This window comes from Heloderma suspectum, chromosome 2 (assembly GCF_057233095.1).
Source record: "Heloderma suspectum isolate Gila_16-S chromosome 2, 16-S_ref, whole genome shotgun sequence".
Taxonomy (NCBI): Eukaryota; Metazoa; Chordata; class Lepidosauria; order Squamata; family Helodermatidae; genus Heloderma; species Heloderma suspectum.
Window position 1 is genome coordinate 278,527,601 of NC_139459.1, and position 137,873 is coordinate 278,665,473.

Here is a 137,873-nt window from a genome sequence, read left to right on the forward strand (position 1 = left end):
GCCTGCTCCTACTCTTCAGCATGGATCTGGTCAGTGGGGGCTGGTGGCTCCGACATCAGCGGGGTGGTGAATCCAGTCCGGGTTTCAGTCAGAACCAGTCAGAATTCGAAAGAAGCTACCCAAAGTGCGTCACAGCTGGGTGGGAGCAGGCTAGATCTAACAGCTTTGCACAGGCAGGACCACACTAACTGGGGGGGGGGGGAAGCCATAATAATTTTACATGGCCCCATGGATATATTGTAACCTCTCCCTGCACCCCCCCACCCCTTTTGTATCACAGAGACACAAGCCAGGGCTGCTTTTATTTTGACGGGGCTTTGGGCAGCATTTCACAGAATGCTACAAAATGGGAACCGATGAGAAGGGAAATAGTGGTATGGGTGTGATGGAAGTACAAAGGACGGATGCTCGAGCAGGGGCAGGAGGACAGTGGGTGGTAGACCCAGGAGACAGAGAAGGGTGCTGCTGTTAAGGCCAGGCTTGCCAATGAAGCAATATGGGTTGGGTTGACCATACAGACCCCTGTACCTGCCCCTGTGCTTAAGCTGTCCTCTTCCAAATGTGTTTTTTTTAGCCATTGGGGCTTTGTTACATACACAGAGCGTCAACAAGTATGTGGAGAGTGTGAGCAAGCATGGAAGAAGTGGGGTCCCCCAAGGAAATGTTTTGGGAACAGTGCTTTTTCACTTCTTCATACAGGTTCTGGAGTGAGGGGTGAGCAGTGAGGTGGCCAGTCTGCAGATTACACCAAATGATTCAGTGTGGTAAAAGTCAAACCAGCTTGCAAAGAGCTCACAAAGGATCTTCCCAAACTGGGGGAAAGGTGAACAAAATGGTAGACGTTGCCCAATGTGGGCAAGTGTAAAGTGATACACATTGGTGCAAATGTTCCTGACTTCCTGGTGGGGTCTGAGCTGGTGATGACTGACCAGGAAAGAGATCTTGGGACAGAGGTAGATAGATCAACAAATACAACATCAACCCAGTATGTGTGGCAGTTGTATGTGTGTGTGTGTGGGGGGGAGCAAATTCCGCACTAGGGATTATTAGGAAAAAGAGACTGAAAATAGAACTGCCAATATTGCAATGCCTTTGTACAAATCTATGGTGTGGCCACACTTGGAATAATGCATACAGTTCTTGTTGCCACATCTCAAAGAAGCTATTGTAGAATTGGAAAGAGTGCAGGAAAAATGACAGACATGATCATGGGACTGACAGCAACTCCTTTAGGAGGAAAGGGTACATTGTCTGAGGCTATTTAGTTTAGAAAGAAGGAGGGCAAGGGGGGCACGATAGAGGTTTATAAAACTATGCATGGTGTAGAGCAGGGGTGGGCAACCTCAGGTGCACGGGCCCAATCCAGCCCCTCCCAGGGTCCCAATCCAGGGCTCCCCAGATAGCCACTTCTCTTTCCCTTGACTGGCTGTCATTTGGTGGTTCTCCAACTTTTGCGCAGGTTCCCCCCACATTCTAAAACGCTGACAGGCCTCTCCTGAGGCTTTGTTACTGGCAGTGGGTAAGAGCTTTAACCTAAAAGTTGATGGTATTTTGGCTATTTGGTCCCCGCCCCTTTTGTCTTTGGCCCTGCCCACCATAAGAACACACCCCGCCCGCCCAGGAGCATCGCCAAAATGGACGTCAGACCTTTGGTGGAAAGAGGCTCCTTAACCCTGCTGAAGAAAAAGTGGACAGAGAGAAGTCTGTCTCCCTCTCTCATACTACTAGTACCTGGGATCACCTAAGGGAGCCAAGTGGTGGGAAATTCAAGACAGACAAAAGGAAGTACTTTTTCTCATAGCTCATAGCTGAACTATGGAATGACCTGTCAGCTGAAATGCGCCTGCTGTCCTCTTCGAAGGTTTTGAAGCAGGCATTAAAGACGCTGTTATTCCGGCAGGCCTTCCCTTTTTAGAACTCTTGTTCCTTTTGCTGACTCTTGTATACTGTTTTTAAGATGTGTTGTTTTAAGCTGTGTTGTTTTATTGTTGGATTTGTTGTTGTTAAATTGTTTTTAGTTCAAAGTTGTTTTTAGTTATATGTTGTTTGTATATATTGTCCGTATACCTTTATGTAAATGGCTTTTAAACTTTGTATATTGTATTTGGGTGTTTTAACTTTTGTAAACCACCCAGAGAGCTTCGGCTATGGGGCAGTATAGAAATGTAATACATAAATAAATTTGTTTTTAAAAACTATGGAATTTGCTATGACAAGATGTGGTGACAGCCACCAGCTTGGACAGCTTTAAAAGGGGGTTAGACAAATTCATGGAGGGTAAGGCTACTAGTCATGAAGGCCATATGCTACCTATAGGCTCAGAGGCAATACGCCTCTGAATACCAGTTTGCCCTCATGATCTGCTTGGGGGCTTCCCAGAGGCACCTGGTTAGCCACTGTGGAAACTGGACTAGATAGTCCTTTTCCCTAATCCGGCAGGGCTCTTCTTATAATCTTAGATGTTGCCTGACTCAGTATAAATCAGGTTCACATGGGTTGCATTACCTGAAGAATAATCAATTTTCCATCATCCAAAAATTATGATTTGATTCCTGGGAAAGTGTCCCTTCAGCAGTTGTGCATTCTTAGGGATCTTGCTTGCAAAACAAATGAGTAACACAACTGCACATTTACCATGGAAAAGCAAAACAAAACTCTCTGAAAATATCTTCAGAGCATGCAGCACAAGACAGCCTTAATCTGATGGGGCAAGCTGAGGCTGAGCCAGCAGCTCAGAAGGATAGCAGAGATCATCAGATGCCACAGGGTCACGTTGCATTTTAAACCTCACTCTGCAGACATATCATCCCTGCCTTACCCTGATCCCCAGAGACCGGACTGGAGATAAGAGTGCATCAGGCGCCCCCTTAAAGAACTGTTTGGGCCTTTTGCATTTAGAAGATCTCCCACTGTAATTTCTTTAGGGGAGTAAGGCTTCGTGTCATAGGGTTGCGAAATCTGGCCTTTGGTCATTGTTCCAGTTTCAACAGGTAAGAGAGCGGAACCCGGATCATCTGCAGCTAACAGACAGTTGGCTGGAGTCAGTACTTGCACTATCTATTTTGCCTGAGGCTAAAAAAAAGATAAGGATGGTGGAGAGAGGCTATAGTTCTAATTCAGAAGCACAGATACTCCAGCTTGATGGTCTATATAATCCTTGCAGAGTCACTTCAGGCACCCTTGGGAGGACAACACAGCTGTCCGAAGGTGCAAGGCAGTGGGTGTCCATGTATGAGCTGCAATACCCAACAGAGGCGCCTAGGTACACTGCTCTCCCAGCACATTGTTTTCGGCCTGCCAAGAGCAGCGGTGCACCTACTACATCTACAACCATGTAGACTCTACGTTGTGCACAAAATACCTTGGCAGATTGCCCTGGTGTGTATATTTCTATGCCTACCCTTGCCATCTTCCAGGAGAACAAAAGACCTTTTAGCAAAAGTCACAGAGCAGTCAGAGATGCACCTACTGAACTGGTGTCAGGGGAAAGTGATGGAATGGATGAGGACCAACAAAGTAAAGCTCAGTCTTGATAAGATGGAGGGACTGTTGGTGGGGGAATCATCCTGTTCTGTAGGAAGTTTCACTCCCAGTGCCCCCCAGATGTTTTGGACTACAGCTCCCGTAATCCTTGACCTGGCTGGGGCTGTTGGGAGTTGTAGTCCAAAACATCTGGAAGGCCCCAGGTTGCCTACCCCTATCTTAAATGATCAAGTTCACAGTTTGGGGTGTTCTTGAATCCAGCTTCGTCATAAGAGACCCAGGTGGACTCAGTGGCATCAAGCACCTTTCACCAGCTAAGGCTGCTATGTGGTCCTGGACAGAACTAGTTTGGCCAGCGCAATCTTCTATGATAACCCACAGGCTATACTTACAGATGGAAGAATCAGCCTATTTCCAGTCTGTGTCACTTTTACGTTCACATGCATTCACTCCTAAATCCACTCCATCCTGTTTCCACATCAATCTTCTCGCTCTCTCTCTCTCTCTCCCCCCATACATATATAATCCGCATGGAAGTTTGCATTTAAATAATATTTTAAAATGTATTTTCTCTAAAAATATGCATTTCTGGGGGGGGGGGTTGCTACATTTTTGAGTTGAGAACTGTGTCAGAACATTGAAAGCCAGTGGATAACCAAGTTCCAATGTGCACATAAAGCAGGAGGTACGGATCAGATTGTTTCCTATCAGAATTCACAAATGTCAAATTCATCAAGCGCCCCCCCCCCAGTTAAACTACTGTGGGGGGGGAGTTAAAATAGGAAAGGGGGATATAGGTTAAAGTGTTTTGACTGAACTGATATTTGTGGTTTTTACTGATGTTTTTTCTTAATTTCTGTTGAAGTATATGTTAGTGTATTCAGTAAATAGGTTGAGAGAGCATACATTTTCAAATGATGTGTGTGTGTGTGTGCATGCATTCACTCTCTCTCATGTACACTTCTGCAGCTGAATGGGTGTGCATTTGTCTTACGGAAGAACTGCTGCGTCTTCATGTTCCCTTACATTGTGCATGTATACTTGAAACTGCTAGAGAGTAGACTGGAAGTATGAAGCCATATCTGGAGCCTGGAAGTCTGCAAAACGCAGTGCTTTCATTTAAATGTGTATAAGAGGTTTGACACTTATGAATATTTAGTGTGCATACTCTCATGCATTCTCCCTCTCAGGCCTCAACACTGCTGCTTACTCTCTTTCCATAACTTGATTCAAGTGAACAAGCCGTAGTGGGTTTAAATTCCGTTGCATTGGTTAATGAGGATACATTATTTGCCACTTACCTGAATGAATGCCTACAAATTAAACAATTTCACATTCCTGTGAGCAAATTATCCCTGCTTGGCTCACAGTATCTCTGCAGCTGTCCACTCAGGGCAGGCGTGGACAACTTGTGGCCCTCCAGATCTTTTGGCCTACAAATCCCATGATCCCTCGCCACTGGTTATGCAGGTTAGGGTCACTGGGAGTTGCAGTCCAACACATCTGGAGGGCACCAGGTTGGGAAAGGCCTTACATATTGCAGAAGTCCCCACAGTGTGGTGTTAGCCATTTCACCATCATGTGACAGGAAGTGGTGAAGTACAGGTGGTCAGCCTGACAGTCTCCATAGCCAGGTTCCCAAGGAGAGTCCAAACAATGCAAGCAGCTGTGCTGAACCATAGCAACAAACCAGTTCTATCAGCAGTCGTCTTCACCAGGGTCAGGTCTTTTGTAAAATGAGTGGGTCTTAATAGCCCTTTCAAGACCAAGCCACAGCAAAATACTTTGCTTTACAAGAGGGATAGCTCACAATTACATATGCTTGCTGGGAAAATTCATCCCCCCACCCCACCCGACACTACTGTGAGGATTGCAGCTAAGCTCGGAGAGAACAGGGAAGCCTGAACATAAGAACATAAGAAGAGCCCTGCTGGATCAGACCAAAGGTCCATCTAGTCCAGCATTCTGTTCACGCAGTGGCCAACCAGCTGCCCGCAGGAAACTCCCAAGCAGGACAGGAGGGCAACAGCGCCCTGAGCAGGGTGGCAGATGCTGTCAGCATCCCTGCTAATCAAAATGTGCCAGCACTGTATCCCTGCAAGCCCGGGCTCCACTGTATCACCAGTGACAGGAGAACCAGGGCCCTGTACCAAATGTTGTGAGAGGGGGTGGGATTAGAAACATTAAAAGCCATTTTCAGAACCTGTCGCCTGCCACAGAGCAATGCTGCATAGGCTTTAGCACAGATCCATACCTACCGACACCACGCTTTCCGAGGCAGTGGGTGGCAGCTGGGCTGAGGCTGAGGCTGCTGCTCCTTCGCGGTGCACGCATCTCTTCCCATGTGCGCAAAATGAAACTTGCCCCTTGCCTATAAGCAGGGCTGAGCTAGGAATAAAATGGATGAGGAGGCAGGAAAACTGGTCAGGTGGCAACATGGCCCCGCACATTTCAGGAAGCAGGAAGGAAAGGCAGCAAATTCCTGCGTCCTCGTGGGCATGCTCAGCTCAAGCGCTGGCAGCAGATGTGGAGCAGCTTATAGGTCAGAGAACCATATATGATGCCCCAGAATGCAGGTCAGCACCAAGACTCCTGTGAACTTGGGGCAGTGGGGGACCGATGGCTTCTCAGCAACAGGTTGCTGAGAGAGTCGGATTTCTTTGTTTGAACGTGAGTGACCTGTTTTCTATCAGTGTGCTACTTAGAACTCTTTTAGAATAAAAGTGTGTGCTATGTCCTGCAGTCTAAGCCTTAAAAAAAAAACCCAAGATAGTAGTGTACCAGTGCTATGCATGCAGCCACTGAGCAAGATACACATCGGGCCAATTCAGATCTGAATTCCTGAACTTGCCTGTAAAGCATGTTTGGAGATGCGATTGACCTTGTATTTCTTTCCCCTGTGGGGCCAACAGCAGCCTGCAGTGGGGGGTGGGATTTAAATCAGGAAAGTGGTCTGAGGAAAAGAGCTGAACATTCCTTCCACCAATGTCGCTGGTGTTATCAAATTGGCAGCCCCCACCCACCCCCGCCAGCTACAACTGGGTTAAAAAGGATCAGGAGAGCCAATCACAGATCTGCCATGTAACTTGGCCCTCCACCCCACAACAACCATGTGAGGTTGGTTAGGCTGAGATCAATGGTGTAGCGGAGGCAGGGCTTGCAGGGTCCAGCACTTTTTCATCAGCAGGGACTCTGATGTCATCTGCCACCCCCCTCAGAATTCCCTGTTCCCTCTGAGCTTAGCTGCGATCCTCACTGTAGCTGTTCAGGGAATGAATTCTCCAAGCAACAATATATTATTCCATGTCGGAATGTAAAGTATTCGGGATGACTTGGTCTGGAATGGGCAATTAAGACCTATTTGCTTTACCAAAGACGTGCTCCTGGTGGAGATGAAAACTCCTAAAACTGGTTCATTGATATGGACCGACACAGCTGCCTGAAATTTTTGGACTGCCCTTGGAGACTGTCACAATGAGCGCCTGCATTTCCAAATTTACCACCACACCACTGGCTGAGACACAGTGACATAGCCAAGGCCACTTTTTGCTTCACAGTGTGAGCAGATTTGAACCACATCCAAGCTTTAACACTCCACTGGATTATGTGTCAAATGCCCCTGGAAATCACTAATGCATTTTCAAGTGCTCTGATTAAGATGAAATCACTAATGCATTTTCAAGTGCTCTGATTGCTTGAGAATCTTCCCCTGCTTCAATTAATGTGCACTACCACCACTCACAAGTTGTGCTTTCCCTTTTTAAGTGTCACCAAACCTGCTCCAGCTAGTCCAAGAGCTGACACTCCCCACTTGTCAGCCCTGGATAGCAGCTCAGTCTATCACAACGTGGTTGTTGGCAGCGTGAATCCACCTCTCCTTCTTTCTGCATCCTTCCATCTCATTGCCATTTCCTTCATCGCCCTGCCTCTCATCTTGGAGAAAATGCCAGTCTTGACAGTTTCACCATCAGAGCAATTTATAAGGCTTTTCCCATGATCTTGACAGTTTCACTGGAAATCAGAGAGGGCCGCTGGTGAAGGACAAAGCAGTGCTGCCAATGCTCGCAGTCATGGAAGAGGAAGTGGAGCCATGACACACCTATTCCTAGTGAACAAAGTGACACTTCCACACAGGAGGGAAAAGAAGTCAAACATGACCAACCCATTCCCAAATTTGTACAACTCTACTAAAAAAAATTGTAGTTGGAGGACTAAAAATACTCTGGAGATAGGACAGCTATTTGGCACATTTTAAAAATGCAGCAGCATTAAAATGCTATTGGAAATCCACCTTCTTGCATCACTATCAGTTGATTTAAAAACCTGATAAAGGCACATTCAAAACCGCATTTTTTATTATTTCATACAGTTGGAGCAAGCTTCAAAAGTGCTTTCAGTAGCATATATGGCCTTGGTCTCAGAAGTGGAGGATGGACTTGACTAGATATTTGTCTTCAGCAAGTGCATGGCTGCCTGACACTGAAGTGAGGAAAGTGAGCCTGTGCATCTCAACTTGGGAGTAGCAGGGATTCGGTGTGGGATGCAAAGGCAAAATGCTTACACCAGAAGAAAAAGGTGTAGCAGAAGCCTCTGTTGCAATAGCTCCTAAGCTAGCATAACACATTCCTTCATTGCTCCAACTCAAAGGTGGAGCTATTCGAACTGGAAGCATGATTGAGTTGCTGGCGGGTGAGAGAGGATTTGGCCACTAGTTCTCGGCAGGTCTGGGCAAAGTTGGAGAATGTGGTTGCTTATCTCCCCTCACCCATAAACATTCCTTCCGAGCCATTCATCTGTTCCCCCCATAAAGCCATTTGAATCACAAGAAGAGCAGGAATGGAGAGGAATGACAGACACAGGCAAGCAGCCCTCCCATCCTAGGCATCACACCTGCTGACAAAACCCTTGGTGGGGAGTGGAGCATCTTTGCCTAGTTGCTGTGCTGTGCTGACCCCAGGGAATGAGAGAACCCAAAATTGGAGAGAGAACCCTAGGGAGTGTTATTGGAAACGGTGCGAGCATTTCAGCTGTCCAAAATCCTTTAGATAGGCTACTCCAGTCTTGCCCAACCTAGTGCCCTCCAGATGTGATGGACTACAGCTTTCAGCATCCCTGACCACTGGCCATGCTGGCTGGGGCTGATGGGAGTTGAACTCCAGAACATCTGGATGACACCAGGCTGGGGAAAGCTGGGTTACTCCAATGAAAGATACAGTCTCCCCTACATTGCCTTTCTCTCAGTCTCTTCCCCCTCCCCCAGAGGGCTCCTTTACCTATTATGATTTTCATAAATACTCATTTTAGACTTTTGTTGCATACCTACTAAAACTGGTACAATTTAAGAAGTTACTAAATTGCCAAGGCAATTTCCTTGGCAAATTGCCCTGGTGTATTTCCATGGGACTGGGGGGCAGGGAAGAGATTCATATATGCATCAGATGTTGCCAGTTTAGTCTACCACTGCAGCCAACAGTGGCTTATTTAAGCCATAGTGGGTTGCAGTGTGTGCCGGTGGCTATTTTGAATATTCAGCCCCTGGTGGGGGGTTGCCATGGTTTGTCATATCATCCAAACCCAGGCGGCAGGGGTTGTTTGAGGGTTAGACAACCTTAAAATAACCCATGGTCTGTGGTAGGGTTATCTGAGGGTTGTTTAACCATGGCAACCTGTTGCTGGGGTTGAATAATCAAAATAGTTGCTGGCATGCACCACAACCCACAGTGGCTTAAATAAACCATGGTGGGCTGCAGTGATCATGCAAACCAGGACATAGTGTTGTTCCACCATGCTTACTGGTAATGATGGGAGTTGTAGCCCAACCCATCTGGATGTGCCAGGTTGGGGAAGGCTTCGGTAGAAGTACCTTTCTTAGGACCAACTAAAATGTCACAAAATAGTAAGCAAGCTTTCAAGTTCTCCTTAACTCTGCTTCATGCTGGATGTTAAGCCAAACAGGGAGTGGGGGTGGGGTGGGAGCAGGGAGGCAGGGAGGGAAGAAAAGTCTGGACAGAATATAAAAGTGTACATCCTAAATTGTTGAAACATATGAAACAGGCCTCCCATGCATTCTCTGTTGGCCTGAATGTAATCCTATTTCCAGCACTGTGATAAACTAGTACACAGCAGCCATTCCATGAAACACATTAATATGTATAAACATGCCATACTTTGCCTTGCATTCCTAGCCTTGTAAGGTGGGCTTCCTGGTTTAGAAAAAATTGTCCAGTTCAAACCTCTATGATAATTTAGGCTGCAATCCTAAACACACTTGCCTGAGAGTAAACATGTATAAGACTGTACTGTTAATTAAATAGCCATGCCATCATTTTAGAAGGCCTCCAGTACACCTGCCATATACTGTAGCTGAACAAACAGCTTCCATTCGAGAATACTAATGACAAAGGGAAATATTGAAAGGTACCAGTTGATTGTTCATACATTTTCAAACTCTAGGAAGCAGCAGACAAACAGAATACAACTCATGGTTTGGAACCCACAAAATTGCTACTGTTTACCTCAGGTGAATCCCATTTTACTATTAAAATCGTGAAGATACAACAAGCGGCATAATACTGAGCACAAACATACAACATGATTATGGGCAGTGGTTAAGCAATATGTTTTTCTGTCAAGTGCTGTATTCCCTTGTGGATAATCTGTCAGGATCCACAGCCAAAAGTGGTGGGTCACCCCTTTTCTCTTTCTGCCACCCTCTATTCTCTCCCCCCCTCTTCCTTCCCATGCAGCAGGCTGCCAGGGAAGGGACAGATCTCTCTTGCCAGAAGTCTGAACTGATTGCATGCAGAAGCCTTCCGAAATTAATCTGAAACTAGCTGCAGGTTGCCCGCCCCTGGGCTAAAGTATTTGGTCTAATGATGGGATAGAATCCAACTAAAGCCCTACTTGGAGTAGAGCCATTGAAATGAATGGGATTAAGTAGTCATGACTAACAAGTCCCATTCATTTCGATGGGTCTTCTCCAAGTAGGGCTTTGGTTGGATTCTACCCATGGTAACCTAAGAAAGGAACAACATTTCCAATCTGGCTACAGTTAGCCATTACTAAGGGTGAAACCAGATGTGTGTGTCTTGGCTAAACATGCACTTGCCTCCTATAAAGCAGGAGTAGGGTTGGGGGTAAGAATATTAGACAAATCCTCAATGGATTCAAACTAGCTCAGATTTCTATGAATCTGACCTGTGGATTCTGCAGCAGGCCAGCTTTTTCTGAGTCATGCGGATTCTGTGGACTTGCAGATCTTTTTTTACTTTTGGGTGAGATTTGCATAAATTCACACTTGTACTAATGCGCATTAGCACAGGTGGAACAAAATTCTCATTCATCCCTGAAAACTGCAATTCCATGAATGAGTGGACAACTGAAAGATGCCTGAGAATTTACGAAACACAAATAGAACAGATTGAACCAAATCTGTACCTCTCCACAGATAATTCCCTACATACATCCCTGCAGATAATCAGTACATCCGTATGAGTGTGTGCAGGGTTTTTTTTACACTAAATGTAAAACCCATCCCCTTCCTTGCCTTACCTCCCTACACTCTGCTGCTTGAAGCCTTTTCTCCCCTCCAATCCAGCTCTGATAGCAGAAATAAACTGGCTGGGGAAGGAAGTCTTCAGCGTGATAAGCTCCAGGGTGGCTGCTGGATGGCCACGACGTCATGTGTCCCTAATAACCTCCAAATGCAGCCAGCTCGGAGTAAATTGTTCATGGAGACACTCCCAGGGAAGTTATATTTCCACGAGGTTGCTCTCTTTCAGGCATGGGGAACTTCTTTCAGCCTGAAGGCTGAATTCCATTTTGGAGATGCTCTTGGGAATGGCATTCCAGTGGTGGGAGGGGCCAAAGGGGAAGGGCCCCAAACCCCAAAATACCAGCATATTTTAACTTAAGGCTTTTACTGCTGATAACTAAGCCTTAGAAGAGGCATTTAGATATTTTAGAATGGGGGGGGGACTGCACAAAAGCCAGGAAAGCACCAGTGATCAGGAAAGGGGGTGGGGCCAGCGGGAGGGGAGCGGGCATCTGGGCAAACCCAGAGGGCCAGATTAGGACCCCAGGAGGGCTGAATTTGGCCCCTGAGCCTGAGGTTCCACACCCCTGCTTTATTTCATGATAAGACCAGACTTCCCCCACCACTTTATAGCCAGAACAGCAAGCACCTGGTTTGACTCATGTCTGGTTTGTCCCTGAGTCCCACTGAAGGCATCCTTTGGTCATGACTGTCTTGTTCCATTGGATGTAACTGGACTCAGTCACGACTAATTTTAAGTGGATCGGAGCCTTTCATCTTCACCAGGACTTTTTGCATAGGCGGAAACAATTTTAAGGGAACTCTGCAGAACAAATCCAGACTAGTCATAAGGATTTCACTTCATTAGCAGTACCTTTGTTCTTAGTCTCCAGTCTCTTGAATGGACAATTTTAGTACCTTCAAATGTGAATCCCGATGCATAATTTTATGGCCCGTTTGTTAATCTCCTCTGAAACATTCCTTATTAGAAAGACTCAGGTTGCAGAGGTCATAGAGTCGTGTCTGATCTGCCTTTGACTTAATTTTTTAAATTTTATATTGCTTTCATTGAATTGTGCCAGCCGACAGCTGCTGCCTCCTAGTCCTGATGTACACATATGTAGATCGTGATCTAGAACCCAGCCTGGGCAACACATACAGTGACCCCAGTGGAGGCCGGTCACTCTGATGGGGGGAGGGCTGTGAATCCATTCTGGGTTTTTGTCCAACCCAGCCAGAACTCTAAAGGAGCTATCCAACAAGTTGGACCCTGTCCTCAAAATGGGTTCAGCACATTGGGTAGCTCCTTTAGAGTTCTGGCTGGATCTGACTGAAACCCAGAATGGATACACAGCTTCACCAAAATCAAAGCCACCAGTCCCCGCTGAGTGACCCTCCTTGTAAACCGCTCTTGTGCACTCCCTTCCTCTGAGCGCAGGGGGGTGGGATTTTGCAGAGTCTGTTGCAGGATTATTGAGGATCCTGCTTGGGGTGATGGTAATTGCAGGGATGGGCAGAACAGAGAAGATGATGAAGATGATAACGATAATGATCATGATGATGCGAATGAGGTCAGCATAGGCTGAAAAAAGTGTCCCAGGTAGACATTTCAAGAGAATGCATTGGTTGTGCATCATGTTGCATGCTATGGAAAAAAGTTCTATAGGCACCTGCTTTACCCCCTCCTCTCCTCAATGCGGAAGGAACCACGGCACAATGGTAGAGCACACACTTTGCTTGCCAAAGGTCTCAGCCTCAGTCCCTGACATCTCCTATTAAAAGAATTACATATAGCAAGGCTGGCACAGACCTCTGCCTGGAGACCTTGGACTACTGCTGCCCATCACCTCTGGCCCTCCTGGGATGCCAGTCCGGCCCTTGGGGATTCCCCAGATGGCCATGCTTCCCCTGGCCCCAGCCACCATTCTTTGGTGATTTCCTGGCTTCTATGAATTTTCCCCATTCTAAAAGGGTTGAAAGCCTCTCTTGAGTGTGCGCTACTGGCAGTAAGAGCTTTAAACTAAAATATGTTGTCATTTTGGCCCAGCCCCTTTTGCCTTTAGCTCTGCCCACCACTGGAATGCAGCCCCAAGAGCTTCTCTGAAATGGAATTCCGGCCTCAGGCTGGAAGAGGCTCAACACCTCTGTGATAGACCAAGGGTCTGACTTGTTAAAAGGCAATGTCCTATGTCCATATACAGCTGCCTGCCTGATAAGGAAAGCCTATGAAGGAGAGATCACACACACAAATAATGAGATGAAGTATTGGTTTGTTTTTCCATCCTTTCAAGCTTGCCTGGTCACTCATTTCTCTGGTAGAGGTTGCATAGCAGAGCTTGTCAGCTACACACTGTACAAGCAGGAATTGCATGTCGATTCTAATACCCCAGTTCTGCTCCACATTTCAGAAGCTGAACTCATCCTATAAATATGCACGCTGCAAAAGCTGTATGTGGCCAGACTCCTGCATTTCACTTTTGTGACTGGAGGCAGCAGGTATATTGCTTGAAACGTTAGACTCTTTAATGTCACACAATTGTTCCATTACCAGGGAGTCTTTGTTAACATTCTGTCCTTCTTTTGTGTGGCAGGATGTGGGTGGGTAGGGAGCCAGGCCCGGAGATGTCTCTTAATGACTCAGAACAATGACCCTCTGAGTATAAACTGGTTGGGCCAGTCCATGGCTGGGCTGTTGTGTGAGAGTTCAAAGGCCCAATTACATGTTAAAAGGAAATACAACCTGGCTACAAAACACATCTCAGTGCCTTCCAGCGATAACAGCGGATTTTAAAACACAAGTCAGTTTAACTCCTGGCTTCCTTGGAATTCAGGCTAGTTAGTCAGGGGTTTGGAGAGAAAAAGCAAACTGCAAAATCCATCTAGTGCAATACCTTTATTAGGCCAGCTCAAGGATCACCCCCAAATGTGCAAGCTTTCAACATCTCAGGATCTCTTTGTCAGGCAAGATGTTACAAAAGAGATCTCAAAAGCTTGCACATCTTTTGTGATCTTTGAGTTGGCTTAACAAAGGCATTGCACTATATGGATTTTGGAATTTTTATTATGGCCAACACACCTGCCTTTGGGTTTTTGTATGCTTTCAAATGTGCTCATTCTCTGCATTCCAGCAAAAGTGTGGGTCGCTCTTATACTTGAGAAATCCCAGACTTGAAGGCCTTGGGATTGGGGGGTTGGGAGAGATCTCCTGTTTATCCACAATAGGGTATCACTTACTGGGACAGTCACACACAGTGGCAAGCTTATGGCTCTAGAGATGTGGGGGTGGGGCACACAGCTTGGATCATTGGTATAGAACTGCAAGGCACCCATGCCCAGAATATTCTGTGGACAAAGAGGAGGGTGTCACTCTACCCTTCTAGATACGGATTTAAAGTAATGTCTGTTTTGGCCCATAGACTTCCAAGCCTGCAGTGTATACTGGTGTAGCAGAGTGCGGCTCATGGGGACGTAGCACCAGCACTTTTTGATTACAGAGACACTGACACCATCTCCTGAAGACGTTCTTTCAAGAGGCCTTCCTTGCATGACCAGCCGTGGTTTGTTGAACTCCACTTCGTTGGGATTTGTCTTTTTTTAAAAAATGTTGTAACTCTTTTAACCATTGTTTTATTCTTTTATCATGTTGTTCACCGCTCTGAAATCTTCTGATGAGGAGCGGTATATAAATATTGTAAATAAATAAATAAATCTACACACACACACACACACACACACACACTCCCCAGAATTCCCCGTTCCCTCTGAATTAAGCTGCAATCCTTAAAGTAGTTTGGAGGGAGAGGAATCAATTCTTCCAGCAACAATATATTGTTCCCTGTTGTAAGGCAAAGTATTTTGGGGTAGCTTGGTCTTGAATGGGTCATTGAGACCCATTAGCATCACAAAAGACCTGCCCTTGGAGGATATGAAAATTGCTAGAACTGGTTTTTTTATATATATGGCTCAACACAGCTGCCTGCATTATTAGCCTCTCTTTGGAAGCATGGTTATAGTGACTGGCATGATGAGCGCCTGCACTTAGAATAATAGAATCATAGAACCATAGGGTTGGGAAGGGGCCTACAAGACCATCAAGTCCAACCCTCTGCTCAGTGCAGGAAGCCTGATTCCCAGGTGGTCTCCCATCCAAGTACTAACCAGGACTGACCCTGCTTAGCTTCTGAGATCAGACAAGTTCAGGCACATCCAGCCCTTTGTTCAGAATTTACCACAACACCAATGAGTGTAAAGCCATTTGCTCAACCACTGAAATCTCGACCCTGAAGATTTGAGTCACAAATCACAAACCCACCTGAATTCGAGATATGATTGATGGAGGCAGCTTGAGACAATACGAGACAAAAGTGAATATGGAGAGCTTCCCTCCTACACTTGGGGATTTCTCCTATTATAAGAATGTAATGTTAACCCCATAATTACAGTAATGACATACTCAACAAAAAGAGGAGAAAGAATTGTTGCTGTAATTGTTGTTTTTAAGACAAAGTACTTTAAAGTTTGTCTGGCAACTGGAGAGACTGAAAACATCCCCCATTGGCTGATAAGATCCACTAGTCTGTCTCTCCGACATCTGCTCAACGGTCTAACAATACTGTGAGGCAGGCCAATATTATTCCCCCCCATATTACATGATGTGTGGTTGTGTGTTGTAAACATCAGTATCTCTACAGTCACAGGCACACAGGCAGGGCCCTCTGAACACCCCTCAAAACGTGTAGTTTTGGAATTGCCCCATCTGGCCATATGGATGTCTGCAGTTATTCTTCTCCTCTAATCAATCTTGGAGAACTTTTTCAAACTCCCCAATACTTGCTGTGTGGGGTTGAAGATGCTTTCACTTTGTGGTACATTTCTTTATTTTTAAACATGTCTAAACTGCAACAATAGTGACTGAAATAGTAAGGTATGGAACAACAAGAGTGAAAACCAGGGTATATACCCCTTGGGTTTATTTTATTATACCTTCCTTACAGCTGAACTACGGCCACATGCAAGACCTTGATATGCATAAAATTCATTGCACACATGACATCAAAAATATAGGCAATTGACAGCACATGCTTTGCACATCATCTGGGCCCCCCAAAATCACTGGTACACCACCTAAACATGATGAGACCTACGGTGATGCACCAATAAATGCATACTCTTGCAGAAAGTGCACATCTACATATCAAAGTGGCTCCCATAAGCACCATAATGCAACCAATTCCATTGCTTGCTCCCAACCACATATCATACACATATGCAATTACAAGCCACACACTCACGCACCTCACTAGAAAGTCATCTGTTCAATATATATACAACTGCAACCAACTATTCACTAAGAAATGTAGGCCCATTTCAACTGTGCATATCAAGCAAATACACATTGAATTAACATGCACAGTGCCACTGAAAACGCACAAACCCATTTCATGCACTTAAAACCAAAACAAACGATAAGCCATAAATACATTACAAGTATTTCTCAGGATAGCAGATGCTATTCAAGTTCCTGGTGCTGGTGGTGCAGTCCTAGGAAGATACGCTGTGGCCAGCTTATCCATCTCTTTTCTGTGTTCATGTAGGATGTGCTCACTTATCTCCATGATGCATGACTTGGCGGGGCTGCCAATGCACGCAATGATCATGTAATCATATATCAGGGCAATGTTTATTTGGTACTGTCCGTCATTGTCAGCTGAAACCACTATTACAGGCTTTCCTGTCCCATCATTACACTAAGCTCAGGAGCACCCCAAAAGATCTGCTGAGTCGGTCTTACGCAATCGCTGTGTTGTCACTTGACCATCTGATCTGAACATATAGATAGAAAGTCTCCACTTCCAATCTCTCCTCAGCCACAAACTCAACCATTTATGTAAAGCAGGGGTGGGCAACTTGTGGCCCTCCAGATGTTTGCACCTGCAACGCCCATCAGCCCTAGACAGCACAGCCAATGGTGAAGTCGCTCTCTCCTGATATAAAAACGATCACGGCAATAGTTCTTTTTTCTGCTGCTATTGACTGAGTAACCATTGGAACACGTGGAAATCTGAAATTTAGACACAGTGTCCCTTCCTGTCACTCCACGAATCCTGTCACTTCCTGTCACTCCACGAGTTTGCTCTTCGATGCGGGGTTCAGTGTGCACAGAGTTAATATCCCTGGGCAGCTGCATGTATAATTAGTCAGTCCAACCATAACATTGACTTAAAAATAGAATTCATTTAATAGTGATTTTTGATTTATAGCATTCTTTTGTTTTTCAGCTCCCCCTGCCCTGTTGTTTGGTTAAAAAAAAAAAGACATTTGATACAGGGAAATGACTGTTCTCACCTACTATGTCTCCAGCATTGAAGAACCCTCCAGAGCTGCATGACAGTCTAGTTTGCCACCTTCTGAGGGCTGCTAACAGTCTGGTTTCCCCAAGTTGTTTTTGTTGTTTTGTACAAATGAGAGCAAGACTCTGCAACTGAGGCTGAGGGGGCTTATTAGGCAAATACGTAGCATCCATATGGCTTCTCTATTTAGGGAGACATGGCACATACATAACCAACTGCTCCCTTAGTGATTCAGGTCAAAAGCACCCAAGCCTTTTCCTTTCAGAGTGCAGCTGCAGTGGATAGAGCACAGTTGGAGCTGGACACTGGAGATCCCATCATATGAAGCCCCCACTTCCTGATCCACAGTGCCCCCACCCCAGCACAGTTCTATGTCTGCTCTCCCACCACTGCTGGCCGTCCTGCACGCTGCTGCCCTAGAGTTTGGCACGTCTCACACACAATGAAACAGAGCTGTAAGATGAGCTCAGTCCAATTCCAGGGACTGGGATTTTGGTGCCACTGAGTCAGACAAGAGGCGTGCAGGAGACCTATGGAAGGGGTGGGGGGAAGAGAGCAGCTAAAAATACCCCAGAGGAGCAACACACAAGGAGATGTGCAGAGAACACGGCAAGACAAGGGCAGAGAAAGACACTCACAAGATCTGCTGCCATTCTGCCCAATCACTTCTGAGCCTCTGCATTCGGTTCAACTTCAGCTATTTCCCCCAGATACAGACCCTGATTTGCTGGGACTAATAAATATGCATGTTGTTCTGCCCATCCACCAAAGTCCAGTGCAAAGCCCAATACACTGCCTGACAACCATGATTACAAACCAGCTTTCCTAATATGCAGAGGCCACCCTGTTCAATACACATAGCTCACCACCACCAGATACACACATATGCCTTGCACTGTGCCCTTTCTAATCATGGCTGCCTGGTACACAAAGCAGCTCAATATATGACGTCTTTCAAAGTCTCCTGTTGCAATATTATTATGTCTCACAGTACGCAGCGTTTTGTGTGTGTGCTAAAGTACCATCTTTAGCGGGAGCTCCGTGGCCATCTTTTCCAGAACAGAGGCTATGTTGGAAAGAAAATGTTTGCCAGATGAAGATGGTCAGGTATTGTGGGTCTCAAATGCTGGTTTCTGGAGACCAGGGGCCAGGTCACCATGATAGTTGGTGAGAGCAGGGAGCTTCAGGGCCTACTGCCAGAACCTAGCAGACAGTTCTGGCATGTCAGGAAATATCAGGCAATTCCCAAGCTCCACTATTACACCCTTCTTCCCTATCGAACCCCTAGACCCCCTAAGCTCTTCAGCCTGAGCTCTTTGGTGTGAGAAATTGATCTGGAACATTGCGCTGAGTATCAGGCCTCTCTGCCATACTTCCCTTAGAGCCTAGTCCAGAGTCCCATGCCTTCTTTTTGGTTGTGTACTTGGTTGTGACCACCTTCTTTGACTCCTGTTCTCAATTTCCACTTAGGGTGGCCAGACTGCAAAAGAGGACCAGGCTCCTACACTTTTAATGGCTGTGGAGAAAAGGTGATTTCAGCAGGTGTAGTTTGTCATGCATGATACACCTTCTGAAATTCCCTCTTCTACACAACTATGAAAGCTGCATGGGCCCAGTCCTCTTTTGCATTGGACCACCATAGTCCTGGATGCCCTAGCTCAGCCTGGTGCCCTCCAGATGTTTTGGACTACAACCCCCAGTATTCCTGACCATTGGCCATGCTGGCTGGGGCTGATGGGAGTTGACATCCAAAACATCGAGAGGGCAGCAGGTTGGGACAGACTGCCCTAGCTTCACACACATATGCTCCTACCTAAGATTGAGAGTACTAGTCCCAAGATGTGACTATCAATTAAAATATCATTGCTGCTTCAGCCTTGTGGGGCCTGACGGAAACCTACTGCTGATATTTCCCCCTCTGCTCAGCTTGAAACAGCCTGGGAAAGCAGTGAGTGTTTGCTCAGCTGCTAGCAAAGGAAAAGAAATTGTTTCTGTGGGGAAAGAATGTAGCAGTGTAGGAACAGGTGGGGGCGAGACACAGTCCCTACTCGGTGTGTGACTGTGCTGCAGGCCAGTAGCAGCCCTTCTTAACACATGATGAGAGATGCCAAGTCTTTTCCTGGCAAGGCTCTTGTGCCTCTAACATCAGCATGCCTGGCTGAATCTGGAAATCCTACAAGCAAAGCTTCTAATTGCTTCTCTACTTTGGGAAAAATAAATTTCTGAATTCTTACTCTTAAAGGCAGAGAAGCCCTGTCCGGGGGCGAGTGGGGGAGATTCTTGGAGGCACTCGCTCTTATTGTTACGCCTCCAGCAATTACTGCCATGACAGCACTGTGTCTTTTAGTGTTGGTGTGAGAAAATGCTGCCAAGGACAGCTTCATCAGCCAGCTCCCCTAGCTATAGATTTCCAGGCAGTCCACCCTTACTCCCCCGTAAAAAAGCAAGTGGTGGGGTTCCCTTATTCCCAGCAATTAGGCTCTCTCATTCCTGCTCCAATGGGATTAGCCTGACAAGCAACAGTGAGTGTTAATGCCCTGGAGAATCCCAGAGTCAGCACAGAGAAAGGGCAGAATGAAGCACTCTGCATTCCTTAGGCTGGGGGCAGCAGGAGCCCGGCCTGCGCCTGCAGGAACAGTAGGACAATGGCAGCATTGACTAGGGGACATTTCAAGAATGTGCCCAAGATCCTCAAGTGGCACCCACAGAGATAAACATACTCCATAGTGCACATTGAGCCTATCCCCCCTCCAGCTTCCTTGGGGTCATGACCTTCTACCCTCTCCCCTTGCTCCAGGGGCTCCTGCAGCACCCAGTCCCATTCAGCTCTGCTCCTTGTCCTTTCTTCTTGAAGGTCTTCTCAGCTTCCGTGCTCCATGTTCCCTTGGCTCCTTTCCTCGTGCATTTGCTGATTATATCACTCTAGTGGCCACTGAGACAGGATAGAAACATTGTGCCCCCCCCCCCATTCATCCAGTGGTCCCTGCCTTCACCATTCCCACTTGCAGTGGTTGGCAGGACCACTTTTGCCCCAGAGCAGGCAACTGGTGGAAGAAATGGGCTGGAGCCACAGCAGCCCCATCGTCCCTGTCTCGGTGTCTCAGAGCTTTTTAATGTGTAGGCACCATTCAGAGGCAAGGCTCTGGCAGCTCTTCAGGAAAGTGAGCGCCTGTGTTTTGGATCAGGAATGTGATCTATGTGCACAGAAACAATTGCTCAACCCCCATGGGACTAGGAACAGACTTCTGGATGTGCTAACTGGCCACTTATATGCTGTTTTCACCCAGAGAGAGTGGCCATGTCTTAAAGGCCTGAGACAGGATGAAGTTGCCGTGCCTCCCACACTGTTTCTCCGCTGACTGCCTCATTCACCTATTCTCCGTTTCCCATCTTCCTCCAAATGCCACTCTGTTTGTGTCTTCCCATTGTTCCTCTTAACCTACCACTCCTTTGCCCACTTTCATTCCCTTTCATTCTGCTTCTGCTTCTACTTCCCCAATCTCCATCTGCTATTTGAGTTCCCTTCTCTCAGTGGCCACATCCCTTGGACCCCACTTTTTCCTTTTCCCAAGTCCCCTACTTCCTCTGCCCCTGACTTCTTGGCCCACTGCTGCTTCCGGCCTCTCTCCTCTACCATAAGATGCCTCTTTCTGCCCAGGGCTGGCTCAAAGTTTGAGGAGACCCTCAGGAAAGTGTCTTTTGGACCTCCTATATCAGTCCCCGCCCCTCCCCAGGTGGGGGAGCTTATCTAGCTGCAACAGGTGGCAGCACTCCAAATCAGCACTGGGTGGCATTGTGGGAAATTAAAATGGTGGCTCCCAGAACCAACCACTCAGAGCTGATCAGATAATTGGAGGGGAGGGATTCAAATGGCGGGGGCGCATAAAGCAGGTGTCAACAATGGGTCTTGCTGGGGCAATGGGAAACTGTAGCAGCCCAAGGTTACCACATACTGCTGCCAGGCCTGTTATCTTCCTTAACCTACCTAGGACATCAGAATACTTTAGCCAATGGCAACTAAGGCAGAAGTTCCTACCAGCACATTGATGGATATATCAATTAGCCAAAATAACAACCACCCCACACCAACTTTGCATGATGTCCTCAAATGTTCTCCTTCCAACTACTAAGTAAAACTACCCAAGTTGTCTTCTATGCACTTTGTTTTTAACTTAGTACACAACTAAAATTATCTCCAATTTTTAAAAAATATTAAAACTTTTTAGTTTCTCTCTTTTTTCCAAGGAACCTGTATATTTCACCTAAAGATAGAGACCATTCTGAGTAACAGCTGGAATATATATATAGAATCATAGAATAGTAGGGCTGGAAGGGGCCTATAAGGCCATCGAGTCCAACCCCCTGCTCAATGCAGGAATCCAAGTCAGAGCATCCCTAAAAGATGGCTGTCCAGCCTCGTCTTGAACGCCTCCAGTGTGGGAGAGCCCACCACCTCCCTAGGTAGTTGGTTCCATTGTCGTATTGCTCTAACAGTCAGGAAGTTTTTCCTGATGTTCAGCCAGAATCTGGCTTCCTGTAACTTGAGCCCATTATTCCGTGTCCTGCACTCTGGGATGACCGAGAAGAGATCCTGGCCTTCTTCTCTGTGACAGCCTTTCAAGTACTTGAAGAGCGCTATCGTATCTCCCCTCAGTCTTCCCTTCTCAAGGCTAAACATGCCCAGTTCTTTCAGTCTCTCTTCATAGGGCTTTGTTTCCAGTCCCCTGATCATTTTTGTTGCCCTCCTCTGAACCCTCTCCAGTTTGTCTGCATCCTTCTTCAAGTGTGGTGCCCAGAACTGTACTCCAGATGAGGCCTAACCAGTGCTGAGTAGAGGGGAACTAGTACTTCCCGGGATTTGGAAGCTATGTTTCTATTAATGCAGCCCAAAAGAGCATTTGCCTTTTTTGCAGCCACATCACATTGTTGGCTCATATTCAGCTTGTGATCGACAACAATTCCAAGATCCTTCTCGCTTGTAGTGTTGTTGAGCCACGTATCCTCCATCTTGTAACTGTGCATTAGGTTTCTTTTTCCTAGGTGCAGAACTTGGCATTCATCCCTATTAAATGTCATTCTGTTGTTTTCTGCCCAGCGCTCCAGTCTATCAAGTTCACTTTGAATCTTGTTTCTGTCTTCCAAAGTATTAGCTATCCCACCCAATTTTGTGTCATCTGCAAATTTGATCAGCATTCCCTGCACCTCCTCCTCCAAGTCATTAATACAAATGTTGAAGAGCACTGGGCCCAGGACTGAGCCCTGCGGTACCCCACTTGTTACCTCTTCCCAGTTTGAGAAGGTCCCATTGATAAGCACTCTTTGAGTCCGATTCTGTAGCCAACTGTGGATCCACTGGATCGTTGTTTCATGTAGCCCACTTTGAGCTAGTTTGCTCATCAGGATATCATGGGGCACTTTGTCGAAAGCTTTGCTGATGTCGAGATATATTATGTCTACAGCATTCCCACGGTCCACAAGGGAGGTGACTTGATCAAAAAATGAGATCAGATTCGTCTGGCAGGACTTGTTCTTGACAAATCCATGTTGGCTTCGAGTAATCACTGCATTGTTTTCAAGGTGCTTCCAGATGGATTGCTTTATCAGCTGCTCCAGAATTTTCCCAGGGATTGAGGTCAGACTGACTGGTCTGTAGTTCCCAGGTTCCTCCTTTTTACCCTTTTTGAAGATAGGGACCACATTAGCCCTCCTCCAGTCATCTAGCACTTCCCCCATCCTCCATGATTTCTCAAAGAGAATAGACAGCAGTTCTGAGAGTTCTTCTGCCAGTTCCTTTATTACTCTAGAATGCAGTTCATCTGGCCCTGGAGATTTGAACTCATTCAAAGTAATTAGGTGTTCCTTGTCCACATGCCTATCGATCTCAAGCTGCAATCCTGCCCCTTCAGCCTGTACTTCACCTTTGCCAGGGGGGTCATAGACCCTCTTTTGGGAGAAGACTGAGCCAAAGTAGGAATTGAGCACCTCTGCCTTTTCTTTGTCATCTGTTATCATTTTACCATTCTTATTTAATAGCCGAACAACCATTTCTTTCCTCTGCCTTTTACTATGCACGTAGCTGAAGAAAGCCTTTTTGTTGTTTTTAGCATCCCTCGCTAACCTCAGCTCGTTCTCAGCTTTAGCCTTCCTGACGCCATCCCTGCAAGTCTGTGCTACCTGCCTGTACTCTTCCTTTGTTGCTTGGCCTTCTTTCCACTTCCTATATGTGTCATTTTTTGTTTTCAGGTCATCCCTAAGCTTTTTGTGAAGCCACAGTGGCTTCTTCTGTTGTCTTCCACCTTTTCTTCTTGTTGGAATGGTTTGTAATTGTGCCTTGAGAATTTCCTTTCTTAAAAGCTCCCACCCATCTTGGACTCCTTTTCTTGTTAGAATTTCTGGCCATGGGACTTTACTTATCATTGTTCTGAGTTTATTAAAATCAGCTTTCCTAAAATCCAGGGTACGCATTTGACTGCACTCGGCTTTTGCTTCCCTTAGAACCAAGAACTCAAGTATAACATGGTCGCTTTCCCGCAGAATTCCTGTAACTGCTACTTTATCCACTAAGTCACCTCTGTTGGTTAGGATCAAGTCAAGGATAGCCGATCCTCTAGTTCCTTCCTCTACTTTCTGTAGGAGGAAGTTATCTGCCACACAAGTCAGGAATTTCCTGGAGGGGCCATGTTTTGCAGAATTTGTCTCCCAACAAATATCGGGGAAATTGAAGTCCTCCATTACTACTACATCATGCTTCCTTGAAACATTGGCTATTTGCTTTTCAAAAGTTTTGTCCTTGTCTTCTCCTTGACTGGGTGGCCGGTAGTAGACTCCGACCACCAGGTTCCTTTTATTCTTTGCTCCATTTATTTTGATCCAGATGTTCTCGATGGGGCTACCAAGCTCATCCTCCTGTATTTCTGTGCAGAGATATGTATTTTTCACGTACTGTGCAACCCCACCTCCCTTTCTGTTCCTCCTGTTCTTTTTGAACAAGTTATATCCTTCAATTGCTGTATTCCAGTCATGAGAGTCATCCCACCAAGTCTCAGTTATACCTATCAAGTCATAATTTCCCTTTTGTATTAAGAGTTCAAGTTCATTCTGTTTGTTTCCCACACTCTGGGCATTAGTATATAGACATCGAAGACCATGTGCTTCATAGCCTGGCTTTCTTCCTACATGTTTCTGAAGACTATTATTGGGCGCTATCAGAGCTGTTCTCTCTGTTGCGGTGCATGAGTCTTCATCCATTGTTACCCCCAACTTTACATCTCCCTTCCCTGTAGGACTCAGTTTAAAGCCCTCCTGATAAAGTTCTTCATGCTGTGGCCAAAAACATTCTTCCCAGCCTTTGTGTGGTGCAACCCGTCCCTTGCCAACAGCCCGTCTTCCAGGAAGTATAGCCCATGGTCCCAGAATCCAAATCTCTGCGCTGGCACCACCTTCATAGCCAGTCATTCACTCAGAGTATTTTTCTTTACCTTTCTATCCCTCTTCTAACTACTGGAAGGATGGATGAGAAAACTACCTGGGCCCCAAAGTTCTTGAGTCTCCTTCCCAAAGCTTCAAACTGACATGATTTCTTCATAGGTCTGCTTGGCGGTATCATTTGTTCCCACATGGATGAGAAGAAAGGGATACCTGTCAGTGGGCTTTATGAGTGCAGGCAACCTTTCAGTCATGTCTCTAATCCATCCTCCTGGGAGACAACATACCTGGTGAGTCCACAGGTCTTCGCAACATACTTGGGTTTCGATCCCACGCAGCAAGGAGTCTCCCACGACGACTACTCTTCTCTTCTTCTTGTTGTAGGCCTGGGTTTCTCTTCTTGTTGTTGTAGGCCTGGGTTTCTCTTCTTCTTGTTGTAGGCCTGGGTTTCATCGCTTCTGCTTGACTGACCTTCAGCCTCTTGCTCACTCTCATGCAGGTTCCCCTGTAATTCTTCCTCTGCAGGCTGTCCTCCAGTCTCATCCTCAAGTACCTGGAATCGGTTCCACAGCTCCACTGCTTCCACTGGTGCAGAGTGGTGTCTAGTTCTTCTTCTCCTGTCACCCTTTTGACAGCGTTGACCTAATGTAGATTTCAAAATCATGGTTGCCTAACTTGACTTCTGGATTTGTTAAGGTCAAGACTATTTGATTAAAATCGTATTACTAATGGTTATATTTTGGAAGCTGTTTGAGAAAGGCTAACATGAAAGCAACATACCCAAAGGGTATGAGCAGCCAGAATCTCAGCAATATGTTTGAAGATAAACAGACTTCAAAGGAAAGTCTGGAGAACACCCTTGCCCTTGGCCTTATTACCTTCCTCCCAGAAGCTGCACCAAAGGGCCCTCTATTACACAGCTTCAGCATTCCCAAAATTACTTATAGTCAAGTCAGTATCAATTTGCACTGCCCTTATCATCAGGATGCTAATTTATATCTGGACACAGCTGCAAGACAGCTGTTTCTCAGATAATGGCTAACCTAACCTTCAGTCAGCTTAGCTGGTGTACCCAAGGACATGTAGCAATGGCAAGTCTATGGCAAGCTGTACTCCAAACAAAGAAGGCAGGCTTCCCCAACTTGCTGCCCTCTAGCTGTGTTGACCTACAACTCCCATCATCATCCCATGGGAGTTGTAGTTCAACCCATAGGGAGGGCAGCAGGTTGGGTAACCTTTGAGCTAAGGTGATTTTTGGCCTGGCTGCATTGTTCCTCTTCTACCATACTTAGAAAAACTTCACTTGCTGAATTTCTGCTTGTCACAGAGCTGTAAAAGGCCAAGGAACTCTGCCAGAAAAACAGTTGGTAATCCTAGGATTCATGCTTGTTAAGGAAGGACAGAAGATATGCTGGGCATACATGAGATGCATGAGGCCCAAGGATACAGCATTATTAATAGGAGCAAAATATCTACATGTGTTCAAGACGTGGAAATGTAAAGGGATGTAGGACAGGGGGAATGAACTTACCTGACTAGTGGATTGATCCTAAAGCATTCAAACAGGATACAACCTGTTGTAATGATTCATAGATCATCACAAAATCCTTTCTAAATTTTTGTTAAAGAAAGTTATATATAAATAAACCAGCCCCTGTTCCTATACCTTTAACCACAACTTGTCCTTCCGATATTTGCAGGTGACAATGTTTCATCACCGTGGCATGCCAGCATCACCTACTAATTCTTGCATATTAAGTTGCTGTTAAAGGAACATGAGCCTGTTTTTTTTCTGGTCACGTGGAACTCCTAGAGAAAGTATTTGAACAGTCTTGCTGTAGACTTCGGAGGTTTCCATTCATTTATTGTTGAAATGTGTTATCAACTTTTCTAGCTATGTAGGCAGCTTTCAACAACTTTTCTGAAATAGAGCTGCTTGAAATGAACTTCATATGCCAGTAATATATTATCACTGCTCATACATATCAGCTCTGTACATCAGTACAGTGTCCTCTGCTCATCTGTTCAAAATGGCATAAAGTTTCAGTAACAAAAACCCATGTACCACCCGTTTCTTGGGGGATTTTTAAAATGTAACTTGACAGAACGATCTCTATGGCAAAACCTGAAAAGCCAAAGTTACAGTAAGAGGTTCAAAACAACAGAAAATAAATACTGAGTAGGTGGAATGGGGAAAGGGAGGAAGGTTGGGGGAAATTGAGCGGTGGGGAGAGGTACCTAGGAGGATTTATTATAGCAAATATAACTATGCAATAATATTGATAAAGGAAATGGGAAACAATCTTGACTGAACATTTTTTTCCCCTGAGAATAGCTAATATGCATATTATAAGGAGACATTAGGTTGGATCCATTCCAGACTTGGTCATACTTAGAGTAGAACCATGGAAATGAATAGGATTTCATAGAATCATAGAATAGTAGGGTTGGAAGGGGCCTATAAGGCCAACGAGTCCAACCCCCTGCTCAATGCAGGAATCCAAGTCAGAGCATCCCTGAGAGATGGCTGCCCAGCCTCATCTTGAATGCCTCCAGTGTGGGAGACCCCACCACCTCCCTAGGTAATTGGTTCCGATGTCGTATTGCTCTAACAGTCAGGAAGTTTTTCCTGATGTTCAGCCAGAATCTGGCTTCCTGTAACTTGAGCCCATTATTCCGTGTCCTGCACTCTGGGATGATCGAGAAGAGATCCTGGCCTCCCTCTCTGTGACAACCTTTCAAGTACTTGAAGAGCGCTATCATATCTCCCCTCAGTCTTCTCTTCTCAAGGCTAAATATGCCCATTGCCCAAAGTCATGACTAACTTAAGTCCCATACATTTCAATGGGTCTACTAGTATGGCTTAGTCTGGATCCAATCCAATGAGTTTAAAATGAACTGTTATAGAGACCTCTTGAACAAAAACAATAAAACAATACGCAGGCAGGGAGATCCCTGGATATACAGACAGACGTCATTGACTATCAGATACTAACTGATGACAGTGTCAGCCTTCTTAGCTGTAGTACTAACAGCTTATGGTCAAGTGTTGCTCTTATGGCCTAGCCTACGTATGTATACATAAATGCAAATACCACTGAGTTCAATGGCCTCTCCCCCAAGTAAGTGTGCATAGGATTCCAGACCTCCTTATCTAAGTTGATTCTCAAATTCTATCTGAACTGCATCTTCCCAGGGCACACTGTATTCTGCATCTGCTGTTCTTTGATATATAATTTTATATCTGACTTCAAGGTTATATATTTATATTTATAACCTTGAAGAACTCTGCACATGCACCACAAGTCACTTCTGTCTGTCTTCTTTGTGATCCCCTCAGACAGTTATTAGGTTTGTTCAGTAATAAGGTCTATTATCCATAAAACCATCTTGGGCTGGCATTCTGTTACCTGCAGGAGTAACAGAGCTGTAAATGAAATAATGTTGTAATGTTATGTGGGAGGAAAGACAGGCAGAACATCTGAGGAGGTTAAAGACTCTCCTCTGCCAGCAGTCCCAATCAGAATTGCAGTTTCCCCCTGTTAATAGCAGTGGGGGAGCAGCAATCTATCTTCTGCCTGCCCCCCTCCCAGCTGATGGCTGATTAGCTGGGCAGCAGGAAACGTGGGCATAGCACCCCTGGGCTGGAGGGCCGCACAGAGAGTGGCCAAGGGCCACACGTGGGATTGCCCATATGTCGCCTAATCCAACTAAAAACTGAAAATCAGGCAATACCTTTATTAGGATCATCCAAAATCTCTTCCTATGTGCCATCTTAAGACTGTGACTAATGCTTCTCCCACACCCCACTTTTGATTGACATGCAGCCTGATGAAGAGCTGTCAACAACTAGAAAGCTTTCTCACTATTTTGAGGCATTTGGGCTGGTCCTCATAAAGTAGGGGTGCAGAATCCCTTTCAGCCCAAGGGCTGAATTCCGTTTGGAGCAGCTCTCAGGGGCCACATTCCAGTGGTGAGTGGGGCTGAAGGCAAAAGGGGTGGGGCCAAAAATACCAGCATCTTTTCGTTTAATGCTCTTATTCTCAGTAATGAAGCCTTAGGAGAGGTGTTTCAACCTTGGAGCATGGGGGAAAATTGCACAAAAGCCGGGAAACCACCAAATGATCCACAGTTGGTGGAAAGGGGTATAGGCTTCTGGTGACCTGAGGCTGGGGGTGCTGCACTCCTGCAAGAAAGGAATTGCTTTACTTTGGTTTTTTTCTTTGGTGCCAACACTGCTGCTTTTGCTTTGCAACTGGGAGAGAACACCCCAAATGTATATTCCCTTTAGGAATTATATTGGGAAATACCAAAGTTTCCTCCTGCTTTAGGGAACAAGCAGCGCTTTCCTGATATCTTCAGCTACTACTCCAATCCCCAATCTCCTCTCTGATTGATTTGCATGTCTAGCAATCAACAGACAAAGATGTCCATATTGTGTGGGCTTGGAAGCAAAGAATCAAGAATCAGTGTGATCATACAGAAGTGAGGAATAACCACCGTCCATCACTCAAGTATGCAACCTTAGGGTGGTTATGGGTTAATGGCTAGTGGCCAGGGATGCCTTTCAGAAACTCCACCTGGTGAGAAGACTGTTGATTCTTTGTATTAAATGAGAGCCTGGCAGAGTCATTCATGCCTCTGTTTTCTCAAAACAAGACTAATATGACATAGTCCATACTGAGCTGCTCCTAAAATATTATCAGGATGGTTCAACTGGTGCAAAATGCAGAGGCTTTCCTTGTAAGAGAGATGGGTCTTGTAAGAGAGATGCCAGTGCGTCAACATCTGCATTAAATCCCTTTTCTCTCCCAGGCACAATTCAAGGTGATGGTTTGAAACTACAAAGGTCTAAATTAGTTAGGTCCAACAGACCTGAGAGACCGGCTCTCCCATATATTGGATTATTCTCCAAGACCTCCCTTAACAATACATGTTGGTTTTGGACAGCAAGGGTTCAAAAAAGTGCCCCCTCCTGGGCTGCTTCCCACTAAAGATTTGCCTGCATCCAAGCCTGTACATTTTTGGGGTTTGTTGCAGATCCAACCTGTTTGGGCTGGTGGAACAAAAGAGATGTTTGGTGAAATTGTATTGTTGTGCTATTCATTACCCTCTTCATCCTAAGCCTTCAGGGGAGGTTGCATTATACATTTAATACATGCTTTTGTCTTTAATTCAAAGATTAAATGGGCACAAATCAGACATCAAGCATAAGAACATCAATAGAAATACTTTAACCTCCCTGAATCATCATGGACCTCAGGGTAGCAGTTTTAAAGAAACTGAAATCTGGGACTCCCTTGGAATGTGAGAGTGCAGAAGAGATAAAGACATTTGATTGTGTTAATCAGGGACTCAGTAGGAGCGACAGTTTCTATGTACATTATAAAGACTTCTAGTGCATTTTGTGGTAACTTTCGAACAACAGTAAATAAGTTTATATGGGCCAGAGTGATCGCCAACGCCCGATGAGGATACAGCACAGACAGAGCGCTTTAAGAGAATAGAATGTTTGCTGCAGATCCGCCTGTTTAACTGTCTTTTTTTCAGACTCAAAGCCTCCACTTATAGCATCTGATGAATTGGGCTGTAACCTACCACAGCTCATCTAAATTTATTAAAACATCTGAACAACTGAAACAGTAAGGGTGCAATCCTATAAAAGGTTTAGGTAGAAAAAAGTCCTACAACTCCCAGCATGTTGGCTGGGGCATGGTGGGAATCGTATGATTTTTTTTCTGCCTAAACACGCATAGGATTGCACAAGTCTGTATACAATTTGCTATACAATTTAACTCAAGTAAATTTAGGTGTAATCAAGATTCCAAATACTTCATGTATAGCGTTTACCTTTTATGCCTTTGTTCTGAGCTTCTCCTTTTCTATAGCGGTGTTGTGGCTATAGCTCAAGGAATATCTGGGAGTGTGCGGAGGACATTCCTCTCCGCTGAGCAATCAGAGCCGCTAATTCTAGAGTGAAGGCGTAATGCTTTTAAAGGGATTTGAGCACACGCCACCAGCCCCACTAATTTGATAAACAAGCGTTAGGTGGGTCATGAGCTTGGGGAAAAAGAGCCACTCTCTGCCCTCTCTCTTGGTCTTTGTCCCTGAAAAGCGCAGGGCAGAGGTGGGCAAGTGGGGCAAGGCATGCTGCCTGAGCTTTTTCCCGCCCACAAGAATTTTCACGACGGACCAATCGGGAAACGAGGAGCTAGAATTCTCTTCCTTTTGCCCAATAAGAAGTGTGATGATGGGCGGGCTCTCGATGCTTTGATTTGAGGGGCTGTCATAGCCAGCTCCCCGAGGGCGTGGCTAGGGGAGCGTGCGCCGGACGGGGCGTGGTCTCGTTCCAAGAGAGGGCGTGTCCTGCGGTTGGGCAGGGGGAGCTGGTGCGCGTGAGGCGGAGTCCGGCGGGTTGGGTCGGGCTGCCGGGAGCCAAACGGGCAGACGCTGCCGAGCTGCGCTGTGCTACGGCTCGCGCCGGGGAAGGCTCTGTGATTGGTTGCGGCACGCTCGTGCCGGCGGTTGCTAGGCTCCTGTGCGCCGCCCCTCCCCCAGGTACGTGTCGCGCGCCGTCGCGCTTGCTCGGTCGCCTGGTCGGTCACTGTGCCGGCGGCGAGTCCCGGGAGGGAGCGGCCTCCTCGCGGGCGGGCCGGGCCGGGCTTCGCAGGGGCTGGCGGGTGGAGGAGAGCGCGCGCGCCGCAGTAGGTAAGCCATGACGCTTCGTGGGGGGTGGCGCGGCGGTTGCGGGACCAGCGCGGGGCCCTCGCAGGCCGGTGATTTGGGCGCCCCCAGGCCTCCCCAGCGGTCGGGGCTGAGCGGCTTTGGGACTCTACCTCCCCCACACCGATACCTCCCTCTTTTGTCCCCCGCGTCGCGAATCTTCTTCCTCCTCGGTTTCCCCCTCCACCGACCCCTCCCCACTGCTGTCGTGTGGGGGGCATCTCACCTTGGGCCTGGGCCACTGCCCTCCCTTCCCGAAGGGGCGTGTGACGGTAAGGTAGGCGGGGTGGCGGCGGTGGCTGGTTTCCTACTAGAATGCAGGTGGACGTGTGATACAGGCTCAGCAGGTGCAATTGGCTGTTGTGGCGCTTGGAGCACTGGGGTGTGTGTGTGTAGCACTGAAGTCCACGGCAGACAGGGTCGGTGGTACTAGGGTGCAGTTGAAGGGCCCGTGTGTTGCTGGATGGTAGGAACTGGCCGCCTCGGGGCACCCGTTATGTGTTTGAGACTGGGAGACCGGCCATCTGTAGCTGTAGAGAAATCACTGAGGTCCTGTAGAAGGCTGCTGTTGTGCCTTTGCCATTTTGGGAGAGTTGCAGGCCCGTTCTCATAAAACTCTCTGCGGTTGCCTGCCATGTTGAGGAATGAATGTTTTGAATTTGCTGGTGTTGGAAGAGCAAGATGCTTTAGGCCTAGGCCAGGAATTCTGGGATATTTTATGTTTTCATATTATGTGTTTAAGTCCCCAGAAAGGTCTTTGGAAGTCTGTGAATGATTCTGCTATATTTGTAAAATGGAGTAATGTCAGTTTACAAAGCCCTGAATCCACATAAGAAGTAAGTGACAGTTGATAGAATTACTTGAGGCTGATTATGGTAATAATAGTTATGCCAGTAACTGGAGCTTTAGATCAAAAGGTTCTGTATATATTTTGGGTGATCCTTGCAACAGCCTTGTTAGATAGGGCACTAATTATAATCCTTTGCTGTTAAATGTCTATATTTTTTGGCTTGCATCTCCAGCTAATAACTACAGCTAGAAGTACTAAAAACTTTATAACTGCTAGGTTGAAGACATTGCTCCCCTGTAGACACATGTTTACATGTTAGCATTGCTTTGCTGTCTGTGCCCTGGAGAGCTAGGCCTGCAGGAATCATTGACACTGAACACGTTAAATGCAAGTTTGTTAAAAATCAATTTATTCACCAGAGGTTCTATTGATTTGTAAAGCAATGCCCTGGAACCATTATTCTTGTAGGTAATGCCGTCATGATACTAGTAATTGCTGGCTGTTCCACCACATGCAAAATGAACACTGCATTCCAAAAGCCTAATCCAGTACAGGCATTCAGCGCAATCTATAAAAAAAAAGTGCTGTATATTTAGAAGTAATGTGTTAGGACGTGTTCAAACAGCAGCTTTCCTGATTTGGTGTTGTAGTGCACAATTGGAAATGTAGTAGTGGCACTGAAAAAGGTAGGTACCCTTTCCTTATACCACACTGGTTCTGCAATTTGTTCTAGCTGTGCTGATGGTCATTGGACTGATGTGCACTGAATACCCTGTGTTTACTCACTGCATGAATTGGATGTACTGAATTAATATAACTGATACTTTAAATAGGGCATATCCACTTGGGGCTTAAGTGCACCTTATGGATTTGATTTCTGGGGGAGTAACTTCCACCATATTGAACTGTTTTGTGACAAGTTGCATACAATAATTAAATGTATGTGCTTGGGAAATAATACTGAGAACACTGTATTGCCATAACTACTATACAAGTAGTTTAGCAGGATGGAGGACACTCCTTTAAAAATGCTTGTTTGGGTAGATTGATCAGCTGTTCTAAGGCAGTTCCAGTTAAGGCCAGGCTGGAGTTCCCTAGAAGAAATTTCATAATGCTGCTGTAGTTCTGCTATTCTCCTAACCTTAAAAACGTTGGAAAGTTGTGTGCCTGTCTTGCAGGAAGAAATATACTCTGCCTTGAATGTTCAGTGGTGTAAGAAAGTAGTATGAACAAAAAATATAGTTGAAACTTTCTTTTTTCTAACAAAGCTTCTGCTTTTTGAGAACCTGGAATAGCCTTGTCAGAACACAAAGTATGTTGGAGATATGTTGTGGTGCACTGGAGCTTTAAAACTAGGTCTTGGCCTTCAGAGAGAAGCATGGCTATCTCCCGTTGTGGTCTCTCTCTCCATTAATAGTTCACAGTGGGAAGTTACACTGTAAACAACTTCCACATCAATTCATATGTCACTTACTGATTTTCAGATAGGAATATGAGACAGTGGATGAACTCTTGAGATGTGTGGATCCTTCCTTGAATGCGTTTATGACTATATGCCTGATACTAGACACTAACCTGTAAGAGAACAGATACAGGTGCTTATCACTTCCTGGGACAACTTTTGGGGAATTGTTTAGATGGCAAACAAGGTGCTAGAGCATTTGATATCTCCTGAGTAGAGCCTTTTACAATGAAATTTGCATTCAGCTCTATTAAAATAATAATGGTAAGTCCTATAAAAGCTTAATTCTAAATGACCACATCCAGGGGCGGGGGCTATGCTAGTCTTTTGCAGCAAAATCAGTAGTCTTGTGCTACTGTTAAGGGTAGCAGATTTATTATTCTATAAGCTGTTGTGGACTTTGGTCCCTTCGCATTCAGAGTGGGTGAAGAATACCTTTTAGTTCCCCACTGTTGGTTGAAAAGTGAGAACTTCCCTAGCTCCTTATCCTACAGATCTGAGACTCCTAACCATTTAGGAGGAATTTGATCTGTGGAAGGATGTTCCCCCTCTTCTGGAACAAAGGGGAGCTTCCTCAATAGTACTAATGTAAGATATAGCCCTATTGGGAATCCCTATCTTCTCTAAGAAGGAGCCACCTCCCATCTGTTGCAAGCTACATGTGCTCTCCTTTTCATTTTATTTATTTAAAAGATTATAAGCCAGCTTTTAGGGTAAACCCTCCCAGGGTGGCATATAACAGAACTTTTAAAACTATATAGCGTAATAAAACAATGATAAAACAGAATATAGAAATTAACAATTAAAATCAAATAGCACCATATACACAATGGCACCAGTAGAGTCCTAACTCACTTACAGTGCAAGGTAAAGAGGTGAGTCTTTAAGGCTCGCTTGAAGGCCTGTAATGATGGGGCTTGACAGACATCAATTGGAACAGAGTTTCACAAGTTGGGAGCCACTACTGAGAAGGCCTTATCCTTCGTGCCACCAGCCTAATTGTTCTTACAGTTGGAAACACAAGTAGGGTCTCTGATGCCGATCTCAGAGTGTGGACAAGTTTGTATAGGTGGCTTGCAATATGCTGACTGGCTCATTGAGGGTGCTGTTCCAGTTGCCCCTGTAGTATCAACCAGAGAAGAGAGAAAAACTACCTCTTAACAAAGATGTGTGGTAGTACGGTGACTGTTACCCACACACAGATTGTGGTAGTTCACTAATTCCCAAACTATGTGTCAGTGCACACTAGCATGGTGTAAGCATACCATGAAAAATTAGTTATATAAAGTCTCCTGTGAGCCCAAAGTACCCACCAAAAGCGGAGGCTGCCTGCTGCATCTCTGCATGATCATCTGCTCTTAAATCTTTCCAGTTAGGCTCTGCTGAAGGCGGGCAATTCTGTGCTGACTCTGCATTAGGTGTAATTGGAGCATGCAGTTTCTCCTAGCTCAGAGGGTGCAGCAGGATTACCCGTCTTCAGAGGAGGCTGCCTTTTGTATGCAGTAAGGAGGCATACCCTGAACACCGATCCATGCAGAAATGGAAGGTGTGATCCTGTGCGTGGGTAAGTCTTGTACACATTCTAAAAGTAAATATTTTCAAGTGTAAGGCTTACAATACTTCCAGTTCTAGTTCAGGGAAAAAAGTAAACATTTTTCAGAAGTTTGGGAAACTTCTGAAAGGTATAATCCATCTATACCAGGGGTGTTGAAACTTTTCCACCCCAAGGGCTAGATTCAGTTTCAGAGAAGTTCTTGGGGATTGTATTCCAGTGGCGGGCAAGGGCAAAGGCAAAAAGTGGTGGAGCCAAAATACCAGTATATTTTAGCTTAGAACTCTTACGGCGGTAACTAAGCCTTCAAAGAGGCATTTCAGCCTTTTAAAATAGGGGAAAAAACTGAGCAGAAGCTGGGAAACCACCAATCAGTGGTCAGGGGAAAGGGGGTGGAGCCAGGAGAAAGGGGCATGGCCACCTGGAGAATCCTGGAGGGCAGGATTTGGCACCAGATGGGCCACAATTGGCACCAGGACTGAGGTTCAGCATCTCTGATCTAGACTGACAGGAGTGATCTAGGTTTTGGGGGAGATTTTGAACTGGAAAATTTTCTGGCATATTTTTTAATGCAAATTAGACTAATTTGCATAGTTATTTGCATCGCCAAATTTTCTGATACCCCATTTTAATTTTTTGTCCAAATACACAAAAGTACTTTAGCGTTCTGACATTGGAAGGGAAGAATTAAGGCACGCTTAATGTGATCTACATGTCATGTAGACATGTAATTGTATTGGAATAATTGTAAACGTTTAAAGGTAATAGCATGTACTTCATTTACACTGTTTACATTTAAGAAAAGGGGTACTTAAAAGTTGTTGATGCACAGTTCTGTGGCGTCTTAAAATTAGTGTATGATATGCTGACAATCACTCATCTATTTCAGTAGAGTTCAGCTCTCTTCCACTGAGGCTGGTGGGGCACGTTCAGTTTCACTGTCACTATTCATTAGTTCCATTTCACTCCGAGATATATGTATTTCAATGACAGATATGCATGCTAGGGGTAATCACCTGAAAAACATTAATTACAACTTAGAAACTTCCACGGTTGTGTAATATTGTGTTTGCAAGTACCATACATTCATTTTTACTAATGAACTTATGAAATGGAAAATTTTCTGCAGAAGAATAAAACACTGGAAAAAAAATTGTTTTGGAAAATTTTCTGTCCCACATCACTTTCCCCAGTTGTCACTGATATAGGGATTATAGCTTTAGAGCCATTTCATAGAATCATAGGGTTGGAAGGGACCTACAAGACCATCAAGTCCAACCCCCTGCTCAGTGCAAGAAGCCTGAATCCCAGGTGGTCTTCCATTCAAGTACTAACCAGGGCTGACCCTGCTTTGCTTCCAAGATCAGACGAGATTGGGCTCATCCAGCCCTTTCATCCGTGTCATAGATATTTTTCTTCAATTCCATCTCATTCTTGTACTGTAGAGAGCCAGTGTGGTGTAGTGGTGAGAGTGTTGGACTGGGAGATCCGAGTTCTAGTCTCCACTCGGCCATGGAGGCTCACTGGGTGGCTTTGGGCTAGTCACAGACTCTTAGCCCAACTTGCCTCACAGGGCAGTTGTTGTGAGGATAAAATGGAGAGGAGGAGGATAATGTAAGCCACCTTGGCTTCCTTGCAAGAGGGAAAAAAGCAGGATATAAATGCAATCAATCAATAGATAGTTCTTTGTCTAAAGTGCGGTGGAAGTTCTGGCATCAGTGTGAAGTTCCAGGAATGCGTTCTTGACTCTAAATACTCTGGCCTTGTTTCAGTAACCTCTTAATGTGGGAGAGAAGCCTTCGTGCACACAAGTCTTATTAAATGTGAACTTGATTGACACATTGTTGAGTTTAAATATCAGTACATGTGAGGTCTTGAATTTTTACTTTTCCCATGCCCTCCTCGTAATTACATGAACAGGGAGGTTCATGTGTACTTTGAATATCACTGCTAGTTCTTTGCAGGCTCCCATTATAATTACTAGGATCACTAAATCCAGTTCAAGGTATCATTCTGACAAACTGTTAACCATAACTCTTGACTCCAGATAGAAGATTTTAAAAGTAACGTATCAGGTCAAAATGATGTAGTCTTGGAAATGATTGCAATACCAAAATGTGGTAGGATTACTGCAGTACTCAAGTGTAAGAATACAGTTTCTGAATGTTGAAGTTGATTTTTTCATATTTGGAACATGAATAAACAGTCCTAAAGCTGGCTAGATGTCTTGGACTGTATCATTTATGTTAATCCTAATTTTTAAGAAGTGAAATAAAATGTTGGCGTTTGGGGGAGAATGTTAGAAGAACTAAGTCAAATAGGGGTTAGACAGTGGTGACAAGATATGAAGTTCTAGGGCAAACTGACAAATTAAAAATGAACATGCCTTTAACTGAAGCAACTGATTGTATGGAAAGAATATTGGCATAAATAACCACAGCCAGAACTCAGAAGTGGATGACTTTTTGACAAATTTATGGAAGATAAGGCTATCAGTTGCTACTAGTTATGATGGCTATATATTACCTCAAGTATAAGAGGCAGTATGCCTCTGTGTACTAGCTTCTGGGTAACAAGAGTGGTAAGGTGCTATTGCATTCATATCCTACTTTTGAGCTTCTCACAGGCAACTGGTTGGCCTCTGTGTGAAGCGAATGCTGGACTAGATAGGCCTTTGTTCTGATCCAGCATGCCTTTTATGTTATGTCACCTGGTTGGGATGGCACACAACTAAGATTTCTTAAAGAATTTGAACAAAGAACTAGGTTTCTAAAAAGCCAAAAGACATACAAAAAATATGTCTTCTGACCAGGAGACTAACAGCTCTTTTTTAATTCAACGAATCCAGCTGGAAAGCAGGAAACTGGCTCATTAGCTTAATACCAGTCTCAGGTAAACTGGTGGAAAGCATTATTAAAGCTTGAATTGTTAAAGATATAGAAGAACAAGCCTTGGCTAAAACTAATCAACATGGCATCTGTAAAAGGAAATCTTGCCTCTAGGTACTTTTTGGAGTTCTTAGTAAATGTCACCAAGCATGTAGATAGGCACAATCCAGTAGGCATTATATACTTGGGACTTCCAAAAGGTTTGACAGTTATTCACCAAAGGTTCCTGAGTAAACTCAATTGTGGGATAAGAGAACTGGTGCTCTTATGGATCAGTAATAGATTAAACAGTAAGAACCAGAGAGTAGGAATACATAGGGAGACTTTATAATATAAGGTATTAGGTCCCCTACGGAGGCAGAGGCTCATACAGTCTCATACAGAGTCAGAGTTTAGCAGTGAGCTAGTTGTATGATACCAAATTATTGAAGACCGTGACATCCAAATCAGTCTGAAGAACCGCAGGAGGAACTCTTTCAACTAGGTAAATGGGCATCAAAAAGGCAAATGTAAGTATAGAGCACAACATTCATAATACCTTCATGTGTGGCCATAGAATACTATGTCAGTTCTAATTCCCAATCATAAAAAAGAGAGCTGGGAAAGGTGCCGAAGGGAGGACATAATAGCAGTTTATGAAATGATGCATGGTAGCATTTTCTCCTAATTTTATTTGCTTCATTTCTGTATTGCCCAATAACCGAAGCTCATAACATTAAAATTCAAAGTCACCTAATGAAATTGATTGGTAATAGATTCAGGAGAAAGTACTTCTTTACTCAGTGCATAATTATTATGGAATTTGTTTTGGACAACAAAGCAGGGAATGGCACTCGTGATGTGGGGTGGAAAAATTTCCAAAATGGAAGTTTTCCCAGTGCTTTATTTTACCTGGAAATTTTTCCATTTCATAAGTTAGTAATAACAAATGGGTGCTAATTGAAATACAACATTAGGCAAACTGGGCAGTTTCAAAGTTATAATTAATATTTTTCAGGTGATTATTCCTAACAAGTATGTGGGAGAATACATATATGTCACAGAAATAAATATATGTCTCAGTGTGAAATGGAACTAATAAGTAGTCACAACGAAACTGAAGGTGTTCCAACAACCATAGTGGGAAAGACCTGAACTCCATTGAAATAGATGAGTGGTTGTCAGCATATCATGCACAGTTCCTTGGGTTACTAAAATTAATTAGTGCAACCTTCCCCAATCTGGTGCCTTCCAGATGTGTTGGACTACAACACCTAGTATCCTGCCATGCTGAAGGATGTTGGGAGTTTTAATCCAGAATATCTGGAGGGTCCCTTCATGGATCACTGCCTTGTTGTGGCGAAGGGGCTTGCGTAACTCAGTGAAGCCATAAGCTATGCCGTGCAGGGCCACCCAAGACGGACAGGTCATGGCAGAGGGTTCTGACAAAATGTGGTCCACTGGAGAAGGAAATGGCAACCCACTCCAGTATTCTTGCCAAGAAAACCCCATGGAACGTATCACAAGGCTAAAAGAGATGACGCCGGAAGATGAGCCCCTCAGGTCGGAAGGTGTCCAATACGCTACTGGGGAAGAGCAGAGGGAATTTCCAAGTAGCGCCAGAAAGAGTGAAGCGGCTGGGCCAAACCCGAAAGGACACTCAGCTGTGGATGTGTCTGGCGGTGAAAAGAAAATCCGATGCTGTAAAGAACAATATTGTTTAGGAACCTGGAATGTCAGATCAATGAATCAAGGTAAGCTGGAGGTGGTCAAACATGAGATGGCAAGATTGAACATCGACATCTTGGGAATCAGCGAACTAAAATGGACAGGCATGGGCGAATTTAATTCAGGTGACCATCATATCTACTATTGTGGGCAAGAATCCCTTAGAAGAAATGGAGTAGCACTCATAGTCAACAAAAGGGTGGGAAAAGCAGTACTGGGGTACAATCTTAAAAATGATAGAATGATCTCAGTACGAATCCAAGGCAAACCATTCAACATCACAGTAATTCAAGTCTATGCCCCAACCACTGAGGCCGAAGAAGCTGAGGTTGATCGGTTCTATGAAGACCTACAACACCTTCTAGAACTAACACCAAAAAAAGATGTCCTCTTCATCATAGGGGATTGGAATGCTAAAGTAGGAAGTCAAGAAATCACCGGGATAACAGGCAGGCATGGCCTTGGTGTACAAAATGAAGCAGGACAAAAGCTAATAGAGTTTTGCCAAGAGAACATGCTGATCATAGCAAACACTCTTTTCCAACAGCACAAGAGGCGACTCTACACATGGACGTCACCAGATGGTCAATATCGAAATCAGATTGATTATGTCCTTTGCAGCCAAAGATGGAGAAGCTCCATACAGTCAGTAAAAACAAGACCTGGAGCTGACTGTGGCTCAGATCATCTTGTTGAGGGTGAAAGAGGAGAGTGCAAAAGCTGGTTTGAAACTCAACATTAAAAAAACTAAGATCATGTCATCTGGCCCTATCACTTCCTGGCATATAGAAGGGGAAGAAATGGAAGCAGTGACAGATTGTACTTTCTTGGGCTCCAAGATCACCGCAGACGGTAACTGTAGCCATGAAATTAAAAGACGCTTGCTCCTTGGGAGGAAAGCTATGGCAAACCTAGACAGCATAGTAAGAAGCAGAGACATCACCTTGCCGACAAAGGTCCGTCTAATCAAAGCTATGGTTTTCCCAGTAGTAATGTATGGCTGTGAGAGCTGGACTATAAGGAAGGCTGAGCGCCGAAGAATTGATGCTTTCGAATTGTGGTGCTGGAGAAGACTCTTACGAGTCCCCTGGACTGCAAGGAGGTCAAATCAGTCCATCCTAAAGGAAATCAACCCTGAGTGCTCATTGGAAGGACAGATAATGAAGCTGAAGCTCCAATATTTTGGCCACCTAATGCGAAGAGAAAACTCCCTGGAAAAGACCCTGATGCTGGGAAAGACTGAAGGCAAAAGGAGAAGGGGACGGCAGAGGATGAGATGGCTAGATAGCATCACGGATGCAATGAATATGAACTTGAGCACGCTCCGGGAGAGAGCGCAGGACAGGAAGGCCTGGCGTGCTATGGTCCATGGGGTCACGAAGAGTCGGACACGACTGAACGACTGAACAACAACAACCAGGTTGGGGCCGCTTCATGGATCACTGCCTTGTTGTGGCGAAGGGGCTTGCGTAACTCAGCAAAGCCATAAGCTATGCCATGCAGGGCCACCCAAGACGGACAGGTCATGGTGGGGAGTTCTGACAAAATATGGTCCACTGGAGAAGGAAATGGCAACCCACTCCAGTATTCTTGCCAAGAAAACCCCATGGAACGTATCACAAGGCTAAAAGATATGATGCTGGAAGATGAGCCCCTCAGGTCGGAAAGTGTCCAATATACTACTGGGGAAGAGCAGAGGGAATTTCCAAGTAGCGCCAGAAAGAGTGAAGCGGCTGGGCCAAAGCTGAAAGGACACTCAGCTGTGGATGTGTCTGGTGGTGAAAAAAAAGTCCAATGCTGTAAAGAACAATATTGTCTAGGAACCTGGAATGTAAGATCAATGAATCAAGGTAAGCTGGAGGTGGTCAAACATGGGATGGCAAGATTGAGCATCGACATCTTGGGAATCAGTGAACTAAAATGGACAAGCATGGGCGAATTTAATTCAGGTGACCATTATATCTACTACTGTGGGCAAGAATCCCTTAGAAGAAATGGAGTAGCACTCATAGTCAACAAAAGGGTGGGAAAAGCAGTACTGCGGTACAATCTCAAAAACGACAGAATGATCTCAGTACGAATCCAAGGCAAACCATTCAACATCACAGTAATTCAAGTCTATGCCCCAACCACTGAGGCCGAAGAAGCTGAGGTTGATCAGTTCTATGAAGACCTACAACACCTTCTAGAACTAACACCAAAAAAAGATGTCCTCTTCATCATAGGGGATTGGAATGCTAAAGTAGGAAGTCAAGAAATCACTGGGATAACAGGCAAGCATGGCCTGGGTGTACAAAATGAAGCAGGACAAAGGCTAATAGAGTTTTGCCAAGAGAACACGCTGATCATAGCAAACACTCTTTTCCAACAGCAAGAGGCGACTCTACACATGGACATCACCAGATGGTCAATATCGAAATCAGATTGATTATGTCCCTTGCAGCCAAAGATGGAGAAGCTCTATACAGTCAGTCAAAACAAGAGCTGGAGCTGACTGTGGCTCAGATCATGAGCTTCTTGTTGCAAAATTTTGGCTTAAATTGAAGAACGTAGGGAAAACCACTAAACCATTCAGGTATGACCTAAATCTTATCCCTTATGAATATACAGTGGAGGTGAGGAATAGATTTAAGGGATTAGACCTGATAGACAGAGTGCCTGAGGAACTATGGACGGAGGTCCGTAACATTGTTCAGGAGGCAGCAACGAAATCATCCCAAAGAAAAAGAAATGCAAGAAAGCCAAGTGGCTGTCTGATGAGGCTTTACAAGTAGCTGAGGAAAGAAGGGAAGCGAAAAGCAAGGGAGAAAGGGGAAGATATATCCAACTGAATGCAGAGTTCCAGAAAATAGCAAGGAGAGACAAGAAGGCCTTCTTAAATTACCAATGCAAAGAAATCGAGGAAAAAGAATGGGAAAGACTAGAGATCTCTTCAAGAAAATCGGAGATCTCAAGGGAGCGTTTTGTGCAAAGACAGGCATGATAAAGGACAAAGAAGGCAGGGACCTAACAGAAGCAGATGAGATTAAGAAGAGGTGGAAAGAATACACAGAAGAACTATACAGGGAAGATCTGAATGTCCCTGATAGCCATGATAGTGCGGTCACTGAACTTGAGCCGGACATCCTCGAGAGTGAAGTCAAGTGGGCCTTAGGAAGCATTAGTAACAACAAAACTAGCGGAGATGACAGTATTCCAGCTGAGCTATTTAAAATCCTAAAAGATGATGCTGTTGAAGTGCTGCACTCAATATCGCAACAAATTTGGAACACTCAGCAGTGGCCACAAGACTGGAAAAGGTCCGTTTACATTCCAATTCCAAAGAAGGGCAATGCCAAAGGGTGTTCAAACTACCGTACAATTGCGCTCATTTCACATGCCAGCAAGGTTATGCTCAAAATCCTACAAGCTAGGTTTCAGCAGTATGTGAACCGAGAACTGCCGGAAGTACAGGCTGGGTTTAGAAGAGGCAGAGGAACTAGAGATCAAATCGCCAACATTTGCTGGATCATGGAGAAAGCAAGAGAATTCCAGAAAAACATCTATTTCTGCTTCATTGACTACGCTAAAGCCTTTGATTGTGTGGATCACAACAAACTGTGGCAAATTCTTAAAGTGATGGGAGTACCAGACCACCTTACCTGTCTCCTGAGAAACCTGTACGAGGGTCAAGAAGCAACAGTAAGAACCGGACATGGAACAACCGATTGGTTCAAAATTGAGAAAGGAGTACGACAAGGCTGTATATTGTTGCTTTGCTTATTTAACTTATATGCAGACTACATCATGAGAAATGCCGGGTTGGATGAATCAGAGGTTGGAATTAAGATTGCTGGGAGAATTATCAACAACCTTAGATACGCAGATGATACCACCCTAATGGCAGAAAGCGAAGAGGATCTCAAGAGCCTCTTGTTGAGGGTGAAAGAGGAGAGTGCAAAAGCTGGTTTGAAACTCAACATTAAAAAAACTAAGATCATGGCATCTGGCCCCATCACTTCCTGGCATATAGAAGGGGAAGAAATGGAAGCAGTGACAGGTTTTACTTTCTTGGGCTCCAAGATCACCGCAGACGGTGATTGTAGCCATGAAATTAAAAGTCGCTTGCTCCTTGGGAGGAAAGCTATGGCAAACCTAGACAGCATAGTAAGAAGCAGAGACATTACCTTGCCGACAAAGGTTCGTATAATCAAAGCTATGGTTTTCCCAGTAGTAATGTATGGCTGTGAGAGCTGGACTATAAGGAAGGCTGAGCACCGAAGAATTGATGCTTTCGAACTGTGGTGCTGGAGAAGACTCTTACGAGTCCCCTGGACTGCAAGGAGGTCAAATCAGTCCATCCTAAAGGAAATCAACCCTGAGTGCTCATTGGAAGGACAGATACTGAAGCTGAAGCTCAAATATTTTGGCCACCTAATGCAAAGAGAAAACTCCCTGGAAAAGACCCTGATGCTGAGAAAGACTGAAGGCAAAAGGAGAAGGGGACGGCAGAGGAGGAGATGGCTAGATAGCATCACCAATGCAATGAATATGAACTTGAGCACACTCCGGGAGAGAGCAGAGACAGGAAGGCCTGGCATGCTATGGTCCATGAGGTCACGAAGAGTCGGACACGACTTAACAACTGAACAACAACAACCAGGTTGGGGAAGGCTGAATTAGCATCTCAACAGTTTTCTGTACCTTTCTTTTTTAAATGTAAGCCAGGGATTGGCAAACGACCACCATTCTCTACAGTCTTGTCTGGATTCAATTTTAATTTCTCCCTCACCCACTTGGGTATCCTGACACTGGTTCAGAATGCTGAGCTACTCTTGGATGCTTTGAGTTATATTTATTTATATTTAACAATCAAATATGTAGACGGATTAACAGTATGAGCAGTGAATTACCATATCAGCTCTGAGTAATGGTTACTGTGGTTCAGTATCCTGCGTCTGGTGACAACAGTTCTTCAGAGGCTATGAAAAATTTCTGTCTGAAGTAAATATTACACTGGGTTTTCATATATACAAACTTGATCTTGTAGATTTTCATATATCTGTTAAACCTCATATTTTCACCCTGTAACTAAAGTAGACAACTGTACAGAATTGTTGCACAAGATGCTTTGGCAGAGGTTGTTTTTTTCACATGTACAAGTGCTTGTAGAAAGGATTTTCTAAACGCCTTCCTTAACCTTACTGTTCCTTCAGAGGTTAGCTTTAGCACGAATGAACTACTGGCTTCTTTGTGAAAAGGAACAGGAAAACAGTTGAATCTTTAGTTGGGACTGTGTGTGTGTGTGTGTGTGTGTGTGTGTGAGAGAGAGAGAGAGAGAGAGAGAGAGAGAGAAAGAGAGAATGGAGTGAAAAGATATAATTAATCAGTCAGAATTATATGAAAGCGATTGCAAGGATTACCTGTAGTTTTTCATTACAGTTTAGTAATAGAGTGTCATAACAAAAGTATGTGAAATTGGTAATGTTAATTATAGGTGGAGCTAACCCAACATTTAAGGTTGTCTAACTCATAACATCCAAAACCTTGCTTACCAAAAAATAAATGTCTATGTTCATATTTTCCCTCTGGAAAAGAAAAAAAAAATCTCTGTGGAAAAACCCAACCTCCTTTCAGTCAAGAAACTTAATTGTGTTTGTGTGTGGGGGAGGTCTTTTCTGTTGGTATGGTTTTCAGAGGTGTCCCCCCCACACACCCATGTCACTTAATGCAGTACTGTTTAGTCTTAACTATTACATAGTTTGCAGTCAGCTCAGGGCCAGCATGAAATATTTAGGAGCTAGAAGAAAACATGTACATGCCAACCCTGTATAGAACTGAAAAGTACTCTGAATTCATAACTACTGTCAACAAAAACTACTGGCTGACCAGATGCAGGATTTTTGCTGCCCTCGGTATACATTCAAGTCTGTGTCATATATGCACGAAGACTTGAATGTATGGTTTTATTATGTAGTGCTGTGTATAACTTAGCATTTTACATATGTCCTCATTCTGGATGCCTGGGAATATATGGGACTACTGTTGTCATAAAACAGGAGTTCTCAAATTACATCACAGTGGGTCATCTTAAGACTAGGACCAAATTGCTTGTATAAGGGCTGGTTACTCTGCGGGGTGAGAGCATGGTGTAGAGGCAGCAAATGTAATAGGTCAATAACACACTGTTTGGTTCCTGAGGTAGGAATTGACAAGTTAGAAATCCATGAAAAATGGGCTTCCTCATTCAGCACTGGGGGAGAGACAGCAATTGGTGGGTTGTTTTTTGTTTTTTGAGGGGACGAGGGAGAAGTTCAGTCTAGCTAACTTGTACTTTGGGAAGATATACCTCCTACTTTGACAGGAATAAAATGCAGTCCAGATTCTCCACTCCATAACTGACAGGGGGAGACCATGAACATGAATAATAAACATAGTATGTGGGGCTGTAGCAAGGGTTAGCCCCTACCTCAGTAGTCTTGGTGGGCCCATGCCTGCCTCCTCTTTTCACATGAAAGCTGGTATAGGCCAAGCCTCTCCTTGCTTACACCCTGTTTCCTGGGTTTCCGTACCTGTTCAGCGCCATGAATGGAAAAGCAATTACCTTCTGATTCTTATATTCTGTCTCTTGGTCATTCTTCTAGTAGAAACCCATACTGCAAGAATTCCTTGTAATGTAATCTTTGGCTTTGGTTGGAATCTCTTATTGTGTACTCCATTTGTCTCCTTAGATCTAGTGTTTCTTCTACATTCATAAGTTTCCTTCCTCTTCCAGTCTGCTGATCTCTAATTTGGTGCACACTGTGGACATATTCATCCTAGTCCAAACATGCTGAATTGCTAACTCTTAATATTGGTTGTTCCACTGTAGTATCCTAAATATTGGTTAGCATGCCAGTTTGGAAAGCCCTGCTCGGAAGCTGAAGTATCTGGAAAGCTGCTAAGTTTTTTGAGAAGAACTGCAAGGGCTTACTGTGTAGATTTTGATGGAGATAAATAACTATAACCCGAATAGGCAAAGCTTACTATTTTAAGGGTTTTTGGATGTTAATGTGTATTAATGTGAAATGCACTGTATGCGGGGCTCCCCTCAACAGTTCCAGAATTTCAAGCTGTTCAGAATGTGGTGGCCCGGTTGATATCTGGGGTAAGTTGCAGAGCACATAACTCCAGGTCTTGCTCATCTTTGCACCAATTTGTTTCCAAAGCAAACATGATTCCAGTGTTGACTTTTAAAACGCTTAAATGGCCCCAGAGCAGGCTATCTTAGGGGAATATGTATGCCTTCCCCATTAATTAAATACCAAATGGAGGTGTTCTGCTTCAGGTGCCACCACTGTCATTGGTAAGATTAGCTTTTACTCTGAGTAAGGGGCTTTACTTGGTCAATCATGCTGCCTGTGGTATAAACTTCCTCCTAAGGGGGCTCTGCCAGGCGTATCCTGCTGAAGTTTTTAGGTGACTGGTGAAAACTCACCTTTTTGGTCATAATATTTGGTTCCTGTTCTGGCTTGTACTGTCAGTTTCAATTATTTTTAGGGAATTGTATTATAGTTGGTTAACTTTAAATGTTTTTATGATGTTATACTTATTCTTACTTGCGTTAGAGCAAAAACAAAACAATGCTTACCATCCCCAATTAAAAGAAAGCAAGGAACTCTCTAAGCATGTGCAGTTTCACATTTTAAACTAAGTTAAATCATAAGACCATCATGACTAAACGAATAAAATGGAGTTTGTTTCTGCTGCCCTGATGCTAAATACATTTACTTGTATTTATACAAGTAAATGTGTTTACTTAAAGTGATTTTGCTGTAGAAAAGGCTAATACATATGTAAAGTAAAATCATAAATGCGCATAGCCAACCAGCCGGCCACCCTCTGACTATAAAATGTTATTTAAAATAAGAAGAAAGGACGGTTGCTCTGGCAAGCAGCATTCACCCCAGCATGCCCAGGTGTTGTCACTGGACCTGTTTGCTGCTGTCCCCATCACCTGCTGTTCTCTGGGTGATCTTTAGGGGGATCTCTGGGCTGTGGGGCCCTGGACTTCAGCCTGAGCTGAGCTGCATCACTGAGTGGATGTCTCCAGTGCCGTACACACCTGTTAAAGTGATGCCATCAATGATCGAATCTGTCTAGCAATGCAGAACTTTGGGTCGTCATTATAAGACAATCCTGTTGAGTTCATAAGAAAACACACATAGGATTTACTGCTCCATCTGGGCTGCATGAGTGGTCTCCTGGACTATTTGCAGACTTCCATATGCCTACAACTTCCATGTGTAATCTATAACTGGATATGAAATTGCTTGCTCAACTTGGCTCTAAGCTCCTACACTGGGGAGGGATGAGACTTGGGAACTTGGATCAGAAGACACAAAATGGATAATAGTTGAATTTCTGTGCTCTTGGCCTAAAGCACCTGAAAAGCTTTCAACGATGGGCACAATATTTGCTGGTCTTTATTTTAGTGATTTCTTGTTGGATTTTAAGATGAAATTTCTGCTTTTATTTTGGCTTTTCCTCACTGTGGCTGTTACTGAGTCATGTGTACAGACAGTATGGCTTAGATTCTACAGTGCCAAATCTGTCAATTGTTCCTGCCCATGAACTCTTAACTTTTACTCTGTGATTCCAATTTGGGGCTTTATTTAGACACTTTGTTCAGGAAGAGATTTCAAGTAGACATCTTGAAATTGGACAGTCAAAAAGTTGGTTTAGGGTGCAATTCTGTGCATGTTTAGACAAAGGCCTACAACTCCCAGCATTCCCCAGCCAGCATGGGGGATGTTGGGAGTTGTAGTCCTTTTCTCTGTCTAAACATACATAGAATTGTGCCCTTAATCCCTTTCCAGCCTCTAGAGTTTTGCTGTGGACAACCGATCTTTTTTTTCTCCCCTGCCTTAAATTTTCCTTTCTTAGAAATATAAGTCAAGACTTTCTATAGTTAATAGTTTCTCTGAAGAGATAAGGGTTATTTTTACCCTAAACTATAGGGAAATATACCTGCTTCTTAATAACTGCACTTGGAATTTAGCATGTTGCAGTGAACTTGGCTTTAGTCTGATTTTAAATTGTGCAATAATCAGAATAGAATCAGACTAAAGAGAATAGGAAAGACCCACAGATCAGTTAGATATGAGCTCGCTAATATTCCTCGTGAATATGCAGTGGAGGTGAAGAATAGATTTAAGGGACTAGATTTAGTAGATAGGGTCCTGGAAGAACTATGGATAGAAGTTTGCAACATTGTTCAGGAGGCGACAACAAAAAACATCCCAAAGAAAAAGAAAACCAAGGAGGCAAGATGGTTGTCTGCTGAGACACTGGAAGCAGCCCAAGAAAGAAGGAAAGCAAAAGGCAACAGTGATAGGGGGAGATATGCCCAATTAAATGCAAAATTCCAGAGGTTACCCAGAAGAAATAAGGAATTATTTTTAAACAAGCAATGCATGGAAGCAGAAGAAGGTAATAGAATAGGAAGGACAAGAGACCTCTTCCAGAAAATTAGAAATATTGGAGGTAAATTCCAGGCAAAAATGGGTATGATCAAAAACAAAGATGGCAAAGACCTAGCAGAAGAGATCAAGAAAAGGTGGCAAGAATATACGGAAGATCTGTATAGGAAGGATAATATCAGGGATAGATTTGACGGTGTGGTCAGTGAGCTAGAGCCAGACATCCTGAAGAGTGAGGTTGAGTGGGCCTTAAGAAGCATTGCTAGTAACAAGGCAGCAGGAGACGACGGTATCCCAGCTGAACTGTTTAAAATCTTGCAAGATGATGCTGTCGAGGTGATGCATACCATATGCCAGCAAATTTGGAAAACACAAGAATGGCCACCAGATTGGAAAAAATCAACTTATATCCCCATACCAAAAAAGGGAAGCACCAAAGAATGTTCAAACTATCGAACAGTGGCACTGATTTCACATGCCAGTAAGGTAATGCTCAAGATCTTGCAAGGTAGACTCTAGCAATTCATGGAACGAGAATTGCCAGATGTACAAGCTGGGTTTAGAAAAGGCAGAGGAACTAGAGACCAAATTGCCAATATCCGCTGGATAATGGAGAAAGCCAGGGAGTTTCAGAAAAACATCTATTTCTGTTTTATTGACTATTCTAAAGCCTTTGACTGTGTGTATCATAACAAATTGTGGCAAGTTCTTGGTGGTATGGGGATACCAAGTCATCTTGTCTGCCTCCTGAGGAATCTGTATAACGACCAAGTAGCAACAGTAAGAACAGACCACGGAACAACAGACTGGTTTAAGATTGGGAAAGGAGTACGGCAGGGTTGTATACTCTCACCCTACTTATTCAACCTGTACGCAGAACACATTATGCGACGCGCTGGGCTTGATGACGCCAAGGCTGGAGTTAAAATCGCTGGAAGAAACATTAACAATCTCCGATAGGCAGATGATACCACTTTGATGGCTGAGAGTGAGGAGGAGCTGTGGAACCTCATGATGAAGGTGAAAGAAGAAAGTGCAAAAGCTGGGTTGCAGTTAAACCTCAAAAAAACCAAGATTACGGCAACCAGCTTGATTGAGAACTGGCAAATAGAGGGAGAAAACGTGGAGGCAGTGACAGACTTTGTCTTTCTAGGTGCAAAAATTACTGCAGACGCTGACTGCGGCCAGGAAATCAGAAGACGTTTACTTCTTGGGAGGAAAGCAATGACAAATCTTGATAAAATAGTGAAGAGCAGAGACATCACACTGACAACAAAGGTCCGCATAGTGAAAGCAATCGCCAACATTCGCTGCATCATGGAGAAAGCAAGAGAATTCCAGAAAAACGTCTATTTCTGCTTCATTGACTACGCTAAAGCCTTTGATTGTGTGGATCACAACAAACTGTGGCAAATTCTGAAAGTGATGGGAGTACCAGACCACCTTACCTGTCTCCTGAGAAACCTGTACGAGGGTCAAGAAGCAACAGTAAGAACCAGACATGGAACAACCGATTGGTTCCAAATTGGGAAAGGAGTACGACAAGGCTGCATATTGTCACCCTGCTTATTTAACTTATATGCAGAGTACATCATGAGAAATGCCGGGTTGGATGAATCAGAGGTCGGAATTAAGATTGCTGGGAGAATTATCAACAACCTCCGATATGCAGACGATACCACCCTAATGGCAGAAAGCGAAGAGGATCTCAAGAGCCTCTTGTTGAGGGTGAAAGAGGAGAGTGCAAAAGCTGGTTTGAAACTCAACATTAAAAAAACGAAGATCATGGCATCTGGCCCCATCACTTCCTGGCATATAGAAGGGGAAGAAATGGAAGCAGTGACAGATTTTACTTTCTTGGGCTCCAAGATAACTGCAGATGGTGACTGTAGCCATGAAATTAAAAGACGCTTGCTCCTTGGGAGGAAAGCTATGGCCAACCTAGACAGCATAGTAAGAAGCAGAGACATCACCTTGCCGACAAAGGTCCGTCTAATCAAAGCTATGGTTTTCCCAGTAGTAATGTATGGCTGTGAGAGCTGGACTATAAGGAAGGCTGAGTGCCGAAGAATTGATGCTTTCGAACTGTGGTGCTGGAGAAGACTCTTACGAGTCCCCTGGACTGCAAGGAGGTCAAATCAGTCCATCCTAAAGGAAATCAACCCTGAGTGCTCATTGGAAGGACAGATAATGAAGCTGAAGCTCCAGTATTTTGGCCACCTAATGCGAAGAGAAAACTCCCTGGAAAAGACCCTGATGCTGGGAAAGACTGAAGGCAAAAGGAGAAGGGGACGGCAGAGGATGAGGTGGCTAGATAGCATCACGGATGCAATGAATATGAACTTGAGCACGCTCCGGGAGAGAGCGCAGGACAGGAAGGCCTGGCGTGCTATGGTCCATGGGGTCACGAAGAGTCGGACACGACTGAACGACTGAACAACAACAAAACCTATGGCTGCGAGAGCTGGACCATAAGGAAGGCTGAGCGAAGGAAGATACATGCTTTTGAAGTGTGGTGCTAGAGGAAAATTCTGAGAGTGCCTTGGACTGCAAGAAGAACAAACCAGTCCATACTCCAGGAAATCAAGCCAGACTGCTCACCTGAGGGAATGATATTAAAGGCAAAACTGAAGTACTTTGGCCACATAATGAGAAGACAGGATACCCTGGAGAAGATGCTGATGCTAGGGAAAGTGGAAGGCGAAAGGAAGAGGGGCCGACCAAGGGCAAGATGGATGGATGATATTCTGGAGGTGACGGACTCGACCTTGGGGGAGCTGGGGGTGGCGACGGCTGACAGGAAGCTCTGGCATGGGCTGGTCCATGAAGTCACGAAGAGTCAGAAGCGACTGAACGAATAAACAACAAATGAGCAGTGTACATTAAAAGCGCAATCCTATGCATGTTTAAACAGAAAAAAGTCTGGCTGGGAATGCTAGGAGTTGTAGGACTTTTTTCTGTCCAAACATGCACAGGATTGTGCCCTAAGTTAGTAACAAAGTTTATTGCATTAAAATGTAAATTCATATTCATTCTTCACTCTGTCCACACCCAAATTTCATGGTATGGAAAAATATAAGGCCAGAAAAACAGCAGATTTTGAATTAGGAAGCAAGACCCCACAATAATCTAGAAGTGCCAACCACTCTTATAGAGTATGGTCATAATATTTTCTTCTTAAATTCAGGGTAGCTGCAGAGTGGTAATGTGTGTAGACAGAGGCACAGAAACAAATTCACGCCTACAAACTGAGCGGGGGAGCAATCTTAAAGCAGGCTGAAGGACAGTGTGACTTGGATGAGAAAAAAACCCTGGGTATGACTGCTTTGCTCAGCTATGAGGTTGGGTGGGTGAGCCCTGGAAAGCCTCTCTAAGCATAACCTCCCGCACACAACTGCAAAGCTAAACATTTCTTAGGGCTCTTTGGAGGAAGGGCAGTGTACAAATATACCAAAAAACTATTCCTTTGTTGTAGTATGCATCATATAGGGGCCAATCTCTCCCAAAGAACTGGGAAGGGAAAGCATGTACCTGTGCTATGTACCTGAGGAAAGCATGTACCAACATAAACTTTGTATGATAGTTTTATTAAAATTGGATTAGTATAAGCTAAGCATTCAGCCACTCTGATCCCAATGCTACTAGGTTCCACTTATTTTAGAGGGTATTCATGCACACAGTGAGCAGCGTTAAGCACGTTGTGTATTAGTAAAACAATGAGCAGTGCATCATGGAACAGACATTTAATCTTGCCCTCACAAAGCAGTGAATATAGAAGCCAAGTATTTAGCTCCTGAAATCTGAGGGCCAATATTTTAATACAAGGCACTGAAATTGGAATATTTAGATCTAATTTAAAACAAGTTTCTTGAAAGGTAATGAGCAGTGTCCAGTCCATACCAGTCCAAACTAGTCCATACTCCAGGAAATAAAGCCACACTGCTCACCTGAGGGAATGATATTAAAGGCAAAACTGAAGTACTTTGGCCACATAATGAGAAGACAGGATACCTTGGAGAAGATGCTGATGCTAGGGAAAGTGGAAGGCAAAAGGAAGAGGGGCCAACCAAGGGCAAGATGGATGGATGATATTATGGAGGTGACGGACTCAACCTTGGGGGATCTGGGGGTGGCGACGGCTGATAAGAAGCTCTGGCGTGGGCTGGTCCATGAAGTCACGAAGAGTCGGAAGCGACTGAACGAATAAACAACAAAGTGGGCTTGGCTTAGACGAATATCGATGTCTCACATTTTCTGCTCTCTTCACTGCTGGTGGTGTATGTTTGAATTGGGAAAGTTAGTCTTCCATGATACTTAATAGTTTCTTTTAATAGACTGAGATGTTTAGCTGCTAAGGCGCTAGTTCCTGATAGCAAGTTTTCTTTTTAAAAAAGATTATAAAGGAGTGGGGAGGCCCCAGCCCTAATGCTCTTTCATCGCTTTATAAAATATTGTCAGGGCAGGGGGAAGACTTGTAGCATAGCTTTCTCCTTAACCTGCTTTTGATGTGAGAGCATTTAAATATGCTCCCCTCCACATGCATTCTGAAACGATACACTCCTCAGAAAGGCTAAATCTTGGCTTACAAGTTGGAGTCCACAAGTACTTGGTTACGGGCTGCATACTGAACAAGAATATTGCAAGTTATCAGTTTGTAGTCTCCCTGTAATGTACAGGGGACACAAGTCTTTTAGCTTAGTGTGCCAGAAGCAAAGAGTAGAAAGGAATACTGTGGCTTTAAAAATATTTCTCTCTGCCTTTAACCCCTCTAACTGACATACCATTGTTAGTATGTACCATTGTTAGTCTAAATGTAATTAGCTGCTCTTTCAGCCTCCCTACAAGATAACCTTTTCATTCTTGCCATAATCCTAATGGCTGATATTTTGCATGTTTCATTTGGAATCTGCCGTTCTGAACATGTGTGACAAAATTTTGAACAGTTCTCTTATTAGGCGGTGTTTTTTTATTCCTTCTAGATATGCCAAATCTAATGTCTGAAAGTTGCATATCTGTGACTGCCTTACCTAGGTGACTTGACTCAATAGCCAGGCTTCCTAGATCTTCTCTTCTGTCTCTTTCCAGCTCGTAGCAAAACTTTTAGTCCCAGATGCCTGATCATCTCATTAAGGAAACAGCCTGCCAAGAATGAATATTAAACTCTATTTTTGCAAAACTCATGACTCCACTAATTTGTGTCCTGGGTTGATAAATAGATGGCTCATGCATCTTGCCTTGGAAAATCAATGGCTAGTAGATCCAAGTGATTACTTCAGTGTTTTAAGGACTCGACAAAGAATAATCTCTTGCATTCTGCGTGGAATATGAAGAACTTCAAAGGAATTTTACATAGACCTAAACCAGCTTCACAGATTTGTGTTGACTTCCTATTGCCTTGTCCTTTAGACTTCCTCCAACTTGTACTTGGAAGATCCAGATTCAAATCTTTGCTCAGCCATGAAGCGTTCTTGAAGGGCTTGGATAAGTCTCAGGCTAACCTACCTCACATGACAATAAAGTGAAGTAATAGTGTCATTCTGAGCTTCAAGGAGGAAGAGCAGGGTGTAAATGTGGAACCTATCCATGGCATAAAGGCAAATAAATGATAGTACTGAATATATAATTGGGGTAGCTGTGCTTCTATCTTTCCTGGAAAGATAGCTAATCTGAGACACTGCTCAAGTAGCTCTTTAAATCATGGCTCTTAAGTCTTATTAGCGTCATTGGTTGGTGGCTTGGTTCTTTGGGTCTGAGCCCAGACACATTAAGAGATTTGAATGCATAATAGCAACTTTACATTGTAACGCCTTATATCTAGTTAGAGCATGTAGAAAGGCCCCAGTGGTCAATAAAAAGACACTCTCTTGGGGCTCCATTCCTAATTGAGGTGATGAAAACTTGGGGAGAGGGTGAGGATCAGATCAAAGTATTTACAATCAGGCTAATGTCTTGTGGCTTTGAAGCAATGTGAAGGCTGAACTGATTTGCAAAGTACATTCATAGACAAACAATTGTTCCATTTAGAGTCCCTTCCCCCTGCACCCACTCACTGGAAAGGAATTAGCCTCATTTCTGTGACTCTAAAAGTTACTCTGCTTGTTAGACTGAAACTTCTTTGTAGACCTGAGAAATTCTGAAGGGCTTGACAAAAATTGTTCTTTGTCAGGCACTTCTAGTTAGTACTCAAGAAATCACAATCTGCTGGGCATTTGATTCATAATTTTCAATAATATATATCTGAAATTCTTTGTAATTTCTAACTTTGGGGAAAATATAGAAAAATGTTAAGTTCTGTCACCTTGTGAAAGGTTAGTGTGTTTCTGCCTTGATGACTTGGACAGTATTTCTTGACACTCGATTGTTTACTTGATGATATAGCATTCAGTCTGCAAACTGTAATCTCTATACTTCAACATTTGAATTGACTTTAATCTAAAATATTTCAAAAATTGTACAAAAGTATTGTCTGGCAATTCATATCATAGCCCAGCCCATGGCAGGTGAAATGGCCTTATTAGACCAATTCTTATCCAGCGCTGGCTTTTTACACATCATTTCCCAGCCTTTTATTCAACCTTGTGACAACGAATGTCAATTAAAATTTAGGATGAAGGATGAAGAAAAGAAACACATCATATAATCACTCAGCCTCCAGTCCTGGAACCTTTTTGCCAAATTTCTTCCAAATTGGGGATGACAGCTTTGAATAGGGATAAATATGACTGAAAATGCATTTATATCAGGCTTGTAAATAGCTTAGAGTCCTCCCTGGATGACTAAGCAGGAAAGCTTTTTATAAAAGGGAAGAGGGTTAGTTCATTCTTGTTGGCGACTGATATACAACAAATGGCTTAACTGATTGTGTGGACAGGCACTATGGTAAACATTTGTGTGGGCCATTAACTCTTGTGGGAATATCTTCAAGGCTGACTTACAAAATTCAAAAATAAGTTAGGTGGAAACTATGTTGTTACAACTAATAATACTAATAGTGCCATCAGTGTGCATGGTGCTTTACAGAGTACAGGTTTGTGCCCCAAGGAGCTTGCAATCTCAAAATGCTTGTTTGGGTTCATGACAGCTGAAGGTTCAAGCTTTTAATTTTATTTGTAGTATTTTGAGGAATCACCAAGATGATGTACAACAAATCAAATAAAAACAATAGCAATGTTGTCAACTATATAACCGCATGTTTGGGGATGGGGGTGGGGGGGATCAGACATGATCTAGTTTCCAAAACCCACATCTGCAGAGTGTTGAGGTTGTGGTGGTTCCCTTCCATTTCTGTGGCTACTAAGGAGGTGACTGCTGGACTGGCACATTTTGCATGGCTAACTTCATTTCGGTAGTTATGTCCTGAGTGTGGTTGGGGGGGGGGAGAAACTTGCATATTTCTTTAGCATTGAATCAAGAACTTAGGCAACTATAGTGTGGATATGCCCTTAGAATGCTTCTGTATTAGTGTTTTGGCACACTAATACAAAAACAAGGACCAAGAGAATAGCTATTTTCTTTTATACATAATAATGGCTTTGGTTGTTTCTCCATCGAATCCCTTGTCTGTCAGAAGTCCTCACTAGCATTTCAAGACGCTACAAGCTTCCAATTTCATTTTCTTCTTACAGAAATTTTTGTTCTTCTGATGTCCTGTCAGCTTGTCATTTTAGTTATTATGGTTCTGAACTAGCTGAGCAGCAGCTGGCAAAACTGCCAGACCTTTAAGAGATGATAAAATCCCTTTGTTTTTGTATTTTTTGCCCTGCTCTTGATAGAAAATATATTGTTTCCCGGAAGAATGTAGTTGCTATTGCACAGCAAGTTTGAACAATGTAATGCTCTAAGACACTGTTGTCCATCGCTGACGGTTCTCTAGTTCAGAGCTTTCCAAACTTTTCATGTTGGTGACACACTTTTTAGACATGTATCATTTTGTGACACAGTAATTCAGTTTTACTAGCAAACTGGAGGTTAAACTAACCCGTTATAAGAGATACAGACACATACATAAATTGTAATAATGAAATGTATGGGGATAGAACATATCTCATGAAAACCTTTCATTTATATTTTTAAAAATATATGATTTGTAAGATAATAACATACATTGTCATTTATGACTAACAGTATGTAAATAAGTGCAAGAAAATGTGAAAAATAAACAAAATTAACTAAAGTATTTACAATACATATTAGGACACATATGCCCAGGTAGGAGCTCAGCTGCAAAAACACATGAAGTAGAGAAGCAAAAGTCCAACAAAAATGGTGTAAATATATATGTCTCACTACAAGGCTATATCGCTGTAAATATTTGCAATGCCTATGTCCAGAATCCACTTCCAGCACTCTCCGGTGGTATACTGCCGGTGGGTGGTTAATCCACAATTACAGCAGAGTAAAAATAAAAATAAATGGCAGAAATCAAATTATAAGTGCCACGTGATGGGTGGCTTGCTGTTTGCCACATTGGGTTTGGGAGGGTGGCCTCCCTTCAGGCAGCAGCAGGTGGGTTGACTGGGTGACAGCCTGCAGCTGCGCTCGCCCAGGTGTTTGGGAGCACGCTGATTCTGAGGCTTCTGGCCTCCACTGAGCTCCGTTCCGACTGGCCAAGACGGCGGACAGCCCGCTTGGTGCAGTCCCAGTCCCAGGCGGTGTTTCCACCCGCACGCTACTCTGGGCTGGCCGCGCAGGAGCGCGGTGCAGAAGTCCGCGAAGAGCACGCTCGAATCTCGCAGGGCCGGGGGCCGCTGCCACTTCACGCCAGCGTCGGCCAAGCTCTGCTCCCAGGGCGGCGCCCCCCCTCCCCTCTCTTCGCCCCACGCCTCTACCTCGCCGTACTGCTCTAACACCGCCAATCATGTGCGTCCTACGTCAAGACGCCACGTGATCCTAAAGCAGCTCATGTTAAAGCAGCTAAGCCTTAGCTGCTTCCGGGGGAGGGGCCAGGGAAGCAAACGCGAGTAAGGGAGCTCCGCGGTGCCCTTCCGCACAATTTTCTGCATTTTGCGTGACACACCTACACACTGCTGCCAACCCACTAATGTGTCGCGGCACACAGTTTGGAAAGCTCTGCTCTAGTTAAATCAAATTGTCTCTTGTTTTGACATGCATGTAATCCAGAAGTATTGACTGGTTGGGCTTCGGAGTTCTTCCTGAGGGGCAAAATATGCCCATGGTTCTAGACATGGTAGTTTTCCTCCATGAAAACATACCCTGTAAATCTGTAAAGGATCCGGTCAGAACAAAATGAGAGGGGTCCTTCTTGAAGGTGCAACTGCTGGTTTACCTTTAAGCTTCCAACAGTGTAGCCTTAAAATGATGGGATCCCAAACCAAAGGTGTACAGCTTATTGTCTGTTACATATACAAAATGCCTCCTGAGTACTGTTCTGCATAGATTCTACTGTACTGTCTGGGGCAGGAAGAATCAGGCTGGAAAGCTCTACACGTTTGAAGTCTAATACTATAATATATAATACCGTAATATTGCAACAATATTATATGCATTTTAAAAACCGATCAGTTTAATCAAACTGAATAAATTTATGTATTTAAGGGCGTAATCCTATGGCTGCTAGACAGCAGCTAGACGGCCATAGAATGTTTTGTTTTCTGGGAACAGAGCTTGGAGCCAGTGCTCCAAGCTTGGTTCCCAGAAAACCGCCTACTTGCTCTCTCCCCTGCTGCCTCATAGGCGGTGTGGTTTCATCCCTAGCTCTGGGCTCAGAAAAGCAGCATGGAGTGGGGGCAAAGGGGGCGTTCCTGAGGGTGGGATGTAGGAAACGCTGTTATAATGCTTCCTATGCGCTGTCTGGCCTCCCCCCTCCCCCTGCTCCAAGGTTCCCTGACTAGAAAGCTGAAATCAGCCATTCAACTGCTAGTGCAGGACAGGCGGAACGCAGAGGAGAAGATCCCCTCCGCACTTCACCTGGCCTGCATTGGATAGTCAGTCACCTCCGAGTTCGGAGGCAGCTGACTGTCCACATAGGATTGTGCCCAAATTCAAGCTTTATGTAGATTAATGAACACATGACATGCTTTACTTTTAAAATCTGAGTTATGTCATGGCTTTTAGCCATTTCCCCCATTTGTATTTTTTTCTTTCCCCCTATAAATGTCTTGGGTGGTGTCCTGGGTTATGTGAGCAGAAGTCCACCCGAACGATGGGGTTTCTTGCCCCTTGCTCCCCAGTGCATCCTCCTGCATGCCACATCCCAGTTTCTGCAAGCTGCCTATGTCTGGTTTTTATTGATTTCTCTACTCCTCCCCCACTGCAGCCATGCTCTGTCACATCCCAGGCCTTTTCTGGGGGTCCTGTAACCCCCCCCCCGGCTTTTCAAGGGGCACAGCTGGCTAGAAAAGTCTCTATGCATGACAGGTCTCCATTGCATGAGTGGATTTGCATTTGTGTAGCTCAAGGTACAAATGCTTGCATCCTGAACATGCTTACATGGGAATAAGCACCATTAAATTTAGGAGGACTTGGAAGTAAGGAAGCATAGGCTCACACTCTATTAGACACTGAACATTTGCTTAACAAAGGCTTTTCTGCCAGTTGAAATGCAATATTTGTATTTCTAATGACAAGGTAGATGGTTTTACAAAGAAGTGTTACCACTTAAATGCTTGCTCTGTTCTAAAGCTTTAAACTGCTAGTTTGAGCTAGGAGCCCTGTCAAAGAAAGGAAGAAAAACACGAGGCAGGGCTGGGTTCTTTACCCTCCCTTCCACAGTCTGCAAAATTTTCAAGTCACGGTACAGGCCGAGCAAAAGCTCAGCTAGGCATGCCCTTCCCCACCCCTAAACACTCTTTCAGATGGACTTCCCCAGTTTCCTCAGTCTCCACACTGTTAAAGTTTTTACTATTAATCCAAGCAGTAATAAATTTTAAAGCCTGCCTAACCTCATTGTCTCCTTCTCTCCTGCCAGATAGGAGAGAAGGGGTAGCCACCATAGTGAATGCATGTGTGGATTCATCAACATTAGGCACCAACATCATGTGGTGACCCACCCATTGTGTACTCTCCTAGACTGAACCACATGCTCAGCAGCAGACTTGGGTTTGGAAGGTAGGATTGCTGCCAAATAGCTAAAAAGCAATGGAAATGAGGCACAACCTGGAGGGGAGAAGTAGTGGGAGGAGTACTTCTCTCTGTCTTTCTGTCTGTCTCTTGGCATATATGCTGCTGCTCCTGCTGAAGGAGAAAGGTCCAGGGGAGATGCAGTAGTCAGGAAAGGGTTGTTACCCCACCTGTCCTTTTCTCTCCAGACAATGGAGCAAAAAAAGAGTGGCTTGTTTCCTTTTCTTTCCTAAGATCATGCAGCAAAAGGACCACCCTTCTCTTCCTGCCCAAAGCTTACCCTGTATAAGAAACTAAGGGTGACTTCTTTCCCATGAAGTGGGCTTTTGCTGGAAGTGCAGGGGCTCACCAGTTGGGATTAGGCACGTGAATTTATAGAAGCTTGCATTGGGAAACCACAGTCATAACTGTAACATTGGAATAGATCAGGGTGTACAATGTTTTCAGCCCAAAGGGCTGCATATGATGTTGGCTCAGCGGCGATGCACATGTACACACACATGAGAGAGCTTCAGCTCTTGGGCCGTATAGAAATGTAATAAATAAATGTGTGGGTGCACACATCCCTGTGATCCTAATACCAAATCACTCTTTCCTTGCTTCTAGCAAGGAAAGAGGTCAGGGCACCTTTGTGGGACTGTAGGTTGTGCCCTCATTGAATAGATGGTGAATCCATATTCTAGTTCAAATGTATAAAGATCTCTGAACTCTTGATTTAGTCTATGTTAGGAGCCCTGACAAAAGTAAGAATGAAGAACTACCTGAAAACCTCGAAAACACCTTAATGTTCAATCAACTGCTTTCTGTTTACACTACTGTGGTACATTGTCTTAAATTGTAGGATGAGCCTTAAGTTCACTCACCATTTGAAAGCAGATAGTGCAGTCTTATAAAGCCACATTCTGAAATGCCTCCATTGTGGGAGAAATTCAGAGTGAACAGTTCTATAAGCTCATAATAGGTACAGCCAGTTTATTTTCAAATGAATACTTAAGGTATCCTAGATGATCATATTGGCTTAAATGACACCATAAGCTCTTCCATAAAAAGGTGTAGTCACACAGTTCATCTCAAGACTTCTTCCATTTGCTGTGCTTTAAATCTGAAGATGTGTGCTAATTGGGAGTCCTTTAAATCTGAGACACCTACCTTAGGAGCAACTTTATTTTAGGGTTCTATTGCTGTTCAGCTACAGGGATTTGGGGAGTCTGATCAATTAATGGTGACAGGCAGGAGCCCCAGATCCCTCCTAGCTTCTTGCATAAGACTGTTTATTATTGGATGGCTTCTATTCAATGGCTGAGTTCGCACGACATGAAAACCCATCCTGTGAAATAAACTACACAGTGTGAGTTCTCGCTGGAACAACCCACGGTGAACCTAACAGACAATTGGGCTTAACGGTTGTGTTTGGAGCTTAAAAAAAAATTGTTTTTATGAGGCAGAAGAGAAATCGCCCATCGCTACCTTCTGGTAGCAAATATCGAGAAAGGACTTGAACCACTGTAATACTGTGGCTCCTGAGCCCAAGCCAGACAGCCGGGTAGATGGTTTGGCTTTCCATGATCTTGTCATTTATATTTGGTATATGGCACTGTAAGCAAGAATTGTAAGCTTCAAAAGATAAAGGTAATTTACTTCCAGAAAATTACTAAGAGAGGTTCTTTGTAATCCTACAGGAAAGGCATTTGACTTGGAACTTCATGACTATCTGGCTTAAAAGTATAATACCAAAAATCCCATGTTAATTGACTGAAATGTTAGCTCAACCATCAAAAGATGAGGGGGGCAGGTTGGGTGCTTTTAAAGAATTCCTATCAGTGTCTATTTGGCATTAATACATTTAATAGTTATCAAGTCCTCTAGTCACTGTTAACACAAGTCTTCAGCTGGTTTAGTCAAGGCCCACAACTAGGTTGCAGAGAAGTAAGCATTAATAATGCAATAGTCTTAAACCTCTTGAAACCCAGCTTTAACCCCAATATGCAACTCCCTTCCTCTATACATCTGTTCCCTGGTCATTTATTGTCCTCTTTTCCAATCTTTAAAAAAAATTGTTTGGATTTTTAAACTTTTTCAAGAAGCTGCTTGGTTTTAACTACCAGTTGCTATGCCACATAATTGGATAATACCTGCTTGGTCCGAGAATGAGTGTAGTGCCCACATGCTCCCTCCATTCCTCTCATGCACCTTAATTCAATAGTCTGGAGTTTCTTAAACTACAGCATCCTATGTCCAAACTGCGAAAGTGTGTCTTAAGTTTTGACTGCAAGCCAGAATTGCAAACCACTGTTTGATCCTGGTTTGCAATCTAGGTTTGTAGTTGAAGCTAAATTGAAGTTTCCCAGTGTTGAGGTAATGAGGAAAGTAGTTCAAGAAACCCCACAACTATTGAGTTAAGCTGCATGAGAGGAGGGAGCACGTGGGCACAGTGATCATTCTCCGCCTGATTAAATGTTGGTTTATTGGGCCAAAATCATTGCATCTGAACCAGGACAGTTTCTGAGAGACCCATAGCTTCTAATTCTTACCATTCTCTTTCAACCATTCTCTTCCAACTTCAGAGAATAGAAGATACAAAAAGCTTTTTTTCAATTCATGCAAGTTCTTTTTGTTCCTTGATTGTGTGTGCACAGACATTCATCAGTCTTTCACTTGAAAGAGAAACTGCTTAAGAGATTTTCAGTTTTTCCTGAATCTTCCTATCTGAAGCGATGATGGTGGGAAATGGAAAACCATGTTTCCCATGCCTTTATATCTCTACTGTTCTGACTCCTAAAATATGTGTGTGGTAATCTCTTTATCATTAAACTGAAGATTTACTAGAATTACTATGTAGTAGGCCTAGCCTGGATTAGAAAATGCACAAAAATGAATTGGGCCTAGAAACAGACTGAAAGCCAATGCAAATCACAAAGCACTGGTGTAATATAATCATATTGATCAGCCCCAGTTAACAGTCTTGCTGCCCTATTTTGAACCACCTGAAGTTTCTGGGCGGCTTTCAAAGGCAGCCCCACGTATAATGCACTGTAGTAACCAAAGGAGAGTTACCAGAGCATGGAGAAGTGTAGCTAGGGAATTTCTGTCCAGATAGGGCAGTAGTTGATAAAGCCTAAGCTGATAAAGGGTGCTCCATGCCACCAAGCCCCCTTGTGCCTTGGTGACAATCCATTGACAGTGCGGGATTCAAGAGCATCCTCAAACTATGAACCTGATCCTTTAGGGGGCGTGCAACCCCTCCAGAGCAAGTTGAACACCACTTAGCTGGCCAGACAAACCACTCATTAACAGTACTTCCCCTGTCTGGATTTAATCTGTTCATTGGCCTTCATCCAGTCCATTACTGCACCCAAGCACTGACTCAGAGCAACCACTGCCTCACTTGGATTTGATGACAAGGAGAGAGAGAGAGCTAGGTGTCTTCTACATATTTGTGACACCTCAGGCTACATCTCCAGATGACCTCCCCCAGTGGGTTCATGTAGATGTTGAGCAGCATGAGGGATAAAATAAAGCTTTGTGGCACCCCATAGCATAACTGCCAAGGCACAGAGCAGTAATCCCACAGCACCACCTTTTAGAATTGGCCATCCAGGTAGGAGCAGAACCACTGCAACACAGAACCTCCAGCACCCATCTCAGATAGCCTATACAGAAGGATACCATTTATTTTTCATACTTTTAAAGTGACCAGTAACCCAGGTTCTCTGGATCGTGTGCAATACAAATTAGAACTGCTTTTCCCTATCCATTATGTGTTGGTATCTTCTGCATTTCAATTGTAGTTCATTAGAAAAAGTAGGATCATATTAGAAAAGTTTTGAAGCAGAATACCATTGTAGAATGCTGTGTTTCAAACACAGAGCCAGTTCTGGACTATGTCACAAAGCTATCAGAAGCCTTTTTTGGGTGGGATGAAATGAGAGGCTCACCAACAAATGGTTCCTCATCTGATGACTGGCATGCTATAATGCAGTTTTTTTCCAGCTGTGTTCATGTAATGTTGGGGTTCTGCAGTGAGATTATCAGTAATGTTTTAAGATACACTTGGTTCACACAGGATTTTAGTAAGGTCCAGTGGCCTTTAGAAGATGGTCTTTAGAAGATTCCCAAAGAAATCTGTGGAAGGAGTTCCCTGAAATAAGCTTTGAAATCACAAGGGAATACACGGTAATCAATTTCAGAGTGGCGCATATCTTCTCACCGTGTTCATTCATAGTCCAAGTTGAAGGGTAGAGTAAGAATCCTTTTGTTGCGAGCCCCTTGTCTTTTCTATATTGGGTTCCATAGGATTCTATGTTAACATCTAAATTAAACCTCTGAAAGGGAGGATCTTAATGCTGAGGTTTGAAAGGGAGGGACTCTGGCCCTGTAATGTAGATTGGCACTGATCCAGTGCGGTCTCAGACTGCAAAGATCCAATGTGAATTTGAGGACGATCTAAATATCATGAATTGGTGCTGATGCAATCATGCCCTATATGAAGTGGTGGTTCCTTATGTAACATGATGAAGAAAAATATAAAATCATAGAAATAGAAATGAAACAAGTGATCCTTGTTACTGACAGGCAGAGCAAATCCTATGGTAGTGGGGTGTGGGCAGATCATCAGTTGCAGAGAAACCTCTACTTCCTAAGGTCTTGTAGCTTGTGCCATCCAGGACAGAAGTGGAGTAGAGGGACAGGTTTTTCTACCCCATTTGTTTTTACATTTCCCCCCTCTTCTTGACACCAAGGGGAGAGAGAATCATGAAAGCACCTCCAGGTTTGGTGTAATTCTCCCTTGTAGGGTATGTAGTTGGAAATTAGGGAGATTTGGATTGTGTGCATCCAAGCCCCCTCTCCCCCCACCCAATCTGCCCTGACATGCCGCAAACTACCGCACAATTGCGCTCATTTCACATGCCAGCAAGGTGATGCTCAAAATCCTACAAGCTAGGCTTCAGCAGTATGCGAACCGAGAACTACCGGAAGTACAAGCTGGGTTTCGAAGAGGCAGAGGAAGTAGAGATGAAATCGCCAACATTCGCTGCATCATGGAGAAAGCAAGAGAATTCCAGAAAAATGTCTATTTCTGCTTCATTGACTACGCTAAAGCCTTTGAGTGTGTGGATCTCAACAAACTGTGGCAAATTCTTACAGTGATGGGAGTACCAGACCACCTTACCTGTCTCCTGAGAAACCTGTACGAGGGTCAAGAAGCAACAGTAAGAACCAGACATGGAACAACTCAGTGGTTCAAAATTGGGAAAGGAGTACCACAAGGCTGCATATTGTCACCCTGCTTATTTAACTTATATGCAGAGTACATCATGAGAAATGCCGGGTTGGGTGAATCAGAGGTCGGAATTAAGATTGCTGGGAGAATTATCAACAACCTCCGATATGCAGACGATACCACCCTAATGGCAGAAAGCGAAGAGGAGCCTCTTGTTGAGGGTGAAAGAGGAGAGTGCAAAAGCTGGTTTGAAACTCAACATTAAGAAAACGAAGATCATGGCATCTGGCCCTATCACTTCCTGGCATATAGAAGGGGAAGAAATGGAAGCAGTGACAGATTTTACTTTCTTGGGCTCCAAGATCACCGCAGACGGTGACTGTAGCCATGAAATTAAAAGACGCTTGCTCCTTGGGAGGAAAGCTATGGCCAACCTAGACAGCATAGTAAGAAGCAGAGACATCACCTTGCTGACAAAGGTCCGTCTAATCAAAGCTATGGTTTTCCCAGTAGTAATGTATGGCTGTGAGAGCTGGACTATAAGGAAGGCTGAGCGCCGAAGAATTGATGCTTTCGAACTGTGGTGCTGGAGAAGACTCTTACGAGTCCCCTGGACTGCAAGGAGGTCCAGTCAGTCCATCCTAAAGGAAATCAACCCTGAGTGCTCATTGGAAGGACAGATACTGAAGCTGAAGCTCAAATATTTTGGCCACCTAATGCGAAGAGAAAACTCTCTGGAAAAGACCCTGATGCTGGGAAAGACTGAAGGCAAAAGGAGAAGGGGATGGCAGAGGATGAGATGGCTAGATAGCATCACCGATGCAATGAATATGAACTTGAGCACGCTCCAGGAGAGAGCGCAGGACAGGAAGGCCTGGCGTGCTATGGTCCATGGGGTCACGAAGAGTCGGACACGACTGAACGACTGAACAACAACAACAACAACAACCCCGCCTCTGGTGAAATGCCACTGGTAAATCTACACAAGTGGAGCTTTCAGCCCGCGTGCTAGGGGTTCCTCTGGAGGTGTAAGTTCCACCTTGCAGGTAGAGTTCCTCTCCATCTTATGGGCTGTTGGATTGTAGCTTTAATCAATGTTTCTTTAAATGGTGCCTTGATTATCTGAAGTTGGACTTCAGCATAGGAATCTCAGGAATGCTAGAGACAGGAAAGTTGGCCTTTGTAGAAAGGCATGTCAAACAAGAGGGCTCATGGTGCTACCATGTGAAATTGGTGCACTTAGTGAGAAAATGCAACCATGGTGGTCTGGATGGTTATTTCTAAATCTCTTCAAACATAATTATGTGACTTAAACTGTATGGTAACCACCACTGAAAGAACACTATTTTTATTGCATGCGTTCATTTATCAGCTCAGAAATTCTTTCTGGGACATAAATCACTTGGTAATTTTTAATGGGGGAGTTAGTTTTGACCTGCTGGCATTTATGTGCTGCATGGTATTGCTGCTTGTGCTTCCTTGGTATATGAGAATTTTCTGTGCTGTGTGTTAATTGGTTTGCCGTTTGCTCTTTGTGCCTGTAGATGTGAACAGTGATGTAGATGTGAGCAGTTCATGGGCTGGAGGGAGAATCTCTCCTGATGCTTAGTTGTCTAAAATAAGGATATAATCTCTTAAATTAGCAGGGCAATTGACACCCTTTGGAATTTTGCCCAGAACAGATAATTTTAAGAGGCAGCATTCTGACTTGCTGGCCTTTCTTCAGATAAATCTTTAGATAAATGTTCTAAGACACCTCACCTTTTAGGCTCAGCATTTAGATGTGTTATATGTAGCTGTTTCTTGCAAAGTTAGGTCTTACGAAGGAAGGGAGCGCCAAACTATTTTTACTGTCACATAAACAATTTGGCATGGTTATTTTAGATTTCTGGAGTCAGTCTGGCCTCTCTCTGTGGCTTTTCTATTCTCATCTTCTGTTACAATAATCTTATTTTGGAAAACATGGGAAGGAGGGATTAGAAGGTTCTGGGCAAGACCAGGTTAGCCACCCCACAGTTGGTGGAAGGAGGTAGACATAGTGCAGTATTTTGTCAAGGTGCACCTACTTTAATACCTGGTTTGTGGATACTGATGATCCATTTTGTAGATGCAGTAGGTCGTGGTTGGGATAAGATAAGAGTCATGCTGGATCAGACCAAGGGTCCATCTAGTCCAGCATTCTGTTCACACAGTGGCCAGTCAGTTGCCTGTGGGAAATCCACAATTAGGAGGTGAATGCAATAGCACCCTCTCGGTTGTGTTCCTCAGCAACTAGTACACATAGGCATACTGCCTCTGATACTACATGTACTATATAGTCATCAGGACTAGTAACCCATCGATTGAATATGGTTTTTCCTGGGTTGTTAATTAAAAGAGGAAATGAAGAGTGCGCAGCTTTCACACGCCACTCATCCCGGCAGTTTCTGGGTTAAACAACCTGGAATTGCTGCTGTGATGTGCAAACTGGATCCTTGAAACCTATGAGGAACTTCCTTCCTCATTGGAAGTTGCCTCACCCCCTTCATCATATTAGTTTCTTCCAACTCTACCATATCTTTTTTTAAGGTTCCCTGACCAGAACCATGCACAGTATTCCAAGTATGGTTGCACAATAGATTTGTGTAAAAGCAGTACGATATTGGCAGTTTTGTTTTCAATTCCTTGCTTAAGATAGAATTTGCTTTTTTCACAGTAGCTGCGCACTGACATTTTCATTGAGTTGTCCACCACAACCCCAAGATCCTTCATGGCTACTTACTGTTAGCTCAGATCCCATCAGCATGTATGCGAAGTTGGGATTTTTTGCCCCCATGTACATCAGTTTACACTTGCTTTCACAGAACCACATTTGCCATTTTGATGCCCATTTCCCCAGTTTGGAGAGCTCTTTTGGAGCGCTTTGCAATCCCTTTTTGTTTTAACCGCCTTAAATAATTTGGTGTCATCAGCAAACTTGGCTACCTCGGTGCTTACTCCTAATTCCAGATCATTTATGAATAAGTTGAAAAGCATTGGTCCCAATACAGATCCTTGTGGGATCAGAATGCCCTAGGCCTGTCTGACTCTGGAACTAATGTAGGGTTTCACAAAAGGCTGAAATTATGGGACAGTGCCGCCGCCTGCCCCCCGCACAGACAAGCTAAGTGGAGCATTTGCAAGAGTATACTGGCCTGCTCAATGGAATTCCCTATGCCAGACTGCTCCTCCTGTTAAAAAGCAAGTTTTTTCCCAGCCTATCCTTTCACTCATCCAGTTTCTCTATTTCTGTCAAGGCTCGCACATTTTTGTGAAAACCATTTATCTCTTACTATTGCAGAGTACTCATGTTTAAAAAGTGCTGAGTGCATAAATATGCATTGCTGTGAAAACATATCTGGTAAGTTAGAGTCGGTTGCTTAAATATAAGTGCAAAGAGATTTGGCAGCAGCTTCCCAAGTTCTGGAAACACTAATTTCTGAAATACTTGCTTCATTGGTGAGAGTTTACAGGTCATGTTTCCCACGCTGCCTGCAATGAGTGTGTGCTGGGTGAGATATCAGATCAATCTGCTAATAAGGAACACATTTGGTGGTAGGCCAAGTGCCTTCTCTCCTTACCCCCCAGTGTGTGGCAATGTTACTCTAAATTTTTAGTTATGCAAAATTCATGTCAACTTGGGAGTTGATGGCATTCCTTCTATAAAGCCGAATAGGTCCATGCACAGAATGCTTGCTTTTTTTAGTCCTGAGCATGTGTTTCCTTTTTAGGAAAACCACTTGGTATTAGTTCTCTCACATAATGTGAGAATGCAAAAGGAAATTCATCCAGAATTGATAGTCAAAATACAGCCTCATTACCTAGCTAATCTGTTAAGTGAACAGTTCAGAATGTGTGTGTTCCTGTGGGAATATTGTCTGAATGTTGGTGTAATTGAGAGCTTATCAGAAGGATATTGTCTCATATGTATTATTAAAACAGACCTAATGAAGTCTGAATGAAATAGTTCTTTGTAGTTCAGGACAGACCTGCCTTCTGAGCTTGCTAATATATTTGAACTTTCTGTTCTAGCTTCCAAAATGGGAATTCCATAGTTCCCAGGGTTATTAAAATGAGCAGTCTGTAGCTGATTTTCTGGTTCACAGCTAAAAACTCAAAGAAGATAATCTTTGGCAGAATGACTTTTGGAGTATTTGTTTCCTGCTTGCCCATTTCAGCATTATTTAGGTCTCAAGCAGTAAGCATGAAAGGTATAGTTTACAGTGTGTGGGTCTTTTTCTTCCAAATTATGCTTTCTAATATGTATCAAGCTGACATGAAGCTTTATTAAAAATGATTACTCATTTTGAAACTACTTGTCACAACACTTCTGGCCTTATATTTTATAGAGTCATAAGTCTGGGAGAGACCAAAATAAAGTCCAACTCTCTGTCTTAAGGCATGACCAGTTCTTCACATATTGACCACATATATTGACCACAGTGTGCCACATATTAACAATAATTAGGTGCACCGCAGAAAAGAGTTCCAGATGACTCAAGCAAGTGATTCAAGCTGCACACTTCAGAAAAAGGCCATTTCCTACTATTTTATTCTTTAACTTCCAAGTTTTTATTGTTTTCTTTGGAGAAGCTGAGCAGAAAGAAGGCCATCTGAACATAATGATACCCTGTACCGTTGCCTTATTTGTGAGAGCACCTTAGAAGCAGCAAGTAAGAAGTTTAAGTGATGGTTTGCTTTCTATGTTGCTCCTCTCCCTGAAGCATCAGATGTGTCTTTGTGGATGCCAGGGCTACACTTTAGGATAGCTTTAGAGTTTAGGGCTGCACTCCTAAGCATACTTTGCTAAAATTGTTGTGACTTTACAGGATAACTGTCAGTGTTTAAAGTTTATATAGCGATCTCTGTAGATATAGGACAAGGCTATTCAAGAAGCTTGCAGCTGTTCCTCTGTCTGTTCTCCCAGCTGTCTGCACAGCTAATGGAGTCTGTTCCTGTAGAGAGAGGTGAAGACCTCATGCCCTCATAGCGTTGAGTGCTTCCTGCCAATTAGATCCATTTGTTTTTGGTGTGGCTGAACAAGATAGCTCTGTAGCAGTTGGAGAGTTATTTGTGCACTCCAGAGACCTGTTGCATTCTGTAAAAGGGGTCTGTACGAAGGTATATATGTTAGGGAGAAGCCATAAAAGCCCAACTCATTTCCTGGCTGGGACTTGGAAAACTTAAATTGGGCCCATGTTGAAGAACCTCCAAAGGGATCAGAATAAAACAATTAGGAGCATCTCCATCCTGTTGGAAACTAATAATTTAGTACCTCTTTTTGAAGTGTTCAGAGTGCTTCTAGTTGTAATCCTTAGCACAACCATGTAAGATAACTCAGTATGATTATGCCATAATGCAGATGTGGGGGAACAAAGGCTGAGAGAGAGTGGCCTGCCAAGTGAGTTCATGGCAGAGAAGAGATTTCCTGATTTCTCTTGGCTACTGTACTATACTGGCTCTCCACTACCATCCATTGGCCTGTTCCAGACCTCGGAGCAGTATGTTTTGGTGCTTTCTGTTTCTTTCTCCTATTTTTTTCTCTGACAGAGGAAAGACTGCTTATCAGCTGCCACAGCTGAAGTTTCTGGGGAATGTCTGGAATGTAGGCAAGAGGTGGGGACAGGCAGATGTGCTTATCAGTCAAAACACATTTAACTGAGAGTGATTTATTTCTTTAAATCTCCGACCTGGCTTGTTAACTAATTTTATATCCATTCTCACTGTACATTAGATTCAGAACTGGAAGATGTTCATCTCCCTTGCTATGGGATTCACTGCAGGCTTCTTTTATTCTGGATTTGGCTTGTGAGGTCTAGCTGTTGAGGTCCAGCTGTTAAGGTTTGCTCACTACCCTGGCTGTAATCTAGTCCAGAAGTCCTGTATTGAATACCACAGATTTAAGGAGTAATGAAAGTGAGGAAGTGGCATGATGTTCTTGAAACTTCGACTGCCTACATTCAGTAGACCTATTAATTCACATCTGGCTGGTCTCATCAGTATGTTTACTGGAAAGAAAATAACACAGCTGATAGTGGATGTAGGTTATGGGAAAGGTTCTAGGGAGTGGAGGAGAAGGAATGGAATTCAGCTGTGAAGCAAATTTGAGAACATTGAAAGAGGAGGGAGAGTTCATTCTGTGCACTGAAAATACTTTGCAAAGCTATCACCTGCTCTGAAGTATATTCTTCTGCAAGGTACTAGTAATATGTGATTAAATGTTTACAGATCAAGGGGTCTGGAATATAATTTGTGATGTGGTGTAAGCTGTTTCCGTAGCTTATAAACCTTGGTAAAATTAAAAGGAAACTGACTTGTAGAACAAGTCCATTGACTGCAATAGGGCAAGAAGGCTGGGAAGCATTACTGAAATCATCCTTAGCTTTCAAGTTTTGATACCAGCACACAGAACTAAATATTTTTGCTATTAGCTTAGTAGAATTTCCATTTTTAAGGCAGTATAGCTCTGGGTAACAGATATTGGGGACAAACAGAATGCCCATTATGACTATGCCTGATTTTGTCAGCTTCCAGAGGCATCTGGGTAGACACTGTTGAAAACAGAATGCTGATCTTGATGGAAGGCAATTAGAAGTCATATCTGTGTGCTGCCCAACCAGAGTTCTTTTGTTCCTAGTTCCTGAATGCACAACATCCTGAAAGCTGCTGCTCAGTTGTCTGTTCTACTTTAAGAGTGCAAGCATTATTTTTCTCCTTGACCCTCACAGCCTTTTGAAATAGGTTACCAAATTGCCTAAGGCTACCCATTGAGCTTCATAACTGAGCAGGAGTTCAAGTCCTGCTCTCCCAAGACTGAACAGACACACTGTCCCCTTCTCTGTATATGCTGACCTATTCTGGAAAGAATAATGCAAATATCAGACCCCCTTAGTGTAATGCAGTGCATTTACGCATTCTCTTGCTGAAGTCTTCTGCAATTGGGATAATTAGCATCCTGATTCAGTCTGATGTTGTTAATCCTGAAGTATCGAGGAATATCTCTGTATGAGTAGGAGAAATGGTGGTGACCAGATTTATGGCCTTATCTACCTATGCTAATTAACTTGTAACATGAGTTACCAGTGGGGACATATAAACTTTGTTGTTCACACCCAGGGGCTGGAAGTGGCTTATCTTGTAAGCCTCCGTTTTGGAAAGAATGTTAACTTTCCTGTGGCATTGGCTTTTAAACCTGAACCTACAAAGCTGCACTGTGGCAACAAGCTCAAATCATTGTAAAACAGAATAACAAGGACATTTCATTACCACTGGGTGTCTAACTGCAACTTCTGCTATTTTCCCAACATTTTAAGTACGGACCTAGCCCCCATGTATTAAGCTGTACAGCTTTGCCTGTGTGAAGGGGGTTTAGAAGAAAGTAGGATATACATTACTTCATTCCCCCTGCCCCGACTGACCCGCCCTTCTACTGTCCCCTCCCTATTTGTGGGTGGCTTTTCTCTGTGGCTCTCTGAGCACCTGGAGTGTCACTACTTGTTTATCCATGCACTATTAGACTACTAATGTTTTCTTGCATCTATCACCCACATTGCATCTTTTAAAATAGCACCAGATGAATTGTGCTTCCTCACCCAAACAATAATTTAAATGAATTTGGCTGTAAACATATTACATAGGGCCAGTTGGAAAACAATGTAGTGAATGGAGGGGGTGGGGGGAGATAATTCTGCTAGAAATGTGCAAATCTTCCATTAAAGTTTGGAAAAGGGAGTTTCAGGTTCTTAGGATTTCTGAATTGTGCAAACCCTAAGTATTAGAGGCACAATGTTTAAAAAATAAAAAAAATCAGATAAAAATGGGGAGGCTACACTTGTTAATTTCTGTACGCTTCAGTTACAAACAAGATTGCAACAAACTGGAGGTGAATCTTGATGCCTCAAATTGTTTATAGCTCCTTATTAAGGAGCAGGGAAGCACAACAATCAAAAATACCTGAAAAAGCAAAGATATTCATGGCTAGTCCATGAGAACCCCCAAATTCACAGTTAGGCAGTACCTTTATTAGGATCAACCAATTTTAGTTTTTTGGTCCTGATAATGTATTGCCCAATTGTAGATTTTGGATTAAAATATGAGATATAACAAGAGGATTCTGAGAGCTTGAGGGTAGTGTAAACAGTATTGGCCAATAGGCACCAATGGGAAATCTGCATTAATCACCAGCCTGTTTTTCTACCTAGTCTTAATGTAGCTTTAAAAAAGGGAAGATATAGTGAGAGCCATTGAGATCAGGATGTTCCACACAATTCTAGTATACTTACTTTGGCTGATGACACCTCTCCTTACAAGGTGTGCCGAATTTATTCAGTTATTTAGTGTCTGTAGCTGTTACAGTCTTTTGTCTTCAGGTACAGAACAAGTAGATTCTGTGAGATGTAGCGGTAACATCTGCCTGTCTAGACCTGGTGGTTGGGAGAAAATAAGTGAAAGATTGAAATACAGGGAAATTGTGGTTTTCAAGGAAACTTTTGCAGGAAGTCACTGGACGTGGAAGTTGGGACATGAAGAGGCAGGAATAGAAAGGAAGCTTCACTGCAGGTGAAGGTTTGAGACAGAGAGGCAAGAATAGAAAGACAAATCAGGGGTTTAGCTTGCAAACTTCATCCTTTTTATAGGCACTAGAAATCATGAAGAGTAGAAAAGTGAAAGTGGAGATTCTTTGGATCTTGCTACAATTCTGTTTCTACTAAATTCCATGTGTATAACCAACCCTGCTCTTTCTCTCCAGTTTTCCTTGATTCTTTTCTTCAGATTTTTTTTAACCAGAACAAAGAATGCTCATGAACTATAAGCAAACTCCTTAATTTTTGCAGTAGCAAAAAGGGGACCACAACATGTTTCAAAAGAGAATATAGGCTAATCTTATAAGAAAGCCTAGCAGTATATTTTTCTAGTTTCATCTGGTGAGTGAAATGTCCAAGTAAGCAGTGCTATTTACAGGGCAGGACATTATACTGCAGTATGTTCCATAGACCATATTGGCACCCTGTGAGTTTCTGAGTGCAATACCAAATTAGCTCTGACCTCTAAAGCAAAGGCCTCTTATGTGTTGGGTATGGTTTAGAAATCGTGTTCTAGCCAGCTGACATTTGTGTTTTTATGTACGGCCTTTGAATATCTCTTTCACTGATTTAAAACTTATTAAAATTATACTCAGTGGTTTCTCTCCTCCCACTACCTCACCAGCCTTTTACCATATATTGGTTGAGTAGCTTTATACATCTTGCTTTGACTCTTTGGAATAAGATTGAGGTAATGTAGGAAAAGTTCATTCATATCACTTAACAGGACTCTAAAAATCCCTAGTGATTGATCACTTGGACATCTATTACTTCACTGGCACCCAGGAATTTGAAATATTCAGCCCTGTGCAGATCTGTCACTTCTTATGCTTAGCAACTGGAAGTAAAACTCCAGCTGTGTGGGCTAATGTCAGCGTTATATGTATTGTTTCATATTTTGCAAGAGCATCATGCAAATACACTGCACTGTTTGCTTCATTTTTTATAATTGTGTGATTGAAGGTTCAGATTTTTAAGAAACGGGTTTTTGTTTTACAAGATCTGGAGCAGGGTAAGGAAAGAATATAAAATTTGATCTAGGGGTTTAGGTGTAGATGCGATGGCAAGAGGGATGTAGGTGTCCCCAGGGACCTGGTGCTGGGCTTGTGGCATGTGAATGGTGACCACAGCTTTTCAAAGCTTAGGCTCCTGAGCACATATCTTCAGTTGATGAAGGCTAATGAGAGACTGATGTCGCTTGCTGTTCTGTTGATTGAAAATGCCGTTTGGACTCTGGTCCTGTGCTTCAGTTCCTGAGGGCAGAAACAAGAAAGGTGACTTTTTGAACTAATGTAATGTTATTTAATCATCTTATGCACATGGGGTTGCTGTGTACCCCACTGCTGTTGGAAAAGTTTGTAAAACTTTTTAAGCAAACCTGAACCATTTCATACTCCATGTACTCAAGAATTATGAGATCAGCTATGCCGTGGTGTCCCACTTCTCCCCCCTCCCCTTTAGTTTTTTAAAAAATGTTTAACTTACTACACTACCAGGGGTCTAATTTATCCCTATTGAAATGGTAACATTGTGGGGCCCAATGTATCCCAATAGTACCAGTATTTCAAAATATTTTTTGAAATATGATGCCATTGCCAATAAAATATTTTTCTGTTTATACTGAAGTCATTTTGAAATCATAATTTTTATTACTAGCTTAGACGTTTATGGGGGATTGGACTCCAATAGCAGATTGATACTGTAAAAAAAAAAAGGGATGAGGGTTCTGGTCTGTGCAGCGTTAATGCACAGTTCAGTTTCTTAACATTAATACTTTCAGCTGTTAAAACTAAAAGTTTTACAGATACAGGTGTGCAAATGTATTATTTTATATGACATGGATACATCACACATAAAAATTGTGAAATGGGCTGTAAATGTTTAAAAAGGTATTCAAAAGTTGAACAAAGGCGGTGCCAAAAATGATTCTGGGGCGCCATTTGGTTTAGGGCCGACACTACCTACCTCTCCATTGCTATGCTTCTCTTCCCTCCCCAAGGTTCAGCAGACATGTAGAATATGTAAGGCCCTGTCTGATAAGAACATAAGAAGAGCCATGCTGCATCAGACTATGGTCCATCTAGTCCATCAGTTTGTTCACACAGTAGCCAATCAGCTGCCCATGGGAAACCCACAGCAGGATATGAGTGCAACAGAACCCTCCCACCCATGTTCCCTGGTAACTGGTTTAATGTGTGTTGTATTATGTTTGCATATATCCTTTCCCCCCAGAATAACAGGCAGTATTGGGAGGCAAGATTTTGTGTTTGAGCTATTGTCACTTCCTTAAAGCCTTGTGGCTTAATCTTTGTAAACTGCCGAGAGAGCTTCGGCTATTGGGTGGTATAGAAATGTAATAAATGAAATAAATGGTCAGGGCAGAAAGGGCTTTCCTGTTTTTCCTTGCCACTACTCAATTTTTTCCCCTCCTTCCCTTTTGGTGAGTAGGAGGGAATTATCTACACCAGCTCCAGGGTTGACACAGCTTAGGGCCCATGTTTTTGTTGTGTCAGTTCACAAAGGCACTTAGGATCCTGTGAATCCCTGACATGCCCCTGAAATATTCTGTTTTGGCCCCCCATTTCTGATGGAAGAACATCAGCAGGACCTCTGCACCTGTGGAGCTTTCCGTGTGTGTTTCAAGCAACATATATGTGACATCCCACTACCTGGCCTCCCTCTCTGCTGGTGGAACAGCACTTACACCACTTCCAACAGTCCTTCAGCCTGCTTTAAGATTGCTCCTCCGCTCAGTTTGTAGGCCTGAATTAGTTTCTGTGCCTCTGTCTACACACATTACCACACTGCAGCTACCCTGAATTTAAGAAGAAAATATTATGACCAAACTCTATAAGAGTGGTTGGCACTTCTAGATTATTGTGGGGTCTTGCTTTTTTTCTGGCCTTATATTTTTCCATACCATGAAATTTGGGTGTGGACAGAGTGAAGAATGAATATGAACTTACATTTTAATGCAGTAAACTTTGTTACTAACTTAGGGCACAGTCCTGTGCATGTTTAGACAGAAAAAAGTCCTACAACTCTAGCATCCCCAGCCAGACTTTTTTCTGTTTAAACATGCATAGGATTGTGCTTTTAATGTACACTGCTCATTTGTTTATTCGTTAAGTCGCTTCCGACTCTTCGTGACTTCATGGACCAGCCCACGCCAGAGCTTCTTGTCGGCCGTCGCCACCCCCAGCTCCCCTAAGGTCGAGTCCGTCACCTCCAGAATATCATCCATCCATCTTGCCCTTGGTTGGCCCCTCTTCCTTTTGCCTTCCACTTTCCCTAGCATCAGTATATTCTCCAGGGTGCCCTGTCTTCTCATTATGTGGCCAAAGTACTTCAGTTTTGCCTTTAATATCATTCCCTCAGGTGAGCAGTGTGGCTTTATTTCCTGGAGTATGGACTAGTTTGGACTGGTATGGACTGGACACTGCTCATTACCTTTCAAGAAACTTGTTTTAAATTAGATCTAAATATTCCAATTTCAGTGCCTTGTATTAAAATATTGGCCCTCAGATTTCAGGAGCTAAATACTTGGCTTCTATATTCACTGCTTTGTGAGGGCAAGATTAAATGTCTGTTCCATGATGCATTGCTCATTATTTTACTAATACACAACGTGCTTAACGCTGCTCACTGTGTGCATGAATGCCCTCTAAAACAAGTGGAACCTAGTAGCATTGGGATCAGAGTGGCTGAATGCTTAGCTTATACTAATCCAATTTTAATAAAACTATCATACATAAGTTTATGTTGGTACATGCTTTCCTCAGGTACATAGCACAGGTACATGCTTTCCCTTCCCAGCTCTTTGGGAGAGATTGGCCCCTATATGATGCATACTACAACAAAGGAATAGTTTTTTGGTATATTTGTACGCTGCCCTTCCTCCAAAGAGCCCTAAGAAATGTTTAGCTTTGCAGTTGTGTGCGGGAGGTTATACTTAGAGAGGCTTTCCAGGGCTCACCCACTCAACCTCATAGCTGAGCAAAGCAGTCATACGCAGGGTTTTTTTTCACATCCAAGTCAAACACTGTAGCTATGCACCACTCTGGTTCTGACTAAACCTGAAGTATCAGTGGCTAGCAGATTCAGGCATGTGTCTTATTACAACTGTGGCAAGCAGTCACATGGGGGGGGGGGGATGGAGCAAGACCACAGACTCACCTGTTTGTATGTGCCTGTTTCTGCTCCCTAGCATTGTCCTACCATGACTTATGGTGGTGTGGTCGTTTCCTGATTGCTCTGGTAACACAGAAAATTAAGGTTTCCTATTATATGCATAGAGGGTGAGCAGTGTCTGACTTCCCCATAGCACAGGTACATGCTTTCACCCATACTGGGGTAGACAACCTTTTTGAGCCATGAACATATCTGGAAAGTTGAGAAACTTGTGGGCACCACCACAGTTTGGTTGCCATGGGAAGCATGACTTAATCACAAAGGACAATTAACCTGACCCAAAGATTTTAGTACAAGTCAAATGTAGGGTCTGAGCCACTCCTCTCCCTTACACCTGCTGCTCTCCTTAGCCACCCCTGCCCCCAAGCAGAAATTTTATTTTGCCCCTTCTTTTTCTTAGAGGCTGGGTAGTGCAGAGGAAAGCATCGCCTTGAGCCACCTGCCATCTTCATTCTTCAGAATGTTTCTGAGTCCTAGATGTGGCCCAGAGGCATTCATAGGAAATGAAGATGGTCCCAGGTGGAGGCCCTCGCTTTGCTTTTAAGTGATACCAGCTGCAGCCTGCAGGCAACAAAATGTGTTTATTAAAAAACAATGGGAAGGGTACGGCACCAAAAAACTGCTTACTCCTGACCAGCATAAAACTCAAGTGCCCTGGAGTCAGCTTGATGTAACCATTTGCATTACACTTAACCCAGACAGTAAAAACCCAGACTTTTTGGTTCCAGGAAACTGTGTGTTAATGAGTGTAAGCCCTCTTGATTCTCCCCCTACCCCGCCCCAATCCTTTGTTTTCTCTCTTCATGTTCGAACCAGGTCCATGGTGAATACTGTTCTGCATACGTTTTCATTTTTAAAAATAAAACCATCTTTGAGTTCATCTTTGTAATGCATGCAGGCTTACTCTGAAAAGGAGAACAAACTCCAAAATGACTTCCATGTGTGGTTTATGGGCTGTATTACTTGTAAAAAAGAGGCATTCCTGAAGACCTAACGCCTATTCTGCATTGTCACCCAGCTTTTTAGATGCATTTTACTTGCCAAAGCAGCAGCATGGTGCTCTGCACGAACAATTACTAGCGGCTTTGTCTTAAGTTGTATAAGCAGTCTACTGCAGCACAGCTTGGAAGTGCAGTGTAGCACTTGTTTCATTAGTCCTATCCACTTCCTGAGGTTATTTAAATCTTCTGAGAATAGGCAAGTTCCTAGTAGCCACATAAATAGAAAAATTGAGCTATTTGAAGAAAATTCTGCTTGTCTTCATGGCATTGCTCACTTTATTCACAATTCCCTTTGTACCAGTACTTGTTACTGCCTCATAGTGCTCCCATAGCTGTGAGCAAAGCCAGTACAAGTAGAGTTGTTTGCAGAGAGAACTTACCCATGCTTTAGCTCTTCTGCAGGTTCCTTAGTAAGTGTGAAGAGCTCACTTTGAAGTACCCGTGTAGGGATATAGGAAGCTGCCTTATACTCAGTCAGACCATTAGTCCACCTAGCCCAGTATTGTCAACGCTAACCTGGTTTGCACATTGTCAACAAACTGTGGATTGTTGGAAATGCAGCAGGAGCGAGTGTGTGCGTGTGCTGGGTTCTGCATATCCACCTGCTCCTGCTGTGGTAAACAACCCATGGGTTCAAATTCTGAGTTGTTCGCCCCTCAACAAGCCAGAGTGCTGGGTTCGGCCATCACAATAAACAACCCAGGGATGGAGCGTTGCTGTATTACTTATCAGAGCAGGCAAGGGCACAGGAACTGGCAGGCTTAAACATGCCTGCTGCATATTCAGTAACCCATGGTTTGTTAACTGGGTTGTTAATGATATGCGAACTGAGTCATCCTGCCAATTCTCACAGCACTATAGCTTAATGTGGGTTAATTTACCCACGAGGAGCTGCAGCACATTATAAATATGGAAGCCCTGGCTGAGGGTTGCTATGGCTTGTCATGTTGCCCAAGCCCAGTAAGCCAGGGTTATTTGAGGGTTAAACTCTGTTTTAGAGTTCTACTTAGGGTTAATTAACCCACAGTGGGCTGTAGTGTCTACCACCTAAAACCTTCTGCATGCAGATGAGGTGCTCTACCACTGAGCTACAGCCCTACCACTAATAACAAGGCAAATGCCAAAGAAAAATCATTAAACAGAAATCACAACAGTAAAACTGGAATTCATTCACTTTAAATTGTGTGTTTAAATCTATCCACCTTGGAATTAATTGCATCCTAATGGCATCTAAGGGAAAACATGAGTACTTCATTTTAGGATACTGTAAAAGTCCTGAATGTTTCTTGCTAAATGGTGTACAAAACATATTCTGCACTGGATAGGAAATAAACGTTTATTATCTTCCTTCTTTGAAAAGCAGTAGGTTCACATATTGGTAGTAGTTTTTTCATGCATGCACATTTAGAAGCAATAGTTATTTGATAGTATAGTGGAGCAAATAACTTTATTTATTTTAATTTCCAGAGAGGTAGCCATGTTATTCTGTTGCAATCAAAACAACAACGTTTTGTGGCACCTTAAAAACTAACAAATAGGTCACTAAGAATACATGAATTCGTCTAAGAGCCTATAAAAATGTGCTCTCAACCTATTTTCAAGAAATGCTTTAGTTTCAAGAGATGAGGAATTTTGAAGTGGCTATACTATGTACAAGTCAAATCTACTTGGCCAGCCCTTCTGTTTGGAGATTTATTTTATTTTTTAGGAAGGCTTAAGTACAAAAACCTTGAAAAATGTTGCGGCTTTACCTCTTTCCACAATCTTTCTGTTATATGAGAAATGTCTGAAGTACTGCATGTTTTTCACTTCAGAACATTCATTATCTTGTGTCCTTCCCTTTAGTCTAGTTGATTACATACCTAGAAATGTGATTAGCAAGACTAATATTTGCATAGTAACCTTGGCCCTAAAATATCCTAGGGAGTCACAGTGTAAAACTTCCAGTTTGTAGAACTTTGGCCTGAAGGTCTTATATACTTTTTGTGTTAAGAGTGTTGTGGAAAAACATTTAGATTAAGGAGGGATTTGGGACGAAAGGACTTTCCAAGTCTAGCTCTCTAGAAACTCAGTTCTGTTAATATATGAATTCAGAAACTTGTTCAGGAGAGTCTAAGGAGCATTAGCATCACTGATGGGGATTTTGCACAAAGATCTACACAGGTTTGTTTCTTCTATATTCATCTTGAACAATTTGTACTAAAACTCATTTGGGTAAGAAATGTGTTCGTTGTGGCTTAGAGCAGGTTTTCTGTAAAAGTGTTAATGTGACCTGATTGCTGTGAGATTAATAGCTTGTGTATAATATGTATCGTCTGGTCCTAGGAAGGTGGTGAGTTTTAACATAATTTTGGAAGGAGATGCTTTAAAGGCTTCCCTTTAAACGATTTGGTCTTGGGACCAATGCTGTTTTCTGTTGCTGTTTTCAGTTTTGTCTTAAGATTGATCTGTTGTGTCAGAGTAGCGCTGTTTGCAATTGGTGTGTTTGGAGTTCTGACCAACAGCAATAAAGCACTCTCCCCCCACCTCAGCATATTTTTCCAGTGCAAGGGTAGGCTAACCTGGTGCCCTCCAAGTGTTTTGGAATACAGCTTCCATAATCCCTTACCATTGGCCAGCTGGGGCTGATGGGAGTTGAGGTTTTCATGGCCTAGTTGTGTTTTTGTCCTTTCTTCCAAACTTGATAGCTACACTTGGGCAGAACCGGCCCATACATGCTTCTGTGAGCATGAGGTGTAAAAGAGGCAGCTGTTCAGTGATCTATGGTGTTCAGCCCATAAACAACAGAGCCAAAATCACTGGTGCAGTACTACATCCAATTAGAAGTGTTAGTTCCTTTTTTGGAATCTGACCACTTTCTCCCATCAGTTTTGAAGTCGCTATCGCTGCTAGAGAAATCTATGCAGAATGTTAGGTAAGGGGAATACGTAGTGATTTAGAGTTGGCAGTTGAAGTTCACAATAAATAGCAGGAGTTGAAATAAACTGCCTGTTTCCTTTTCTGGGGCGCAAGGTTTTAAGCAGTCAGGGCTATCTTTCTTTCTAGATTGCTCCCAGGGGGCAGATTTTCCTATTGTTGGTAATAGATGTTCTAGAGACTGTCAGTGTGGAATGAGTACAAAAAGATTTGATCAGGGAGGTGATTGTGAAAAGGCACCTTGTTACTGCATATATCTGCCAACTCAATAATAGTTTTTTTAAAACTTGTCAGTGCTATAGAGCCAATATGATTCTGATCTGGAGGGATACAGACCAAGCAGTCTTAAGACACAGCTTTGCATTTATATATTATATTGAGGAGGAGGCAGTTCTGGCTATATAAAAATATATGTACAAGGTATACATTTTGAATCCTACTATTCACCTCCTGGTTGACTTCTTACACCTATGTTTAACAGGCTGCTCTATATTGCATCTAAATAACCTATAAATCTGCTTAATGCAGACTTTTCAGTGTTCTATCCAGACTCCCTTGCTATTCTCAGATTGATGGCTGGTGTGTGGGCTTAACAAAAGGTGTTTTTAACAAACAGTGAAACTGTGAATGCAACAAGCTTGTGTTGGCTTACCCTAGATCAGCCTTCCCCAACCTGGAGCCCTCCAGATGTGTTAGACTACAACTCCCACCATCCCCAGCCAGCATGGCTACACTGACTGGAGATAATGGAAGTTGTAGTCAAACACATTTGGAGGGTCTCAGGTTGGGGAAGGCTGCCATAGGCTGTGCCTAGCAGTGGCCTATAAATGTATGATATTATGTCAAAAGCCAATCAAAGCTTGCCTGATGAAGCTGGGCAATATACTTTTAGTCACATGTGTTTGAAGACCCAGAATTCCACAGTTGAGCACTTGCTACTTAATCTAAACATAAGTAGTCTGGTACTCCTGCGACCAGGTGCTGTTAGGTTTTAATACATGATTCTCCTTGTCTAAAGGAGAGTGATAGGAACTGGAATGCATTTCACAAGCTAGCAGAATCTTCCACGCTTGAATCTACCTCCATTGCTGTTGCACTACTGACAGAACAAAAACTCGTTGCTAGTTTGTGTACTTGAAGGCGTAAAGACCAAGGACCAGTCTTTTTCTTGCTACAAATACTGCTTCCATGTCAGAGTTCGGGATTATCTATCTATTGCACTGTTTAGAACACCATAAATTTAGAACACCAGAATTCGGGATTATCTGTCGCACTGTTTAGAACACCAACAAGCATTATAAAGCTTGCAGGCTTTCCTGCAAGCTTTATAATACTTCAGTAGTGGTCCACAAATGTTGGCTTCCCTTGGTAATCAAGCCAAAATTTGCAGTTTCCAGGACCTGCCCTCCCTTTTGATGCAGTCCTATGCATGTTTACTCTGAAGTAAATTCTATTGTGTTCAATAGGGCTTATTCACAGGTAAGTGACCATAGTAACTGACCTCAAGAGTCAAGTTGTATCTTCACAAGTCATCTTTAGAATCCAAAGATGGAAGTTTAGGAACCTGTATTTCTAGGATGAATTGGGATGTTTACATCCTATCTTCCTTTCTGTAAGAAAAGGGCTGGTTTTCCCCCCTTTCTGGGCAATAATAGTTAAGGAAAATGGAGGTGATAAGCTATTCCCAAATGCCAAAGGTACCGTCAACATCTTGTAGGCTGCTACTCCCTGAAATAAGCATGGAGTGGTAATTATTAAGAATTAAGCTGGCCACCAAGATAAAGTCAATCAAAGGGAATCTTAATTCTGTAAGAATGTATTTTTCACATTTCTGCCTCACTCTTTCTTAGAAGAACTCAGAATGGCTTACGTATGGTTCCCAGACTCGCCATCCAGGCAACTTACAAGACCAACTTAACTTAAAGCTGCATAATGCTACCTATTTGCTTCCATGATATATACATTAAAATCACGGATGGGAAAAATATGCCCACCTTCTTCCTGCACCTGTGACTTAAAACGTTGGTGGTTTGGACGGGGGGATTGGGTAGCTGTCAAATGGTATCCAAAGCTGAAATGAATCTTCTCATACCTCCATATAATACAGTTGTTACGTGATGGTGGTGGGGATTTTACCCAAAGCAAAGGACAACACTTTTTGCATTGGTACAAAATGCATGCCCAATCTTGCTTAAGCTACAGCCACAGCAGATACCTTGTAGCCTTACCTAGAATTGTTTCCCTGTGATGCTCCTCTAGGTGTTTCACCCACCCACCCAAACTCCAAATAGTACCTGCTACTGCTCTAAAGCTAGTTCTAAGTAGTAAGAACATAAGAAGAACCATGCTGGATCAGACCAAGGGTCCATCTAGTCCAGCATTCTGTTCACGCAGTAGCCAACCAGCTGTGGACCAGGAACCCACAAGCAGGCCATGAGCACAACAGCACCCTCACACCCATGTCTCCCAGCAACTGGTGTACATAGGCTCACTGCCTCTGGTTCTGGAGGTAGCATATAGCCATTAAGACTAGTAGCCATTCATAGACTTTTCCTCCAGCAATTTGTCCAACCCCCTTTTAAAGCCATCCAAATTGGTGGCCATCACTACATCCTGCAGTAGCGAGTTCCATAGTTTAACTATGCACTGTATGAAGAAGTACTTCCTTTTATCTCTCCTGAATCTCCCACCAATCAGCTTCATAGGATGACCCCGGGTTCTAGTATTTTGAGAGAGGGAGAAAAATGTCTCCCTGTCCACATTCTCCATACTGTGCATAATGTTGTAGACCTCTATCATGTCTCCCCTCACCCTCCTTTTTTCCATGCTAAACCATCCCAGCTGTTGTAACCTTTTCTCATAGGGGAGGTGCTCCAGCCCCTTCATCATCTTAGTTTCCTTTTTCTGCCCTTTTTCCAGCTCTTCCATATCTTTTTTCAGGTGTGGTGACCAGAACTGTACACAGTATTCCGAGTGTAGTCACAGCATTGATTTGTATAGGGGCAGTATGATATTGGCAGTTGTATTCTAAATTCCTTTTCTACTTATGTCTTCCATGGAATTTGCCTTTTTTACAGTGGCTGCACACTGGATTGACATCTTCATTGAGCTGTCCACCACAACCCCAAGATCTCTTTCCTGGTTGGTCACTCGTAGCTCAGATCCCACTGGGCTATATTTGAAGTTGGGATTTTCTGCCCCAACGTGCATCACTTTACACTTCTTACATTTAACCACATTTGCCATTTATATCCCCATTCTTCCAGTTTGGAGAGATCGTTTTGGAGCTCTTCACAATCCCTTTTTGTTTTAACCACCCTAAATAATTTGATGTCATCCGCAAACTTGGACCCTTCACTGCTCACTCCTAATTCCAGATCATTTATGAACAGGTTGAAAAGCATTGGTCCCAATACAGATCCCTGTGGGACCCCACTATTAACCTCCCTCCACTGGGAGAATTTACCATTCCTACTCTTTGCTTTCTGTTCTTTAACCAGTTACTGATCCATAAGAGGACCTGTCCTCTTATTCCATGACTGCTAAGTTTGCTCAGGAGTCTTTGTTGAGGGACTTTGTCAAAAGCCTTTTGGAAGTCTAAATAAACAGTGTCTACTGGATCACCCCGTCTTCATGTTTATTGACACTCTCAAAGAACTGTAAAAGGTTAGTGAGACAGGAGTTACCTTTGCAGAAGCCGTGTTGATTCTTTTTCAGCAGGGCTTGTACTTCTGTATGCTTTCTAATTTATCTTTAATAATGCCTTCGACCAATTTACCCAGGACAGACGTTAAGCTAACCATCCTGTAATTTCCTGGATCCCCCCTGGACCCCTTTTTGAAAATTGGTGTTACGCTGGCCATCTTCCAGTCCTCTGGTATAGAGGCTGATCTTAGGGACATGTTGCATATTTTGGTTAGAAGATCAGCAATTTCATATTTCAATGCTTTGAGAACTCTAGGATGGATATCATCTGTGCCCAGTGATTTATTTGTTTTCAATTTATCAATAAGGTTGAGAACGTCACCTTTTGTTGCCACTATTTGCCTCAGTTCCTCAAACTCCCTTCCAGAAAATATCAGTTCAGGCACAGGTATCTCTCCTATATCTTTTGCAGTGAAGAGGGATGAAAAGAATTAATTCAGCTTCTCTGTCAGTCTCCTTGTCCTCCTTAGTACTCTTTTAACTCCATTGTCATCCAGTGGTTCAGCTGCCCCCCTAGCTGATTTTCTGCTTCTGATATATTTAAAGAATACTTTATTTTTGGCCTTGATGTTGTTAGCGATATGCTCTTCAAAATGCTTTTTTGCATCTCCTATTGTCTGCTTGCATTTCCTTTGTGCAAGTTTCTGCTCCCTTTTGTTTTCCTCACTTGGGCAAGACTTCCATTTTCTGAAGGAAGCTCTCTTTTCTCTAATAGCTCCCATAGCACTGTTAATCATGCCAGCGACCTCTTGGACTTGGTGCTATCTTTCCTAACCTGTGGTATACATTTTAGCTGGGCTTCTGTTATTGTGGTTTTGAGTAATCTCCAAGCATTTTGAAGGATTTAATCCTCTTGACTCCCCCTTTTAACTTCCATTTCACCAGTTCCCTCATTTTAGAGAAGTTTCCTCTTTTAAAGTCAAATGTGACAACATTTACATCTCGTACAAGCTCCTGGGAGACATCATTTAAGATTAAATCCAAAGTCGCCTCCCCTCTGACTGGTTCTATGACCAACTGTTCTAGGGCACAATTGTTTAGGACATTGAGAAATTTAGCCTCTTAGTCGTGGCTGGAACATGCATTTATCCAATCAATGTGGGGGTAATTGAAGTCACCCATTATTACAGCACTTCCTTGTTTGGAGGCCTCCCTGATTTGATTTTCTATCTCAAGGTCACTCTGAGCATTCTGGTCTGTGAGGTGATAGCATGCTCCTAGCACTACATAAGTTTTGGAGCCTGGTGTTATTACCCACAGTGTTTCTGTGGAAGAGCCTACCCCTTTGGCCCCTTTGATTGGCTATTATGTTCTACCATGTACTCCTGGCCTATTTCCTCCCCTTCTACATTTGGGCAATCAAAAACATTTTCATCTTCATCCCTTTGGGATGATTTAACCAAAACCGGATGCTTCCCAGCTCCTGTTGGCTTTTTCCCAGGGTTTAGTTTAAAAGCTGCCCTGCCACCCTTTTTATGTTTAGCGTAGGGATGTCAGAGAATTTCTCCACGAATCTCCGGGAGGCCGAATGCCAACGCATTCGGCCCCCCGAAATTGGTGGGGAAATTCTCCAACCCCCCCCCCCCCGGGATGGGACTTACCTCGTGCGAATGTCCCTCTCGGCGGCGGGTCCCAGCGGCATTGCAGCGGGGGCGGCAGCCGGTCTTCTGACCGGCTGCCGCCACCGCCATTTCCCAGTAAACTGTAAAAAAAAAAAAAAAAAATCATGATAGGCTATGTAACGATTTACGTAGCCTATCACGGCTAGATTTTCAAAGTCAGCCGTGATAGGCTACGTAAATCTTTACATAGCCTATCACGGCTGACTTTGGGGGGGGAAAGCGCGTACGCAAATGGCGGCGCCCATGGGCACCTCCATTTGCGTTCCTTATTTGGGCACAGGTAGTCTACGTGAAGATTTACGTAGACTACGGTGAAATTAAGGGCAACGCAAATAGCGTTGCCCTTATTTTCGCAGTAGTCTACGTAAATCTTTACGTAGACTACCCGTGCCCAAATAAGGAACGCAAATGGCGGTGCCCATGGGCGCCGCCATTTGCATACGCGCTTTTTTTTTCTTTTTCCTTTCAAAGTCAGCCATGATAGGCTACATAAAGATTTACGTAGCCTATCACGGCTGACTTTGAAAATCTAGCCGTGATAGGCTACGTAAATCGTTACGTAGCCTATCACGGTTGTTTTTTTTTTACAATTTACTTTTTTATTTCGCGGCCGGGGAGACGGGGTGGTCCCCCCAGCCAGAATTTCGGCGGGGAGGATGGGGCGCCTCCCCCCCGGCCTGAATGTCAGCTGGGAGGGGCGGGGCACCTCCCCCCCTGCCAAGAATTTCGGGGGGAGAAACGGAGCGCCTCCCCCCCCCACCGAAAACAGCTGTGGGACCAGGTAAGGGACTTTCGTCCATCCTTGGTTTAGTGCCAGCAGTCTGGTTCCATTTTGCCATTTTGATTCAAGTGGAGTCCGTCCCTCTTGTACAGGCCTGGCTTGCCCCAAAACGTTCCCCAGCGCCTAAGAAATGTGAACCCCTCCACCCTGCACCACATTCTCATCCACGCACTGAGACTCCTCAGCCTCACCTTTCTAGCTGGGCCTGCATGTGGAACTGGTATTATGTCTGAGAAAGCCACCTTGGTGGTTCTGGACTTCAACCTCATACCTAGCAACCTAAATTTGCCTTCCAGGACCTCATGACTGCATTTCCCCACATTGTTGGTACCAACATGGACCATGACCACTGACTCCACTCCAGCACTATCTACTAGGCTATCTAGATGGCATGTGATATCCGCAACCTTTGCACTGGGCAGGCAATTCACGATGCGGTCTACACACCTATCACAAACCCAGCTGTCTATGTGTCTAATGATCAAATCTCCCATTACCACAAGCCCCTCTCCCCCTGGGGGCACATCCTCGGTGCGAGAAGGTATTTGTTCAGCTTCCGAAGAATGAGTCCCTTCTAAGGGATCATTTCCCTTTTCCTCAGAATGACGCCCTCCTTCCCCAAGACTCGCATTCTCCATGACAGCAGAGGAGCTGTCACCCTTGGAGTGGGACACAGCTAATAGGTCCATGAAGGTCCCATCGACCAACCTCTCTGCCTCTCTTAGCTTCTCCAAGTCAGCAACCTTGGCCTCAAGGGAATGCACTTGTTCCCTCAGAGGCAGGAGCTCATTATACCAAGGACATACCCAAAACTTCTGTCCAGCAGGTAGATAGTCATACATGTGGCACTCAATGCAATACACTGGATCACCCCCACCCCCTTGCTGGCTTTCTACCTTCATAACTTTAAAAAAAAAAAAAATTGAGCGTGTTTTCCCCGGAAAACTTAGTTGTTTACTGCAAGAAGGTGGGGAAATTATTTATAGTTACTTACTGTAAGTACAGAATAGGGAGGAAAGAGTTGACTGCGCTGGCTTCCTCGTCCTGTTGCTAAACTCACACAGTTGCTTAACTCGCTTGTTTGCTGACACTTTGTCACTGGGGCTGAGACACTTTGTCACTGGGGCTCCTCGCGTTCGGAGAGCTGGCTCCCTCAAGCGTTCCTGCTTATATAGATAGGCCCAACTGCTGCTGCAGTGAATCTGATTGGAGGGCCTCCTTTGAAAAGCAAGGGAGGCTGTCTATGAACACCTGATTAGCACTGGCTTTCAGTGGCTGGGAATGTAGGTCAGTTGGCAACCCAAGGAATGGTGATTCCTATTTAAGAAGTAGGACTATTAACAGTAGTGAATGGGAGACCTATTGAGGGGTGATCCTCTATTCAGTGGGTGTTGGAGGGGACAGCAGACAAAAGGTAGGTAATTTGGGAAGGCTGTGGCTTGCAAGGTCTGAATCCTTTTTTTGTCTTTAAAAAAAAACACCTTAGATGTTATGCTGAACCCTTAAACTTGCTTTATTTAGTGAACTGCTCTTTAAGGCCTAAAGCGTGAGCCTAATCTGAAGTTAGCATGCACTTTTTCCTGCTTTAAGCAGACTCTTATTCCCCCTTTCTAAGCTTGGGGTTAGTTTAAAATACGCAGCTGAGGTTCTTTTCAACCACTCAGTGTCTTTGTTAATGCAAGGCCTGTAAGTTCTTGCTGGATTCCCCCCTGATATTTAGGTCTCTTTTGTAAGTTTGTAAGGGGTTAACTCTCTGGGATTTAGCTGTGTCCTTGTTTTGGCTTCAGCCGCTATTTATCAATTTTTAATTGTTACCTGAGGTACTTTAATAGATAATTAAGTAATTTCACTTACCTTTCCCTTGCACAGTTGCTTAAGGTGCACATTCATGTTTTTAGCATTTTATTTTATATACCACCTTTCTGGGCAGAGCCCCCTCCAGGCAGTTTACAATTAAAAAAAAAATTCTAGTAATATAAGAACAAAACAGTCAATACCGTAAGCCATTGTTCAAGCACTGCCCTGTGTACTGGAACGCACCACTGAAATCTTAGCCCTGAGATATTCTTCCAGGTTGGGTCAGAGCCTGTGCTGACATCCTAAGCACATAAATGTTTGAGAAGTCAATTTGACTAACTTCCTCAGGTTCACTAGGGATGTTTGCTGATTAGGAGTCCTTGTGAGAAGTAGTGACATCACCACTGTTATGCTTTAAGGAAGCCTTCTGTTACTTGTTGGCATCGAAATCTTGCTTTTAATGGTTTATAGAGCAAACACTAATCTAGTTTATGATTTACCTATGGTCTAAGCTGTTCTGAAGTCTGTGATTTAACAAGTGTGCATGTAGTTATATAAATTATAATGACGAGACTGCTAGATAATGTACATAATTTTCATTTGGTGAAAGAGACAAACCTGCTTCATATTTGAAACTTAAAACCCCCCAAAGATATCACATTTTGAGGAACAAGAACTTCTTCCTGTTAAACACAGTTCTGAAGGTCTTAGAGAGATGTCTGACCTGGTCGTTTGCTGTAAGGGGATCTGAATATTAGAATACGACTTCATTCATGTAATTATATGTAGCGCATAGTAAACCCCATTTATTATTTGTGTGTTGCATCAGAAATGTGTCTTCTTTTGGAGTTTGAAAGTATATTTGAAATTGCTTCAGTACAACAGTGAGGTGTGGGCATGGTCTGCCTTAAGGTGAGCTCCCAATGGGAGGGTGATTAGAGATTTCTGCTTATATGTCTGATAACTGTAGAACACAGAGTGAATGTCTTGGGGCTGCTTTACACAACAAGAAATTCCATCTCTCTTATCATCTTTGTACAGGACGTTCAGTGCTCCTCGATGTGTGAAGGCTTGTCAGTTTTGTTGCATATACATGCAGTAGGAAGCCACTGTTTTAGCAGAGGGTTCCTGTACCATGCACACCTGTCAAAATAAATATGTGCATGTTTCCCAAATAAGACAATGGGTATGTGGAATTTCCTACATAGAAGCAGCTCCCAGGTAGGAAATAAGACCTTATATATAAAGATTTACAGATTGCAATGGAAAATGGTCAAACTCACAGGCTAGGTCAAACTGTTGTGTGCAGAGAGCTGAGTAGTGGGAATAAATGTCTGTCCATCTTCTTCCATTAATGGTTCTTCAGTCATTCTGATAATTTCCTTGTACAAGCCTACTACTATTTTCTTGAAACGTCTCCTGCTTCCATGATAAATTGTTATAGTATTTCTTCCTTTGTTCACATACTATTGTGGTTTCAGTAAGGACATTGGGGTAGGGGGTGAGGGCATTGAATAGCCTGGGAACATCTGATACTGCAGCACTGCTGAAGCTAAGGTGATATAGACTGGATCAGTAATCAGGATGGGGGAACACTGGGAGCTCCATGTATGAGCAAGATGTAAGTTTAATAAGGACATTGTGGATGGAGAAGGGTCAACTATACCCTAGAGGTGAACATCCATTTGGGCTGGGGCAAAAGCTGCAGAATTTAAAAAACAGGGTCCCAAGGCTTAGGCAGTCCAGCTTCAGCTGCTGAAAGGCTTCATGCACTAAGCTAGCTGACAAATGTTAATCAGAGAAAAGGTCATAATGAAATTTGCCCTCACTTGCTGATTGACTTGTGTGTGTTCCCCTTTCAGGTACCAAGATCGGCAACAATGAAGCTGGTGTGAAGAACTTGCGACTACACAGCTCTGTATAGCTTTCTGGGCCCTGATCTATCTTTCTGGCTAGAACAGTGTACTTGGTGCATGCAGAGAGAATGACTCTTGGATTTGTACAGCTGTCCCCAGTACTGGGGAGGACTTTGCTGGTGCTGGTGGTGACTACTTCTGTTAAGTGCCATTGGCCCAGTGGGGCCTCAGAAGTTGTACGAGACTGGGAAAACCAGTTAGAGGCCTCCATGCATTCGGTGCTTTCAGATCTGCGAGAAAGTGTGCCAGCGGTGGTGGGGATTCCAGACAGCTCTGCTGTAGTGGGTCGCTCCTTCAGAGTCACCATCCCAACAGACCTAATAGCTTCCAATGGAGAAGTTATCCAGGTGAGAACTTGGGGCCCTAATATCTCATGCCATGTCTTGCTTCTGTCATAACAGTCTCTGTCCCCCTCACTTCATAGTGGCAGTGCTTAGAAAATCCTAGTTTTGGTGGCTTATACATCCAAGTGCTATAAAGGCATTATGATCCGGAAAAATATGTAATATGACCTTATTATGAAATCTGCGTTAGCTTGGCACTGGGGGAAGGGAACTGGTAACAAACATGCTCCATCCCAACTACCTTTCCTAGGCCTAGCATTTTTGATGTCTCTCCTGACCCTTCCAAGTAGGGGCAGCAGTGATGTAGTTTTTGGCCCTGGCCTGTGTACCAGGTTGCTACATGGGCTGTGAATGTCTCAGCCTGAATGTATTAGCTCTCCAGTTGGAGAAGCAGCTGTGATCATACTGTGGCACTTTCTGTTGTGTAGGAAAATGTTGCAGTGGCCTAAAAGAGAGGTTGTGCTACTAGCCAGGTCACCTGGGTGTATTGCACTCTCCCTGAACTTTTGGACAAATAGCTAATTGCACCAACTGCACTAACAGCTAAAGGTCCGAGGCTGCAATAGGACAAGCCTGGAATCATTTCTGAGGTTCAGATGATTTCCCAGACCATAAACAAGCAAAAAGCACTTGCTCACTTTGGCACACCTCTTTCCTGCCCCTCTGCCTTTAAATGAAAGGGCCACATGTTTGCCTTCACAATAAAGAACTGGTGTCCTTTACTAGAAGGAAGAATATAAAAAGGCTTTATGACTGAGCAGTTGTACTTAGGATTGTGAGGATCATATATGAAACTTGTGAGGTTGTTGACATGAAGTAAAAAATTTAAAGCACCCATTGCTGGAAAATTTCTCAACTGAAGAAATTCTGGTGATGGTAATTTGTCTTGCCCTGTACTAATGAAAGGTTTCTTGGCATGTTAGTCAAGTGTCTGGTTGCCATTCCTCAATGCAAGCTGGCAATGAGAGATCTCATCTTTACCTTCTCATTCTTCTGTATCTTAAAATACGTCTTACTTGCAGTTACTGAAGCTTAAGTTTTTGTGGAAGGGTTGCTTTGGTATCCTGTGTTGAAACTATTGCTTTGCTAGCAGCATTGTCCACATAGTATGTTCATAGAAAGCCAGATGGGTGTTGCCTTACAGCTTGAAGGTCAAGAAAAGTGATAGGTACTGATCTACTTGTAATCTGTTAAGTAGTTCCCCAGATGTAAAAGAAGTGGCAGTTCTCCTTCCCTTTTAGGATGCTTAGGTTTACTCACTAAGATGCTCTGAGATCTTCAGATGGTATGAATTACAGAGAAATGGAAGAGGTGTTAATTGTGGGCAACCTCAGAAGATTCACAAGAACTACAGGGCTAAAGACTAAATTTCAATGTAGGACAAGAGCAACGAAGAAGCTTTGCCCATAAGCCTGATTTCTGAATAAACCTCTTCTCAAAAGAAGTAAATTGTACCTTGTCCTAATTTGCTATGTAGAAGCATTTTACTCAAAATTCATAGGATTTTTAAGGAAGGAGGACTTCTTAGTAACAGTTATGACCTGTAATCTGCATATAATCAGCCACTGGATCTTATTCAGTAATTGAATTGGTAATTAAGGTAGTCTGCTGTGGGGGTTTTTCCCTAACAAAAGCCTGTTTTTAAACACAACTTTCACTTTGAACACTCAGGGAGTAACAGATCTGTCACTCTCTTGAGCTAATTTATCAGCCTCATTCCCATGTTTATGCCTTATCACAGACTCTTATTTCTGGCATCTGTGACCTGATATGTGCCTCTGTTAAATTCATTCTTTACTATCAACTGCTTTGAAGCCATGAATGGGTTTAATCTCTACACTCACGTAATATCCTAACCTTTTTTGAAGTTCTGCCATGTTGAGCTCTTCACATTTCTCTTCAGTGGTATTTTCAGTTTTTTTGAAGTACAAGTATTGGAATAGAATTCCCTATTTCAGCTTACTAAGCAAGTCCACAGAAGTTAATTAGACCATAAAGATTTCTAGTAGCCTATTTGCTCACACACACCTGTTACAAATGTGGATTACATCAGTGGCATGAAAGGAAGAGAAAATACCAAGATGTCTGTTTTACAAAATCTTTCCTTCCTGATCACCTGTAGGTGATTCTTACTAACTGCAGGTGCCCAGATGAATGGCGACTTTCAAGCCTGTATTGTTTTGGCATCAGCCTCACAGTGTCACTTTAAAATGGCTTCTTCTTTCCTGTATATGCTTTTAAGGATTGCATTAGCCTTTCTGCCAAAAGGGTGCTGTGTAATACTTAAGGGCCCAACAATAATCTAGCAAATAATTACTTTACCTTCCTCTCTTGTCACACTCTGATTAAAACCTCACAGTGATTATTCTGCAGGACAAAAAAAAATATCCTGGTAAGTTCCCAAATCTAGCCTTATTTCAACAAGGGGAGAAGTCTGTTCCCAGTAAACAGAAGAAGAAATAGTGGGTATGTTGATGATGGCTTTTATTTTATGCTCAAACATAATCTGTTCTTTTAAATTTTGTACTGAGGAATAAACAAGCCTTTGGTAGCAGGCGTTTCTACGGGAATGAAATGATGGACTAGTCTAGATTAGAGATGTGAAAGCCTGGAAAAAAGCCTAGAAAAGCGGGGGTGGGGAGAGGGAAGGAACCAAAAAATGCAAAAAACAAAGAAACAACCCACCCCATTTTTTCAAGGGATTTTTGGAAAATCTAGAGGGGAACCCTCCTCGAAATTTTTCTGGTTTTCCCCCAGTTTTCCCCAAGCCTTCACATCTCGAAGTTGAATGTGCCTTGGAAGCTACAGTCAGACTTAGACGTCCTTTAAGAGGTTCTCTGGCCTGTAATAAAATGGAGTGTGGATTATTTTTTTCCATTGAAGCTGCATTCCTAGGCCACTAATCTTCTTTTCAACCTTTCTGTAATGTGCAGGTCAAGGGTGCTAACCATACACATAACTGATGCACAGATGGCACTGTATCAGTGAATTGACTGGGCTAAAACCAATTCCCATTCATTTAATAGGTTCACTTACTTGATGACTCCATTTAAATGGTGTTTTCTGTGACTGATGGACCAGTTGGTGATAAATCTGAGTAAAGCTGGTTTGCCTGTTCAAACAGGAGTCTTCTTTTCCCCAAGTCCAATAACTATCACCATCTGCTGGCGAGGCTTTTATTTAACAGGGTTATTCTTATTGGATATTAAGGGGATTTCATCCCACAAACAGGATCTGAGGAGTTTTGTTTGTAGAAACCAAACAGACTCACTATCAGCTGTGAGTGTGGTCACATGTGCACAACTCCAGTCTGTCCCAATTAATGTAAGACCAGCCCTATGCGAGACATTCTTCTGGAGCATTCAGATGTGGCGAGGAGTTGCTATTTATGTTGAATTTTTTTTCTTTTGGCCTTCTATTAAGGAGATTAACACACGGATTTCTATGTGAATATGAACTCAAGATTAGGGTCAACGTGTTGCAAAGAGCACTTTCTGTGAAAGCTTCAAGTTAATGCAGTGGGAACAGTTGGCAGGCTGCCGTCTAACTAATGGATTTAGAATTGTGCATGCCTGAGTCTGTGGGAACCTGATGCTATTTGTCACATGCTGTAGTGCTTCGGCAGCACCTGTGGGCTCCCTGGATAAAAAGGGATCGGGTCACAGAAGCCCCTGCTAAGGAACTTAGAGAAGATTTTGTCCAGTTTTTCACTGGCATGCTCATGTATGCCTTCAAATGTGAGGGATTTTGGCCTTTTAACTTCCAGTAGTGGGTTCCAGACTTGGAAGATATGACTCACTCTAATTGAAAAGCAACTTCTGATACTGACAGTTCCATGTCTCAACACTGCTGCTCTTGAACGGCTTCTTGTAGCATTGAATTTTAGAGGATGAGAAGGTAACCAGTGAGTAATAGTATTTGTGCATGGGCTGGATGAAGGTCGCTAGCTGAAGTTTTAATCCTGCTGCCAATTGAGTCATTGGGGTATCTGCTGACCATAGGAAATAGCAGCAAGTGGTGGTTAGTAGGGAATCTAAAGCATCAATAAGCACCTAGCATCTGGTACAAATGTTGCCTGATTATTTTTCCCTTTGGCCATTGCCTTATAAAAAGGTCTCTCTTTCAAAGTTTGATACCCTGCCCTGGGCTCTTAGCAAAAAAAATTGAGAGCAGAGTGTGGACAACAAGTCTCAGTCCCTTGTCCAAGCACACAACATCCAGCTAGAATAGACTAAATGAATTGTTTTCAGACTGGCAGTATTTCCAAATGAAAAGAGCATTTAATTGGACAGTCAATGTTTTGCAGTGACCACTCAGTGAAATTACTGGCACACCCTCTTGCCGTACAAGAGAGGAAATCTTTGTCCTCTAAATAGTTCCTTTATAATAAATGTGGTACAGCTGGAAATGAAGGCGTTGTAGTGGGAGTGGTAGAATGGTATTAGCCGGAACATCTGCTCAGACCTTTGCTGAATTACAAACAATGCATCTCATAGAAAAGTTGTTTATAACAGATACCAAAAACAAGCATCTCTTAAAATATGGGTCAATGTCACATCTTTAAAATTGGTCCGGCTTGGGTCTGGTGAAATATCTGGTATCTAGTGGAGATATTCAGTGCTTCCATGGTCTCAAAGCCTCAGATTATTGGGTGTTGATTAGTAACAAGAAACCAAAAACCTGTGTTTTAAATTCAATGTTTGGGATTAGTTACTAGGTATTATACTATTTTGATACTGTAAGCATTCAGACAGGCTCCTTTAATCTTTTTTCATTCACTTCTAGCACACCTAGTTGTAGGTGCTACATAATCAGTATTCCTGGGTGAGCATCACAGCTCCCCCTAGTGGTTGCAGTGGATGGTTTGGATGGCTGACTGGTGTTCTTGGGTGGTCCCAGAAGAAGACATACCAGAGAGCAGAGGATCATCAGCTTACATTTGGGTATTTTCAGTGCATATCAAAATTAGTTTTCTCGAGATCAGTGTCTGGTTTTATGCTCCTTCTGTCCTTATTTTCCAGGATAATAATCCATACTGCATCTTTTCCTGTTAAATTTCTGACCTTTGAATTTGGCTGTGTTAAAACCCACAATCAATAAAGTCCAACTGTGACTAATGGGTCCCAGATGGCTCTGAAGTGCATTGGCTTTAGGTCTTGGACAGATGCAGGGGAATTATAATTCAAAGCATAATGAATTGGTGGAATTCATTGCTACAAAATGTGGTGATGGCTACTAGTTAAAAAGAGGATTAGATAAAATTCATGGAAGATAGCTTTCTTAGTTAATATTAGAACCTCCGTATTCAGAAGTAGTTCATCTCTGATTGCCACACGCTAGTACAAAGAGCGGTGGATGACAGACTGCATCATACCCTTTTTATGAATCTCCTGGGGTATTTGGCTAGCCATTGTTGGAGACAGAATGCTGAACTATATGCATCTTTGGTTGTATCTAGCACATAATTCTTTCGCTCCTAAATGCAGAGTTAATACAAGTCTACATACAAATATAGAGATAATTTTGCCAGAGCTCTGGGAGTTCTGGCAAAATTCATAATCTACTTTTCATTGTTCTCTGTTACACTAATGCACTAAAACCAAAATGGCTTCAGCATTCAAGGTTCTTCAGTATTGTCAACATTTCCAGTGAATATTGTCATTCAGTTGCCTGTGCTGCGTTATTATGGGGGTGGGGGGTGGGAGACAGGGCACAGTCAAGTAGCTTTTTGCCATACACCAATAGGAATTGTTCCCTATTGTCCCTTCTTTGGCTGTAGTAGATTCTAGAGATGGTCATATTCTGAGGCGTCTTTGTATGTACATACATGGAATGTGTTCCAGAGGCCCATCAACACTGATACATTTCCTGGAAATTATATAAAACCTACTTAAGCAGACTTTCAGTAAACACTGTCATAGTCTTGAAGAGTTGTATGCATCATATGTATTGCTGTGTGTTAAATACATCAGTGATATGTCTGAAGTTAAGAGAAGCAAGTAGGACAGTACAGCTATCTTATTCCTAATCACACTACATACTGTCTGCATTCGGACATCACAATAAACTATGGTTTATTGTGACAAGGATGAATGAGCTTTGGGCTTGCATACACCCCTCCCATCTCCTCCTAGCACAGCTGCAAGCAAGAGTTTGGAAGCATTTGCTTCTATTTTTTCTTGACCACAACCTTGAGTATGGCTTATTGAAACAAGTGAGTTTCATAATCCATGGTTTGAGTGGGCGGGGATGTACAAGCCCAAGGCTCACCTAGGTTCATTCCTGTTGGGTTAAACCATGGTTTATTGTGACATCCACACACAACTTCACCACGACTTTAGCGAATAGAGAGTGTATTTTCAAATCAGAGTGATCTGGTACACCTAGGAAGGTTGTGTCATTCTTGCCATGTTCTAAGAAAAATGTTCTAAGCAGTGTGTCAAACTATCCTGGATATTCTATAGACTGGCTTTCCACAACCTGCTGCCTTTCAGATGTGTTGGATTGCATACTGGCTGGGAGTTATGGAAGTTGCAGTCCAACACATCTGAAGGGTCGCAGATTGGGGAAGGCTGCTATAGACAGTGTTAGGCCAAATAAAGATGATGATATATTCTGCAGATTCATTATAACGTACATCCTCCTGTTTCTTCCACTAGGTTCTAGCAAGGATCACAGCAGCTTGCTATGTTTTCCACACCTTTCTTCATATTATGGGTCACTCAGAAGAAAATATTACTTTGGATGTGGTAGTAATAAAAATGCACTTTGGTTCCAACGTTAGCCATAACTGGCTTGTACTTTAAGTGCAGGAAAAAAAATCTTTATTGAAACATTTTCTTCATGCTTAACTGAACTTGTTTTGCTTCATCATCATTTGTTGGGGGATCAGTGGAGCATAATGGGGAGGTTGCCGCTGTGTCCTGGGACAAAACAGTATATAGTAGGTGGTTTTGATTTAGTAAGACATTTGCGGATTGGCATAAGATCATAGGATGAAACTGATTCTATCTCTGCCAGACAAACAGATGTGTAATTAAGGCAAACTTCTGTTTTTGCAACAGAGAGTGGCAACATTGACTTCAGGCAGAATAGAATCATCTTCATGTATACTGCTACAAAGCTAAAGACAGGTATATGTAAGTAGATATATAGGTTTCACTTCTAGTAATTACTAAGGGCTCCAATGCCTTGTTTTCTAAACATGTGAACAGTCAAGTATTTAGGTTTGACATGCTTTATGCACTACAGGCCTTGCTTACAAAGACTGTTGTATGAGGAATACATGTAGAACTACATATATGTTCCACTAACTGAAGCAGTGCTGATAGATAGTATTGCCACTGCACCATTTAGACCAGGATCCAAAGAATCATGTGCATAGCTCTGCACATTCAGTGAAATCTCCTATTCTCTGTCCTGCTCCACTTCTTGTTTGACAGCCATTCCCAATTATTCCCAACAAGCTCCTCTTGAAACACAGGGTAGGTTCACAAACATCCAAGTAATGAGGAGCTGCTGTCCAAAGTGGGGAGGAGCCATAGTGGATGCTCGCCAGCCCTTGCATCCGCTTAAAGAAACTCCTTGGCATTAGCATTAAATGGGTGTGGATTAAATTTGTTGCTTTACTATAAATTCATGGGTTGGATCCAGAATCATTCCCCTTTTGGCGGAACAGGAGTTCTGTATCCCTCCCCCAGCCCCTACAACCCATTGCGCACCCTCCAAATCTCTGGAGCAGATTTGAAGGGTGCACAAGGGGCTTTGACAGGGAGGACACTTTCGGGCACCTGTTGACAATCATCCTATGCCTGCTAAATGGCTTTATGGCAACTCTGTAAACTCAAATTGTCCTCGGTCTTTGTCATTAAAATATAACTACAGATTACTTTTTCTGCCATGAGTCACAGGAACACCATCATCTTCTGTGAAAGCTTCTTGAGATAGGCTTGTTTGTAACCATCCCAAGATAATTGGAAACAAAAGAATCCTTTCTCTTCGCATTTGAGGAGATATTTCTGTCTTCCATGAAATGGCAGAGTTCAGAGACTTGCTTCTGATAGTGGGCAGGCAGCATTGAACTTAACTGCTTCGCCTATTGAAATGATTCGAGGTTTTAAATTCAGTAAAGCATTAATATGTGATAACTGAAAAAATACTTCATTTACTATACATGTTATCCAATCCACGCAACCTAAATTATCTGTAACATTCTTGCTGCTGCATCTGAACAATGACTTTACTGCTGCTGGGTTCCTTGCTGCTAGCACCTTCCTTTTGCCAGTCTCCCTCCATCCCCCCCCCCCACTTCCACATTCTGCTTTGTGGCAACATCTGTTGTTAGGGTCTAGAAATAGGAACCTCCCTGAAACTTCGCTGTCTCTTGCAGTCTGACATGCAAGAGCATGTTTAGAATGAGATGGAACTTTGGCAGCACTTCAGGAAAGACTTCGCTGGGTTTTTTGGATCCACTTCATAAACTCCAGCAGCAGGAAAGTGAGCTTAGGGAGTGGGGGCAAAAAGCATGCAGCAATAGACGTATCTATTCTACTATTTTTCAGGAAAATCAGGCACTCTGAGAACTGACAGGCTAGCATTAAAATTGGCCGGTCAATATTAATCCCAGTGTTTGGGGCTACAGCATTGTACTGTTTGAGAGTCATCCTCCTCTTCCTTTGCAAGGACAAGTAGCTAGAGCCTAGTCACGTGTTATTTCCTCCGCGTGAGATCATGTCGAGATAGAACAGGGCCCTGTGCACTGGCCTCTCCCCCACAGTCACTTCCCTGCACTGTCAACCCATTGGGGCTTGCCTGTAAAGGGGTAGCCTGCTGAGCGTGTGCAGGCTCTCCCTGTCATTGAGAACTCTGGCTGTGCAAGGTTCCCAGTCACAGGAAAAATCTACACGTGGGACATAACGGAGTCTGCATATCCCCCACCGTCACCTGCACTTTGTATTTCTCCCTGCACACTGAAGGAGGAACTGAGTAATTTACTCCTGTTTTGTGGTGTGTACCCTGCTCTTCAGCTGATGGGGCCCTCAGAGTGGCTTACATAAAACCAATCCAAATAAAAATAGCAATCAATAAAACATTAAAAGCCAGATAATCAAATCGACAGAGCAGCTTTAAACACAGATCTAAACCGTTTTTAAAAATGCAACATGCAATATTGTTTGCTCAGGCCTTTTAAAGTTTGCATTTGATGCCAAAATTAAGACCAAATCAGGCACTCTCCAGGAAGGAGTTCCATAAATGGAATGCAACAACTGAAAAGGCCCTGTCTCTGGTTATCGGCTGCCTTTCTTCAGGGGAACATGTAGCGGGGTCTCTGAGGCTGATCTCAATAGCCATGAAGGAAGATGTAGACTTGGTGACTTTACTAGACAACTGAGGGGACAAAGGAAGGATCATTTTAAGGGCCAACAATTCTTGGCTTCCTCTTGTGACTCATTAAAATGATTCCCTTGCAGGGTGAGCACTGCCAGCTTTTTTTCGATTAATTCTTCTATGGCTTCTAAATATGTAATAAAGAGTTGGTTCAAAACTTTTCCAAGAGTCCATTTTCTGGTTTTGGAAAGACTGTATCTGTTTAAAAAAAATTACTGGCTTTTGCTCAGAGCTGTAATTTTTCAAGGAAATACTAAGGGCTTTTAAAATGAATGCTTAAAGATAAGAAGCTGTATTGGCTACTTCATGTGGTAATATCTAAGAATCTCGCATTCAGCCTAGTTTTAGTGACTTGACCTTCTCCCTTTGAGCTACTTTGTCTTTTCTGCCTCCTTTCATGTATCCATCTCTATTCATCTTAGGCTCATCTATCTTTCTAGTCTAAGATGGCATCCAGGACAATATTGGAAACACAAGTATGTCTTCCTCCTAATTTATATGGCTAATTGTCTGTACAAGCTGAAATGAGGCTTTACCCTCGGAATTTCTTCTAGATCCCATTATGTATGGCCAGTTATGAGATTAAAATTTCTGGAAATTTTAAAGCCATGGGAAAATGGTGGGGGTTTTCTGGGGGAGCTGGGTTCCCAGAAAAAAACAACTTTGTGGGGGAAATGGAAAAATATGCAGTATTTTTTAGCACTCTTTACAGATCTAAAGTCACTTTGTTACTTTAGGAACATTAAATGTATTATTTAAAACATTTCAAAGTAAATCCAGTTAGTAAATGTGTAATTATTGTCTGAATAAACTCTACTTTTAAATTTAATATACCAAACACGATAATTTTATGAGCAAACCATGTTATACATAATATATCATAGATTCCTATTTTACGTCTGACTCGTGGGAACTTCAGCAAGTAGTCCCTGAAACATTGAATTGTCCTAGAAGCAGAAGAAGCAGGAAGAGCTGGAGGCAGAAGAAGGCTGGTGTACAACATCTGTTCCTGTTTGTGAGGAATTGGTTGGGGTGGAGTTCGGGAAAATCTGGTCTGAAGGAAAAGCTATTGAGAGCTTATTTATCTGGGAAAGACTCTTATCTATTAGAAATGGTAACCAAGCATATTTAAGAACCTTTAAGCAATCTCAACCTATTATTTCCTTTTGTAAATAATTCCCTTAATAAACACCTTGATCTTTGATCATTTTGAAAGGTGGGTCTCTAGTGGTGGTATAAAACCCAAGGCTATGCCATAGAAATCTGGCTACTAAGTTTCTTTTATGTATAGAGGGCTTATTTTGGTGGCAGTGGTCAAAGGTTTTATAGTTGAGGCTGCATCCCTGTAATGAGATCTAATTTGGAACTTTACTGAAAACAGTGGCAGTGTATTCCATAGACCCAAGCCTCAAAATTAAAAAAAAGAAAAGAAAAAGAAACATAGGTGGGATAACCCATGCATTGTTTTGTCACAAGTGGTGGTAGTGGTAGGATAACCTACAGTGTTTCTCTTACATGTGAGTTTTGGAACTACATTCATTGACTGCTACAGCATCTAACCAGAACAAACCCAGAAACATAGGACTCTGTGCAACAAAACTCAACTCTCATGCACATTTTCTTTACATATTTTGATATAGTGATCTGGTTCACACATCATGGCGGCAATTCCTGGGTTCTTTAACCCAGGAATCTCCGGGGCTGAGTGGAGCATGAACCATTTTGTTTCAATTAACAACCCAAGAACCCTAATTCCTGAGTTGTTTTGTGACATCCGAACCAAGAAACTCTTCAGTTGTTTATGGGTTAAATAACTCAGAGTTAACCCAACAACAAACCATGGGCAATTGTTAGGTTAACTGGGTTGTTTAACCCCTAAACAATCCAGAGTTTCTGGGTTCAGATGTCATGGGGTGTTCCTATGTCGTTAATTGAAATCTGAAATGGCTCACTTGTCCGCAGCAATTCCTGGGTTAAGCAGCCCAGGATTGCTGCTGTGATGTGTGATCTGACTCAGTGTGTCTAGTCAAATGGTGGGAAACTTGAGCGTGACTTGGAGCATCCCTAAATATCTATCAGTAAAAGTTACATTAGATCAGGGATAAAGATCCTCTGGTCCGCAGGCCTAATCCAACCTGTGGAGTGTCCTTTGCTTTCTCCCCTGGAGGGAGCTCTGCTATCATCTCTGATTGGAGTGACAGGTACATGCTGCTTGAATCCAGGGACTCAGCCAGCTCTGGGGGGAATAGCTGCCAATCCCAGCACTAGCCGAGTCCCTTTGTCCATGATGAGAGATGCAAAATGTGTGTGGGGGGGAGACATTCCTATTACATAGTTTAGTGAGAGCAGTTCATTTCACCAAGAAGCGAGACTGAGAGTTGATGTGGTGTGTCTAGGGTCCAGTGCACACATAACACTGGATACCTGCAAGCTGTAGTTTGCAAATCCAGACCAGTTTCGGGGATCTCACTCTCTCTTCTTCCCTATCCAGTGTTAATTTTTCCTTTCCCTTGTCATCTTTGGTTTAGTGTAGTGTTGGGTGAGTCCCAAAATGCTTGCCCCAGACTAGGGATGTCAGAGGATTCTGCCACTGATCTCAGTGAGGACAAATGCCTGTGCATTCAGCCCCCCGAAATCTGTGGCGGAACAAAGCCCCCCTGCCCCACGTAAATACCTACGTAGCCTATCACGGCTAATGCAGGGACACCATTTGCCCTTAGGACACCTAAGGTTTCTTGGCCTTAGCCCCTTTATAGGACTAGCAATACTGACCTGTTTTAGAGGCCCATTGAAAAGACTATTGAAATAAGATATGTGAAGGTCTTTGAATACTCTAAAGTGCTATAAAAATGCTAAGTATTAAATCCATGCAGTACCACCTGGAGACTTAACTACATGCTTATTCATGAACCAGGCTTATCAAATCCATTTTAATGTGCCTTTCCATCTAGCTTCCAGAATAATGATAACCATTTAAAATCTCAGCAAGGTTTAAAATAAGCATTAAAGAAATGTAAAATATTCTACAAACGCGTCTACATATGAGCTTTGGTACGATCTAGGTTGTCACTGTAAGGGTGCAATCCTATGCATGTTTTGACAGAAAAAAGTCAAAACTTTTTTCTGTCAAAACAGAATGCCAGCATGCCCCAGCATGCCCCAGGCTTTGTTTTTTTGTCTAAACATGCATAGATGACACCCTAAGAGTCTTAAAGGTGGTGTATTGCTCAAACTGTCTTAATAGCTGCTCTGTTGGAAGTTGTCCAACCCAGATGGAGCTACATTTGTTGAAGAATTTTTAAGGTGGCAGAATTTGAACAGTTCTGCATGGCATTCTCTCCTTTTTCAAAATGCTATGTGGATTCAGTTACTGCAGCAGGCAAGAGGAGAGCACGTGGTTGCGCCATTTCTGGGATTGGGATAAAATTCTGTGAATACTTTAAATATATATTCTAAATGGTTTTAAAATTTTAAATTAGGTATAAAGCAGTAATTAAAGATCTCTAAAAAATAACTTGATTTAAGAGGCATTGTGACTTTTAATTGAATACAAACATGTTACATCTATCTCTTAAAATTATCTATCATCAATTGAAGGCCAGTTTTCCGTGTGAATCAGGGAGGAAGGTACCTGATGAGGTTAAACAATACCAATGATGACTTTGTCTAGGACCTAAGGCCATCATAGGTGCTAAAATCCAGGATATGCTATGATGTACATCACCAGGATCATCCACTGAGCCCATATAGATGATCTTGTATTCATATCTTATGCTCTTCAACTATTTCCATTCTGCAGCATTTCCAGTTCTCACCATTATGAGTTTTTACCAACCAAGCGGTATGGATATTTACTTTCCATCTCTTGGAGAAACACTGTATTGCCTGGTAGCTACCATCTCTTGCTTCTGGAAAATTTCAGGCACTTGTCTCTTGCTGATCCTATGCATGTTTCCTGCTTGGTTCAGTCCTGCTTGGGTCAGTAGGGTTTTCTTCCAAAGAAATATGTATAGGATTACAGCCTCAGCCTTCAAGTAACTGAACTTGTTTTGTATCTTCTCATACAGAGAGAGCCAAAAAAAATCTGGCCCTTGGCTCTAAGTAAAGATATTGACTTGATTCACCATAACACTAAGCCATCATGGATTGTTCTAGGGTTATCAGAGGGTTGTTTAACCCTCATATCACCCACGCCGCCCAGATTCACACAACGAGTCACAGCTTGCATATTCAAAATGGCAGCTGGTGCGTGCCGCAAAGCCTTGCAGGTTAATTATCTCATGGTAGTTTAGCGTTATGTGTGAACTGGCCCATAATGTGGCTGTATAGGCAAAGGTTTTGGGTTATGCTTCTGGGTTATATTTCAGGGCTCTGCAAAGGCTCTATTTAGTTGTGAACCAATTTGAATAAAGTCAGACACTTAGGCTGTGTGCTCACTAAGCAGGTATTGTAGTGAGTCAAATAATTTTCTCACCTTTTAAATGCCACACATCTTAAGGCATGCATGTAAAAATAAAGGTAATACGCATGTCTGCTTTGCAGGGAAGATGCACATTTTCTCAAATGGGTTATGGAGATTTTGTCAACATAGGTCTTTTTTATGAAATAGACCAACGTGTTTTCAGAAAGGGCCACCATGTCCCTCCCTCTGCCCCCATGCCATGGAGCAGTGGAACTTCCTGAGATAATTTATTTTATTTATTTATTTCATTTCTATACCGCCCAATAGCCGAAGCTCTCTGGGCGGTTCACAAAAATTAAATCCAAGCAACACACAATAAAACAATTTAAAATATACAGAACATTAAAACCACAATATAACAATACAACCACAATAAAACCTAGCAGCAGTGCAGGAGTTTAAAATACAGATTTAAAACAGCAAAGATAAAAATTTAGAAAGCTAAAATGCTAAAATGCCTGGGAAAATAAAAAGGTCTTCACCTGGCGCCAAAAGGAATACAATGTAGGCGCCAGGCAAACCTCACTAGGGAGCTCATTCCAGAGCCGGGGTGCCACAGCAGAAAAAGTCCTCCTCCTAGTAGCCACCCGCCTCACTTCCTTTGGCAGGGGCTCACGGAGAAGGGCCGCTGATGATGATCTTAAGGTCCGGGCTGGCACATATGGGAGGAGGCGATCCTTCAGGTAACCTGGCCCCAAGCCGTTAAGGGCTTTGAATGTTAACACCAGCACTTTGAATCGGGCCTGGAAATGGACTGGCAGCCAGTGCAGCTGGAAAAGTACTGGTGTAATATGAGCTCACAGGCCAGTCCCTTTTAACAATCTTGCTGCCCTATTTTGGACCAGCTGAAGTTTCCGGACCGTTTTCAAAGGCAGCCCCACGTATAATGCATTGCAGTAATCCAGACGAGAAGTTATCAGAGCATGGATAACTGTAGCAAGGCTATCTCTGTCCAGATAAGGGCGTAGTTGGTATACCAGCCTAAGCTGATAAAAAGTGCTCCGTGCCACTGAGTTCACCTGTGCCTCAAGTGACAGTTCTGGATCCAAGAGCACCCCCAAACTACGAACCTGATCCTTTAGGGGGAGTGCAACCCCCTCCAGAACAGGTTGAATATCACCTAGCCGGGCAGACGAACCACCCACTAACAGTACCTCCGTCTTGTCTGGACTGAGTTTCAGTTTATTAGCCCTCATCCAGTCCATTACCGTGCCCAGGCACTGATTCAGAACAGTCACTGCCTCACCTGGTTTTGGTGTAAAAGAGAGGTAGAGCTGGGTGTCATCCGCATATTGATGGCACCTCAGCCCACACCTCCGGATAACCTCCCCCAGCGGTTTCATGTAGATGTTAAACAGCATGGGGGATAAAATAGAGCCCTGTGGAACCCCATGGCACAATTGCCATGGCACAGAGCAGTAATCCCCCAGCACCACCTTCTGGAATCGGCCATCCAAGTAGGAGCGGAACCACTGTAGTGCAGTGCCTCCTACTCCCAACCCAGACAACCTATCCAGAAGGATACCATGGTCGATGGTATCGAAAGCTGCTGAGAGGTCCAGGAGAATCAACAGGGTCGCACGCCCCCTGTCCCTCTCCCGGCAGAGGTCATCCCACAGGGCGACCAAGGCAGTTTCTGTTCCAAAACCAGGCCTGAAGCCCGATTGAAATGGATCTAGATAATCTGTTTCATTCAACAGTGCCTGGAGCTGTCCTACAACCACCCGCTCAAGCACCTTGCCCAGGAAGGGGATGTTGGCAACTGGCCTATAATTAATATGGTGGCCACAATTTGGAGATGATGGGCCTACATTCACATATGAGAAACTAAACAGTATTTTCTTCGTTTTCTTGTATTCTCTACTGTAGTGAAAATCTGTGTAGCTCTATATACTGAATGCTCATAAGGAGCAGTATAATTCAATGCTAGGAGCAAAAATATGCTTCCCCTGCCCCCCAGCTCCCCAACTGAAAATGTTTTCCACATATTTCATGAACTCTATCCTATTGTTTCAGGCTGCCCAGCCCTTACTCTACTGTTTAACTCAGGCTATCCTGACTTAGCTGGGGAATAAGCCCAATTGAACTCAAAGGGACTTCTGAATAGGCATAGGATTGCAGCATCAATGGCTGCATTTTTCTCTAGGAGCAACAGCCCATACACTCTAATGTCACAAATAGGGAGCATTTTTAGGGGCCAAGGAGAGGGATTTCCTTTGGTAGAATATATATGAGGAAAGCTTTTAGTTGATAGGTATTCATGGATATTAATTAAGCAGGCTGTATAATGGATACTGTGTTGCCATAAGATCTTTTAGAAAGCAGAGCAGGCGGCTTTCTGCTGTGCATGTAAGATCTAGCAAATACTACAGAACTGGGGGTGTTAAAGTCACATGTTTAGCCTTCATGGGAAACCAGACAGATTTCAGGTATTGATTGCAAAAGCCACCAATGTATTAGGGAGTCAAACTTCTGTGCCCTGCATAAGTATATGTCCCTCCCTTGCACCTAGATTCCTCCAATTATCTGTATATCAGATTCTATCTACAACCCTCACACACAGTTTGGATGCTATTTTATTTACATCATTCATTTATTAAGTATTTTTTACCATCCTTCAGTTATGTTAATTAAAATGTTAATAACCAACAACTGGTAATGAGATGTCAAAGAAGACTGTAGGTTTGCTAAACAAGTGCAGTTTTGCAGATATACACATATGAGAACTTTAAAAAGAACAAAACCTGAGCTGAAACACAGTCTGGGTTCAGACAACGGGCGGGGGGCATGGGAGAAACCAGTGTGGCTTCTCCCCCCTCCCCACACACATGCCCATTGTTTACATAATTATGCATGCTGCAGTGCAGGTTGGCATGTCGTGCCACCCCAGCGTGCAGCTGGCATGGCATCATACCCACCCTACAATCCATGACATGCAATAGTGGCTATAGGGTGGGTACGAAACCACCCCAGCCTCATGCTGGGTTCTTATGACACACCAACCTGTGCTGCAGCGTGGGTAATTATGTGAACAACGGGTGTGGCATGTGTGGGGGCAGGGCAAAAATCACGATGGCTTTTACGTCTGTGATCATCCAAACACCTCCACTGTCAGACTGCGTATGCACGAGCTTGACGCTGCCTGAGTTGTGATAATGCAGAAGTTGACTGTTAACATCTGCCAGGGCCTTGCTTTCTGTGTATTGAAACGATCCTCCTGCCATTAGCTAACTGCTATGATATCACAGAATATTCACAAATACTTTAACTACTCAGGAGTAAAATTTCAGACTAAAGGACCTAAGACAGAAGGAGCTATGTGCTATTGGTGCAAAAGCATAAAGAGAGGCTAGAAGGAATGCATTTTTGCATCACTTCCAGGTGGTTGGCAGGGTTGGAGAAAAAGCAAGGCATGACCCAGCCAAAGATGAACATTTTAAAGTTATTAAGTTCGGCACATTAAGTTCAAATCAATGGGACTTCTTTAAAAAGTGTGCAACTTAGTTTGTCTTCAAGAGAGCACTTCACAACTTGTAGATGTGCTATTGGTAAAGTCTCCATTTAGAGTAAATGTTTCTGCAACTGTTCACAGGCCTCTACTTGTACATCTATAGTGTTCATCTTTATTCTTACCTTGACTACTGCCAGCCCATTGCTCATCAAGAGAATTAAAAAACAAAACAAAATGAGGGTCACACTGAACAATCTAAATTTGTTCAAATCAATTTTTACCTGTTGTAATTTATGTAATGTGTTCTGAGCACAGAATTTTCCCTTTATTGCAATCTTATGTAATTGCTCCTTTTATAAAATATGTGCTGTATGCCGTTTTTTCCGTAGAATTTGCATCTTACAATGTTTTACTTTGTTGATAATAAAATGTAAAAAATAATCTCAACTCTAGCTATTGTAAGAGCTAAACAATACTTGCAATTTGCCAAAATGATAGAAGATTTTCATAATTTAGCCCTGGTTTGCATTTATTACACTTGTTAACATGAGCCATCTAAGTTTAAGGCAGATACAACTGCTAGGTCACTATTGTTGGCATTAAATATTCCCCTGACAAAGGACTGTACAGCCTGAAATATGTCAGCATTGGGACTGGGATATCTGTCATTTGGGAGTCATATTTTCTGTTCACCTACCCCTTTCCCCTTGCCTCCAGTTTTGGTGGGATCACCCTTTTGAGGGTGGGTGTCAGAATGTATGTGCATACTTACATGCAAACACATTCATCTTTGTTATGAATACCTTGTACAAGCTTGTTGTTTTGGCAGATCATGAAATACATATGAGCGCTACAGAGCTTCAGATAAATGAAAATGTCCTTTTGAGGAGAGCTTAATCACAGCTGTGCGCTAGACTGCAGCAGCTCATTTGGAACTATACCTAGAAAGACCCAGCCTTCACTTTTGTGCTGGGAATGCAATAAAATAAAAATTAAAAATAAGCTGCCCCTGTTTTCTTCTGATTGGTTAGCAAAACTGTATCCAAGCATCAATATTATTTCTTTTAAAGGTTCATTTAATGCTGACAGCGTGTCAGGCACTGTACAGATCAGACAGTTTTGCTGCCTGAAGTGGAGCCAGAGTCAACACTTTAAAAAAAATCTCATTGTGTCATTCAGGCACCAGGTCCAGTCTCATTAACACCCCCACACACACCTCCAGTGGTACCACTGTAGGCAGATTGTGTCACTTTGCTGCATGGCAGGGCTGACCCTGTTACTCTGACCAATGGTAACAGGATCTTCATTCAATAGGCTTTCAGTCTAAAGCAGCCATCCCCAACCTGGTCCCCTCCAAATGTTTTGGACTACAGCTCCCAGCGTTCCTGACCATTGGCTAGGTTAGTTGGAGCTGATGGGAGCTGAAGTCCAAAATAGCTGGAGGGCACCAGGTTGGGGAAAGCTGATGTAAGGGAACAGACAGGACAAAGGTGAAAAAAGGGCATTCACATAAAAGAGTAGCAAGAATGAGAGTAAATCTGAGTTTTTTATTTGTTTGTTTGTTTTTAATTACATTTATATCCCGCCTTTTTTCCTCCTTAAACAGCCCAAGGCGGTATACATAATCCTCCTCTCCATTTTATCCTCACAACAACAACCCTGTGATGTGGTAAATGAAACTGTCTTATACTGAGACCAGTTGGTCCATTTAGCCCTGTATTGTCTCCTTTGACTGGCAGCAGCTCTCCAAGGTCTCCAGCCTTGCTACTTAAAACCCTTTTAAACTGGAGGTGTCAGGGATTGAGCTTGGAACCTTCTGCATGCAAAACATGTAGCCTCCCATAGGAGAAGTTGTTAGGATTTGGCAGCGTTGTGGGTGGGAAGGTAGGATGAGAAGGAATTCAGAGATACTACCAGAACTGCATGCATTACAAACAACAGTAATTCTGAAATAACTGAAAAGTGTACTAGGGAAGGATGACTTCTGTGGGATACTCTTGTCTTTCACCAGAGGTGTTGGCAGTGCATCCAGCAAGAATACAAGTAACAGCCAGACACGCTTATGTCATAGTGCTTTATTTTTGGCTTTAATTGAATTTAATATTGTGCCACTAAAGAAGACATGGGTTATGGAGCTCAGTGTGGGTTGAAGCCAAGATTTCAGAGATCAAAAGGGTCCTATCCTTGCAGTATCTTCTTTATAATCCATCCCATTGTGGAATTTTGCTGCAACATCTTGAACTCTTAAAGCACAATCCAGAGACAGGCATATGCATGTTCCATTGAAATCAGTGGTATTTAAGCACACCACCATGTGCTTGGATCTTCCAAGAGTCAGCTTTATGACTAATATCTAGCATATAGTTGCACAGGCTTTCATTCTACTGATGTCTGTGAACTTCCACAAAAATTCATCCCCTAGATGAATGCAGTCTGATAACCCAAATGAAACTGGGTATCCAAGAGAAGTGCAATGAGATCGCTAGATCTTCTCATTTTTTTGTGGTTGAAATAAATGTTTAAAATGTGCTTAAAGAACTTCAGTGTTCCTCCTTGTATTCTGCATTTTCGAGAACTTGTACACCACCTTGGGAGGGCTTCTGCCCTGAGAGGTGGCCAAGAAATATTTTAAATAAAAATCAAATAAATAAAAATTGTAGCTCACCCACACTGTCCCATACTCTGAACAGTGTTAGTCTTAATTTTATACAAGTTAAACTTCTTATCTAAGGCTTAAATCTAATGTTGTGCAATTGAACTTCCGCTTGCTTTCCTCCCCACTGCATCCCTTGTGTGCCTTCTGAATCTGTTCCGGAGGGTCCTCCAACCCACCGGAGCAGATTTGGGGGGGTGCAGGGGGGAGAATTGGATACAACCCTGCGTAACTGCAAAACAGATTTTACTAGAATAGCTTCAAAATCAAAAGGCAGATAGTCTGATGTGCAGGGATGGGGGTAAGTGGATATGTCCAGACCTGTGGTAACATACCTTCATCACATTTTACCAAATTTGGAGGTTGGACTCGATGGTCTTGTAGGGCCCTTCCAACTCTACTATTCTATGATTCAAATGTTGCTTTAATCTGCATAAGACAAAAGGGCCTCTGGAGTCTGAGTGGACTTGAGGAGAGCTCTCTTGCAAATGTGTTTCATTTAATGTGACCAAGTAAAATAGGAGTTATCAGCTGATGATCTTGCCACATTCCAGCTTGGTTCTCACTGATTTGATACTGGGTTAATATAAGAATACTGCACCTATGATAGTTGATCTGTGGAAGGTGTTTTACATAAATGATGGTTGTATATATTGCATTAAGATGTTAGAATATATCATCTTTGTGAGGGCTTCTCCCCCCCCCCCCCGTATATTGGAGAGGGGAAATGCACCTTGGCGTGCTTTCAGACCATCAGTTACTAAAATGACAAATGGCTGTGGAGAAAGCAAAGTCCTCATTACGAGGAATGATTGGCAAATGTACAGATGCAATCTGCTGGCTGACATTTCAGAGCACTGGGGCTTCTCATGGGACAAAACTGTTTGGGAATCCATAGGAAATGAACTTTGGCCATGTCTCTCTCCCTTCCTTCCCATGCCCAAGACAAAGAGATACAATTAATGCTATATAATTCAGGGTTCTGGCTGGGGAAAATGGAAGAAAGGAACAGGAAATGAAGAGGAGGAACTAGGTGCAGTGACCTCTAATCAGATCCTTCTTGACATATGGAAGTGCTATTTTTGCTTACATTAAGTTTCCACTCTTAAAAGTTAGGCTAGAGTATTTTGAGTACACATTCATGTTAGTCATTGGACTCTGAGGACTCACTATTGCCACATGTCGTGTAAGAAAATTACTTATAGGAAAGCATATAATCAGATGTTCTGCCCCTAAATATAAATGATGCAGACCATAGTATTTTTGAATCTTTAGCTGATATGGATAAGCTCTTCAAAGAAAGAGTTACGTTTCTTAAGAGGATTTTTTTCTGAGTTGTTTTAATATTAGACCATTGGTGCAACACTTCTGTCTCTTCTTTTTGACTTCTCGTCCTGGCATTCCTGTACAGCACATAACTTTCTACTGGTTTTGTAGAGCTTTATGTTCTTTGTTCATCTTGCCCTGCTGAAAATGGCTAGGCCTGTTGCAAGGCAGTGCAAAATCTGGGCACTTCTATCTACATTGGAACGCACTGGAAAAGCTGAGTGCATGACTTGAAAAGACCAGTTTGGTCATTTTAAATTAATAGTTGAGCAGTTTCAGTGTTTTGTTTTGTTTTTATTAGAAGAAGTGGCAAGCAATAAATGTGCTAGCCCCTGAAAGATTGTTTTGGTGTGCTTGATAAAGATGGCAGTTAGAGGGTTACATATTAGGAACATAGGAAGTTGTCCTGTGAATCAAACCCAGTATTGTCGACACTGGATCGGTTCGCACAATCACAATAAGGCATGGTGGCTAATTAAAATCATGGAGTGTCCCTACAACAGCCCATGGATTATTGGAGGGTTGTTTCTCCATCCAACAAGCCATGCCACCTGGATTCGGACGACACAACAAGCCACGCCCAAGCAGTGATTACGGAAATCATGCCCAGCATGTGCTGCAATTTAAATACACCACCGTGGCTTATTTTGATTGTGTGAGCCGGCCCAGTCGACAGTACTGAGCTAGATGGACCAGTGGTTTGACTCGGTATAAGGCACAATTCCTCTGTCAGCCATGGTTGCTTATTTTGATCATGCGGACCAGGTCACTGACTGGCAGTGGCTCTCCCAAGGTTTCAGGCAGGATTGCTTCCCAGCCCTACTTGGAGATGCCGGGGATTAAACCAGGGGCCTTCCGCATGCAAAGGCCTGAGCTACTGCCCCTCCCAATTCTTACTGCATCTCAAGTATGAAGCAAATCCAAAAAATAAACTAGTGCTCTCTATAAATGGGGCAAAACTGGAAAATACTTACAGCAATTCACTTGGAGTATGGGTGTTTGAAGTTTTATGAATACAAATACACTTGACATCATGCTAGGATGCCAAAAAAAGGCACACTGACTCTTGCCTTGGCATAGGATTCCCAGTCTTGTTATGTTCTGTGCCACACAACCATGGATCTACTCAGGTTATCTGATCCCCCCCTCTTATGTTGCCCCTGCCCGCTCATATGTTTTCGGTTAGAGTTGTAGTGCATCAGGAAAGCCAGGCAGTTGCCAAATTCCCCTAAATCACTACTACTACTGCACCACGGTCTCTTTATTGCTAGAGGGCCAGACACCCAATTTTTAGCAACTATGCCTTATAAAAAAAGACAAGAGAAAAGACTTGTCCTTTACGAGAGCATTCCTATGGCCCCTAGACAGCATCTGGGGGGGCCTTCAGATTGCTCACTTTCCTGGCTACGAGGTCGGAGATAGGGCTCCAGCCTGGGAGCCAGGAAACCATGCTCCCACCCCACTCCCCCTTGTAGCTGGCACAGAGAGAACTGCACCAAATACCTCTCCGCACTCAGAAAACAGAGTGTGGAGATGGGGAAAAGGGGGCATTCCTGGGGGTGGGGAGAGGAGGAGATTGGGGTGGCAGCCATACGTGAAATCCTATGGTTGCCTCAGCCTCCTTCCCTCCCCCTCCCAGATACTCATAAGCTTTACAAGTAGCCAGGGCAGATCCCATAGGATTGCGCCCTAAGTGGTGCAGTGGTAGAGGCTGGAAATATATTACACAGAATAATTTTAATCTAGTCTTCCAAATCTGTGAAAGTTACTGACCCACAAAAACGATTAGCCTGCCTGATGCCCACGCATGCCTATACTTTCATTATTTGTGACACTTTTTTTTTTAAAGGACTAACCTCCCATTTCGCAAAGGTTTCTCTACCTAGTCATCTTCAGAGGAGTTTTACTCATCACAGGCAGCCAGGTGAATGCCTGTTTACCAGCTTGCAGTGATCTTCATTTTCTTCATCTCATCAAGTTAGGCTTCAGTATGCTGCTCAAGATTTACCTTCAACATCTGCTTGCTAGAGGGGTTCTTAAATGTCTGTTGCATAAACTTTAAAGGTCAGAGTTTATTAACTTACTGCTTTCTAAAGGATGCTGTAACTACCTGTGACTATTTTTTCTCTTTAATAGATTGCTGAAGCTGGGAAAGAATCCATGCCTTCTTGGCTGCATTGGGAACCAGAGAGTAGCACCTTGGAAGGTCTCCCACTTGATACTGATAAAGGCATTCATTATATCTCAGTGAATGCAATGCACCTGGTATCTAATGGAAGCTACGTGCCCCAAACCACCAATGTCTTTTCCATTGAGGTCCACCCTGAAGATCATAATGAGCCTCAGTCAGTACGGGTGGCTTCACAAGATGTGAATGAAGCAGCACCATTTGTGTGTAGTGCAGAGGAACCAGTCACTATCTTGACTGTAATTTTGGATGCTGACTTAACAAAAATGACACCAAAGCAGAGGATTGAACTTTTGAACCGAATGAAAACCTTCTCAGAAGTGGAACTTTATAACATGAAATTAGTTCCTGTTGTAAATAATAGACTCTTTGACATGTCAGCATTTATGGCTGGACCAGGGAATGCAAAGAAGGTAGTGGAAAATGGAGCCTTACTATCATGGAAACTGGGCTGTTCTTTGAGCCAAAATAGTGTTCCAAACATAAGCAATGTTGAATCTCCTGCTAAAGAAGGTACGATGTCTGCTCATCTTGGCTACCCTGTGGTTGGCTGGCATATTGCTAACAAGAAACCTAATGTTCCAAAGAGAATAAGGCGGCAGATCCATGCTACACCAACACCTGTGACTGCTGTTGGACCTCCGACAACTGCCCTCCAAGAGCCACCAATTAGAATTGTTCCAACACCCACTTCCCCAGCCATTGCACCACCCACTGAAACAACAGCTCCTCCAGTGAGAGAGCCTGTGCCATTGCCTAAGAAGCCCACAGTTACTATTAGAACAAGAGGCGCTATTGTTCAGACACCAACCCTTGGACCAATTCAGCCAACCAGAATGGTAGAAGCAGCTACTAGTACTCCTGGCCAGATTCGACCAACAGTGGTTGGGCCAGTAGAAGCTACTGCAGTAGTTACACCACCCACAACAAAGAAACCCAAAGGAACCACGCCAAAACCATCCACACCATCAACCACTGATACAAGTACAACACGAAGACCAAGACCTACCAAAACTCCTCGGCCTCCAAAGCCTCCTCGGACTACGAAACCAACCCTTGTTGAACCGAAAACAGTTTCACCACCAACTCGCATTCGCACCACTACAATTGGAACTCCCCGTATACCCAATGTTCCACCACTGCTGAAGAACCACATTGACAGGGTAGATGCATGGGTGGGCACATACTTTGAACTCAAAATACCTTCAGATACTTTCTATGACAAAGAAGATACCACCACTGATAAACTGCAACTGACCATGAAACTAGAAGAGGGGAAGCCATTGGAAGATAACTCATGGGTGCTGTTCAATACCACTAGTCAGCTAATGTATGGACTACCAAACCCCACCCATGCAGGCAGGCATGAATTTTTCATGCATGCCACAGACAAAGGTGGCCTTTCAACCGTGGATGCATTTGAAATATTTGTCCATGCTCTTGGAGCTGACAAAGTGCCTCCAGTTAAATTTAAGGCCAGGTTCCATGGAGATCATAGTACAGTTGCCAACGACATTAATAAGAAAATTAGGTTGGTAAAGAATTTGGCTTTAGCCTTTGGAGAAAGAAACAGTAGTACTATTACCATAGAGAGCATCAGCAATGGCTCTATTGTTGTTGAGTGGACAAACAATACTCTGCCTTTGGATCCATGCCCAAATGAGAAGATTCGCACCCTGAGCAGAACAATTGCTAATGATTCTGGTGTTCCAAGTGCAGCTTTCTTTAATCACTTAGAGCCAGAGTTTAAACCCATCAGCATTTCTGTAGTTGGTGCTGGTAGCTGCAGACACATTCAGTTTATTCCTAAGACTAGAGATGGACTTCCCGCAACTGCACCACCTACACTTGTGCTTCCACGGGATCCAGAAAAGACAAGTGAAGATGATGTGTACCTGCACACAGTAATCCCTGCAGTCGTGGTAGCAGCCATTCTGCTTATTGCTGGAATTATTGCTATGATATGCTATCGCAAGAAGAGAAAAGGCAAACTCACCATAGAAGACCAAGCCACCTTTATCAAGAAGGGTGTACCAATAATCTTTGCCGATGAGCTTGATGACTCCAAGCCTCCTCCTTCCTCCAGCATGCCACTGATTTTACAGGAAGAGAAAGCCCCTCTCCCACCCCCTGAGTATCCAAATCAGAACATGCCAGAAACTACCCCACTCAACCAAGACACCATAGGAGAGTACACACCTCTGCGGGATGAAGACCCCAATGCTCCTCCCTATCAGCCTCCCCCTCCCTTCACAGCACCCATGGAGGGCAAGGGCTCCCGTCCGAAGAACATGACCCCATACAGGTCTCCACCTCCCTATGTCCCCCCTTAATGAACCAGAGACGCTTGCGGAGATGGGGCCTATAGTTCCACACCAGTGTTGTCTGTAGGGATCAGTGGCCTGCAAATCCGTTACCAACTAGAAAACCAACGTACAGAATCTCAAACATTGCCAGGTCCCAGCAGGCCCTCTCCGAATGCGTTTGCTACACCAGAGTGCTTGTGGAACGCTCGGGACACTGATTTTATTTTTGCCTAACAGCTTATGTTTTGTTTATTCATAGAAAAAAAATCTTCTTGGCTCAAAAAGTATTTCTGACAGCAGGCGTCTCGAAGCATCTTGTGCAAAGGGAGACTGGCTGGACATGCAGGCAGCACGAGGGGTGGCACGCTGGGTCTCTGCTGTTTGCCTTTAAAACTAACTGTACTGTTTTTTCTATTCACATGTGTCTAGCTACAGGGCATAACATGAAACGTAGCCTAAAAATTAAATTCAGAGGAGTTTCTGAGGTCAATATTAAGTTTTTACATTTAATTGCTGTTATCTAAACTTGTATGTATGGATTTGGGGAAGGGGGGGAAATGCTTTACTACAAATAAGCTCGAGGGGTGTTTCCAATGCCAATGAGGCTGAGGGACCGTCTTTTTTATCAAAGGAATCCTATTTTTTCACACATTATACAATTCAGTCATCAGCTGGGGACCTTTTTGCAAACTATAGAGTGAGCTCTTATTGCTCTAGCCTGTTGTTGCTGGACAGATGCCACGGGTTTCTTTAAGAATGGAGTTTTGAGACCTCTGTGCAATTATGAAAAAGCAGAGTCACACAGCAGCATTGCTGCCTTTTGGAAATGGGAAGCCCAGCAGTGGTGTCTGCAGGCTGCAAAGGTCATGGTGCTGCACCGAGGTTTTTCCTCTAGAAGGCATACTCTGGCTTTTGAAACACTCTTGAGATATTTTGGTGAAGATGCAATATTTTTATGTAGTGTAATGCAGTTTCCTCACATCAGACTCCTCCTGGACCACAGTATTGGAACAGCCCCTTTCCCCCCATTCCTTCTGGCTGTCCCAGCCCACTCTCCCACCGCTCTCCTCTGCGTGCACACAGACGCAATAGTAGCTGTCTGGCGGGTGTCAAAATAAAAAGCGCCAGAAATAGTTCATAGTAAAAATCAGTGAACTCTCAGCTCTAATTTTTTACTAAATTTTTGATACAGCCTCAAATTGTTTTATTAAAAAAATAATTAAAAATGGTAACGCTGCCAGCAGTTTGTATGAGCTTAGCTTCTGAATATCAATTCAGTGGGACTGACTGCTTTGCTCACTTTGGATTTTTTTTCCCCTTTTTGGTCTCTCATAGTCCTTGTTTTAAATATTAGAGCCATGTCTAGATTTCTTGCCTTTAAAAAAAAAGTGAACTTCCACACATTTCTCCTGGGAAGTTGGAGTTACCATCAAGGTCACTCCCATGCCTCTTTTTCTTTAGATAAAATGGTTTTACGCATGGATTTTTTTTCTTGTCCATTTGAGACTATTTTTGGTACATTAGAGGGAGGAAAAACCCTTTGCAATAATGAGTCCATCCCCTCGCTGGGGGCTGGGCTGCCTCTGGCTGACTTTGCACACAAAGCAGACACTTTTAAGCCATATCGACTGTTTTGCAAAGTATGTTTGTGTGCTGACATGGCCAGTTAACACACTAGTGGATGAATGGCTAAAATGACCTTCACCTCTGAACTTGCTAGGGTGGCATTTCCCATCGAGCCTTTTTTTAACTACTTGAACAGAATTTTGCCCATCAAAACAAATGTTAATTTGGCTATTGCCCCATATAGTTCTGCACTCCGCTCCTGCCCCCTGAGGAGTTGAAGTGAGGGTGACTGTAAAGAATGCGTCCGGTTTTGCCTGTGTCTAGTTTGACAAGTATAGATTTGCCCTACAAAGTCTCTTCCCCTGCTCCCTCCCTCCCAGTGCTTGAATGTTGGCATGTGTCTGAGATGAGTGGCAATGGATTCCTCTTCTCACACAGGAGAGCTGGTTGACGGGAAGGGGATTAAGTGGCATCACTTAGGGCACACTGCTGTTGAGCAGATGCTAGAAGAATGTTAGAATCCCCCACCTCCGCCTAGCTACCCACCATGGCAGCACAGTGCCAAAAATCTATACTGGCAGGCCTGCATTTCAGATGTCTCCAAGTTATCAACACACAGAGCCTCCTAAGCCCAAATGCTGCAAGTTAGAAGGGCCTTCCAAACAGTGCCGTTGTCCCTAGCAACTGATACCACTTTATACTGGTCATGCGCAAGCGCAAACGGTTTCAGGCCTGGGCCTACCTGTCACCATAGAAACTGGAGGCAAAGGGGCAGTGAACGGAATAATAACAATGGCATTCTCATCAGCCGCCTTCCCCCTAAGCACCAGTGCTGTTTGTTTATGCCACTAGACACTGTAATGGTGGGAGAGACTCTTGTATTAAAAGTGTTCACCAACCACTGATGTGTTTTTATGTCCTTATATAATTATTTTAAAAATGTGTTTTCTGCATTCTGTAAAGAAACATATCAACTAAATAAACCAGTGTACTTTACTACAAATGCAGAGGCTAGTGAGCTCTTCCATTAGACTCCAGCTCCTGAGAAAGCTGTGGAAAGTACAGCAGGAAAATCCCAGTGAGTTCAAGACTGATTTATTGAGCACTGATGGCTGCGCAAAAGATGCATTCTGTTCTTCTAGGTGGAATTCCAGGAGGCATGATCAGTATTAGCTTAAAGATTTTGCAACTCTGGAGATGTGAGAAACAAAACATGTGCAACAGTGCTGTCTGCCTTAAATCCTCCCCAGTAAGCAGAGAAAAATTTCTTTTACTTTTTTAAAGGTCAGTGTGAACTTGACAAACAGTACAAAGCTTGCATTACTGCAAAGGATTTCATTAAAGTGTAACATGAATAAAAAGGTGCTGCAGCGTCAGCCTTCTAAGACTTAAGGTGCCGTTCTGACTTTTAATTACAGACATCTGATAGGTTGCTTTGTTTATAATTAATATAGCTCTTGTCATATAAAGTGCTTCACAATCATTATTCATCCTCATAACAATGCTACGAGGTAGGTCACTAGGCCCCATTTACAGAAGGGGAAGAGAGGCACGGTGACATAATCAAGCCTGCCCAGTGTGTTCATGGCTGAGCATGAATTTAAATACGCATCTCTTTGGCTAGTGCTCTATCCATTCATCTTGCTAGCTCTCCAGTGAGAATCCTCACTCATTCAAGAACTATACCTATGTAAAAACAACAAACGACAATGGAACCAATTACCTAGGGAGGTGGTGGGCTCTCCCACACTGGAGGCATTCAAGATGAAGCTGGACAGCCATCTGTCAGGGATGCTTTAGAATCATAGAATAGTAGCGTTGGAAGGGGCCTACAAGACCATCAAGTCCAACCCCCTGCTCAATGCAGGAATCCAAGTCAGATGGCTGTCCAGCCTCATCTTGAATGCCTCCAGTGTGGGAGAGCCCACCACCTCCCTAGGTAATTGGTTCCATTGTTGTATTGCTCTAACAGGAAGTTTCTCCTGATGTTCAGCTGGAATCTGGCTTCCTGTAACGTGAGCCCATTATTCCCTGTCCTGCACTCTGGGATGATCGAGAAGAGATCCTGGCCCTCCTCTCTGTGACAACCTTTCAAGTACTTGAAGAGTGCTATCATATCTCCCCTCAAGTCTTCTCAAGGCTAAACATGCCCAGTTCTTTCAGTCTCTCTTCATAGGGCTTTATTTCCAGTCCCCTGATCATCTTTGTTGCCCCCCTCTGAACCCTCTCCAGCTTGTCTGTATCCTTCTTAAAGTGCGGTGCTCAGAACTGGACACAGTACTCTTGATGGACATAACCAGTGTTGAATAGAGGAGAACTAGTACTTCCCAGGATTTGGAAGCTATGCTTCTATTAATGCAGCCCAAAAGAGCATTTGCCTTTTTTGCAGCCACATCACATTGGTAGGTCATATTCAGCTTGTGATCGACAACAATTCCAAGATCCTTCTCGCTTATAGTGTTGTTGAGCCACGTATCCCCCATCTTGTAACTGTGCATTTGGTTTCTTTTTCCTAGGTGCAGAACTTGGCATTTATCCCTATTTCATTCTGCTTTGACTTGGATTCCTGCACTTAGCAGGGGGTTGGACTTGATGGTCTTATAGGCCCCTTCCAACCCTACTATTCCATGATAAATTTCCTTATACCTAGACTGGAAACATGTTAGGCCCTTAATCCATTTCTTTAATATCTCAGAAGCTGTTATACACTCTAAAGCCTTGGGATAGGCTATACGTATGAATAAAATGAGACCTTAATTGGGTGCAATCCTCCATAGTTTCAGGCCTATAGGAAAGTGGAGTTCCGCACACATGCATAGTCATCCATCATCTGTACATTGTATGTTTAACTGAAAGGCTCAGGTTGCAATCCTGTGCACACATTGAGGGAGTAAGACCCATTGAACTTGGTGGGACTTGGCGTCTGAGTAACAAGAACAGGATTGCACTTCATGGCTGCAGTCCTAGTCTCACTTATTAAGGAGCAAGTCCCCCTAGAACAGCCTTCCCTAACCTGGTACCCTCCAGGTGTTTAGGTTTACAACTCCCAGCATTCCTGGCCATAGGCTATGCCAACTGGAGCTGATGCATATTGGAAGTCCCAAACATCTGGACAGCACCAGGTTGGAGAAGGCTGTCATGCAATGTAAATACGCATAGGCTGTATGGCTACAATTCTGTGTGGATTTACTTGGAAGTAAATCCCAGCTAATTTACTGGAATTTACTTCTGAGTAAACATGCGCAGGATCAGAGTGTGAGGTTACAGTGCCCACTTCATTTATGCTGGAGTTGCTCTATTCAAATAAATGGGAATGCTCTGGAGCAAATGAGTTGATTGCACCCGAAGTGACTGATCCTGCTGACATCCATCTTTTTTAGTTCTGTCATTGAGCCTGTGAGGGCCAAACTACAATAAAAGCAAAACTTGGTGTTGCATGCTTGTTTTTTTCCCCCTTTAAATAGCCCTGCGAGGGAATTAGGATCAGAATCCTGGGGTGGGTGTCAATGGCATCTTCCTTCCTGTGCCATGCGGGGGGGGGGGATGCTCTGCAGGATGGTGATGTGGGAGGAAAGGGTTAGAGTTCCCTGTGCACTGTGGTTCTGATCCCCTCCCCAAAAAAACTGCAGTTTAAAGTAGGAAAACAAGCATTCTCTGTGTTTAATGTAACATGTAGTTTGAACATGAGTGATACTTCAGGATGCCCATGGCTGCAGCCTAACAACAATGAGACAAGTGATCAAGAGATTAGCTCGTGGGCAAAGAACCCATCCTAACCACCTAACCTTGCTGACCCAGAGGACCCACAGGGCAATGAAATGATGTCATAGAGCACTCCTGCTAGAGAAATTATATGAATGAGCCCAGAATTTAACTAACTGTAGAGGTGTGTCTGTGTGATGGACATTTAAATTTCAGTCATTCAACTTACCACTTATAAAAAGGTCATGTGTGTGACATGATTTGCTAGCTTTTGCTATTTTAAAAGTCACCAATTGCATCTCAAAGCATCTTGTACAATGTACTCCATCTCCTTTGGGCCAGGAACCTGTCATACTTTGCATTGTTTCTAAACCTGTGGCAAAAGCTAGCAGAATTGGCCAGGTACGAAGTGCTGCCAAAACATTTTACCCATGTTAATGAGCTTAAGGAGACCAGCAAAAGATTAAGGGAGTTCTGGCAAGACATGTAATCCATTTTCATCACTGGTTGGTTCACGGTGCAAGTTAAATCAGTTTCTACAAATCTCTCGGTGACATTTAACCCAATTGGCAGCCGTTGTCGTTCACTTGCTCAGAAATGTAAAATGTATATTGGTTTAAACATTGCTCATCCTCATAGGGACCTGAAACAAGACCATGTGACCAGAACTTGACTTGTAGCTCAAATTTCAAATGCTCAGCTGGATGTAGAATAAGAAGTTGGGATGATTTGTACGTATCCTTAGTAGTGAGCGTGGACTCACACTCATGAATAGATAAAATGCATCAAATGGCAATTGTTGCTTGCTTTTAAGCGCTGGTCTGATAATTGACATAGCTTAGATTCCTAGGGGCTGGGTTGAACTAACCTACTGCAGAGGCCAAGAGTACTGTTCCCTTGCAAGGCCCTGGATCTGTTACCATACAGTGTTTAATAATACCTGCCAAGCTGAACTGTATTCATACACAGGATGGTTCATCGTTATAACTTACTTTTGGTGGTTTGCTTTATATATATCATTCGCATAGCTTCCAGCTACTGTGCTTACTGTACTGACACCTCCTAAAATGTGCATTTTAACCATCACTTGTTTGAGCCATGGCATATTAACTAGTAAAATGCCTGTCGGTATACTGGGCAGGGTGTGCATAGAGGGAGAACTCACTTCCTGCAAGGATCCTCAATGGATACAGTGCACACAGACTAGAGATGTGAAAGCCTGGGGGGAAACCCTGGAAAAATGGGAGGGGGGAGAAGAGAATTTTTGTAAAAAAAAATTTCCCCTCATTTATTCCTCAGTGTTCACATCTCTAATGCAGACATGTTGCACCCCTCTTCAGGATCCCTCTCACTGCAATGTCTGTGTCTGAGACTGCATTTTTTTATTATATTAAGAGCGCAATAGAATGTTAGGAAATGGCTGTATTGTATATAACCAATACCTCACATGCTGTCATGCTCTTGACATACTGAATCTCTCCCTCCAGAGGAAGTCAGGGCAACAAACATGGATTTTTTTCATCTTCAAAGCCCAGTGAGGTAAGGCAAAGATGGTGACTGGCCCAATGTTACCCAGCAATCTTCGTGGCTGAATGGGGATTTAAACTCAAGCTTTCCTGGTCCAAACCTGACACTTCCCACTACATCACACTGGCCTCTCTTATTAGAAGAGCAAAACAATTAAAGCCTATGGCACTTCATTTTGTTTTTAATTTTTATACTGCTTTTCTGCTTTGCTGTACTCAAGGTGATTTGCAACCCATAGAAATGATAAAACTATACAACGTAAGTCATAAACATGGTTATTTTAGTTATTTAATATCTAAACTGCTTTCCAGTAAGATGGCTACAATAAGCTCTGTTTCTTTTATTTCAAAGAGACTATTTTCTGTGTAACTTGCTAGTGTTTTAGATTGAGATCAGCCAGATTTAGAACATCTTCAGAATAGTGACAATTTCCAGAAGGGCAGCTATGGGTGCAATCCTATGGATATTTAGACTGGGGAATGCTGGGAGTTGTAGGATTTTTCCCATCTAAACATCCACAGGACTGCACCCTATGTTAGTCTGTTCCAGCAAGAACAACACTCTTATGGTACCTTAAAGACCAATAGATTTATCGTGACTTAAGCTTTTGTGGACTAGAAGCCACTTTGTCAGATGCATAAAGTGTTATCCCCATTGGCAGTTGGATGACTGAGTATGTGTGTATACAGGCACATACACTCACAACAGTTTAGTGGGGGAAAATGTAAGCAGTGAGGCCATCATATCCAAAAGGCACAATCTGTAATAATTTGGTGATTGAATATTTCAGTCCCGCAGACACACTCCCACTGGCCTTAAAGTCATTCTTCAGTAAATGCTCCAGAGAGTCCAGCATGAAATTGCTGAGCTAAAATGTATAAGTTTGATTCTATTGGTTTAGGCCGCAGTCAAGACAGTAGTTTCCTCTCCCGCTATAGGTATTAAACTAGCGTAGTAGACCAAGGAAGATCGTGTTATTAGTGCTACTGTGAATGGTCACTGTATAATTTAAGCTTTACATTGAATGCTGCAGGTGACATCTTGCATTTCATAACCATTTGGCCCTGTTGTTCACCATTCCCCCCCACCCCCCATGCCCATCCAGCAGCTGACTGAGGGTAACACTTCATGTTTCTTATGAACTGGGTTTCAGTCCATGAAGCTGATGCCATAATACATCTATTAATCTTTTAAGTTGTTATAAACATTGTTTTGACTTCAGCATGATCTCACAGATCTTATCCAACAAGAAGCAGCGCACGTCAGGAGCTGACGGAAGCAAGCAGGGACTGAGCCTGTGCTGCTTGTTCTCTCCCCAAGGCGAATGTGGCCTCTGCAAGGTGGGTAATCGGCAGTGCAGCACAGCACAGCACAGCAGCTGCCTCCTGCATTCAGCAACTGCAAGTCTGACTCTTTTCTGTGACTATTTTTGGTGCGTTGCTCCTGCTGCACGCCGAAGGCGATGAATTGGATTGTTCAGCCGTGTGTTAATCAGGCTGCATTCAGAGGGAGAGTGTGGAGAGAGGGAGAAAATGGACGCTTAAAAGCTTTTCGAGCATCTCAGAAGAGGCCGAGTGGCGGGTCTACACGTGTTCGGCTGCCAGCCGTCAGAGCAGCTCCCCGCTTTCTTCGTCGGGTGGCTGTGCGGTTTGCTGGCATTGTGCACGTGAGCACATGGTGCTGCTGATCAGAATCCCCAGGCCCGCTCCGCGAGCTGCTGCAGCAGAAGGGCCAGGCAAGCGCTGCAAAGCAAGGCTGTGCTCTCGCAGTCCCTGCTGCTCCTCTGAAGCTTGTGCTCCCGGCCTCACGTTGGCAGCCTGACAAGCAGTCATTAAGCCCATCCCATCTATTTTAAACTCTGCCAGGATGGGAGAAGGGAAGGTTCTGTAAAAGGCCTTCCCTATTTATGGCTCCCTTACAGCACAAGGTTGCCATCATCTCACAGCCCTTCCCTTCTCCGGACCAGCTACATTTAAAGAGGAACTTACTTCGGAGCCCTTATTTAACGGTGACTTCGTCGGAGGGGCCCCGACATCCACCCTGCTGCAAAGGGCTCAGCACAAACAAGCAATTTTTAGCCTCTGTGGGTGGAGCAAATGTTATATTTTGTAACCGGACTCTGGAAGCACTTGCTGTCATTCAAGGACAAGGCGCGGGGCTGAGTGTTGTTCTGCTTCGGAGGATCGCCTCCCAGGAAGTTCAAGCATGGCCCTGGGAAGTTTTTCTAGAGGGCTTAGCCCTGAGTTGCTGTCGGCCAAGGATCCCTCTTCTGTGTTCTTGTCGTCCTCCCGTGTGCTGCTGCTGTGTCTCTGTTCACTTCCCTGCAACATCTGCCACTGTGTACTTGTCATTCCCAAACTGTGTCTCTGCAGCCGATGACAGCTTCCACTAACCTACTTCCTTGACATGATTACTCTTTGAATACTAGGAGAACAGTCAGCTTGTGCTGTACCCGTCTCTCATGATCAGACAAGGCAGGAGAGCGGGCAGGCAGGGTGGAGGAAGGAATATCACCACCATCACTTTCAGGATCTTGCTACAGGATTAACGGATGGCAGCTCAATGCATCTGCATACCCCTCACAGTCACTGTTAGCTGGGCCTTTCCTATTTTGCTTCAGCCTGAGCCTCTCAAGTTCAGTGGCAGAGCTTTAAAAACTCAGCCTGCTGCAGAGACGACAAGGGCACCACAGACCACCTTGGCGGCTTGGCCGTGAGTGGCCCAGAGCTGCTAAGGCATTGTTTTCTTCTCCTGCTTTTCATGTTGGCGTTCTTCAAGAGCAGAAGTGTCTTCCCCTGCCCAACGGAGAACCACAGAGCTGAAGCGGAGCCAGCCCTCCTTTCCCTACTGTTCCTGGCTTCCCAGCTCTCTTAGGGTGCAATCCTACTGGGGTAGGCGGCCACCTCTGAACTCGGAGGCGACCGCCTATCCAATGCAGGGCAGGAGAAGTGTGGAGGGGATCGTCCCCTCTGCACTTCAGCTGCCCTGCATTTGTGGCTAGACAGCCAATTTCATCTGTCTAACCGCAGGAAGGCGGAGCGGGGGGGCTGCCGGACGGCACATAGGATGTGTCGTACCAGCATTTCTGCCTTCCCTGCCCCAGAACGCCCTGTTTTGACCGTTCCACACTCCTCTTCTAAGCGTGGAGTGCGGGGCTGTTCCAAGCTGCCGGCAAGGCAGCGCGGGATGGGGGGAAGGTCGGTTCTCCGGGAAACGACCTTGGAGCGTGGGCTCCGAGGTGAGTTCCTGGAAACCGACGTATCCTATGGCCGTGTAGCTGCTGACTAGTGGCCATAGGATTGCTCCCTTAGTATATAACTATAAAGAGGCACAAGCCAGTTTGTTTGCCAAGCACAGCCCTGATAAAAGGTACGCAGCAGCACTGGAACAGGCAGGTACAGGCCAAGTCTGGCAGGGAGGGCCCCATGATGCCAGCAGTTAAACTGGAAGCTTAGGGAGAATGAGGAGCCCCGAATGGCTGGCAGCACAAAGGAGCAGATTTAGTGGATTAGACTTCTGCTGCTATTCTCAAACTGCTTACTCAAGAACACTAGTGCTAGGTGGCTTTTTGTGTGTTTTTTTTTAAGTATTATGCATATTCATAGTAGTAGGTCTGTCCCACCATCCGTGGCTCTTAGTCCCGAAAGTTAAAATGGATTTTCCATATTCAAAGCACTGTATTGTTGACTGCCAGATACTGGGGCTGTATTACAAGGGATCGTTGTCTCCATCTTGCCCTGCTTGTCACCTTCCCAGGAGTACCATTGAAGCTAAGTGTGCTGAACTAAATGCAGCCTTGCCAAGAAAACCATTCTTATCTTTTAGAGAAGTCAAGCAGTGAAGCTGGCTTCTATAGAGCTACTGTCAATCAACAATTCCACATGCAGCCCAATTTTATGTGCGTTTACTTGGCAGGAACCCCATTGAGATCAGTGGGACTGAACTCCCAAGTAACTGTACATATGGTCACTTCCTTAAAGTTGGAATGGAACCTATGATAATTACATTTGATTTATTGTGCAATCCTATCCTTGTGCACTCAGAGGTAAGCCCAACTGAGTTCAATGGGGCTTACTCCCAGGGAAGTGCTTATAGGATTGCAAACTTAAACCATAATACTGGGCAGAAATATTTCTCTCATAGTGTCAAAATCTAAGCATCTGGCAGAGCTACGTGTGATCATGTTAGAAAGAGATTCCTGGGAAGTTCTTCACATTTATACATTACTACTTACCATTATCCCCCCCTGCTCATATTGTTCAGATAAGTAGAATCCCCATTCGTAAAAGGGTATGAGATTCCTTTGATCATCTACACTACAGCATCCCTTCATTGGTTTCATTCCCTCTTTATCAGGGTAAATGGCGATCTGCTATCAGGATTAAGTTCTCAACTGAGGATACTTCCTTCCACCCTTCTTTTGGAGAAACCCTAAGTTTGAAGGGTTTTTCCCATTTGTCATTTTAAAAAGGCCATTTTTAACTACTTTGGTGTGGAGGTTTCTTAGACTATTTTGAGATACAGCTACAGTGTGCATTGGTTAACTCATCCTATGGATGGTATTAGCTTTATAGTACAAGCATTCTGGCAGCTGGAATATAGGCACATGCTACCCAAGGTCGCACAACCTTAATGCTGTCCCTCAAGATGTGATAGCAGCAAGGCATAATTGGAGGAGCAATGCAAAATGTACAGAAAGAGCAAGAGAATGGTCCATGGCCATGATGGATATGCAGCCAGCCATTCAGCTTGATGTAACAGTAGAGGCTTGGAAAGATCAGTTGGGTCTAGATGGAATTAGCAGGTTAGGAAAGATGATGCTTCAGAGGGTATTAGGAGGTGCAATATTGCGTGAGAAGTTTTGCAGGGTGGCAAATAGGACTGACGATGGCATTGTGTTGAAGAACTCTGGCCAGGTTTTCTGGGATGAACCTCATTCTGGGTTTACCCTTTCGGCCCACTGTCTACTACCCACAGTGAGAAGATTGTTCCACTGGCAGCTGTTGTCCAGCTGAACCCTGACAATTGAGCTGTGTCTGGGATCTATCTCTGAGAAGCCCTGAGCTTGGTGGGAAAGGATTACCCTCTGGCATTAGGCACCCAACATTTGTTGCAAACACTGCTCCAAGGAATGGACTTGGAAAGAGAAGCAAGTGCCTCCTAACAAGTATGTCTTTCCCGTAAGCGCTCTCTGCAAAACCAGGCCAAGGTCCTACATAACAGCTGTTGCAATCCAGTGCCAATTCCCAGCAGCTCTGCCAAGGCACCAATCTCCTTTTTATATGCATCCTACCCCTGCACAATCATGGGGCATAGTGCAGCCAAAGTGAAGCATGTTTAGGCCCTATTGATGACCATGGAAGAGGCATTTAACTCTCCCATTGAATTAAATGGGTAATGTTTCCCCAAATCCAACCTTTTATTTTTGCCTAAACTTTTCCAGATCCATTTCGATGTGGTTTCAAGCCTGGATTTGGAACAGAAACTGCCTTGGTCGCCCTGGAGGTTGACCTGTGCTGGGAGAGGGATGGGGGGAGCATGACTCTGTTGGTTCTCTTGGACGTCTCAGCAGCTTTTGATACTATTGACCATGGTATCCTTCTGGATAAGCTGTCTTGAGTTGGGATGCGAAGGCATTGTATTGCAGGGGTTCTGCTCTTACTTAGATGGCTGATTCCAGATTCTGGAGGGATGGGGGGAAATCCACCTCCACCAGCCCAGTTGCATGCGCTTAAATCTGGATCCAACCCAGTAGAATCTTCTCAACCCAATGCTTTTCAGTGGGGGCAGTTGTATTAAACAGAGTCAAAGAGTGTTAAACAATCAGGTGATATACATGCTGGCTCTCTATTCAAATATAGAATTTTAAAAAGTTGTTCCAGTGGAACAACAGCAAGGAAAATAACACTGCTGGCTGTATTTTAACCAAATACAGGGGTAGGCAACGTGGAGCCCTACAGATGTTTTGGACTAAAACTCCCCATAAGACCCAGTAAGCATGGCCAATGATCAGGAATTATGAGAATTGTAGTCCAAAACACCTGGAGGGCACCCGGCTTCCGAGCCACGGAATAGAACAATAAAGGTAAGCGGGAGCCACCAATTTCAGGAGTTGAATAACGGTCAGACTAAAACATGGCTCTAAGGCAAAAATCAGTCCGTGAACTGCAAAGAAGTAAGGACAGAGCAGTGTCTAACCCTTTGCATACAGGAAGAGGTTTGTACCTGGAATAGTAAAGAGATGCCCTGCTCTGCCACCAGCCTCAAGGACTGGGGTCTAGGAAAGTCTCTCCTCCTCTCTAGCTAGGCACATTAGCCTTACTTTGTAAAAACATCCCTCCCCACTTCACTTGTGCTTAGGCTATATCAACTTCCCCACTTCCCCTTCCATCTGATGAGGTGGGCTCTGACTCCAGAAACCTTTTGCCACAATACATTGGGAAGCCTTTACAGTGCCACAAAACTCTTGACCTTTTGCTGCAACAGACCAAAACGAACGACTAATGACATCGTTGAGTAAAGGGTGACATCTTTTGAGAAAGCCAGGTATTGCACGCAGCAGTCACAGGTCAACGCAGATGATTACTTGACAGCAATTCATGTCACCCAGAGAGAAGAAGCACTGACTGCTGCTCTCCCGGGCATCTCACCCCTCCTTCACAGCCTCTGTGGATAAAGGAGTTGACTATTGGCCTGAAATGCACAGCAACATCTTTAAACCAGTGGCCAAACCAACTGCACCATCCATTCAGCATGTTTTTAAAAACTTTTTAACAAATGGCTAACCCTTGTAAATTTTTTTAAAAGCTGCAATCTCTGCAAAGTTGTTTGGCGGGGAAAGGGACTAAATCCTGCCCGGGCTCCTCCTCCTGAACAGCTTGTCGGTGGGATTCCAGCCAGTGGAGGCTGGTGGCTCCGATTTCGGTGGGGCTGTAAATCTATCCTGGGTTCAGTTAGAACCTGCCAGAACTCTAAAGAAGCTATCCAAGGTGATGAACCCTAGCCCCAAAATAGGTTCAGCACCTTGGATAGTTCCTTTGGAGTTCTGGATGGCTCTGACTGGAACCCAGAGTGCATGCACAGCCCCACCGAAATTGGAGCCACCAGCCTCCACTGAATCCAGCTTTAAAAAGCAACACCCCTGGCTGCCAAGCTGGGCTGCGTAAGTACATGGAGCGCCCATTTCCCAGCCAACCAGGGATACTCGTGCAAAGGCTGCTTCCGTGACCATTTACCTGTGCTGGTTCCCAGTTTTTAAAAGTGCTGAGCATGGAAATAAGTTCAGCTTCTCATTTCTTCAGAGCAGATGTGTTCGACAGGTCCAGTTTGGCTGGAGCAGGGGCTGTTTTGCAAGATAAGAGTCTAACCACATAAGAAGAGCCATGCTGGATCATACCAAGGGTCCACCTAGTCCAGCATTCTGTTCACACAGTGGCCAACCAGCTGTCGACCCACAAGCGGGGCATGAGTGCAACATTACCCTCCCACCTATGTCCCCCAGCAACTGGTGTACATAGGCTCACTGCCTCTGGTACTGGAGGTAGCATCTAGCCATTGTGCTATGTAGCCATTGCTAGCCCTCTCCAGGAATTTGTCTAACCCCCTTTTAAAGCCATCCAAATTGGTGGCCGTCACTACATCCTGTGCTAGCGCAGTCCACAGTGTGACTATGCGCTGTGTGAAGAAGTCCGTCCTTTTATCTGTCCTGAATCTCCCACCAATCTGCTTTATAGGATGACCCAGGTTCTAGTATTATGAGGGAGAAAAATTAATTCGAACCTAACCAAACTGGGAACATCAGAATAGTTTGTGTGTAACTACTTAGGCAATCTGATGCCGTCCAGAAGCTTTGGACTACAACTCCCATCAGCCCTGCCAGCAAGGCCCATGGTCAGGCATTGTTTTCTTGGGCTCCAAGATCACCGCAGACGGTGACTGTAGCCATGAAATTAAAAGACGCTTGCTCCTTGGGAGGAAAGCTATGGCCAACCTAGACAGCATAGTAAGAAGCAGAGACATCACCTTGCCGACAAAGGTCCGTCTAATCAAAGCTATGGTTTTCCCAGAAGCAATGTATGGCTGTGAGAGCTGGACTATAAGGAAGGCTGAGCGCCGAAGAATCGATGCCTTCGAACTGTGGTGCTGGAGAAGACTCTTACGAGTCCCCTGGACTGCAAGGAGGTCAAATCAGTCAATCCTAAAGGAAATCAACCCTGAGTGCTCATTGGAAGGACAGATACTGAAGCTGAAGCTCCAATATTTTGGCCACCTAATGCGAAGAGAAAACTCGCTGGAAAAGACCCTGATGCTGGGAAAGACTGAAGGCAAAAGGAGAAGGGGACGGCAGAGGATGAGATGGCTAGATAGCATCACCAATGCAATGAATATGAACTTGAGCACACTCCGGGAGAGAGCAGAGACAGGAAGGCCTGGCGTGCTATGGTCCATGGGGTCACGAAGAGTCGGACACGACTGAACGACAGAACAACAGTCCCAAGTATCTGGAGAGGCACCAGGCTGCTCCCCATTATGTCTGCCTCGACCCTTCATCCTGATAGGCGGATGAGAATTCCTCGACCCCTCCAACAGCCTTCCCGGCCTACGCTCTGTTCACGCACAAAGCTCCCGCCCGCCGTTTCCATAGAGACTCTGAACGCCTCCGCGCCCTTCTCCCGGCGGCCAGCTAGGCGCCCGCCTCTCAGCCTGCGGTTCGCGCGCGCTCGGAGCGCTCCCAATGCAGTCGCCGGGTGTGGAGGTCCGCCGCAGAGTGGCGAGGGCCTGGGCAAGGGGCGTGCCCGCCGCCGCCATGTTGGTAGTGGCCGCTGAGAAAGAGACGGAAAGCAGACGCGGGAGGGGGCGAGGCTCTAGCGCGGGGCCCCGCGTACTGGGGGCGACTGCTGCGCTGCTGTCACGGGAGCGCGGCACGCGAGGCTACTGAGTCCGAGATGCGGGCGTGTGAAGGCGCCTTTAGCCCCCCACCCCCGGCGGGGGGCTGCGCCAGAAGAGGAAGCCTAGGGAGCGGCGGCCTTCTTTGTCCATCGTGCTCGTTACTGCAACGGGCGGCGACTCTCCAGGCCTTGTAGGAAATGGGAGCCTGAAATCGTTTGGGAGGGGCGGTGGGACGGATCCTGGAGCCTTCTGTGCGCAAAGCGCGGGCGCTGCCGCTGAGCGATGGCCCCGCTGCTCTTCGTTCTCTCTCCCCCCCCCCCCAATTTAGGGTACACACACGCGGGAGGGACATCTGCTGCGAGGGGAGAGGCGGAGCAGCTTTGTTGGTGGCTGTTTTGCAGCCTAATCTTAATGCGTGTCTCCCCAGGAGTAAACCCAACTCACCGAGTCCAGTGAGAGTTCCCAGCGTGGTAGGACTGCAGTCTTCAAGAGCTACTCCATAACTGAATGATGCTGCGGGAAGCACTCAACCTCCTCAATAATGTATTTTAAAAATGGGACCATATTAAAAATGTCACACGAGGAAGTGTATTGCCCAAAGCACTCACTGTCACAGTAGGCCCAGTAGGAAGAGGGGAAATAGCATTGCCTAGTGGCAAAATGTTAAGGGCAGAGTGCTGGGATTAACATGCAATTTTTGCCCTACAGGGACACGTTGGTGGAGCCATCGCCACAACCGAGTCATAGTTGTACACCTGTTACACAGTGGATTAATTGGGAATGCCCTTCGTGTCACTGAGCAGCACGCCTCAGCAAGCATCTGTCCCTTCCGATAGCCCTCACTGTCTTTATGCTCAGGACTTCTCATAATGGTTTCTTACTTTTCTAACAAGCCTGTGAAATTGGTTCCTAGCATTCCTCTTTTAGATGTGGAATTGATGCTGAGAGACACACCAAGTTGCACAAGATCCATCTGGTTCCTCCACTCCTAAGGTAGAATTAACACCCTGGTGAAAACTTCAGTTGGATTTGATCAGTGAAGTACTACTGAGGACTAGTGCCTCCTCCACAGTGTTCTGGCGGAGTAGTGCTAGTGCTATTGCAAGTGGTAGCTGCAATTGGATTGATTTTTGCATTTTCCCCTTACACCACAACTCATGCAACTTGCAAGACCTCTCGGTATTATCATTCTCAAAAAGAAAAATTCTAATGGTGCCATTGCAAAAACATGTTTGAATATCAGATGGTAAACAGTGGCAAGAGAAGGGATACTGAGCTCCAAAGGCCAAACACAAGGTTTCAAGTAACCTCATGCTTCAGAAAAGAAAATACAGGTGACCCATAGCCACTGGTTTGTAGGTACAGTACAAATGAACAGAGCAGGCCTAGGGATATCCTCTTCCAGGGAGTTGTTTGGCTCAGCTGAACAGTGCAAGTGTTAAGAATCAGCAAGCCACTTTTTCCTTAAATCACTTCAATGGTATGCTGTCCTCAACCACTTGAGCTTGTGCTCTCATACCATTTATTGTGCATCCTCCCTCCCTACTATCTTGACGTTACGGTACAAACCCTACTTGTAGAATGCTTAAGGTGACTGGAGAGTGAGAAGAGGGTGGAAAAGTGAAGTGGGGGGAGGGAGTCTGCACTAGGCCTGCTCCCAGGGCTGCCACCATTGCTGGGCCAGTGGAACTGAGTTTACAGCAAAAGACCTCTTCCAAACCATTCTGTCATTCATCTTTGCATAGTTGGTTGTTGCTGCTTTATTTTTTTAGATATAAGGCTACCTTCTGGTTAATAAGTACATATTTACCTACAAAGGGGGGGGGGGCTGCTTCAAGAATTAGCTAGGTGGTCTTGCTCTACCAGCTCCCCCATCCCAGCAGCAGCAGTTTACAACAACTTGCAAGCAAACCTCATAAGCTCTCTAGTCATACTCTTCCTGTCCCAATAAAGCACTTCCGAAGCCATTGCAGGGAGAAAGTACAAGGAAACTTTCCTTTAAAGAACCTAAACAAGTCTCTGGATGCACATTGTATTGCAGATGACCAGAACGCTGGACTGCACTTGAGATCATAGAATCATAGAATAGTAGGGTTGGAAGGGGCCTACAAGGCCATCGAGTCCAACCCCCTGCTCAATGCAGGAATCCAAGATCCATAGCCTTGCCTCTTTGAGTATCTGATTCTTACTGCTATGCTAACTGGAGTTAATGGGAATTGTAGGCCAAAACATCTGGAGGACCTCAGGTTGATCTCTGCTTTTAAGTGGAAGAACTATTGAAGGAATGCTTAAGGTATTATTTACAGCAAATAGTTATTCCATTGAAAAGGTTTTCCAACTCTACTCCTGAAGGGGATACTGTCTGTTAAGTGTGGAATGTCACTCATCAGCCATAACACTAAGCTGTGTGATTCCTTACCCAACTCTTAGTCTGGTGGCCCAGCCAAATCATATTCACATATCTCAGTCTCATTAGTGAACAATAGTAACTCCTGCACCAGCTACTTCCTGCGATTATTAAGTATGCTGATCTTGTAACATGCTTCTTATCAGTAATTAGTTGCAGACACTTGACTTCATACCACATTCGTTGTTTCTGGGAGATGCTTACCTGTGTGGATCCACTGATGGCATGTGGCCAATTCTGCACTAGCCTTCTGTGTGACTACATTTCAGGACTGAGGAGTTGCAGCTCTGCTCTAGGAGGGCAGGACTTGTGTGCGCCATCATTGGCTTAAAGTACCCTTTCCCAAGCCTGACTTTCCCTATTTCTTATGACAACTGAGTGAACAGCAGGGACACAGAATGTTCTTCAGATGGGGGCAGGCTCAGATCTTTTTTGACCCATGGCTGCCAGGCCAATTCACTTTCCTATCCACACTGGATGGCATCAGCAGGTAAGACTTGAAGGGGCATTAAGAACACCAAGCAGCTACATCAGAGTCCCAGCAATACCAGTTTTATATATTTGTGATGCTAGGAAACAAGAAAATGCTTTGGAGGTGTGTGGTTGCAGGGAATCCTGTAGACTGATGTGCAACACTAACATTCAAAGCTGCCTTCAGTGACTTTTGGGGAAGAAATTAGACAAATTGGTTCAAGTTTTGTTTAGTGCATACCTGGAAACCCTTTTCCCAAGCGGGTCACCTGCTTTGTAAGGCAAAGTGAATCTTGACAGTAGCCCTTTGTGTTCCCCTTCCATCAAGATGACATGGAGTGGTTCTGTTGATCTACCAGGAGTGGCTTTCTGCTGCACTTGTCTTTTAACCCACTGAGGAGCTAGCAGACCGGTGCAGTAACAGACCATATGACCCTACATCTTTTTTGGCATGTTTCTGGGACAGGGAGATACCTTAATAGGCTAGAAAATAATAAAATGTAGAGGGAATCTCCTTGCGTGGGAGATTTCTTGGCTGGGTGATATCTTATAAGAGTATGTTGTCTGTCCCCACCCTGCAAAAAACAGTTGTATATACGCTACCAGGTTTCTTAATAACTCATCAGAAAATATTGTAGCATTTGGCTGAGAACATCCTCAAGACATCCTGAAGTGTACCTTAAGCTGTCCTGTTAGCGTCTGACCATCATTGGCCTGGATGGAATGCAGAGCTGTGTGTATCACACCCACACTAAAATTCAGCACCTCAAGAAGATTTCTGTAAACTCTAGATTATGCATATTTGCATACATTATAATTTCTTTTTTGCATATTTTTTCTGCATAAAAACTACTTTGTATATATTTTTCTGGCTTTGGTAGCAGGTAAATAAGTCATGTAGGCCACTGAAGTCCTACTTGCAACTGCTGGAAAACTTATTCAGCCACCTCTCTGAGTTCTGGGATTTCAGCAAGCATTCCCAACACGTTACAAGTATGTCTTCACAGCCAT

General features: G+C 43.8%; 1 protein-coding gene across 5 annotated transcripts; it reads left to right on the top strand.

Moving 5' to 3' along the window:
- The first annotated feature begins 31,138 nt into the window (after positions 1-31,138).
- DAG1 (dystroglycan 1) lies at positions 31,139-121,544 on the top strand. Of its 5 annotated transcripts, none has more exons than XM_084839502.1 (3): positions 31,139-31,350; positions 92,130-92,530; positions 115,943-121,544. In XM_084839502.1, exons 2-3 carry the CDS (start codon positions 92,252-92,254, stop codon positions 118,325-118,327), a joined length of 2,664 nt encoding a protein of 887 aa, XP_084695628.1. In that variant the 5' UTR covers positions 31,139-31,350; positions 92,130-92,251; the 3' UTR covers positions 118,328-121,544. The 5 variants fall into 5 exon arrangements, with proteins under 5 accessions (XP_084695628.1, XP_084695632.1, XP_084695629.1 ...); XM_084839503.1 differs by having other exon boundaries at positions 31,344-31,500; XM_084839505.1 differs by lacking the exon at positions 31,139-31,350 and adding an exon at positions 31,415-31,787.
- The last annotated feature ends 16,329 nt before the right edge of the window (positions 121,545-137,873 follow it).

What these genes read in the sequence shown, in the direction of transcription:
- DAG1 (XM_084839502.1), top strand. Translation starts at nt 92,252, where the DNA reads ATGACTCTTGGATTTGTACAGCTGTCCCCAGTACTGGGGAGGACTTTG. An exon ending in CCAATGGAGAAGTTATCCAG is followed by an intron (nt 92,531 to 115,942) that starts GTGAGAACTTGG and finishes TCTCTTTAATAG; the next exon opens with ATTGCTGAAGCTGGGAAAGA.